Below are 122,510 nucleotides of genomic sequence, written 5' to 3' on the forward strand. Positions count from 1 at the left end.
GCTACTGAATTAATGGATTTTTTATTCACTTTCTTTTGGCTTGAATTGCTGGCAGGGTCTCAGGAATAGTGATGAATACTCTGTGTAACGTGAACTCCCAAAGCTACACTGTGCCATACCTCCGTGCGTATGCAGCAGAAGTCAGGGTGAGAGCAGGGTGGTGGCACTGCCCCTCTGCCAGCCCTGCTGCGATGAGGGCATGTCCCCTACTGAGCGATGCCACCCAGAAAGGATGTAAAAAGGGAAATAGGTTCAGAAATGAGCCACATGTGCAAGCGTCTGTTTAGCTACTTTGGAGGAAAGTTTAGGGTTGACTTGATCACAGCCTACAAGACCAAACTGAAGTTAGCCAAATTCAAATAAAAAAAAAGGCAATTCATGTATGTCATAACGGATTTCTCATCAGTGGAAATTATTCATACCTAGAGTGTATATTGTATCTATTTCTAAAACACTATTATTTAGCTTAAATGGAATCCTGAGAAAACCTGTAAGAGGCCTGTGTTATTTTGGAACATCACAAAAAAGGCCATATCTATAAAATTTAGAATCCATGATCTCAGATTAGTTGTTTGCTTTGTTGTCTTTGACAAGTGGGAGGGATAGCAGTGTGCTGGGTTTTGCCACCGTAGGAGAATACTGAATGAATTATGATATTTAATAGTTCTGTAGGGAGACAGAGGGGTATAAGTGGACATGAAGGAAACTAACATTATCTTAGTCTATGAAAGAAGCACTACAGTAACAGGAAATAATAGGCTACTAAATTTGACTTTGGTTGCAGGCAAGTTCCTGGAGATTTTAAGAGCTCAGATCACAAAATATACAGGGAATTGTGCTCTGATAAAAGTTACCAATGTGGCTTCAGAGAGAATACGTTTTATATGGTACAGCTAGGTAAGTTATTTTGTGAAGCTCATTGAGAGGACAAAAAATGTGATGAAGGTAAGGAAAAGGAAACAAATGTAAACTGCTTGGATCTTACATTAAGTCAAACAGCAGTGGCTAGGATTGAGAAAAGGGACCCATTTCTGAGGATATGAGGCCCGTATGCATGACCACAGATAAGCAGAAGAGCAAGAGTGGCTAAGAACTGTGAAAGAAAATAGAGGGATGATCCTTAAAGAAGTAATTTTACATTTGGTGTGCTAAGGGTGCATTAACAAGCATTTATTACTAGCTTACCCATCCACACTGATGGCAAGTGGAAGTTTGCTTTTAAAGGAAACACTGCCAAATCAACACTGAGCACCTCTGGAAATTCTGAAAATGGTATCTGGATCCTTCGAGCTGAGAATACATCTCATGCTGCAAGGAACATGACTGTAACCTAGGAAAAATAGCAGGTAAAGAGGATTTAGTTTAGTCTCTATCTATAAGCATACTGAACTTACAGCAGGTGCAACTGTATCTTCAAAAAATTAATTCTCCCTCCTTCTATATTCCACTCCCCCGGCAAACAAAAAGAACCCCTCAAACAGAATTATAGGGCAGAGGAAGGTAGCAGGTAGGACAAAGTGTTTGGGGAATATGGCTTTATGAGATATTTCTCAGATGTCTGATGGAACAAATTCAAGCTTCTTTCTTTTCTGTTAAAGATTTAGTACATAGGAATCAGCCTTCTACAAATAAACTGTAAAAGGTATGACTGGAGAATATTATACTAGGATAGATCAGAGTCTTTTGTGTCCTACATGAGCGCTGGTGCACAGAAAGCAACACAACTCTCATCAACCCCCCTCAAAAATGTTGTGTCCTAGTATTAAGTCAATCAAAGTTGATTCCAATGATGATGTTTTCCAGGTCTCTAAAAAAAGAGCAGAAACTGTTTAAAACCTGCCACATTATTGTGGCCATTAATGATCACAATTACAAGTTGAATCACATACTGATTGATTTCAGATCTTATTTCTACCCATTCTATTTCTTTGTTCATATCTCCATCAACACATCATGTTCACAATTCTTATTCAACTAATTAAACTGAAGACAGGCACAAGAATTAATTTGACCATGTGTTTTTATTTAATCTTGTGCTTTTTCCATGTAGAAGAGATACAAAGATGAACAAGAAATGGATTATTCTAATAGTGAGGTTATGTCATGCTGCCAGTCTCTCATGCTAGTGAGACTTAACTGTGCAGCTGATCCGCTAAGACTTGTTAGAAAGCAATCCAGATGGAACCAGAGGGGGTCTCGAAATGGGAGATTGACCTGTAAATTCATTGAGGTCCTGGACTGTGCTTGTAGACAGATACGTTGGGTGTTGCCTGCAAACAACCTACTTATCCATTATTCACATTTGTGTTCCTACAGGGCATTGCTGTGGAGAGGGAAACCTCCCACCCCACTGGTGGCCAGCAGCTACTGAGCTCTTCCTGGCCTCTTGAGGCTGTCGACAGACATTTTGTCTTGGCTCTGGCAGCATGAGCAATGCAGGAGTGGTGGTAGGACAACATTAATTCAAACCAAATCCCAGCTCTGATTTAGTACACTGAAGTGTCTGCATACCACCCACACTCGGTAGAGCAATTATTCAGGATCCTCGTCATCTGCAATGAATATGTTAAACCTTTCTGAATTTTATTTGGGCTGTGTTTTACCTAGTGGAACCTCTCTGTCACCACTTTGCCTGCATCTTACAGCGGTCATGAATTGCATTTCAGTCATTTGCACTCTGAGAAAACAACAGTGATATTTTCAAAGCCTGGTTGTTCTCTGCTTGTATGTGTATGAGCAAGAGACCTATGTGAAGTATTATCTACCTTACCAAGTCACAAAAAATAAATAAGTACAGTCTCAGCCATAACATAAAGAAGCTGACCAGAAAACAGAGAATTAGTGGTGACACAGCAACTATTATTGCTCTGCAACTGAATGAATGGTATAGGAGCACAATGTATATTACTCCTGCTGTTATGGCTCTATTTCTTATATCTGTGGAGCAGCTTCTAACACAGGCATAGCAGAGAGCCAGCAGAAATACTGCTTAACATAGCTACCCAGCTGGGGAAAAGCATTGAGTAATACAAACTCGGTATTGGCATAAATGCAACTTCCTTTGCTTCCAATTTAAACACTATTTGACCTTCTCATCACAAATGCTTCGCTTTCTGATTTTTTACCTTCCTTTTATTTTAGTTACTTGTTAGATCTGTTGCAGGAAGATCACAACAACATTTACAATAGTGATTCATTTAATTTGAAATTTAAATGTAAAAAGTTTTGACTGATAAACAAGTTGCGTATGTGAATTGATTTTGCAAGCTGGGACACTCATATCCCTCTTAATTCTTTAGAAGATCAGAAAATCAGTGTAATTTCCTAGCTTTATTTATGGCTATGTAATAGATTACATACTTTCCTGATGTGTCTAAAATGCCATTATAAAAGTCAACGCGTCTGTAGAACCGAGAAACATGAACGAGAAGGGAAATGTTTGCCTAATTCAGGTATGTGTTCATACTAGGCTTACTTTTTGATAGTTGCTAAGAGCTCCTGGAGCTGTTTGAAGCTTGTGGGAGATGAAAATGCTCAGCAGTGCTGTAGTTTAATTTGTGTAATTTGTGAACTTTTCCAGCAGAAAATAAAAGTAACCTTTTGTTTTGCACAGTTCCTAATTGAATCGTGGATTTTTATTCATTTATTTATTTTTACCTAGGAGTTTGGTGGAAACAAAGACAAGCCGGGATTAGGTACCCTTTTGGAGGAGCAGGTCAGCTGGTGGTTATTAAGCACGGTGAGACTAGTGCAGCTTCTAAGTGAAGAAGTACCTAAGTACTGATTCCCAGATGAGATCCCCCAGGAGCAGAGATGGTGGCTGAGGAGCTGGCTGCAGCCTGCCCCATCGGGGTCCTCCTTGCCTGAGGACCTGCCATCAGTGGTGTTCGTGTCAGACTGCGTGCTTCCTCTGTGCTGAACAGGTCGTGGTTCACGTGGGTAAGGAGTTGCTATCTCTTCCCATAGTTCACAATCAAATTAAAGGCATAAAGGGCAGAGTTTATTCAAGAAGTAAAAGCAGACAGTTTCAGATTCCTTATTCATACACTGGAGAGTACTGTTGTAACAAATGCTGCAAAAGGCTGTAAAGTTGGGTTCTGCGGCTTGACATAATGCTAGCGTTAACTCTGGCAAACAGAACTGTTGCTCAGATCTTCTGTGCTCAGCAATTAGCTACCGTGAATGGTTTTAAAAACAATTTTATATTAAAATAGCTATGGATATGTATTGGATATTTACCTGAGAATTTTGTTGAGGGGGGGAAAAAAAAAAAGAAGGAAAGATAAGCTGGGCAAAGCCATATCGGTAGATATGTGCAGAGGCACAGGTATTGCAAGTACACAAAACTTAAAACCTTGGTGTTTATCATTATTAAGATTTTAAAATCTTTATGAAGTATTTAATTGAGGGGTTTTTCTTTCCAGACAAGTGATTGCCTCTCAAGTTCAGTCTACAGAAAAAGAAAACCATTTGGTTTTGGAAATGACACTTTTTAGGTTGTTGCTAGAAAATCTTGTTCAGCTCTCTTTCTTACTTTTTAATTTTGAGGTTGCATCTCTTTTATTGACTTGTGACTTGATGTGACAAAAACTCAGAGGATGTTTTCTGGAGTGTGGTGTCTGAGTTGAGCTTATCATCAAAATTAGATCGGTGTCTACAATGAGCTAGAGTAGCTTCGGTAATAGGTACATGCCTACAGTTCACAAAGTCTTTAAAAGATTTTGAATGCTACCCACCAAAGTGCACACCCCATCCACTTACTGCTCTGTACAGAAAAGTGGGATTTCAGTGGTACCCAAAATGGTATTCCAGAGACTGTAAATAATCAGGCTAAAAATGGAGATTACCTCAGTGGAACCAGGACATAGGAACATATTAACATGTTGTTATGACAATAAAGTGGAGTGGATTATTCCATTTTAAACCAAAAACTGCAGCGAACGAAGTTAATTACAGGAGCATCCTCATTATTCACCTAGCTCCCTTTCCTTGCTGTTGACTCCCCATTATATGAACGTTGTAAGAGTATAAGATGTCAGTGAGCACGAAGTGCAGTGTGAAGCTGTTCAGATACCAGTCCGAGAAGCATTCAGTAGAAAAATATGATAGAAAACAGTGATAACAAGAGGAGTTAGGTCTGCTAGTTAGTTTACAAGGACAAAGGGTTAGATTAACCTAAACCAAGTCAAACTGTTCTGATTTTAAAAAGCTGTGAAGCTGCAACCCGGTGTGTGGGACCAGCGGCAGCCCTACCCCAAAGCTGTTGAGCTTACAACTGGACAGTTGTGTCTCAGTCATCCCGTGCTTGCATGTGGTGGCCTGCTAGTGCACAGCTTGCTCATTCCTGCTCCTGTGGGCACACTTTCCATGGTGCAATTTTCTCCAAGTTTGTCTCAGGCGTTACCTCTGTTCATGCATCCACAGGCTTCTTGGTTGCTTCAGAAACCAGCTGACCCTTTTCTTGTAGCAGCAAGCTCTGCTTCCTCTCCTGGGAACTCTTTTGGCTGCAGACTCAACCTGTTCGAGTCTGTGTTACAGCAGGGATGTTTTCTAACTCTGTGGGGGCCTGTTTGTCTTCAGCTTTTTGCTTTCTCCAGCATTCAGAAGTAATTACCGAACAATTAACAAAAAAATAAAAGGTCCTTGAACGACACAGCAGACAGGGTGGGCTGCAGCACTTTTGTTCCTGGTTCTTCATTTGTTTTGTGATCATGGGGGAGTTGTACTGCCTCTTTCCCTCCCAGTCTTTATCTGCCTTATTTGTTCAGGCTGTGAATACCCCACATTAGGAACTGTCTCTGATATATCTGTATTAGTGTTTAGATCAAACAAGCACCGATTTATAATGTAGGTTCCAGGCTCTATTGTTGAATATATTGGATTTGCAGGCTGCTCCTACGCTATCCTGAAAGAGTGACCTTGATGAAAGATGATCTTGGCAGAAGCTGGCCAAACTGATGGGTGTGTGTCTGGCACACTGGCTGATGTTGAAGGAGACACCTGGCTTCCTGGCTTGCTTAGCATCTGACTTACTATGCCCTGCACTGCCTCTGACAATCAGATGATGACCAAGAGCCAAAAAACAGTGGCTTTTTATGGATGTCCTTTTTCAAGAGAGAGTAAGCAGTGTGGGATTTTCACCATTTACACATAGTAAAACACTTAAGAGAATCTTCTTTGAGTCTATATGCATTTTTGGATGCTGCGTTTATCATCAATGCACCCTGTGCCAGGGTATTCTCTGTCCCTCCCTGCAGTCTTGTTCTGAGCCTTTCCTCAGTCAGTGCATTAATATATACAGCTGCTGCTCAAGGAACTGGAAGTGCGTTAGGATTTCAGCATTTATTATGGTAAAGAAGTATCTGCGTAAAGTAAGCTGAGAACATCCTATAGAACAAAGCTGCTGTGTGTCATGATGCTCATTAGACCTCCATGCAAAAGGTGAAGCTGGTTTTATTCGTGTTGAGTTTTAACTCAGGGGACAAGCCAGAAGCAAATATCTTATGTGTGTTTCTTGACACAAATGGAAGCACCTGTGCACACAAGTCCTCCTTTGCTTGAACTCCTGTCTTGAGGGCTTCCTAACAGATAACTCATTCTCTGTCGTGAGAGCATCACATGCAGAAGATTTGCAGATGCAGAGACTCTGTTTATACTAATCTGTGTGGACTCCATACACAGACTTTTGATACTACTGGTGACAAGACTGCTTTGATTCGCCTATCACCATGTATGAGGTGGGCTAAAACGCCTTGTTCCATAGGGGCAGCACTTTCATAGAACATGTGCTTTCTCCTTGCCATGCTTAAATGTTTTCACATGCTCTCTCTTCATTAATCTGTCTGTTTCACTCTCTGGCCATCCACTGAAATGATTTCTCCCTTATGGTTTATTGGTATTTACAAGTATAAGACTTTCTCTTGAGCTGCATGCAATTCATTTTTAATAAGGAGTAACATATACTGAAAGCACTTATAAATGTTCCGAGCCTGTGATTCTTAATTGTGCTGTGTGTATTTTGTGAAATACTGCTATCCTTCACACCCTTTTTGCTTGCAGAGTTACAGTGCGTTATGTAGTAGCAATAAACGTTAAATAACCTGCCTGCCACCCAGTCCCACTTTGTGGTGCTTGTATAATTGCAGAGGCTTTTGGAAATTGCATTGTGAGGCTCTGATTTGATGGCGACATACAAACATTTCACTGTAAACACACTTTCATTACATGAGATTTCATTACCAGAGGTTTCGGCTCTAATATCCTCTTTCCTTTGAGGATCAGGGCCAACATCACAGTAACCACATTGTTAGCAAGAGCAAGGTGAGATTAAGAGTGTGGACTCCATTGATCGGAGAGCTTCAGAGTAAGGGTGCTAAATATTCCTTATTAAGTGGGAGCTCAGCTTGGCTCTATGTGTAATGACTGCACAGAAGCATTTGAATTATGTTGCCTTGAGCAAGTTGGGAAAAAAAAAAGAAAAAAAACAGAGTAAGATTGATATCAGATTCTTCACCATTTATTTATCTCTGTTATTCATGGGTAAGCTACTGATCTCACACAGGTGTCTTAGCACAGAGGCTGCCACTCTTCCTGGGAATGGGGCTGTGGCTCCCCACCTCAGGTGGCTGAGTTTCACACTTAGTACTCAGGCTGTAGAACAAGCACTCGTTATAGCTCGAAACATGCAAATACATTTCAAAGACCAGGTGTATGACCACAGAGTGTGTGGAAAGCCATGAACCCCTGCAGCTCCCAGAGCATCACATAGGCATCAGTGAGTGCTGATCAGAGTGCTGTTTATACCAGCCCAGCATTGGGCCCACTGGGCTCTGGCTCTTCCACAAAGCTCCTGAAAATGGTTCTCTTGTCTCCTAATAAAACTCTATTAGCATCCTTGTTACTCCAGCGTGTGCACCTTTGTAATTAACAGCTCACAGATGCTGTATTTTCTTCCTTGATGTTTCCCTCCCCTCTATTTTTGCCTTGTTTCCCTTTGTGAGTTGGTGAGGCAGTGCTGAGCTTGGTACTGGCTTCCCTTGACAGTAAGCATTAAGCTGTTGTAAGCGTCTCCCTCAGACTGTTAATTGTCTTGGAATAATTCATTAGTGAACGTGCTTGCTTTCTGCCAGCTATGTTTCATTGGTGAAAGCCAGGCTGGGCTTGTGCGCTCCTTTCCAGCCATGGCCCCTGCCCATGGCGCTAACCTCTTTGTTCAGAGGAAGAAATTGTTTTCCAGCCCATGCATTGGGGAAAGATTCAATTATACCAGTACATGGAGGGGACTGCCGCTACGGAGGGTGGCAGGCACTGAGCAGGTGCTGTCTGGCGTGGAGTTTCAAAGGTGGGCTGGAAGGCGCTCATTGGGTTTCTCCGCGGTCGTGTGTTGCAGGCATGCCAGGCATTTCAAGTGCTGGCTGCCATGTGCGAATTCTGTGTTTCAGCTGCTGTAGTAAGTTCACTTATTCTGCGTCTCCATATGTAGTACAACACAGATGTTCAATGGAATCTAGTAAAAGCTACAGCTAACCCTGGATCAGGGTGGGTTGGAGTGCAGATTCTACTGAGAATGTATCCCACCTTTTGGGGCTGACCTCTTTGTTTTGATCAGCAATGTCATCTCTAGCCTTTACAGCCATTTAATACTTTCAACTGTTTTTTTTTTTTTTTTTTTTTTTTTTTTTGCTTGAGGCCCTGATCTCAGTTCGCTATAAACTACTCTGCTTCCACTGACTGGAGTGGGTTTCAGGTCTGTCCCATAGGACCCAATCTGGGGACTTGCTTGTGTCGCCTAGAGCAGGGAAAGTCCCGTACTGAAAGATTGGGAAGAAAAGTCAGGAGAAGTCTGAGGCTGTGACTTGACCTCTGTGCTCAGCCCCATATACAGCCCTGGAGTAGCTGTCCCTCTGGAAACAAATTGCTGTTTTGCAAGGCTGTGGGGTGCAGCCTCTCCTTGCTTCCTCCTCCTCCTCCTCCCCCCAAGACACTGCTGGGCTGCCTCACACTGGCTCCTACAGGAGAGCTGCTTTCCTGGAAGCCAAAGGTGGGCACAAAATCTGTTTCACAGATGCCATGTTGGCTGTTACGGGAGCCTCTGTTTTCATCAAGCTCCTCGAGATCAGACATGGTAGGTTCAAAAGCCCTTTGCAATGCCTTGGGACCTCTCCCTTCCTTCACCTCAGAGCCATCCAATCTTACTGCAGCCTCATATCAAAGCGCCGCATTACAAAGCATAGCAAAGGTTGGGTGGTATTGTACGTACAGCAACTGCAGCTCAGCTTTCATCCTAAATATGTATATATTGTTTTCAAGTTCGCGTGAATGAGGAAGTTCTAATGAAAACTAAAAATATGAGTAGCGTTGACCTTCAGGAGATGTTTCCTATCCCAGCAGCTCAACTCAGTCTGTGGCTGCTGCTGCTTTTCCTGGCTGCAGACACAGAGAGAGGCTGAAATGAGCAATCAGCTTGTTTATGGCAGGTTTTAGTGCTCCTCTAGTATAATAAAAGAGGCTTTAGCAGAAGGGATTTGGTTCTTGTGTACTTCAGTGTTTTCTGCTCTGTTTTGCTCCATAAAACCCAGGCTCTTGTTTACAAGAATTAGCAGCTTCCCAAGGTTTCTGCTGATTTTGAGGAATCAACCCCTTGCAGCTATGTGACACCACCATGCAGCTCCCACTCCACCCGGTACTTGCAGAATGACTGTTCCCTACGTGCGGTTGAGCACTTGGATTAAACACCTGCACAAAACAATTGGCACAACCCAAAGGGCTGTTAGAGGCTCCATATCCTGTTTGGGAATCACTTCAAGTGAAATTAATGATTCTTCTCTGCACGCAGACTTTTTAAAAAGAAATCTGTTTTTATATGTGCAATTAATCCCAAGCAGTCGGTGTGCAGTATGTACTGTTACACATCAGTAAGACAGCAGCTTTATGGCTTTTAATTCCATAGGGTGTGTAGCGTTTTAGACAACAGCACTTAAGATAACAAAATCCTCACATAGGTGGTAACTGTGGCATGCGCACATCCCCCTGTCCATTTACTCTTTAGTTTTGGAGTGAGGGGGGACAATTTCTTATTTGAAAGGCATTTAACACTGGCACCATCTGCGGTTACTGTGGCTCTCCCTGCATTACATAGGTATAGTACAGAGCTAAATTATTTTCATGGCAGAGATTCAAGAAAAGAAAATTTCCAGTAGACATAGTGTGCTGATTCACAGTGCTGCCAGCTCTTGTGATATTATCACAAGTCTTGTGATATTTGGTATTGTTATAAAGCTTCAGGCCCTCTCATCATGGGATTGTTTGAATCCCAACCTTCATTTAAAAAAAAAAGGGGGGGGGGGGGGGGGCTCTCTCCTAGCCACAGAGAAATGCTTAAAATAACATTTCACCTCCTAAGAGCCACAACATCAGGAAGCAGGTAAAGTTTTCCTAAACACTTTTTTTTTTTTTTGGCCTCTGGATTTTTTGAAGCCCATCAAGCTTATTTATTTGGAGCCTGATTCTGGATTTCAAGTAACTGGGTTTGGTGTAAGGAAGAAGTGTGTATGGCCAACTTATATTTTTGTTTGTGGTTTGATACTTCAGCCTGATGTTCAGCTGAAGGCAGAATGACTTTATTTGTTACACGAGGATTGATATTTTACTACATTTGATTGCTATACTGTGGGTTGCTTCACCACAGCCCTCTTCACACCAAACCAGTGCTTATCCCAGGATCTTCTACATGCATAGAAACAATTAAATTTCTTTTGGTTTGGCAAGTAATTTAGCAAATAACTGTCTCCAGACAGAGATGACCTTGATCTTGTCTTGTAGAGAGTTCTCATATCTGTGTCAACCAGCTGAGGTTAAGTATAATGAATTCTGGTGGATCAACTGTGCTTAATGCTTCTACATATGTGGTCCAAAATGAGCAGCAGTATTTTAAGCTTGTGCTACTGTGGTAGAAATCTGTTGTTCAGTTTTAGCTGACATCTAATTTCTGCATTTTACTTTTCTCTCCTGCAGCTCTGATTTAACTGTGCTAAGCAGAACTGCGTAACAAAAATGAAATTTTGGTTGAATATTTAAAATCAAACTGAAATGACAGACCCTCTGTGTTTTAGAATCAAGCTACTGAAATCCAAGGGCACTTCACAGATTTGCTGCTTCTTGTGAAGAAGCAAACCTGTTCGTCATCTGTTACCAAACTTTTCTCAGCCCGGTCTAAAGGGATTTTGCCCTGTTCATAGTGAGCTGGACTATACAGTCTGTCACGGCGCTAGACATGCCGCTGAAGCCAAAAGATAATTATATACAGATAGTGGAACAACCTGCCTGACGCTAGTCTTAAATCAGGAAAGGCCTGTAGATGGTGCTGTAATCTAGCTGAAAAAATAGGCCTACCATGAGGCTGGCTGGAGTTTTCTTAGTTCTTCTTGGAAATTAAACTCTATTTTGTCTAATTTCATATGTGGAGCTTTAAGAAACCATAGCAAACTCGGATCACTTAAGATGAACAGGTATAGGAACCTGCAAATAGACTCAGGGGCCCTGCCACACCACCTTCCAGCTCTGAGCCCAACCTCACCAGACTGACACCATGGAAGTTTTCTGAGAGAATTGTGCCATTGACTCATCTGCATACTTTAATCTGGGAACAGGCTGAATGTCGTAAAAAATCAGGGCTCTTGCATAACGATAGACTTTCTCCAGGAGAAGCAAATGAGTAGAGGAAGGCAGACAAAATGATTTGGGTTTTCCACCAGCCTCATTTTTCACCCACCCAGCCCTCCCAAGAAACCGCTCAGCGATACCTTGCAGGTTACATTGCACCGGGCTCAGCTGTGGGTATACTGCCTGCAGGATCTTTGGAGTGCCAAGTTTACCAGTTAAGCAGATTTTAGGAGAAATAATTTTGCCAAAGAGTTGGCTCTGTCTAATTATGAGCCTCCCTCAGTAACTGCAGGCTCGGTGTCTCCCTCCCCGACTGTGAGTTATTATTGGATTCTTTACTCTCTTTCATAAACTGCTGATTGGTGGCAGATTGTTTAGCAGCTGCCACCTGCTATAGTGCTTGTTGAATAAATTTCCCGTTTTAGTTCTAGAATAGCCTTGATCTGGTAACAGCTCTGGACACATTTAAGGGGGAAAGGGACAGAGATAATGGTTTTCTGGCAGGGTTCAGTACTGGTTCAATGCAATTCTTCTGTGGGTCTTGAGTCCAAAACCAGTAAAACATGTAAATATGTATTTTGTGTGTGAATAATCTCTCTGTTCAGCAAGCATTTAGGCATGTGCCTAAGTCTGACCCATTTTTCCAGGATATAAGTGTTCTCCTGACCTGCAATTTTTGGTATTCTGGAGCCAAGCTCAAGTGCTCTGCTGAAACAGGGCTTTTGTGAATCCTAAATGGCCATTGGAGGTTGTTCCGAGATTGAGATGATACTTGAATCCTGGAGAGACTATGTAATGCCCAGTAATTTAAGGAGAAACTATAGGGAGAACACTTGTCTTTTGAGGACATTTATTTTGGGATATTGAAGTGGTGGAAGATGGTGATGCAGGAGGTGAACTCTCCTCTTCAGCCTCATCTAAGCACAGAGAGCATTCCTGTGCCCTCCGGTCCTGATGCTAATCTCAGTGAGCCCAGAGTTAGTCACCATCTGTACCTGCAAAGCCCCCTTCTGCAAAAGGTCCTGGTGACTTTGAGAAGGAAGGTGCAAAGGGAAATGGCAGAGATATATCACAGAATCATCTAGGTTGGAAGAGACCTCCAAGATCACCCAGTCCAACCTCTATAGCAGCACATTTCTTAAAAATGCTATGTAGGCAGGAGGGTGGGAGGGTTAAGGGATGTCTGAGGAGACACCCATTTTTTCCCCTGTATGTCTTGGCTGACAGGGTGAATCCTCCCAGCAGGTCCAACCCACTTGAAGCAGCTCTGAAGTCACTTCTTCCAGTAAAAAATAAAGCATCTCTTCAAGTAGGATTTTTTTTTTTTTTCCCAGCAGAAAATCCAAGAGGAAGGAGAAAATTAGCATGTAGCTTTCCACATGTAGGTGGCTGGCCAGTGTCTTTGTTTCACTGTGCTAGGAACGAAGGCTGTTTTGGTAGGAATCAGGGCTGCTTGGAATCAAATAGATGGGTTGTGTGAGTAACTGATGGATTCATCTCTTGCAACAGCTGCCATCGCTTTTGTAGGGGAACTTCTTTAAAAATAAGAATAGGAGGGGGCAGTGCCCATTGTTCTGGCCAGAATCCAACTTGGATAATTGCATTCTGCCTACCTAAAATCGTAATGGCATGTTTATGCTTCTCAGCTCTGAAATGCCTGAGGATTCTTTGCTTGAAACTTGCTGTTTAAATATGAAGTTATTAGTTGAGTCATCAACATTAATTTTATTCTGTATTTCAATCAACAAATAATGTTTCTTAGTCAGGTAGTACAGACCCCTCATAATAATATTATTTTAGAGGATCCACGCTAATAATGGAATTTATACATGTCAATTAGAGTGTTTGTTATGGCCTGACTTTCTAAGATGCAAACACACACTGACTTAACTTGCAGCTATTACTACACAACAATCTAAAAATCAGGCCATTCACATTGAGTAGTTCAGAAACATCATGAACTGGCTTGTATTACAGTGTTAAAAATGTTCCTTTGTTTTCATTTTTAAATTAAGTTAACCTGCTGCTTAAATTACATGTATTTCAATTTGCTAAGAAAGTAGTACTTAAATAAACAAAGATCTAAATATAACTTAATCGGTTTTTTAATGTCTTGGTCAAGGTCATTGCTTTTAGATTTCTCTGGACTCCCAGGAAGATATATGGAGCCAAGATCAGACTAATAGATTCGTTAGGTTGTATCTAATTAAAAAAAAAAAAAAAAGAAAGATGTTGCACTGTGTTCATCTTAATTTTGATATGGGTGTATGGAGGGAAGCACAAATGCAGACTTAGAGTTTGCAGGTAGATTTGATACTGGTTTAAAAGTTAGATCCAGACAACCTCGCACTGCAGATCAGTGTATGGACCTTAGTTTTAATGTGTCTCTCCAAAGCGTCCCCCTGAGGAACTTGTTGGATGCACCATGCATGAACTCTTCCTTAGGAAGTAGGTTCAGGCTGGGAACCTCAAAGCAGCTGTTCTGGCGAAGAACTGGAAGACCATTCTCACATCCACCGATGTCTCCACTAGTCTGTAAGTCCCTGCTGGGCATCAGACCTATCTCAAAGGGTCTGGGAGACTTCATGCCATGTCCTGGGCGGTGACCTTGGTCCTGCAGGTGCAGCTTGGCTGGTGCATGGCTCTGAGCCACCCCTCTGTGTGCTCAGGCCCACCCTTCTCTTGCGTCTCCTGCCTGTGGGGTCAGCGCGAGGCAGAGGCCTACTGTTCACTGTCTGCTCCTGCTGAGCGACGTGGGGCCTCCTCACACCAGCATCGCTCTCTTCTCAGGGTCTGCTCCTTGGGGAGGTGCTGTCAGTGCTGAAGAGCCATGGAAAACCTCCCTTCGAGGCTTCCAGCCTCCTCACGCTGGCTGAGATTCAGGCAGTTGGAAAAGCAATCTGCATAAAAGAGCGAGGAAGCCTTTTTAAACCTGTCATCCCTGTTCATCGATCAGAGATTATGATCCTACTTTCTCATTGTTTTATGGAGAGCATTTGTTTGTTTACTACTTTGGCAGCTATCGGTACATAAGCAATGCACATACTATAAATATACCCATTATCCGGAGGCCCAGATCTGCAAGCACTGCCAAGCACAGCACTTACTGCCATGAAGTTGATAGAAGTGCTCCAAACAACAAGCACTGTGCTTGACAAGGTATTCAGATTTTTGTCTTTTTTTTTTTCGTCACAAAAAAGAAAAAGATGGAACCTATCCTAACAGACACCTAAGAGAGAGGCCAGTCATCCATTGCTGAAACATGCTGGTGAAGGACAAGTGGGTAGGAAGCAGCACCGGGTGGGTGCGTGGAGACACAGCTCGGGTGTGGACGCTGGTGGAGCGCAGTGGCTGGAGTTGTGGCTGCAGCAGGCAGAGGCCATGGGAGAAGTCAGTGCCCTGCATCAGAAAACAGGTTGTGTGGAGCATTTTGAGGAAAATGCTAACAGCTGAAACAGAGCTCAGAAAGGAGGCAAAGAAGAGAGAAAAGAGATGGGTGAGGAGATGCCTGGGGGGTTGGGTAGGAAAGAATATTAGGCCTGGCCAAAGGAGAGGGAGATTGTGGGGTGCAAGAGAGGAGGTGATGAGAAAAGGAGCAGCTTTTGTTCATATATCCTGTTCTTTTACCTTTTCAGGGCTGTGCCTCGTACTGGGAGTGTGGAATCAGAGGGGCCTCACTAAGTGATGGGCACAGTGGTGATGCACATTTCACAGTCCCCTCTGTGAGGCCAAATGCTGAATCGCTTGAAAATATTAAAAACTCATAGAGAAACTTAGTTCTTTGTCACGCTTTGTGTACTTTGTCAGAGGGATTTTTCAGATGGAGATTTTGTTGCATGAAGGAATAAAACCATGCATTATGGTCACAAAGATTAGTTGTTAGACCTGTTTATGCACACAGCCATCCAACCACTGTTATTTGCATCCATATAAACAGAAGCTATGTTAAGGTCTGGCTGAAAATCAAACCCATTGTGAGCTGCCTAGAAGGCTTCAGCAGATGGGAGCCATATAAATAAAATGTGGTGTCGTTATTAACTGGCCTAGCAGTTCGACGCATTTCTAACAATGATTATTTGCAATGACGTGATGACTGTTCTATTTTGAAGGGTGAGTTTATCTTTTATACCGGACTGAGACATTTAAAAGCAAAATACACAGTCCTTCCTCTTCAGGGGCAATAATGCTTTGAATCCCATTGTTTCCTGCAGTGTATGAAAAAGGGAGCTGCTGCACAGGTTGGATTAACTTCAGTGCCAATTGTATTAGCAGATTCACGTAACAACTCTGTAGAGCTGCTTTAATTTACCTCCATCATAGTGTGGCACCTACTCTTTCACTCCTACCCCAATAACAGTAGCCTGTGCTTTCCTATTTTGAGATAAATATATAGCTAGTTTTAAGCAAAGCAAACTTTATTTGACAGTGATCTGTCTGCCTTTTACAGTACCACTATGTCGTGCATCAGAACAAAATAAAGACTTGTACACAGAGCACACCAACATTTGGTTTGTGGAAAAAACAAGCTGCTCCTATACATGTGAATCCAGTGAGCAGAAATAAATAATTCGGTTTTCTCAGTGTGATACCTGTTTCCTGACCAGCACTAAAATACCCAGTTAGGAATTATCTCACAGGCTAGGCATAGCCTAGAATGGCTTGTGGTGACCAGACCTTTAAATCAGGGAAAGACAACCACCTATGCATACAAAATGGCTGTTTTTCATTTATTTCATATGTGATAACTCCCTCTTCTGCAGTTCAGCCCTACATGTTTTTCCTAGGCTTTCCCTTTCTTATTCAGGAGGTTGTAGTTGTTTCTCTTCATATTACCCTCTCCCACCAACAGGATCGAAAAGCAGCTTTCTAGTTTTTTAGCCCATCTTATTGCCTGGGCATAGTTGCTCCCTTTGCATGTGTGTGAGTGTACATATATATATATATATATATATACACATATATATATATATTTAACCAAAGGTGATGCTTCTCAACACTGAGATAGCTGTGGCCCAACTCTACCAAGCTGAATTCCCTTTCTGGAAGATTTCACAGTTTATTTTTGTTGAAAGAATCCCCTTGTAAAAATAGATTGAGAAACTGAGATCTAAAGTCTAATGACACTGGTAGACTGCAGGAGGAGGCCAGTGTTGCACCCGAGTTACTCTTACCTTGGTGCTGCTGGTTCTCAAAAGTGGCTTTTGCTATCTGGCCAAACTGAGACAAGTCTCACTTGGAGTTAGAAAACCTTTGGGTAGTACTGGTGAGTTCTCGGGTGATGGCTGTGAAGTAAATGATGGTAATGTGAGCTCAGGGAGGTGGGCAAGGAAAGTGTCATCTCCAGGAGAGCCACCTCCAGCTCTGCTGTTCTGATGTCTTCCTCCAGAGTGAAAAAATCTACCAGCTCTTGAACCACCATCCTATTAGTCCAATACTGAACTTCACACAGTCTTCTCTCCTGATACTCCTATGTGCCTTTCTCATGGAGCTTAGTATATATATTCATCAAATGCTGGGGGAGCTGGTGTTTAGGGAGTGCAGAACGGAACCCAACCTTGGCCAAGCTGCGTATTGCTTAAGCTGTCATATCCTTTAGCCTGCATCTGGATTGGTTTTTTTTAATTATTTTTTATTTTTTCCAGCAGCACCTCAGAAACATAACCAAAATGACTAGTGCTTCACTGCTAATAAGAAAGCAGAGATGACTCACTACTACTAAAGGTGAGTTATGTAGAGTAATTATATTTTAGTGGATCTGTTTATGAGTTACTTTCCCAGACACAGAGATATTAAAGCTCATCCTCACAGCCCTGGGTGCCATCTCCTCCAAGGCTGCAGAAGCTGAGCCTGCCACACCATTAGCACTGCCACTGGCCTTGGCACACACAAAGCATTGCATGCGTGGGCATTCACAAGCACATACACACACAGACACACACCTGGAGTACAGAGGTGAAGAATATTTTTATGACATTATTTTTATGGTAATCCATTTCGATGGTTAATTTAGTTTAGGGCACTGATTTATAACAAGTTTATAGATCTTTTTTACTATTCTTTGTTGAATTATAGAGGTGGCATGTGTGAAATGGAAGTACTTGGCCTATTGTTCTGCTCCTCACGCAACCAGTATAGTTGAGACAATAAAAAGATCTATAAAATTAATACATACAGAGAGAAGGGGACAGAGACAGAGAGAATATGTAATGCTTTAGAGTCTGATATCACATTTATCTCTCCTAGAGAGGTTAAGACTCAGAATTTACTTGTGGAAATACCAAGAAGATCTTACCCTCTTTTGTGGAGAGAAATTACTTCTAATCATCCAGAGTGTGATCTCCTTTATTTATAAAGCCAATTTTCATGCTGTAATTTTTGCCTTTTTTTTTTTTTTATTTTTCTCTGTAAGGCTAAAATCATATTGCTTTCCTACCTATCTGGAAGTAGGCCATCTATTGCTGGCGTGGAGCTTGTAGGCAGGCTTTTATGGGGACTTAACTACACTAAGATTTCAACTCCCAATTTTTTTATACCAGTACATTATATCATATTTAAATGCACCTCAGTGTGAATGTATGCACTGTAATAGACATATATTTATACATCTCTCAATAAACTCAATATGTACTCACACATATTAACTATGATGATAGCATTTTTATCTTACCTGTGTTACACAGTGTTCAATGTGTACTAGTGACTACACAGCTGCACTCAGCTCTCTATTCTACCTCTACTGAGTTTTTTTTCCACTAGTTCAGATTATTGAAAAGTGATGTATTTAAGGTCTGGTACCTCTGACTATTTTAAGATTTACTGGCTTTCCCTCCACGTTTATAATAAAGTAGTATTTGCTTCTGGCCCTAGGAGATGCTAGTAGCCTTTCTTCCATCTGTATCTGAATGAGTAGGGAACAGGGGAATTTTTACCTAATTTTTCTTTAGAATTTTCTTTGGCTATTAGCCTGTATGAGATGCTAATGAGATTAAATGAGATATAAAACACACCCCAAAACAGTACAAGTCCTGTGCTTTGTATCATTAACGCAGTTCCTTTGATTTACTGTTGGTTTGCTCTTGTACCAACAGGAACAGCAGTGCTCTTTTTCTACCTTAGAGGTATACTTAGATAACTCTTAATCAGAGGTTTAAAAAAACCCTTGCAATGAAATATGAGCAAGGCAATTAATCCATATTAAAATGAAGTCAGTTCAGAGACATTGTGTCTTGCCCAATATGTGCAAAACTCACAGTTCTCCAGTGACATATTTGCAAGCTGCTTCTATTTTAGACTCTCTTCTTTTCCTAGTCTCTTCTTTCTGATTAGTTCTCTGTATGTTAAATTGGGTAAACAAATAGGTAGTGGGTAGATAATTGTGAAGCTGGTTGATGCCTTATCCTCTCATGTGCATAAAGGACAACCACCTTCTTTAATAAACCTATTCATGTACCATCCTTTCTTCTGCAAAGTATAAATATATGGTAATATGAGGTCTGTCTTCTTGTCACAACACGTCACCACTTCTATTTGTACAAAATAGAATAAAAACACCAAATATAATATTGCAGTAAAATGCAAAGAAAATTCGTGGTTTCCACTGTCAGAGAGGAAAGGCAGAACAATGACTTCAATAGAATTGCTGTTTATCTTGTTAGGTGTTAAAGAAAACCAATTTATTTCATAAACTGCAAGTCATTTAAAGGCTTCAACAGTTTTAACAAAGTTTAACAATTCTTTGTAAAATGGATATTGTTTTCTTCGTTTGGCATATCCATTATACTAAGCAACAGAAACCAGGGTAGTCCACAGAGCAGAGTAGCCTAGGATGAAAGTAACAGATACTGATAAATGATCAAAGTGCTAATTTTCTTTTTAATATACAACTTCCTGTGTGTTTTTTGTTTGTTTGTTTGTTTTGCACTCCAGAAACTTAAGTAATAAACCTGCAAGATCTGGCAAAGCCTAACAGTTGGAGGGAAAGGCCAAATGACATCATCTTAGTGCCCAGCAAACTACTGAAGATTATTTAGTGATAGAAATGGACATATGCTTGGGCTCTATCTACATCATTTGAAGATACAGACAAGATCGTCCAAGCATGGCTCTTTGGGGGAGTTGTTCTGTTAACTAACAATTCTGTAAAAATATTCATGATAGCTTACTGATGCAGACATCTTGAGCTAACAGTCATACATCAGAACTTTCCAATACATTTTTTTTTTACTTCAAGTTAACATATTACTTCCATCAGATGCCAAATTCCAAATACGTGGAAGTATCGTAGTACTTGTAGTAGTAATACCATAGACTACAATCATAAGCAAGGCAATATTCAGGCATGCAAAGCTTTGTCAGAGGGTAAATGCCTGCAGGTAGCGTAATGGGACAAAGAGGCTTGTATTAGCTTTGCCTTGTTTATTTAACTTTATTTGTAAACTTCTAACAGAACAGTTGTGGCTGGTTTTCTGAATGCATGATTTCCCACCCATTTAAGAGATTTTTTTTAATATTTTTTTTTATTATTTTAGAACCTGCTTGGTTTTGGGATGCAGAAAGAAGAACTGCTTTCATATCACTTAAGGATAAAGTTTCATTCTTTATTTTTCACCTGAACCTAGTGTCAACAATTACTTTATAGTTAACTCCTGTCAAATTGCAATCTCTGGTAAGGTTTTGTAATACCTTACAGCCGATAGAAATTAAATGGTAAAGAACCAATTAGTTAAACACCCCATACAGTGATTAGGTTTGCTGACCTTGCGTCAGAACATTATCACAGAAATATGTAGTGGTGCAAATTGCTGACAGCTGGGCAGGATCACTCCATTATCAGGAGGCCAGAGAATCTCCCTGCCCCAGGAGCTATGGTAAGTAATATAAAGACCTCTTGGTTGGAGAAAGGACAGACTTTGAGTCTTTGGCAGCTGGGGGGGGGTGCGATGAATTGATTATTACAACTTTGTGAAGCGTTAATATAAGATAAATTTCTGAGAGTATGCTAGCTTTAACAGTATCTGCAGCTGTATTTAGGACCCATGTCTCTTTGGGGGAATGTGTGCTTTAGCAGTTGGGTTGCTTCTGTGTCTGTTTGCTGAACCCCCTCGTCACAGGAATGAAAATTTAAACTCTGATTTGAATCAACTACTGGAAGAACCTATCAGGGAAATGGATAGGCTGATGGATATCAGCTGCAATCTCTACATCAAGGTGAGTCTTTCCAAATGTTAAGTATTAGTCTTCCCTCTTTTACTTTTCTGTATTTCTTGCTTTTTGAAGTGGTAGAAACTACTTTTTTTTCCCACTCTGTAGCAAAAGTTTTTGCGTATGTGGTAGGAGGAAGATGACACAAGATGAATCACTTTCCTTCTGTTAAGGAAAAATGATTAAAGTATCTATTAGACCTAGAGAGCACTTATTTGAGTCCCGTTTTAGCCAGCTCATCTTTTAAAAAGCTTGATCTACAGAGGTTTAGATGAATTCTAAACAACTGTCTTTGGCAAATCCTTAACAGAGGAGCATGCAAAGGTGATAGTTATTTTTATTTTGCTTCTGGCATCTGTCCTTTACTGCCTTTGATGTGGGTAGCTGCTTACCCCACCTGAGTCTTATCCAGCTATGATAAGATCTGCTGAGAGCCTTCCTTCTGGCTAGGTCAGGAGCTTATTTCCTTTGGAGTCTGTCAGCTGCATGATGACTAATTGTACTACAATAATGAATGCTGTGAGCTAATCACTGTCCACTTATGTAGAAAACCACATACTGTTAGTACATATCTGAATTATATTGGAGGTTTCCTGTTCTCACCTATGGCATCTTCTTTCTGGTAGCAGATACAAACGTATTTCAGGGGTGAATGAATGGTGTCCAGAGCACGTTTCTTACATGCAGATGGACTTTGCAGGTGAAATTTATGCCTATCATCTAAAAATTTTCTATGTTCTTCTCTGTAGAATTCTTTGCAGGAGCCTTTAAACAACAACTTTGGGCCTGTAAGGGGCAAATAACATGAAACACGTTTCTAATGAGCAATAATTACAGGTTTAAATAGTTGGCACAATCAGTGTTCAGTGATTTCATTATTAGATGGCACTGTAATTTATGCTAATCCTGATAACGGTTCCGGATGAGAGAGGTCCAGACATAGGCGATTGCACTGCAATTATTTACACCCTGTATTTCTGAAACAATAGATATGGTAATTTGGAAATCAGTTGACTGTGATTTCATTTATTCTGGTAGGAAACACATGTAACAAGTTGTGTCAACAACTATAAAATTAAATAGGATTATTTGATTTCCAATTCTAGGTTTATTCCTTGTTAGCTTTCTCTGCCCTAAAAGACCCATCAATTGAAGGAATTTATGAGAAGGGGAAGGGAACTTTTTTTGTGAAGACGTGGAAATTTTTAAAATTTTTCTACCCTTTCATGAAGCTTGCATTTGGCTACAGGTTTTCAGTGCGAGCAAAAGTGGGGGTGAACCTCATGAGTCTACTTTCATCTATCTATCAGCTTTATGAATACTGCAAATAAAGTCAGTGTTCTACGTCTCCCAACCTTCTCCGACCATTCCTAAGTGATGGGTTCTTGTGGCTCATTGCTCCACTGTGCTCTTGGGCAAGTAACCATAAGTAAATTGTGAAATTTCAAATGAAGATGTACTAGTCCCATGAGTGGCAGGGTGCCCCACCAGCTCTGTTCAAGGAAATGTGGCTGACTACAGCACTTGAGGGGGAGTCACGTAAGGACAGCCTGGTCTGCAGTGGTTGATGTTTACTGGTGACTTGCAGCTGAGGGCTTGCATTGAGTGAGCTGCATTATTGCCACCTGGAGATGATGCTTGTGACTGCAGTCACATCCCTCCATGCAAATGTAGACATGGAAAGGTAACTGACTGCTAAATAGCCAGGTTATCGGTAGAAATCTTGGAGGTTGAAAAGTATTAACAAATGACGGGCAGGCCCTTAGAACCAAAGTGCTGGGAGTCCTCCATAACCTTCTCTGGGTGTCTGTTTTCTTACATGCTGCTGACAATTGGAGCTGCCTCCCTCTTCTTCAAATTAACCCTGATAGTGAGTGTTCCCACAGGCCCATAGCTCAGCTAAATGTGCAGCAGGGAGTATACCACAGAGGCCTGGGGAAAAAGAAATGTAGGTTGGAGTGTTTTCAGTATGCAGGAGATTGGGAAACCTTTTAGCAGGAGCACCTGCACCCAAGTCTCAGCTTCATTCCTCAGCACTGCAGTCATGCCAAACAAGTCAATTAGACTGTTCAAGTGTTTAAAGTTAAGCCCATCCTACGTGCTTTGCTGGACTGGAAGATCAGGTCTTTGGTATGACTAAGTGGGATAATAGTCTGTTGATTGTTAGAAGTTCCTGGAACAATCAGAACTCTATTCACTCTGCCAAAACATTATTCACTGTAATTAGGACAATGAACATCACTAAACTCCCGTTCACTTCACCTCTCATCCATTTCTCCTCTGGTGAGCTTGTACGATCTTTAATAAACAGACGTTTCAAATTTGGAAAATGCTATTGCTCTTAATGGGAATAAATGTACATATTCTAATAAGGATTTCTTTCTTCCCAAAACACAGTCTGGACACTGAAGACCAGCATGTATATACTGTATTTCCTTTCTTTGATTGCTGGGACTTTCCTGCAGTATCTGTGCTGGGAGGAGTAAAAGGAGGCATGCAAATTCCTTCTTCTACAGAAGTTTGCATGCATAAACGTTGATATCTGAGAAATTTACTTAGAGTTTCATAGAAACATGCAAAACTCTTGAGAAACTCTTGAGAAACCTTAATTCCCTTTGTAGATCTAGGTCCAATTCCTTCTATCTGTTTCCCAGCTTTCTTATCTAACAAGGCTGTTTGAGGGTAGCAGCGTTGGGGAGAGGGGAAGAGATGAGGCAGCTAGGTGGGACAGGTACCATAGCTGTTCACAAAAGGGAAGCATTGAATGCCAAAGAACTTGGAAATTTGCAAGTTCTTTGCAAATTTGACTGCAATTTGACTGTTCAGGCATCCTGGCACTGTTGTCCACCAAATCCTTGGGCAAGGATAAAGGTTAGTCTGTCTTGGGTGCCAGATTGGAGAGGCATAGTTTCTCCTGGGAAGCTCCTGGGGAACTGTGGGTTGGCATCATGAAACTGGACTGTCTGTGTAACTTCTCCCAGCAGAAAGGATGGGAAATGACTGCTGAACAACTTAGGGTCACGTATATATTTGACAGTGCACCATCATGGAGGCATAAAAATTCATATCCAGAGGCTTTGGTAAACCTTATGTGAACTGCCCAAGGTCTTTGAGCTGAGATGCTCACAAGGGAGTCTCTCACTGTAGTTATGGTGCTTGCTGCTTTTGATATAGTTGGAATTGCTGTAAATATCCAATCTTTATGGTATGTGAGTTTCTATTTCTGGTCATAGCCTGACCTGGAAGGATGCAAGCAAAGAAACTGCAACACAAAACAGAAAATGAAGCTATTAAACACTCTTAACCCTTGCTTTTTAGACCTGCTGACTCTATTCTTTTATAACATTGGACAGGTGAAGTTCCAGGTTAATTCCCTCTTTGTATGAAGAAATTTGCCTATATATTTTGTAAAAATATGAATAGCTGGAGGAGGAAATATGACTCAGTGTTGTACAGTGTGCTGTCACTATTAGGATGGTAGCTGTTAAAAGCAGACTTCAATGCAATCAACTTGTTTTTGGCTTCATGTACAACCTATTAATAAACCAGCTTTGACTTGTATGGTATCTCACTATGTTTAGAAAAGGAACAGTCCAGCGTCTTGAACTCTTCCAGGAAAATTGCTTCATTTGGAAGCTTATTTTATAAATACAGAAGCCAAATCCAAAGATCATCTTCACTTCATAGGAAAATATTCTGTGTTTATTTACTGAAACCAGTGGACATAAAGCACTCCATGTCGGAAGTCTACAGCATGCAACTTTGAGTGAAGGGTCTGCTTTTGTCATCGTCAGGATAAACAAAGACCTAACTGGAGGAAACATCTCCTCTGGATGGAGCCCATTTTGGAGTTTCTTTCTGTGGAGATTACAAATTGCTTTGTTGCTCTGTAACATAAACAATTTTTCAAAATGTTGGTGTTGAGCTATCGGTATTTAAGATCACCTCATTAATCATGTTGGGGAGTAACAAAGTTATCTAAGTTCATGGACTGGCTTCCGAAACTTGATAATAATAAAATAGATAGCAGAGAAGAAGTAACATTTAAAAATATAGCATTAGTGACCCTTTGGGCGTGATTAAAGATTGATTTGAAAGGACTAGATACATTACATATAAAGGTTTTATAATGTTGGAGAAATGATCTGGTCAAGGATCAGGTGTACAGCACGGGGAAAAAGAAAACAGAAAAGAAACTGAGAATGTGTGCAGTGGTGAGTGTCACGCAGAAGACTGGACTATGCAAAAATGCCAGTAATAGACTTTTGTTTTTTTGCATGCATTTAGAGAACTGAGATGAAAAGCAGGATTAGGTTGGCCTCTTGCAGCTGTGAGTAAAAATCTGAAAAGCAAACTACTTTCTTGGGGGTGGGAAAAAGGTACAAATCTGACCCTTGCTGTCTCCGTGATTAATGTGTACTCTTGCAGGAAAGCTGCAAAACAGAAGCAGCTCAAGGCGATCTGAACTTATGCAAGATGAAGGAGGCAAGGCAGTTGCCAGGGTTAGGGAGAGGAATGAATTTCATCTACAGGAAGTACGGGAGGTAGTCAAGAGGCTATGGAAGCATTCCGATAACTGAAATGGACCAGTCATTTTTTTAATGTTGGCTTTTGTCCCTCTTGTCACATAAAGGTGCTGGTGTGAACATGTTCTCAAATCAGCAGTCAAGTTTTCCATCTGTGTTGCCTTCACTTGGTGTAAGTGCAAAAGCTGTGAAAGGCCAGCCAAGGAACTGGGTGTAAATGTGGATATTTAGGGATGTGCTCAAGAGCTTGTGGGAAGGAGAAAAATGAGGACCACATTAAGAACAGAATAAGTTTGCTTTTGAGCCTGAATGCCTGTGCAAACCCAGAAATTAATATTATTGAGGAAACCTTGTAAATGAGATTGTTGTACAAAGAGAGGTTCCCAAGAATCATGCCTTCAGAAATGAATGGAATTCAGCTGAAGCTGAAAGGCTTTCTTTTATCACTGAAGCAGTATTGTCCATTGCATTCCTTGCTGTTCTGAGTGACGGGAAAAATCCCTGTTTGCTCTCACAGTATTTGGAAGTGACTCATGAAAATGCATAAACATGATCACACCCCTCAGCTCAGAACATGTAAAATGCTCAGGTGTCAGTCATTAAAACTGCTTGCTTTTTTTCTTATGGTCAACATTCAGTATTAAAAAGGGAAGAATGACAAAGGGCTGTATGCTCAAGTACCACCTGAAATGGTTATGATGAGGGGAAAAATGTGTAAAGAAATGTTTTGTCTGTTTTCCCTGATTATTTTCCAAAAGAAGAGATGCTATCTATGAAGGGATGTTTGAGTCTCCATGTCCAGCTAAGATGCATAACCACATCAGGATCTGGCCCCACCTTGTTTTGGGCAGCCTCAGGGCTAGTTTGACTCATTTCTGTTGGACCATGGCTCTCAAATGCCAGGTTTGGCATTGGCAGCCAGTGGACTGAATCATTTGAGGAATGTGTGACAAAAGAAAATGCAGTGTAATTCATGGATCTGCTTCTGGTATCATTTAATCCAGTGCTACTTCAGTTTAATTCCATCGACATCAGCCGCTGTTTTTCCTAGTATGCAATTTAGGTAATGTGTTTAGTTTAAATGGAGCTTGGACTATTGGAAACAAACTGTCCACAGAAAGGTCCAATCAACAGGTTATTAGGTTATTCTTTTTTTAGGGCAAGAGACTGAATCAAAGTATTGTAATAAATTCAGAGCAGGCTTTTTTTATTTTTTTTCTTCTTCTCTCTCTCCTATAGTGGACTTGAAAAACTTCGTGTTGCAGCACAACTTTTATTGAGTGGATTCCACCCCCCCCCCCCCCCCCCCGACTCTTCCAACTCTATATAGTACCACATATTGCACTTTTCTTGTATCTTTGACTGAAGGCAAGTCTGTGGATTCTGGCTTATTTAAGCATGACTCTTACTCCCATTGCAATCTTACACCACAGACTTTTTTGACTAAGGAGCATCTCTTCATCATGTGTCCTCAGTGTTTACCACAGTAGGATGCTTCTGCGTGACTGAGGTATCTGGAAGCTACCACAATGCAAATAATTAGTAGTAGGAATAGCAATACTTATATACCCACTGTTGCTACCTGCAGGAACACTTAGTCTATGGCCAGGATATACCAAATCCTAGCCCTGGGTGGCCCCAGGGGGCTATAGCTGAGGCTAGAGGTGTTGCACAGTGCATAATAAAGATTAACACATGAGACACCCATCAGAAAGGAGGAAATGGAAAATATGCTGCCAGAGAATGAGGCAAAATGTTTATGAATGTTGTATAAGTAAAAAGGGAATGAAGGTGTGGTATAGGATTAGAATAAGTAAATAAAATGCTGTATTTGAAAATGTCGTACAAATAAAAGCAATTGATTCTACTTTGAGACTTCTTTTAAAGAGAGAATGATCATACTTCATGTTTTGATCACTGGCTTAGAGCAATCCAACACATTTTATAAATGCATGTCTTCTCAAAGTGAGCAATGTATTTCTCTTGCATTTTTTTCTGCTTGTCTTTAAGAACCCTGATAGACGTTCAGAGCCATGGTCTGGCTCAGAAGCATCAGAGCACTGCTATTTTAAAAATAATTTGAAACAATACTTAAAAACAATTCTAAAAACAGCTTGTAAGATGTATTTAATGGCTCAGGATGGGTAATAAAATCTGAAGTCTTTCATTTCTCTATTTTAGCATTTAATAGGGGCCAGTTTTGTAGAGATAGAGGCTTGTGCACTTCATTTCAAAAATCAAACCCTGCAATTAGCATTAATTGTCCTTTTTAGATAAGTCTTTGGAAGAAATCAAAGGATTAGCTTAGGAGAGGGACTGATATGGCTTTTCCTTCTCTGGGGTTGCCTGAGGTCAGCAGGGAGAGGTTCTGCTCTGTGGTACGGGACCCTTGTACTGGGCAGCCCCTGCTGTAACTGCTTCACTGGAAAATCCAAGTCCTTGTTAACATCCGTGGTGTGTGTGTGTGGTTTTTTTTTTTTTTGTGTGTGTGTGTTCTCAACAATTGGCTGTCTGGACTGGATGCTCTCTTCTGTGTGGAGAATCAGCCTTCCTTGCTTCCTCCAGTCAAGTCTTCATCCTCCTTCTCCAGTGAGGTGAACATCTATAATATTTCTTTAATTACCCATGCAGTATTTCCTTAACATCATATTTCCTGTATATACTACTGTCACAAGTCATACAAAGCTGTCTGATGTTTTAAGGAAATAAATATTTAGAAATGCTTACCTCTGGGAAATGCATTTAATTAGATTCTTGCCCCTTACTTGAAATGTTTTTATTAACTTCCGAAAGTGTTATTTAAACTTATACCTCTCACTTTATCAAGTTGTGGACACATTATACATCAGAAAACAGAACTGTTCAGCACTGTGAAGAAGAGGGCCCAAAGAAGAGCTGTGGTAGAAGCACTGAAACAATCTAGTTAAGGAATGTGCAATAAAAATATTTTGGACCATCTGTGGGATTCTTAAATTATCTGTAAGGGAATGGCATTGTATGAACTTCTCTCAATGAAGAAAGGATTCCTTCTTACTCTGCAATAGTAGCTCTATTCTGGAAACCCAGTAGTATTCTTTCAGCAGAGTAGTAAATGCTAGGAACAATTTTGAGGCACAAAAAGTAAAGCTTCTACAAGCTTCTGTGCATGCATCACCCATGCTTAAGGGACTTGAACTCTTGCACCTCCCGTGTTTCTCAGCAAATAAATCACCCTGAGTGATTGCACAGTTCTGTGCCTAATCCAAAGTACTTGTTTACACTGCATCTGCACCATATCTCCTCCAATCTCCCTTCTCACCTGATGGAGGAAGGGGGGCTGACCTAAACCCTCCTCTGCTCACTTGTGCAGTCCATGGCTGAGAATGAGTTCCCTCTGCTGCTTTTTCTTGAAATGCTTAATCAAGATTTGTAGCATAAATGGCTTAGCATAAACAATTCTCTAGATGATAAGTACTCATTATCTTGATCTCTTTTCTTCCTTATCCCCGAGGGGATTTTTTTGCTTCTGTTATTTGGACTCTAAGGTTCTCTATCAGCTTTTTATAGTGCAGAACTGTTGAAACTGGGCTTCAAAAATTGCCCCTATGTGTGATTATCGTGGATGCTAATAAGCCCACGTACACCGTCTCATTGCCTCAACATCATACCTCTCAATTAATGCTTTACTGAGAGGAATAAAAGCAAAATGCCTTATCTGGAAATCCTTCAACAAGAGGACTCAGCAGCATCAAGAGGAACCTTCAGGAAGGCTCTCCTCAAGCGATTTAGTTTCCTGATCCCATTTCTGAGATGGTACTCAGTTTTGCCACTTCTAAAAGTGCTTTTCTAACTTTCATCTCCTTTCTCATGGAGCTGCAGTCTCTTTCCTTACCTTGTTTTTCTTTTTTCTGCCTCAGGGTCCTGCTCTGAAAAGCTCTAAAATGGTAGCTGCTCCATATGAGAAGGCATCTCTGAGGCCGGCATTGAGTTGCTTTCTTGGACAAGGTTCCAGTGATATCATGCACTAATTTTTATATAAGGTGATCTGAGTTGTCAATCCTTGTTTTTTTGACACACACACACCCCTCCTTTCCCCACCACCTTTCTTATACCTTCTTCACTGCATTTACTCTCATAAAATCAAGCAGCTCTTTTCCTCAGATATTGTCCAGGCCCCTTTCTAACTAGATATGCCAAAGGCTTCCCAACAACTGGACAGAATGAAAGGTAAGTAGCTTCCATATAGAGACTTTTGAAATCTCTTTTATGTATAAGTAGTATCCTCTTTCTTCTCGGGTTGTTATCTCATTCCACTAGGACCTTTACAATTTTCATGGCTGTCTTGAGGCATACCAGATGTCTGAAGAGCAGCAGCCCATTTTTCTGCACACATTAACAAGATGATATATGACCATACTATTTTGCAAATGTTAATGTTCTGTTTGTTAAACACTGTATAAGTATTATATGATCTCTACTGTTTCCTTGCCTGATGCAAATACCTGGCTGTCTCTTCTCCATTCAGTAGTCAGATATATTCTGAGCCTTAAACATAGGGATTGATATCTACTGTGGAATTACTTGTTGTCACTAGGAAGCTGTACCTTTCTGTGATACCCAAGGTAAATTTAAAACTTTTTGTCACTAAAACACATTGAAGTTTGCCTAAGGCACTTCTGAAAGCTGTACTAGAACTCTGGTTTAGTCTGACCAATACAATGACTACTTTTTACTTCTTTTTTTTTTTTTTTTTAAATATAAAAGAGTGCATCACTCTGATTTCTTCCATCGCTGATAAAATTACTGTATTTAAAAACTCGGTTCTCATCCCAGGTAGGTAGCCTTGTTCTCATTAGGGAATTTGATTTGTTTTGATATAATTATTTTTCTAGGGTGGATGCATAAGTCTAGCAAGACACCAAAATTACTTTTTCCTAAGCAATGCTTATTTAGCAGCAAAGAAAATAGAGTAAACCTGATGGCTTAAATGGTGAGTGCATGTGCTTGTGAGTGCCAAAGGAGGAGAGGCAAAAGAAGCATAAGGGTGTGCAAATGAGTATATGCTTCTGGGCAATTTTTATGAGGTTTCAGATTATCTTGACTTGCATCTTACCCTTTTCAGTCATTCCAGTGGGTGAAAATTATTCTGTTCTTCTCCCAGAGAAGTGTAGTGTACTAGTTTAGCTAGATATACTCAGCACAGAAAAGTGAAAAGTAACTGGAAATAGCAATTATTCATGCTGTTAGTCCTGGCTTTACTTTATAAAACTGTTTCTGAAGCTGGTACAGTACAGCAAAGGATTCTGTGCCTTCTGCTGAAGGGGAAGCTGACTGGAATATTGCTTTTTTGTGCCAAAGACGCCTAAGCTCATACTCAACTTTTTGAAGGTATATAGGCCTTACTTGCTTAACGCACTGTGGGCCACATCCACAACATCTGAGCTGAGGGGTGTATTCGTGGCCTTAAGCTGACACTAAGCAAAACTGTCAACATAGATGATCATCTGGAACCCAGTATCAGGAGAATCTGGATGTAGCTGCAGTGTTGATGGCGACGTGAGGGATGATGGGGTGTTTTCAAGACAAACACAGTCACTCTGCATGTAATATGCCGGCTGACATACCCTCTTCACCTCACTAAATCTGCCTTCAAAATTCTTCCAGCAGAATACCTGTACAAGTCTCCCAAGCAGGTCTTTCATGCTGGTCTATTTCATACCAGTCTCAGCAAGTCCTGACTCTCTAGTTCTTTAATTCTTGTCTGTACCAGATTGCAAAGCTTTCCTGCAGTAGTTTAATAAATAAGTAGACATTTACTTAAGGGTTACTGAAAGGTCCCAGAGCAACATGCTTAGGAACTGGTGCATTTTGTCTGTAGTGTGAATGGAGTTGGTACAAATTTCTCTCTGCTTTCTCTGCAGGGATGCCTGAGACCTTGTTTTTGAAGTCCTAGCAAATTTAGCCCTCTAGATAAATCAGCCATTAGCCTGTTGGTGAAGTTTCTATCAAGAGATGGAGTTCACTGACTGGAATTGTCAGCTCTGTATTCTTATCATTGCCTTTGTTACAGCCCTAAAGTTAGAGTTAGTTCTGAATCATTCACACTCCCATTTCATACCTCACAGAAAAGCTTAGATATGTTTTCCATCAAATAGGTGTTTATCTTACTCACATAGAAGAAGGAAGTTTCTTAAAAATTGGTCTTGTGTTGTGGCATGGAAGTTGAGTTGTAAATATTTCAACAGACGCTTATCTCCTTTGATGCTGCGTTGGTGGGTGTTGCAAAGTTGGCCTACAGTTGCTATTTGTGAAGCTCGAAGGAGGAAATCTTGTTTCTCAGGAAGGGTGAGAACGAAATCAAGATTAGGTGTGACTCCAGGTGAGTTGAATAGCTTTTGGTAAGGGTAACACCAGTATAAAATGTTCATCTAGATTGAGAAAGCACAGGCATGTAGGAAAAGAAGTGACATCATTGGAGTTCTGTACATATACATAATTAACTTAATTATGTACAAGATATCATCTTTGTCTGCCAGTTGCTTGCTGGCTATCTTGGACACAGCTTGTATGCATAAATATGCCAAAGGGCTAAATCCTGCAGTAGCAGAAAGGATGGTATAATTATTTTACCCATTTATGATATAATCACAAATAGCATTAAGTGGCTTAAAAGCCAATTTATGGTATCTCTCAGGATACAGAATGTTTTTGTTGCATTTTTTTTCTTCCAACGTTGTGCCTGGAGGTCCCAGCAGTCAGTATTTTGGTACTTTCTGTGTGTAAACTAGAAGTCCAGAGGGCGAATCTCCAGCTGGAGATACTGCCTACCTCAAGAGGACAGAAACACTTCAGTTGTCAAAATGACTGGCTTGCAGATCTAGGGATGCTAGATGACTCTCTGGTCAAGCCATGAAATAATATTTTCAAAATACTGAGTTCTAATTCTATAGTTTCTTAGGAGTATAAACCATTGCAGGAAGTTTGGGAAAGGACTTTTTTCTTTAAGAGCCACTGTTATATGGGTATAGATAGTGTGTGCATGGCTAAAAGGAGCAGATTATGGCCTGAAGGTGAAGTTTTCTTTTATTTTTAAAGTTTACTATTTTGATCTTCCACTTGTGTTCTGTGTGACTGATTCTCGGGAGGATTCAGAACATGAAAACGTGTGATCTGGCTGAGAGAGCTGGGACTGTTCAGCCTAGAGATAAGAAAGCTCGAGGGGGATCTCATTAATATATGTACGTATCCAAAGGGAGGGTTCAATGGATGGAGCCAGGCTCTTTTCAGTGGTGGCCAGTGACAGGACAAGAGGCACTGGGCACAAACTGGAAGACTGGAGGGTCTGTCTGAACATCAGGAAACATGTCTTTACTGTGAGGATGACTGAGCGCTGGCACAGGTTGGCCAGAGATGTGGTAGAATCTCCCACCTTTTGGAGATACTCAAAAGCCATGTGGATATGGTCCTGGGCAAGCTGCCATAGGTGGCTGTGCTTGAGCAAGGGGCTGGACCATATGACCCCCAGAGGTCCATGCCAGCCTCAACCATTCTGTGAGTCTGTCATTCTTCCCTGAGGCCTTCCTGAGACACAGAGAAGAAGGCCCTACTTTGCTCCTTTGCTCTAGGAGGGACATAACATCACAAATTTCAGATTATTTCATGTTTCAATACTTGTATTTTGGCGCTTCTGGAAGAAATAAGCAGTGGTTTAAGAGTTCCGTTGCTGAAATGAGTTCATTAATTTCCATCTAAAGATTAAATGGAAGTGAATGTCCATATTTCCCAAGAGCGCGGAATAATTTGGTTGATGGCCAGAGGGTTTGGCTAATGAGTGAGCTTGTGGTAAACACAAATAAACTACTGCAGGACGCCTTAGAGCTATGGAAGCTATTAAACCAAAATTTCTATTAGGTATTCCTGCTGGACTGTCAAATCCCCCTGAACTGAAAACCTTCTCTCTTGAGACCCATGAGAATAAATCTGAATTAAGGTCTGTATTTACTGTATGGCTCTGATGCAGTGTCTCGGGAAATCAAAATATTAGTATTGTATTCATTGCTACAATAGGAAAACAGTGAAAATATTCAGAGAAAGCATCAAAAAAACCACAGGAGAAACTTGGTCTCAGGCATGGGGTTTCAGGAGTTAGTCATGGATGATAATTAATTCTTTAGCATATCAAACTGAATACTCAGCAATTGTTGGTATTGAGCAATGCTGAATTTTCAAATAGTGCTGGAGATACATCTGAGATCTATGCTTCCTTTGAAGAGTCCCAGCTTCCTATGAATGTTGTAAAAAACAAATATTTGGTTTCAGTAGCTTTAGTGCACTTCTTCTGTGTGGGCCAAACAAAGTCCCAGGTCCCTGAGCTGTAATTTGCTGGCAGCAAAACCTTGATGTTTCTTCAGAAGAGGTAAGGAAGAATCTGCCTAAAACTCAGTTTTGTTCCTGGCAGACATCAAGGCCAAGTCCCTATTTTACTTTCTTTCAAAAAATGTGGACTGAATTGTCATCCCACTGGAATAATTCAGGCCTATATATGGCTTCATAAAAAAAGAGCTGCAGGTATTTTTGGTTCTTGGCACAAAACCATGCAAAAGGTGCCTGAATTTTCTTTTAGTTTAACCACACTAAGGGTTGCAGAGCCCTTGCCCAATACAAACTCCTCATTTTTTTGTTAGTGGCCCAAAGGCTATTATTTGGCTTACAAATATATGATCTGTTGCCAAGCTCCTCTGTTTATTTTTCACTCTTATTTCCCTCATCTGTGCGTTAGACATCTCATTACAACTGTCACTGACAGCCTGCAGTTTGACTTTTGTCCTGGGCATCTGTGAGGAAGAATCTTGTGAAAACGTTATGAAGTGTCTGATGCACCGACTCATGCTGTGTGCTGTATTCTGCTCATTCCAAAAGACCTGCCTCTTCACCAAACTGAAATTCACATTTTCTAATACACATTTTGTTTTTTTTTTTTTCGGTATTACCAGTTCCTTGTTTATTTTCTTTTGCCTCCAGTTACAGTGTGGGTTTGTATGTGCATCTGTCCCCACCTGCACAACTTTGCTGCAATATATTCTGAATGATTCATGTTATGTGAGTACACCTACAGCTTAGGTCTGAGAGACAGGACTGTCATTAGGTTAGACAATTCAAGCCTACAGCCCAAAATGATGTAATGATTTCCAGAAAGCAGTTGAAAATAATATTAGAACTGAGTCCTCTATCATTTATTTTTCTTTCCCAAGATATTGACCTTAATATTACAGAATGGACGTTGTTCTGACTAAGAATGTATTGACAGTAATACAGATAAATAAGCTATTTAATGGTAGAATGTGGGCTGCTGCTGTGTTGATTTTACCAGTTGCAAAGTCTTGTTTACGTTTGTTCGAATAACCTAGACCTGGAATACAGTATAATTTTCCTATCATAGCTTTGACATTATAAAACTTTGGAAGCTCTATTTGTGATATATATATATTTCCAGAGGTGCAGAGAAAGGATTTATTTTTTATTTTTTATTTCAGAGTCCCTTTATTTTTAGGACATGAGACAATAGAAGTAGCAATAATGTGTGGAAGAAGGGCAGGTGAAAATAATAAAAGTTAGGGTCATGACGGAGTGCACCAGTTCTATGCGGGAGCTAAATGTGACATTTGGGAGTAAACTACCCACTTAACACTCCAATAAGGAACAGTAAGAAAATAACATGGTTTTTGAACCCCTCCACCCCAGCTGACACACAGTCAGTTACTCAGGGAGTTACACGAATCATGAACTTCTGAAATGCATCTTAACCTGATGTCAGTGCCTGTCTTTCTGTCTCCTAGCCAAACAGAGAGATCGTGTGTTGGACCCCAAGGCTTTCTGCTAGTCTGGGAACTTCTGACTATTTGGATTTCTGTCCTTTCTTCCCCTCAAAGGAAATGCTTACCCCTTCAGAGGGAAAACAATCCCCAAGCACAGGCAGAGGAGATGGCCAAGCAGAGAAAAAACTTTTGTGCTACTGTATGGACACTTCCAAAGACTGACTATATTTGGGAATAAATAAATAAATGCATAGACTGGATCCACATTTAGATTTTGCTTAGCCTTAATTCCAGGAGGTAAATTTGTGGTGAGGGTTGTCAATGTTCTCAAAACCATAGTGCTAGCATGATCTTCATGCTTTCTAACCAGTTAAAGTCCTCCTCTTGGCTCTGTGTCCTCATCAGTGTGAACCATGATTTGTTTGGCTGCAGTTTGAAGTTATTGAAGTAGCAATTTTATTTTTTTCCCTATGCTTGTTTTCTTCTGAGCCTTTGCACTTGCTTTCATTCTTATACTGATTTTGTCTAATTAAATCAGACCTATTCAAACTCTGAGATGGAAGAGCAAAGGTCAAAAAATGTCAGACACCCTTAACAACCTCTATTAAGCCTTGTTAAACTGAAAGTGCTCTCATTTCCAGTCTAGAAATGGCATCCTAGACTACAATAATTGATTTGACCTCCAAATAGCTACATTCTACTAAGAACTCCTCTGAGCAAAAGGAGAAGGAATAGGATAAATGAGCTTAACAGAAGCTCTGCTTCTCAACCTAAGCCCACATGTAGAACTGGGAAAAGGTATAGTTATTTTATCACACTGAGATTTGAATGAAAAGAGTGATAGAAATAAAGCCCACCAAACTCACTGCATTTTCTATAGGATTTATTTTTAAGCTGGGCAGGGTGAGAGAGAAAAGCACTGTACTGTGTTCAGGGAAAGGTCAGCATGTCAGCTGTATAGTATGCCTTCAAAATCACGCTTTGCATGGACACAGTGGTGTGATACTGTGTGAGGGGAGCTGATCTGTTTGGACCTGAAAAGCAGCTAGTGTGATATGCTGTGAGACTTCCTGTAATTTTAATTGGCGCAGGCTGCTGTGTATGTGGAAAATAGCAGGTTAGGCAAACTGAAGGCTCTGATAAAGCCATTTGGTGCAGATGCTTTCCTGATAAGTGTGACAGCCAGGACTCAAGTTGCTTTAGACAGACTCTCGTAGTGAGAGAAAAAGAGATCTTACACCTGGAAGTGATGCCTTTGCCTGTGGAGGACACAGGATAATGGTGGCTTTTTTTCTAATGGCTGAGATCTGTGGATGTTCTTCAGTTAGGAGCTGAGTAGGCAACAAGGTTCTCTTCCTATTCTCTCTCATCTTACCAAGTCTTAAGGTCAGATGGTGTAAAGCAGCCTTTGCTCCTGCTACTCTGTGACTGGGAGCATTTCAGCTTCCCTGACAGAGCTCCCATTGCTGGATGGCACTAGAAACAGCAGAATTTCCAGCAGGATCAGAATAGGTCTCCAAAACCAACCAAGGTGGTTGCCCCATGAGGGTGAGCAGAGGTTCCAAGGGGTAGTGGCTGCTGAATGAAGTGAGAGCCTGGAAATCTTCCTTCTTTGAGAGCACAAGAAATTGTCCTGTTTCCAAAGCACAGCAATCACAGAATCATTAGGGCTGGAAAAGACCTCCAGGATCACCTGGTCCAACCATCCCCCTACTACCAATGTCACCCACTAAACCATGTCCCTAAGCACCACATCCAACTTTTCCTCAAACACCCCCAGGGACGGTGACTCTACCACCTCGCTGGGCAACCTGTCCCAATGCCTGACTGCTCTTTCTGAGAAGAAATGTCTCCTAACTTCCAACCTAAACCTTCCCTGGCAGAACTTGAGGCTGTTCCCTCTAGTCCTACCACTGGTTATCTGCAAGAAGAGGCTGACTCCCAGCTCCCCACAGTTTCCTGTCAGGCAGTTGCAGAGAGCAATGAGGTCTCCCCTGAGCCTCCTCTTCTCCAGACTAAACAACCCCAGTGCCCTCAGCCGCTCCTCACAGGACTTGTGTTCCAGGCCCTTCACCAGCTTCATAGCCCTTCTCTGGACATGCTCCAGGGCCTCGATGTCCTTGTAGTGAGGGGCCCAAAGCTGAACACAGCACTCGAGGTGCGGCCTCACCAGAGCCGAGTACAGGGGGATGATCACCCCCCTGGTCCTGCTGGCTGCACTAGTCCTGACACAAGCCAGGATGCCATTGAGCTTCTTGGCCACCTGCCCATGTTCAGGCGAGCATCAATCAGCACCCCCAGATCCTTTCCCTTTGAACAGCTTTGCAGCCACTCTGCCCCAAGCCTGTAGCACTGCATGGGGTTGTTGTGGCCAAAGTGCAGGACCTGGCACTTGGCCATGTTGAACCTCATCCCATTGGCCCCTGCCTATCGACCCATCCTGCCCAGGTCCCTCTGCAGGCCCTTCCTACCCTCCAGCAGATCAACACTTCCCCCAACTTGGTGTCATCTGCAAACTTACTGGGGGTGCGCTCAATTCCCTCATCCAAATCATCAATAAAGCTATTAAAGAGGATGGACCCCAGCACCGACCCCTGGGGAATACCAATGGTGACTGGTCACCAGCTGGATTTTGCCCATCTTTTCCCCTTCGTTCAAAGTGTTAATGAAAGCGATAAGAACATAGGAATGGCATGAGCGACACTGTGTTTGGCAGGCTTTAGTTTAGCAAGTGAAGTCACTGATGAAAGAAGTCTGCAAAATGAAGATCAAACATGAGCTATGGATTGATGCTGATAAGAGGTTTAGAAGTAGAAAAGCCTAGGACTATTTTGATCCTGTTGGGATAGAGGAGTACAATATACATGCCTGTTTGCCATAAGAGGCAGCTCACGTTTTGTTGGTAAGTTTCATCTCTCCCACTGACCAAAAAAGTTCAAAAAAGTAATGGATGTGGCCATAAGTAAACATAAACCCTGATGATACCAAAAATTCAGTAATTTAACTGAGAAAAATTTTGTGTTTATCCCAAGTGGAAATTTGTGTTTGTAGTTGTGGTTAAAAAAAAAAAAAAAAGAAGGAAAAATGCCTTAGATCATAAGGTAAAGCTGCACCATATTTCTGATTATTCTTTTTTCTTTTTTTCCAGTGGTCTTTAAACAAGGCATAAATCAATATGAAGAATCAAAATATGTCACTTTTTAGTTAAAAATCCTACCTAATAAGATGTGGGTTTAGAAATACAAAAGGTAGTGGCTTTTTATTATTATTATTATTATTTGTGTGTGTGCGCGCGCATGTTTTTAATTTGATTACCATAAGCTTCTATGCAGCTAGAATTTCTGTCAAGTTAGAATTCTATTTTATGGACACAAATCATGAAAACACTGAACTTAGATCACTCAAAAAAAAAGAGGGAGGGGAAGGGAACACATTTTTCTAAAATGCAAAGTTACTTTTCAGATGTTTGAAGCTGTAGCACAGCACTAAGGCAATAAATCTTTCTGCAATTCTCAAGTCTAGCAGGAATGGCAAAAACATTGGTAGTGAATTGGGAAGAGGAATGATAAATTTTGAAGGTCGGTGGAGCTTCTATTTACCACCATCCATGATGTTTCTACTAGATGGCAATGGGCTGGAAGAATCCCTAGGAATATACCAAATTACTGAGATAGTGGAATACTTTTCCACTTGAAATACTGCCAGCAGAGAAAGGAAAGACTGAGTTCATTTTTAGCCCAAGCAGCCAGTGAGGTGTGAGAATGATTGGAGTAAAATAAAAATGTTTTCTGACAAGAAAAGAATGGATTGGTTATGTATAGAAGTAAGTCATCTGCATAGAAGTTGAGTATATGGTGAGAAGCAGTTATGTGGAAAGCAGCGCTCCCTAGATGACCTTTAGATCATCATAGCTAAAGGTTCATCAGTTTAAAATGACTGTCTTGGATGAAAATGGCAAACCTAGTGTGCACCTCTGAAAATATAAGAGTATTTAAAAGTAGCTTTCTGAGCACTTGGATAGAAGGGCATTTGTAAAGAAGAGAACACCAGCTTGATAAAATGAGAAATGAAGCTGCCTCATCCAAGCATGTATAATAGCTATTGCCATTCAATACGGCTGAAAGGTTTTTTCTGCAGCTAATGGAAAATGAAGCTTCTAGGGTGTCACTAATTTTGACAGAGACCCCAGTGTCTTCAGTTAAGTCTCACACTTAAATGGGATGTGCAAATATTCTTTCATGTTCTCTTTTGTTTTCTTGGGTGTTAAATCCAAAATTACTGGTCCTTGGTGCTAAGACCATATTACCGATATTAGCTTGAAAGGTTGCCAGTGGTTAACCCAGTTTCTGCCTTGACTGCAAACAATCCTTTCATGTGATCTAATGCCTCTTCCTCATATCCACATCCTTGAAAAAGTTGTCTTCATTCCGGGACCTTTCTTGATTTTTAGAAAATTTCATCCAACTATTTTATTTTCTATTCTTCTCATACAGCATTATATGTCATATTTCCTATATTACATTTATTCATAAATGGATTTGTATGTGGTATGGAGTAGTGACTGTCTGAGGCTCAGGTTCATACGTGGTTTCCATCCTTGTGTCTAAGGGTTGACTGAAATCATTTAAGAAATCAGGTATTTCAGTAGACTTAGGAGCCTTAAGACTTTTATTTATGTGTTTGTGTAATATGAAGGACAATAAAATCCAAATATATTTTTTTTATATATATATAGTTTAATATGTATTGTAAGGTGTCAGCATATGAACGCTTGGAATCAGTTTAAGCCCTCTGAAGCCACTGGCATGATGCTAGCTTTCGTGGAGTCTATCTGGCTTATCCCAATATTTTCGCAAAGAGAGGGTCAGACTCCTTTTAATCCTTCTATTCAAACTCTGCACTCTGGAGAACTGTGTTTATTTTATTTCATTTTTTGACTCAATTATCTTTTGTTTGTACAGCTCAGACATACCATTACGAATACAGCATTAATAAGAAATGCTTGTTACTTCATGCGTGCTGAGCACACAATGTTAAATTATTGCACGCATTGTGAAGTGACAAGTTTAGTATTATTGAGAGGCTCTGCTCCACTTGTTTTTTTTACTTTAATCAAAAAACAGAGCTATCTCAATCAAAACATGTTTCTGAAATTTAAAAATACAATGTACAAGATTGGCCTGCCTGTCTCTGAAGCCTGGGGTGGGATTCTTGGAAATGCTAGACCAATTATTTTTTAAGTGGCCTAAGAAGAGGAGCCACATGCAGCAGGGCTTAGTTCTTAATAGACTTTTTCCTTCAAAGAGTATGTGAGGCCTCAACAAAGAGCATGAGTGTGGTCAAAGTTTGGCACGTAATATGAAGAGTAGGAACGAGGTGAAATCGGGTAATTAAAAATAAGGGAGTGTAATAAGCCACAGAGAATTTGAATGACAGAACAGAATAGGGGCCATGCAGCAAGGAGCCACCTGTGGAAGTTACAGGAGAATAACTGGATGGATGGAAAAATGGGCTGCTTGTACAGCTGCTGCAGGTGACAGGAGAAAAATTAAGACCGCTTTGTCTAGATTCTGTGTTTTGGCTGTGGGTTTTTTTTTTTTTTTTTTTTTGTTTGTTTTTCTCTCAGGCTGGAGGAAACTAACATACAAAACTCTGCAAGAAAGACTCCCCAGTATGAGTGTGGTCCTAGTGGAAGATCACTGCCAGGCTGGGACTAGGCTGAGTTATCAAAATGGGCTAAAATGCTGGGGAAGGGGGAGCACCAGGTCTCTTCTAAGCTGTTGGCAGAGGTGCAAAACCACAATGACTGAAGGCAGAGCCTTAGCCAGTGTATGGCAGGTGAGATCCTTTCCCTACAAGGAGACAAGAAATGGGGGAGGTCTGTTTTTTTTTTTTTTTTGTTTGTTTTGTTTTTGTCTGCTGCTAAGTAGGGAGGGTCTGGATTCTGAGTAGGGGCGGTCGAGAGAAAGCTGAAGAAGCTCAAACAAACAAACCAACCAACCAACCAACCAAAAAGTGCCTCATGCATTAGAATATCTTACAAGGACTATTCTTGCAAAGCAAATATCCTGTCAGTCCCTGCTACAGATTCATACGAGAAGTGGCAGAGTGTGACTTCATTGTCCCAGTTTGCTGACATATTTATCACCTGCTTTTAAACAAGACAACCACTTGTTCAGATTTCCCTCTGACACCTATTTTCTGTTCCTGCCTTTCTAGAGCCAAATAGAGACATTTTCTGTTTTACAGAAATATTTTCTATTATAAAATAAACATAAAACATTCTATGACATAAAAACTATTTTATGTTTTCCATATAACATAACTACTATTATGTATAGCATTCAGTTATATAAAATATTTTCTGTTTAACCTGCATGTAAAATATTAAAATTACCCAGAACTGGGTCACTGGGTTTGAAATGGACATTTTAACAGTGCAAAGTGGTTCTTTGAGAGGCTGCGATTTTATTGGCTTGTTGTGGAAGGCTTTGTTACAGCTCCTGACTTTCTAGGAAACCTGTGACTTGATAGGTTTGATATCCCAGACTTTGTTCAGACAGTGCTCTTGCAATTCAAATAATTACATTGCCCAATAAAACCAGAGAGAAAAACAATTTTCAGAAACAGCAATCTGAGTTGGCCAGAGGGTAACTACTTTTATTATACACAGAGGAAACATGAAACCTGCTTGTATTCCAGGAAAAGAAAGGGATCAGAGTATTCTGTCATACAGATGTAAGACTAAGAAAACAAACTTGGCCTTGGTTTTCATAGCAGTCAGCGCAAGATTTTTTTTTCTCTATAAATGTAATGAATGGGGCTACACACAGTCCAAATAAATAAATAAATCAGTATGTGTTACAACTTTGGCATTGGAGTTAGACCTCTGTTTTTATATAGCCCACAGCCAGTCACCTGGGTCTAGTTTGTCCAGAGACTCACCCCACTCTACCTCTTGAAAGAAGGTTTCTAGATAGTTTTAATCGTCCTGATGAAAGGTCAGCATTTTCATGCAGTGTAGCAGCTGAAAAAGAAAAGGAACAGACTTCTTCACAGCAGATCTAACATGTTTAAATTGATTATTTATGAATTGTAACCATAAGAAATCAGGGGCAGTTATCCTTCATTGTGCCAGTGATCATCACTGGAGATATCTAGCAAGTCAGGACTCTGAGTGCTCTGTGTGGTAGCAGTGCAGCTCTTGCTTTGAAGAGGTCACAGTCCTGGTTAATGACATTGATGCACAGATTTGGGGTAGAGGAAAGTCATGTCACTGTATGAATACATTTTCTTCTGTGCTAAATGTACACATCAAGTAGCCTTCCATCTTCCTGGCTGCTTTGAGCAGGAATATGACATGCACATAAGTGAAGATCTATTAAAAGGAAGGGGATCAACAGAAGAACTTAAAGGCATGAGGTTGGGGGTGACATAACTGATACAATGATGAAGAGAAATGATTTTGACAGTTGGTGTTGACAAGTGAGGGCAAAGGTACAATGACAATGTAGTTTAATATCTTGGCGACAACAGTGGTAGCCTAATTTAAAAGGATGTACAGAAACGGGTCACTCAAAGTGGAAAAGAAACCAGGGGAAAAAATGGTTGCAGTTTGTCTAGAGGATCCTTTCAATTTCAGCTGTCCATGGACATACATGTAGAGATACCAGAGAAGACAGGTGAAAAAGTGGGAATAGATGAAGAAGGATAAATAGATCAGTAGAAGAGAGGAACATTTGCAGCTGTTTGGCACAATGGCAGCGGAGGGACTTAGACGAGACTCAGAGGTATTTTGCGGAGGGGAGAGAGGCTGGAGGCTGATGGCATACTCAGAGGAGACAGTCTGGACAACCTAGAGTTGAATGATGTGAACCGCAGAACGAGCCAAACATTCCAGTGTTGCAGACTCTTTCTCTCTCTCTCTTTTAATGAAATTACAGGCATCAAACCCAGCAGATGAAAAGCTTGCTGGATCAGTTTCTCTGTAGATAAAGAAAAAAACACTGTAGTGTCAGAAAAATATTATACGTGACAGCTTTGACAGAGAGCTCCTGAAATCACAGGGAACATGGACAGAATATAGCACTGGGGTTATCCTGGCTGCCCACCTTCATTTTGCTACCAATAGCTGGCTCATTCTTAGCAGCCAGTACCCAGAATCACACACACGCAGAAAGAACTGTATAAACATTTTCTGCTGGGTGAACTTTATGCAGAAAAGCACAAACCTATTACAGTTAATTACCCGAAACTCCTTATGCTGCCTGCAGCTGAAAAGGGTGGCTATCATCTTGCAGTGGGTGACGGAGGATGGGGTTTGATGTGCTGTAGATAAGGGCCCAGTACAGCGCCCACAGCTCTGCACGGCGGCGTGTTGCCGTGCATTTGGCGCTGGTGCAAGGTGATAGCCTGGAATTCAGTCGTGTTGTGGCTAGATTGGTTTCCTCAGAAGGAAACCAAATAGAAGGTGAGAGTAACAGAAAACTGCCTTTAGAATAACCTCTGACAGTCTGCCGGTTTCTGTGACATCTTAATATCAACATTGCACAACAGAGGGAGAAGATTATACCCATTAACGCAGGCGGATCTGTTGTTCAAGGCTTTTAACTCTTGCTCTGCAATGCAGGGAGTGCTGAATCTTGCAGGTATCTGTGTGTTGTTTGTTCCTGCTGCTCTGGTGCAGGGAAGTGCTGCGAACGTGTGCTGCTGGCAGGGCTGGGCCCAGGGGACGTGAGCGGCTGAGGAACAGGAACTCGAGCATGGCAAAGGCCCAACTGGAATCCCCCGCTGGAGAGTGGCCAGGGCACGTGCGAAGTCGCTGCTTCCCTGCTGGGTTTCTGATCGCTGTGTGCTGGGGAGTCGTTTCTGCGGAATTCTGACTGCATCGGGCACCTTTAATATTTTGGCAAAAGGTTTTAGCTGGCAGAGGGGAATGCTTCTTGCTTCAGGCTCTTTTCCGGAGATGAGGCAATGAAAGAAGGATGTGCCCAAGACACTGCCATCTTTCTTTTAAATGTAAATCAGGGCGGTTAACGTGTTTGCATAAAAGGTGCCCGTCTTGTAAATCAGGCATAAAGGGGTTGTTGAAGTGAAGCATTTTCTAGCAATCTGGCTTTGAGATGAAACGGATAGTTGTAGCTAGACCTGCTTGCAGAAAAAATGGCAATACTTTCCAGGTCAGTTGCACGTATTGGTCTCCTCTTATGGATCAAGAAGCAGGATAGAACTGTTACCATGATGATGGACTTAACTTACACTTGCTTGATGCATTCCTTCAGGAAGGGATATCTGTAAGAGTGTGTGGAAGCACTAGCAACTTACTGTTAGTTCTGCTTTGTAACCCAGTAGACACCCAAACAGTTCTCCTTACGCTCCCAATCAGATATGCATATAGGAGTCATAAGCTAGCTGTGTGCTCTTGGACAGACAGGTTATGATGGAGGTGTACCAAGTAGGTGTACTGACAGTAACACCCATTACTGATTTTTTTCCATTGATTAGCACATCGGCTCCGCTTGGGAAATTCCATCAGAAAAAAAAAATGATTTGCATAGAATCATGCTCTCAGATTTTACTTGAGATCAGGAACTGAACCTCTGGTACCAGGAACTGGTTGGAAATATGTCAGCCATGCTTCAGTCAACAATGCAGTAGCTTTGAACCAGCTTGGGGAGCACAGGCAAGAGAAAGGAGGTATCAGTAATTTCAAGTAGAAACTGGATTCAGTGTTTTCTTACCAGGCTCACTCATTAAGAGGAATATGTACTGAACTCAGAAGCTATTGACCTGAGGCACCTCTAGCATTTTAATAATAGCAGCTGTAAACAATCTAAGAAAGCTTTGTTTAATGTTTCTAAATGTTAGTCTCTCTTCTTGGAAGCATATCTGATTATATCTAAAATATTTCTTAACCAAATAATATGAATAGTATTAACTGGAAGAAAAATCCAGTACAGTAAATCCCTGTATGTGAGACAGTGAATGATCTCACAGAGGAAAAAACCCACTTGTTTTCACCTCTGTACAGCACAAGTTCTCAAAAAGTCTTTACATAAAAGTCAGCCAAATACAACTGAATTCTGTCAGAATTTGCTGTTGCTCTTAGCCATCTTTTTGCTTATTTTGTTACCTCCCGGACTCTGTAAACCATAATCTCTGAAGAAAAAGGTAGTGGAAAGTGCAGTTAGAGGCTTCTGGTCAGTTAAGAAGAACAAAAGGCTATTAGAGGACCTGTCAGACATAATAGTTGTCTATTTCTTTTTGTTCTTTTCTTTTCTTTTTTTTTTCTTTTCTTTTTTTTTTTCCTGAAGGCTACCTGGGAGCATACGTGTGTCTCCTACTTCCTAAATCACCTGATTAAGGGTGGGGTGGGGGTGGGGATGTCCTCACCAGCATAGAAATATTTCTACATTACAGTCCAGACACTCACTCCAGGTCTAAAAATAGTCCTGCCATCCACTATGCCGTCGCATGTAGGTATGCTAAGAGGATGAATACACTATGAAAAGTCCACTTTTGTGGAACTCCACATAATGTTCTGCTTGAAGTCAAAATTCAGAGAAATCTGACAGGCTATAAAGTACAATTAAAACTAAGCACATCAGTAATAAGAAGCCACAAAGCATGCATAATCATGAGATAAATGACCTCAATGGACAGATGATGATGAGCCAAGGAGAAGCCAAGGTCAATTATCAGAACTTCTAATTTTAATGTTATAATTAATAATGAATATTTCAAGAAAGAATCTTTAAAGAATAATTGTATTCTGCTATTAAAACCTGTTAAACGTTAAACTTATGCAATTTATGCAAATTAATCTGATAAGAGGAGACAATTAAGGTTTATAATTAACAGATAAATACAAATGATCCAGTGATGAAGGTCTTGGTTTCTCCTCTGTCTTATGAGACAATGTAATTGATTTTTATAAATGCTAATTTATATGCACTGCTAACCATTAATACATTGAAGAGATCATTTATTAAATTAAAGATGAATAGTGGTGTATGCGAAGATAATACCTGAGTTTTCAACATCTTAAAGATAAAAAGGAAGCAGGAAGAAACCAAAGCTTTGAGTGTGATTATCTTTTTTTTTCCAACAACCTTTGACATGCCAAGTGCAAGGAATAGGAAAAAAAGTTCAGTGGAGACAAACAACAGCCTTTGTTCAATAAGTCTTTACGTGACAGCAAGAAGGATTTTTGGCACAATCCTGGCCTTTTAACATTTGTTCTCATGGACTAGAAGTAATGTGTGCTCTTATTTTGCTTTGCCTTGCTGTGTTCTTTCTTTGTGTTCTCATACAAGAAGATGGCACGTTCACCTTGGAATGAAGCTGCTTGTAACAGGGTGGAGGGAATTTTTTGGGGACCAGTGTGCTAACTTGGCATTCTGTTTCAAAAAGACGTCTCCTTTCTTTCTGAGGAGTTATGTTGGCTGCATGTTCTTTTAAAAATTAATAACTTCTTTATAGAATGTAAGATGGCATTTTGCCAGCTCCTATAATTATGAGTAAGTATACTAAGTCTCTCTCCTTTCTTATAGTTAAAGCTCTGTATTAGCTATAAAACAGGACACGTTCCACATTATTTCTTGTATCCACCCTCAGAATTGTAATATCTCCTAGCTTTGTAAAGGCAGCTGCAAACACTAGTTACAGTTATGTGTAGCTTTATCATTCATAGCTCTTTCCCTCTCTTCCCCCCTTTATTTTTATTTTTATTTTTTTTTATTTTTGTTTTTTCTCAAGGGTGAGGTTGTTGGCTGAATGCAGCACAGCAGGTGCTTGCAAGGCAGCTTCAGAAAGGTTGCTCCCCATGACCCAAAGAAAGTCCTAAAGAGTTGAGGAAGGGAGAATGAAGCAATCATGCTGCTATAGCAGATCTGACATTTAAGACTAAACTTCAAGCAATTATGGAAGATCTTTGCAAGATCTAAATATAATTACAGTTTATTTATTTATTATTTGTTTGTTTCTCTCTTGACTTCTATTCTTGGTACTGCATTCTGTGCTGAGCTGGGCTCTGTGGAGCTGACTCAGGAGGTCAGTACCATGGGAGCTTCAAAAAGCACATACAGGGGCTATTGCAGGTGTAGGCAAAACTTGCACATACTGATGCAATCAGTGGAAAAATCTGTGGTCTTTTATCAGGGACTGATGTTGCCTGCCGACTTCAGTGTGGTTTCATGATCTAAATCCACACAGAATTTAACTTCAAAAAGATGCATTCATTTATTGCCCCAGCAGATGAGATACAGCCCAAGGTATTCTCCTGGACATGTTTCCTGTGCTGTCATAAACAAGAATGGATCAGAGCAGTTATCTTTTTGTCTTCTCACACAGATCCTCTTCTAACATAAATCATCTGGAGATATTCACCATAAATCAGAAATATAGCCCTCTGCTTCTGGATGATCCTGTGTGGTGCTTCTCCCACTTGCGGATTTCCTTGAACAACAAGCACTGTTTACAAGCTACCTTTAATATTCTTTTCAGAAACCTTTTGTATCACCTTTTAGTCCACAAATTTGGCTACATAAGACTAAAAGCACGATTAGGAGGAGGGTGCATCAAGAGCTGGACTCACCTGGGGCTGTCAGGGATTCCTAACCCCCTGGTGCAGCTGGAGCAAGAGTGTAAAATGACCCAGGTCTCTGGGCTCTGAGTGGTGCTGAGCACCAGAGCAGCCTGGCAGGATGCTGGGCTGCAGCCCTGGCAGAAACCCCTTGAGGCTCCATCAGGGTTTCAGCAAGACTTTTGTTGCTGTTGCAGTCGCTCAGCATTTTCCAATGAAATCCTGTTTCACTGGGAAGTTGCAGACTGATTCAGTCTGAAAGTCTCTGTAAAGGCCTAGTAAGCAAGTGTCTTGGGAATTTTGAGTGTAAAGCCTTTTTTTTTTTTTTTTGTATCAAGTCTTTAATGAGCCTTAATTTAATTAATAGATTTGTAGTGAAAAAACTCGTTACCTTTGATTCTGAAGATGAAAGTCCAAATAGTCCCAAAATATTTAGTTACATAGCAGATGCTGCCCTTGTATTAAAATGCAAGAACAGGGCTTTGGTACAAAAAGAGAAAAGAAGAAGCAATTATTTCAGGACACTTCTGAACAGTGACCTACTCCCCCTCCTTGCCTCCCTAAAATGAAAAAAAGGCACTAGATTTTTTAATTTTATTTATTTACTTCTTTATTTATTTATTTCATGTATCTGTATTCAACTACAATCACTTATTTAAAAGCAGCCTCTAGAGTATGTAGCCTCTTCTGCAGACTGAGTACTCCCTGCAAACAATCATTAAGACCAAGCTGCGGCCAACTTACACTCCCCTGACCTGTCATAAGGAGATAGATTCCAGCTACCCTGAGGATATCTTTTCCATTTCTACACTAATGGAAATCATGTAGTAAGGACTGCTTTTAAAATTATTCTTCCTGGGAAAAAAATGCTACAACATCATGTCCCTGACAAATGCACAGCCTGTTGAGTTCATGTAGTGAGTTGTCGGCTACTTTGGAAGCCAGGAAATGTGTGTCCTTTGCTGCTCAGAAATATGCTGGGTGAAATGATAACACATAATGCTGTTCTCATGATCATGGGCCTGGGGATGTGCTAGAAAGAAACCAAATCTCTGACAAAATCCTTGCTTATACTCAGACATCTTCTTTATGAACCATAAGAGGTCCTAAATAGCGTGCATGTATTTTTCCTGTGGTATCTTTTTGCATTGATATCACCTAATATAGATGTTTTGGTAGAATGAGCAGGTGAGGAAGGCTGCCGCCAAAGCTCTCAACCTTCTGTGCATACCAGAAAGAATTTCAGGGCTGCCGCCTGCAAGAAATATTGTTTTAAAATCATTCTGAAACATTTTTATGGAAACAAAACCAAATCTCGGTGACGAAGCTATAAATGGGAGGGCAAGTCCTGGTGACAGAAAGGGCTGTTTACCTGTGGCAGTGACACAACAGAGTGAGACACACCGGGACTGTTGGATGGGACACCCAAGGAATTTGGTGGTAGAGAGCTGGCTCGCCCCAGCTGGGTATCTGCCTGTCTCTGGCCATGGAGAGGCAGCGAGTCCTCAGTCCAGTCCCTGCTGCTCTGAGCACTGGCACACGGCGAATACTAACTGGGTGTTTCCTAAGAGTGCGGAGGAGTGCATCTGGAAGAGCCTTAGAGAAAAGGGGGAACTTTTAACGCTTAATTCTAGGAGTATATTTAGATAGTAAATAGAAAAAAAATTTCACTGAAGTGCTTTTTTTTTAAATTTCTCTACTTTTTTATGACAATCATAATGAAAGCATTCTAATAATTTGAAAGTTATCTTCTGAACATGTTGATTTCTTATTATACATATATTACACCTCAATAGTCCTTTAGATGCTTTGTCAGTCTTTAGTTACGTTATGGGAATTAAGCTTAGAGGTGTTTAAATTTGGAAAGCATTGACTTTTTGGAATTTATCGTTACATGAAACTAATTTCAGAATTTTCCTTTGAAATTGGAAATCTATCTAAATGTTGTCAGAAAACCTTTGTTTGAAATTTCATGAAAATACTGGCAATTGTTTCATGTCATTTCAGCTTTATAGTTTACATAATCCATTTTGAGAAAACATCAGCCTTCTTCATTTCAGCCACCAGGAGACACTTGCTGTACAGAAGTGATAAGGCGCTTTAGCTAATATAAAGCAAAAGCTGCCCAGAATGATTTGGAAAATAAAATACAGTTCACAGCATTGCAGTTGTTAAAATGGGCTGTATTTGAGCTGCAGAATATTTCAAGTTGGAGACAACCTGTGGAGGTCGTTTAAGTCCCACACGCTGCCCCAGATCAGGCATGAACCTCTCTACAGAGATCCCGCAGCCTTTCCCAATGTGCTACTATTCCCATTGCCTTTTTTTCCCTTGTACCCAACTGATGCTTCTCTCGATGCAGCTTGTGACCTTTGTCCCAGGCCAGTTGCTGGGCACCTCTGTGAAGTGTCTGGCTCTGGTTTTTCAGGCTGTTGTAGGTGGTGGGAGCAGCCAGAGTTACTAGAGACTACTGCAGCAGGGACAAATGTCAACTTGTAGTCCTTAAGCGTAACAAATGGGAATAGCATTTTAGAATAACATTTTAAATGTAATCCTTACTTTTTAATTTACTAATAAAAGATTGAATGGAATCTCAGAATTTCTGAATTTTTTCTTGGATTGAGAATAAGAATTGAAATGTTTTGGGAAACTTTCCATTTGTATGTCTGAAAAATCGATATATTCTTATATTGTAGTCACGGTAGGTGCACGCTGTTTTTCTGCTAAGGGTAACAAGTGAGTGCAGGGCATCCTATTTCTCTATAGGAGAAAGTTAGGGAGGGAGGAAAAATCTAATATCTTTACCCAAGAGATTGCTTTTGCTCAGAAGAAGTTGATGTAATTTTTACCAGTGTTTTCAATGAACTTCAGAAAGGCGTCTTAGCTTTTGGAATAAATATTATGAACTACTGATTTAAAGAGGATTTTTTATTTATTTTTATTTTTAAATTTCTAATTTTTAAATTTAAAGATTTAAAGAACATTGAGAGATGTTCTTGAGTGACACAGAAAAGTGGAAAAAATGTCTGCTTTCAATGTAATAACGTTTGTGGTACTGAATGCTCTGGATAGTGGAGGATCTTCAATGCACATTTACATTCATCTCTGTTTCTGTGTGAGCATCGTTGTTTTGCCTATGATGAGATTTTGTTCTCTTTTTGACATGAATGCACCAGTTTATTCACCTTCAAGCAATTTTGTTGAGCTGCATTGCAGCTTTGCCATGGATTGGGAACGACAACAAGGACAAAGTATGTGGAAGTGCAAATTTGTATCTGTATGATGAAATTAGGACTGAATTTGATGTTCTAATGTAGCTTTTGGACAAAACTCTGACTTCCTTGTGTATAGAGGCAGATCCCACCATCTGTTCCAGCCCCACCTTCCCCCGAGGTATGCCGGTCTCTGAACCCGCAATGCTGTGTTGTGCGCCTTTACAGGCAGTATCTAAACCAAACACTTAATACCTTAATATGATCGGCCTACGCATATTCTGTTCCCAATTTCCGCAAGATGCACATTCCTTAGTGATGTGTTTTTTCGTTGATACACAACCTACTGACTTTCTTCTGGGTAAATTTTAATTAAGTTGTTTGATAGCCAGAACTATTTAGCTTTAAGTAATTGAGCAGATGATCGGATTCTTTAACCTTTTAAGAATCCTATTCTTTTCAACAACAGACTTAAATCCTTTCTCTTCTTCATATAGTCAAGAGATGTGTTTCTTAAAAAAAAAAAAAAAGGGTCTATGGAATGCATTATTAATACTCACCAGGTGTGGAGCATGAGGTGAGGGATTGATTCTTTTGGGTATCTGTAGGCACTTACAGGATTAATATCACATTATAAAGTCTCAGTATTGGTCTTTAAGTTTTCAGCCTGTCATTTTAGAATGCCTAAAACAAATGAAAACAAGACAAGGAAACCTCTAAGTGGGTGAAGTTAGAGACCTATCTTCTGGCTCAGCACGTACAAAGGCTTGTTTCCCACCAGGAATAAACTGCTTGGTTTAATGTGCTCTACGTTTCTTTTTCCGCTTTTCACAAGGAAATGCATTGTGCTCAAGTGGTGGCATTAGGCCTGTGGCTCGATGATAATATGCAGCATGTGTTTTGCATTTTCTGAAGTCCTGAGTACATGCTGAGGTCCTGAAGGAATCAAATGCATCCTTTCTGTGCCTGTCTGCAGAAACTCAGAAAGAAAGCAGAAAAGCATTTAGGAACTGGAAGACTGAAGCATCTGAAGCTCATCAGTCAGTGAGGACCAGATATTTTAATACAGGAGAAGGAAATAAAATTAGAGATTGGGAGAAATTATATATAAATAATATATATATATATGTATTTAGCAAAATATGTCTACTTCTTTATAGCAAAGGGAGTGGTTGGTTGTTTTTCAGCTCTGCTTTTTCTCCTGGAAGAGAAGTACTTTGTGTGTTGTGCTTGCACTTGAAGGGAATCTTTGTCATAATGCATTAGTTCTTATCTAAAATCAAACTACTATGCTTGATTTTATGTGTAATGCTTTGCTCTTAATATTCTATGTGGGGTTTCACTCACCCAAAGAGCTGAAGAGCAGTCCAGAGGAGGAGGTGGTAAGAATGTAGCTTATAAGCACCTCTGCACCCATGCAGAGGGGAAAGCTCAGACAAAAAAGGGGATAGAAGGAATTTCACTGCCTATGGAATGTGTGCGCATCTGTTCTGGAGTTTGCTAGGATTTCTTTCTTTTTTTTCCCTTCTATTTCTAATGAGCTGGAGCAAGGCTTGGGTTGGGGAAAAAGTTTGAAAATGAACTCTGCGGACTTTGCTTCTGAGATGTGGTTGCTGCATCCCAGTGCTGGCACCCCTGTGTGTAGGCACAGACTGCAGGTCCGTCTCCACAGTCAGTGGGAACTGGCAGTTGCTGCCCAAGGACTGCAATACTGGAGGACTTTTTCTGGAAGCTTACAAACGTGCTGAAATGGCTGAGATGCCATTTTCCTCAGGTGCCAACAGCGCAATGACATGCTTTACACATTGGACCCTGACTAAAGAGAGACCTCTCTTATTAATGAGCTTATTAGAATGATATATTTCTTCTGCTAAAACAGAGGTGATAAATATTTGTGTGAGGATATAGCGGTAACGGAAGAGTTACTATGAGGAATTCCTATTGACAAATAATTTGTCTAAAATTTGCACAACTTACTATGTTGTACGGGGATTCTTGCTCTGTTTTTAAGGGGCTTGAATGTTCAGTAAGAAGCACAATCGGTTCCTTACCTCTGTTTTATATGCAGCAGTTTGGAATCCTAATGTGAATGAAAACACCCCAGGAGTTTCTGGAAAGCCAGAGCTCGGTCTGCATTTCAGCCGAGAGGCGCATGAAGAAGCAGGAATAGTTACGCAGAATATTTATTATTCAGTACCCACTTATGTGCAGTCTGTTAATCATCTCTCAGATCCTCCTCCACTGTTTATGAACTGACCTGAACACCTCTGTAGTCTCTGCTGAACCTTCTTTAGCTCCCTTCCTTGATTTCTATCCCTCCCAAATCCTGAGCCACCTTTTTGGCTGGAGACACTGCTTATGCTCAGTTGTCAGCTGGGAGGAGATCTGGGGAAGATTTCTAGAGTTTGCATTGCAAGTGCTGCTTCTGGAGGTAGCATACGTGTAAGTGATGCTATCCTTGTACTGCAGCAGTACCTGCTGCAGTCCTATGGTACCTGTGGTTCTGCAGAAGGACTGTGCCTTGCAGGACACCTTGTGACTAGGGGCGAGAAGTGGACACAGATGTTATGTCTGTCATCCCGGGGGAAATGTGCTTGAGGGGCTCAAAACTGTCACGAGTTCCCGAGGTAGGAACTTCCCTTCAGAAAATAAAGCTTAGTTGAAAACTGAGGTGAAAACTGAGACATGTAGAAAACAAGGGGCACCCGAAGATGGGAATTAGGGACGCCAAAGTCCCATTTTGGGTTTCAGACTGAAAATCCATTTTCCTGTGCTGTTTACAAAGCTTGGGAAGCACTTTAGAGCCTTGAGGCATCAAATCTGCTGAGCTAGCTATTGGAAGGCATATCATAAACAAACAGTATTTCTGTACGTTCTGTAGGGCACTAGTGCTGCTTGCCATGAGCTGTTCTTCCAGCCAGCACTGCCACTTTGTCGGTTTGTTTTCTGCTGGTAAGTTGCTAAAAGAGGCTCAGAACAAATAGCTGTTGTGCAGGGAGCATTGCAACGGATGAGGGGAACAAATCTGTTTTGCGGTTTCTGTAAATGGTAATGAGTTCAGCTAGATAATGCGTTAGTTTTTAATTCAGATGCACTGTTATATGCTGGTTCCCTGAGCACTACTTGTACAAATTTTATCTGTCTTGGTAATAAAACAGGCAGTAAAATGGGTGTTCTACTTGCTAAATTGCTGCAACTGCAGCTGTAACAAGTGAATTGCAGCAGGTACCAACAGCGGTGCACCCTGGCGTGGCTACCCAAGCTTTATGGCTCTCCTACACAGAGGCAAGGTGCCAGAAAGCCAGTGGTTGTACCTCATACCACAGACTGCACGGGAAACACCAGATACATTCCTGTTACCTAAAATAGAAGTACAATAAAGTAGTTAAAAGGATTATAGAAATTTGGCAGTGAAATCACACGTCTTGACAAATCTTTATCCATCCCTCCATACACACAATTTCAGATGGAAGGTTGGATTCCATCATGGTTCTCAGATTAATCTTGGAAATGTCATCCTCCTCCTTGATTAGCTTTTTGTGCTGCAAGACCTCAACATTAGAAGTAAATCAAGGTAAAGAGCACTGGGATACAATTCCTAGGTCTGCCTTAATGTTAACAGAATATTTGAACCAATGTTCCTGCTAGCTGTGGATATCTCAAAGCATAATTGTCCAGCCCAAGGTGTCTGTGGCCTTGCTGACAGCAGGAGAATGGCAGAAGTTGAAGCACTTTGTGAAATTCTGTAGTCCTTTCCCATCTCCCTAAAGAAAAGATGGAGGTGACTTTTATTAACTTTTTTTTTTTTTCCCTAGAAATTTATTCTGTGAAAATAATGTCTTGGTCATTACATATTAAAATTGCAAATTTTAATTGTGATTTAATTAAATCTTTCTGGAGGGGGGGAAGAGGCAAGAGAAATGAGTTTTCACTTGCAGTGGTGTGGTGGTTTCAGCCTTCAGGCAGGGAAAGGAAGCTGCAGGCTCCAGTTCTGGCCCAGCAAGTAAATCTCTGGTTCTGTTCGTAGCTGATGGGAGGATGCTGTGCACTGGCACCATCCTTGTGGTGCTGCTGCAGTGTGGCTCTCACAGGCAGGAACCATGCCTGCTTTCACGCAGGAAAACCTGGAGGGTTTCGTGGCTGGCAGAGTTATTCTCACAGCCTTGGTAAGGGGCAGCCCTGGCCCTGCAGGCTGCTGCTTCTCCAGGGCGCTTGAATACGCAGCCACCCAAACACGTCTGCCTGTATGAGGAGAGGGCGACAAGCTCCGTCAGTGTGGGGCTGGCTGTGTGGGCTGGAGAGCGACTGGAAAGCGATGTCCAGGTGTCTGCAGGGCTTGGGGAGCGAGAAGCTGGGTGGCCATGGGTGACATTGGTGTCCACCAATGTCAAATCGAATGCATTGGGTGGTTAAGGAATGAGAAGTAGCATTGTGTCCTCTCCACAGCCTCTTCTCATTTCCCTTTCAGTGTGAAGGTTGCTCTCTATTTCTGTTGCATTGTTTCAAGTGTGTCTAGTATTCTCCATTTTGAACTGAATGACAAATTAAATTCAGCCCAGAATGTTTTTTTTTTAAATTTCAGCAAGAAAAGAGAGACTTTTTTTTTTTTTTTTGGTCTCTTGGTACATAACAATTCCTCCGCTACTCTCCCTCTCTCGTACATTTGCGTAATGAATTTACACTACACCTCTGGAGTACAGGTCTGTAGCTATCCCAGACTGTGGTTATTCTCAAACAGTCAGTGAATGCTTCTCACACTGAGCCTTCACAGCTCTTCCTCGGTTTTCATACCCATAAAATTAATTCTAGAATATCTTGAGTTGGAAGGGATCCACAAGGATCATCAAGTCCAACTCCTGGATGCACACAGCACCACCCCAAAACCAGACCCTATGTCTGAGAGCATTGTCCAAATGCTTCTTGCACTCTGGCAGGCTCAGTGCTGTGACCACTGCCCTGGGGAGCCTGTTCTGGTGCCCAACCACCTTCTTGGTGCAGAACCTTTTCCTAACACCCAGCCTGAAGACAAGGTATCATAGAGATAGGAAAGCATTTTTGACAGCTATGGGTAGAAAGCACTGACAAATGACAGTGTTTCCTACCTTTATTTTTTCTGCTTACTGAATCAGAAGGACTGGTTTTCAACCCGTTACCTGTCTTTTTTCCATCCGGAGACATTGCTCAGCCATTCTAGTCTGAGAATGAAAGAGGCATGTATAACATCCTGTTTAAAGTACTTTCATAAACATATGAAAAATAATGTTGAAAATGATTAAAATGAAGGACACACATTGCACACCTGACTGCCAGGTCAAGGCCAGAGCTAGTGGAAACTTTAACATAAATATTAATACAGCAGGCACTTTAATTAGCTGTGCCCTTCAATCGCTGGTTGTTTGGCCCCTTGGTATCCATCTTGAGCCTTCATAGAATAGGATGACCCCTGCTTGTCAAGTCAGATTTCATTCAATTTATCTAATTACTTTTGGGATCATTTTAATACATGCTCCACAGAGTGCTAAGATTGCCTAGCTCTGGCTCCTTTCCTGGACTCAAATACAGGATGCAAAATGCACATCAGAATTTCATCTTAACGTATGCATAGCCCACTTCAGATTGCAGCTCTTAATGATTCCTTGCTTCCATTCAGTGGAAATAGCTGGGGGTAACCAGACTTCATTTCTCTCCTGTTAATGCTTTGTCTTTATTTCAGTCTCCCTTCCTCCAAGGCTGCTTTTGCCCCAGAGTTAACCAATGCAGAACTGAAAAACTGTCAGAGAGCATAGCACTGAAGGGGAACCTTTAGGGAGGTGCTGGTACTGGGGAAAAATCACTTTTTTTAGATCTGGTCCTGCCACGTGGCAATGATTCCTGCATGGGTAAGCTGCAGTCACAGTCCAATTGATGTTTTTTTCCAGCTTGTAGATGCCTCACTGTTTTGTAGTAGCAATGTGTACCTGTATGTAATACATCCTGATTTGAGAGAAAATAAGTTTTTTTTTCCTTAGCTCTCGTGCAAATTCTTTAGTAGTAGTCCACAAACCTCAAGTGCTCTGCAAATCACATTGAGAGTCTGGTATCCAATAAAGTTAAATGCTAGGACCACGTGAAACCTTCAGATTTAAAACACTATTCTCTGATTTAGTCTTGGATGAAAGCACATCCAAACACCCCTGACTTTAATGCAGTTGACAGATCCACCTCTGTCTATTTTCTCATCTCCCTCCTTAAGCAAAGTCAGAGTGTTTTTTAAGACTGATGTAGTGTGACCAAAGTGGGAGGTGAAAGGGAGAAGTGCCAAAAGGTAAAGGAGTCAGATTCACAAAAAGGGTTAAAAAATAAACCTTTAAGAGCAACGAGTGATGCCTTGTGATATGCAACTTTTCTTTTTTAATCCAAAAGCTCTTGTTTCTAAAAATACCTAGTATTGGAAGGAGAACAATTTGCTTGCTACAAGGGGAAGCAGGCCAGCTGCTTAACAGGACATGGCAATTCTAAACAGTCCTCATCAGGAGGTGAAGCACAATACGCTGCTCAGCTGAAGTTCAAGGGCAATTTAGAGAGATGGAAAATATCTATTACTCCAAAGTGAACTTGGCTAAATTATAAGGGATTATACTTTGACTGCGTGGAAAAAAATCTCAGTAAGTTACCGGAATTTACTGGCTCCAAGTTGTTGGAAGTTCATAGCTTTTGTTCCTGATTCCTTTATTTCATGTTTCAGAGTGTTCATGTGAAACGTGAGGCTTACAGCTGCACTGAGTGGTATCACTCATTGGGATGCTGCGTTTGCTCTGACCAATTAAATAACTAAAGTCACTTCCTGCAGAAGTTTCTTTAGCTTGTTACGGGTCTGTGTAATTAGTGACCTTCACATCTCTGGGTATTATGATTGCAGTCATATGATTTATAGTAGTTAAGAGGAAACAGAAGTATTTAATATATTTATTGCTCCCTCCCCACAAAAGTTTTTATTTTTCTGCCTCCTTTCCCCTCATCTCTCAGTCCCCTGCCCCAGTTGTGTGCACACACACATGCACACACAGCATAACCTCAGATCTCTGCACTTATTTTATTAACAGGATATAGCTCTGGAAGAGTGGTTGAACATGCAGAAACTGGAATTCAAATATCACAAATTCCTACAAGTGAGGCACAGGCATCTGCAAAAAGTATGAACTGTAATCTGAAAAACCTCTGGCAACAAAGCCAGTGAGCATCTCACTTAAGCATACTATTTTCAGTTTCTTTTGATACTTTTTATGACTTTAATGCTTTTCTTAATGCTTTAGTGGAGTAGAAGAAGCTTATGTTGAGAATAACATCAAGGGACGAGTCTATAAACTGTCTTCAAGTCTTCTTGATTCCTAGTTATGCAGGATGCGTTTCTGCTGTGATGTTGCTATATTTATATTGTGATATTTGGGTTGGCTTTTAAGAGTGAGTATTTCTATATGCATTTACTGAACGCAATGCTTAGAACATACTTGAACATATGCATATTTCTGCATGAACATTTATTAAGCCACATTTGCTGCAGTAGTTCTGATACTGAATTCTGCATCCAGAGAGTTCCTCGTGTCTTTCTAAGCTACAGGTGTGGCCTGAAACTTTACACAGGCTTGACAGCGATATATAGGGGCACCATATTACAAGATAATAGAGTTGATTAAAGAATGGGCAAAAAAGGGAAAAAAGGCATCTTTATGTATTTTTGTGTAGTCTTTATAGAGTGGTTATTGGATAGATGGGTTGTCTTTGAAATTACATAATTGATTAAAGTTGGTGAAATGTTCTTTCGAATGAAAACAAAAGACCAATTTTTGAAGCATCGATTCAAAAACCTGAGACCTAAGACTTTTTTTTTTTGTCCAGAAAACCAGAAATATTTCTAAATTGTCTTGTGAGGCACACAAACTTATGTGTTGTCGTCCTGCTGTGTAAGTCAGCGTCTTCCCCCGCCGGCAGCTCATGGTGTTCCGCGTGCGGTCGTCCCCAGATGGAAGGCACGGGCAGCTCTGCTGGCAGGACAGCCACAGAGCACAGTCCAGCCAGGGACTCCAGTACACAGAAGATGACAGGGACAAGGAAGCATTTGAGCTGATCGCTGAGTCAGTGTTTCCAAACCACCTTTTTCAAGTTTTCAGTATTAATTTTCAGCCTAGCACTGAGAATATTTTCTGAAATGTGGGAAGCGAATGTCCAAAAGTCCAGTGGTAGGCTCATTTATGCTCCTACCAGAGCTGTGGTGAAACCTTTGGACCTTACTGAAAGCATGTTTGGTAAAAGTCTGACTCAGTTTATTCACCAGGAGCTAGATCAGGCCCTTAACTAAAAGCTTTGAGCCTTTTCAGTGCTAAGTAGATGAGTTGCCTGTATTCCAACCTGTAAATAGATTGCAACTGTGGCATAAATACATCACGCATGAATGCAGACTTTGCCTTTACTTCAAACCTCCAAGTGAAACCATCGGATTCCAGAAAGTTTAAAAATTACGCATCCTCCTTTGCCATTTTATGGAGAGCTGCTAATACGATGGAATGGGCACAGGGAGACTTCCCTGTGCCAACTTGAACACAAAGGTTTTGGCTGCCTTTCAGGCTGAAAATAGTAGGTGCTTACATTTTTAATCACAGAATGAGCAAGAGCTCACGTAGACACATACACGCGCACACAACACACACGCACTGACGTGTGAATGTGGGTCTGGAGGTTTGTTGTTGACAGCAGGAACACATTCAACAGTGGCTGTCTGATTAAACAAAAGTAGGCTACAGCATGGCAAACAAATTGTGCTCTGAGTTTCTGATCTATCAGCAGCCTTGCCAAAATGCCAGCCAGCTGAAAAGGAGATTTCATTGTTTCTAATGAAACATGCTGTGCTTGCTTGTCTAGTGCGTGCTTCAGGAAGCAAATGCAACATTTGCACTGTTCCCTCTGTGCTGCTGCCTCCTTTTCTCACACATAAAACAACTGCATTAGATGCTTCCCCAGTAGCTTTATATACACTTCAATCTTTTAAGTGTGAGGAAATAACTGTTCTACCCTACAGATGAGATGTGCTGATTTCTGTGCAATTTGTGGTTACAGAAATGCTAATTGCTTAGGAAGGGAGAAATCTAAAAAGAAGCATTGTGCCCTCCTAAGTAGCCTGCATTGTTATCTTGAGAAAAATTCCTTGCACACACATACAGAAAGCTAAATGTATGGGCTTAATGCCTTAAGATTCATGAGCAGTATTGCATGAGTACAGCAGATTATCACTGGGATTTTTCTGTTGCCGAAATGCAAATAAGATGGTAGCTCTTCATGCTACTGTAATGTTTATCTTCCTGCAAAGAGATCTGTTGTGGACCGAGACTCTTAAGATAAATATGGTAGACAAGAATCTTTTTAATCCAAGTGATTCTTATTTAACTGTGGAGTATATCAGGTGTAAGAGGAAAGACATGATCAGAAGATCTCCCTGTTGCCTCCAGGCTCAGACTGGTCATTTCCAAACCCTGGAGAATTATAGACAGGGAATCAGATAAGTAACATAAAGGGCAAATGATGCCAGAAGATCATGCAAGCAGAATCTGACCCTGCTGGTGCTAAACATTTGATAGTGGATGAGAGAAATGATCAGCAGTGACTACGGGACAGCAAGAACTGTCATAGGTTTAGAAATCGTGACCTGCGTGGAAAGTCTGGAAGAGCTGAGGCCGTCGAGAAAATAACTGCTTGGAGGGAGATGAACAACAGCATTCAGGTGGGGTGAACATGGTGCAAGCACGGAGTGGAAAGACCAACGCATGTGCCATGTCTGCTGCAGTGGTTGGCTAGAGCACAGCAACGGGTCCTTGCACTAAATGCTAAAGCTATTTTTCTAGCTATAAGATAGTCAAGTACTATGTCAAGTCAAGTTCTGTGCAGTCCCTGTCACTGGAAGTTTTGCGAGTGGCTTTTGGGACCCATGTAGAAATGGGCTGATCATCCTAAAGGGAGGAAAAGATATGGATCAAGTGCCCTCTTAAGAAACTCCTGGTTGGGAATGGGGCTGTGATTTATACCTGGTGTTCATGTGATTACCAGAGCTGTTGCTACTGCAGCAAAAAGATCAGAGCAGAAGCAAAAGGATCAGAGCAGAGCATGACCAATTGGCTTTCCCAGTTGAACTGTCTGTGTTTCCAAGTCAAAGAGCATCCTTAACACTTTCCTTTAGATGAATAAGAAATGCGCCTCAAAGTGACAGCCTGTGGCAGATGCTTAGATTCTAGAACTGACTGCAGCAAAGATCAATCTTTGTCTTTACTGGAGGGGCTTTAAGAACTGCAAACAAATCAATTGCTAGTAAATGTTAGTGACGTGAATAACGTACATATTCAGGGGTCACCTTTTAGAATTGTTGGTGGGCGTCTTTATAAGAAACCTCCTCGTGCCCAGCTAAGTTCACAGTGACAGCGAAGTATGACGCTTCTCTAGATATTCATTCTTGTGGCTGACACTGACTTCAGCTGCTGCTGTTGAAGATTCTTCCTGTAGTTTGTTATACGACCACGTATCAGCATATTTTCAAAGAAGTGTGCTATTTTATCAAATGCAGTATATTCTTCAGAAATGCATTAGTTTTAGTAAAGTTGAAAACTCTTTTTCTTCCGGTGTTTTTACAGTTGAGTAAGGAAGTCACTGGCCTGAGATGAAAGTTACTGCTACTCTTTTCATAGCTTGCAGTCCAATAGACTCTCGGTTGCTAACAATATCAACTGCATGTACATTAGTGCTTCGCTGTAAGGAGAAGCTGATCATCCCTTTTATTCCTCAAGTCATTTGAATTAGGCCATTTATCTTTCTGAACCCAGACCTTGACCCTCTTCTAGCCTCTCCCATATCTACGCCCTAACCTTTACTTTTCTATTCCTGTTCTTGGACTATGAATTCTTTGGGGCTCTCTTGTTTTGCAGTGGGTGTGATGGACCACTGTTTTACAGCATGGTCTCACATTGCTACTTGGCTCAAAGATCGTGAGGATGGGAAAGGGACAGGACTACTTTTCCAGCCTCACCTCCCATCTAGCATGTGACTGTCAAGAGTACCTATTTTTAGTATTGAATGTGTAGTCTGGACTAAGTGCATCTATGGTGCGTTAATAAAAGTATGTTGTGACTTGTGTTTCATTAGGATGTATATTTTAATACAGTTTCTTCTTCTGTTTTTGCCTAAGAGAAAATGGGTGGCTGTGTGGCTGGGATGTCGCTGTGGCACCTGCCACTGCTGAACTGTGTTCCTGAAACTGGAGCTGGGAAGGAATGAAAGGCTTTCTAGACTGTCTCCCAAACAAGAGGTTAGAGCTCTGCCTTTTGCCTATATCCAGCAGAAATGCATCTGTTGGCTTTATTCCTTGTTGACTTTATTGCTTGTTGTCTTTGTTTCTAAACTGTCTGTTTTAGGAAATAGAAAGCTCTTATGTAGGATAACCAGACATTATGGATTTTTTACTTAAAACAACACAACAATATCAACAACAAAACAATAACAAGAAAAAAACCAAACTATTCAACTGCGTTGTAACTTGTGATCCTGAATAGTGTTTTTCCTTTATGGGTCTAGAGAGCTGGGGTTCCATGCTGTGCTGTAACATACTGTCACAAGAAGAGTTTTGTTATTTATTCAATTTCTTACTTACTGAATAAACATTAAAATCCAACAAAGGAAGCATTACTGCAGAGAGAGACAAGTAATGTTCATGATAAACATTTTGCCTGCAGGTCACCATTCAGGTCACCATTTTAATGTTAGTTTTTTTCCAGGCTTTAGTAATAAAAGATTATTTCAAGAAGCTTTTAAAATCATTTCCTTCATTTCTTTCCCCTATCACGTAGGACTAGTCTACACACAAGCTGATACGAAGAGCATTAAATGTGTTTTGGTGTTAAGTCTGCTTATAGATTGGTCTTTTCTCTTAGCTTTGAAGTCTTGCCTATACAAAGAAAATTACTGCTGATGGGTTGTGAGCAATATATGCAGTTGAGCTGATAATGAACATAACTTGTCTGCAAATGTCAACCAGGATAAACCACCTTCTACTCCTTGCAGGAATTGTGTCTGAAATACAGTTAAAACGAGAGATTTCTCAGTACAAGCATTGCTTTTTAACTGTGGACATTTGAGGATAGTTTGCTTTTCCTATGACTGTTTGCTTTCTGTGTCTTCTCATGCTGTTAGGGAAACGTAATGGTCTCCAAAGCCCTTGGGCCTTTCTAGCACTGCAAACACTACCCTGCAGGCTGGGGCAGGAGGTGATATCCCTGGTTCTGCAGGCAGACTTCCCACAGCTGATAAGAACTGTGTCCCCTTGAGACTGCGTGTGGATTTCTCAGGTGATGCATTTGCTAAGGTTGCTCTGGCAGCCCTGGTATGCATGAGTCAAAAAAAAAAAAAAATCATTCTTGTTGTACATATTTGGTTGTCTTGGTAACCAGAGAGTAATTCATCTGAAATGCAACTGGATAGGATAATTGATATATTTTGAGGAATGCCTACAGGCAATAATAGGGATTTATCTGCCACCAACTGTTCCAGGCTTCAGAAAAAATAAGGCTAGGCTTTGAAACAGGAACAACTGTGTTTTCTACAAGCCTGATGTAAAAGCAATATTGCCCTTCCTTGTTCCTGTCAGGGATCCCTGATGGACTTCTTTGCAACTTCTGTACAGATCAAATTGCAACTATGACTTCTGTTGAATATGTATCTTGGATAATCCAAAGAGTTTAGAAAAAGTCTGAAGTAGTGAGTTTCCCATTGTTGTTTTGTTTCTCTTATCTATGAATGAAATGCGTTGCAGCAATCTCAGAGGCTTCTGTACAGGAAATTCCCATTGACACTGATGACCCATTATAACAGATGGTATTAACAACTGGCTGTCATGCATTAAGGCCCCTGATCGATTCACTGGAGAGATCCACAGAGACCTTATGAATCTTGATCACCCAGTACATGACATTACTTAAACCACCTTATGTTTTGAATGCCCCATTAGCTTTCCTCCAAGCCCTATGCAGGACACAGTGCAAGACCTACTTCCCAGTGAATAAGAAGTTAAAATTTCATCTGCTTTCATCTCCTTCTGCACAAAGACTGTCAGGAAGGGGTGTAAGAATGGCATGGGAAACGGGAGAGTGCTTGTGGGAAGATTGAACAGATGACCCCAGGGTCCTGAGACTCTGCGGGTACGTACTGGAGCACAGTTCTTTATGACTTCATAGTTAGCTAATTTTCTTCTTGTAATACTAACCTCTTGAGAGCAACGTTTTTGCTGATAAGCTATTCTCCCAGTGGACGTGTTTTCTCACCTGACTCAGCTTGTCCCTCCATGACTGGTGTGAGATCTCTTGCTGGACAGCATAGGAACATCTTAGAGCTTCCCCCAGTAGTTTCTTCTACACCCGCACAAGAAATAAAGCTAGCATCTAACTTAAACAAGGAATGTTCAGCCTGGTTTAGGTCTGTGTATGTGAATTCATCAGACCCTTGACAGTTTAATAACATTTCTGGGATATAATATCAATTATTCTTGACATTTTATTAATTTCACCTTTTTCATTCTTGATACGGCATCTGATACCAAGAAAATTCTCCATTAATTTTAAACTAGCTCCGAATCAGGTAGAGCTGAGAATGATATCTGTATTCCTGGAGACGGAAACTATAACTTCTCAGAGTTTCCCAGGAATATAAATTCCAGTGGCAATAGATCACAAGGTCAATATGATTAGAAAAAGAAAATATTTACTTTATTATAGCAAGGCACGAAATGGTGTCTGCTTTCACCTTGAGGACCTTAGAAGGAAAATGTTTCCAGAAAAAGAAAAGTTAGAGCCCTAATGAAAGCAGAAATATTTTTCACTCCCTCAAGACACTGTTTATTGTGTTAGTATACAATCCATCAACAGTAGTAAATAGACTCAATAAATAAGGTAGTCTTCTAGCACACTTGGAGATTTTTAGCTAAGAGAAATATGATTCTCTTTCTAGTACAAGACAAGATCTTTCTTTAGTCACAGAGGAGGACAGAATGAATGGATAATACGCCTATTCCTGAATCTTTATAATAAAATTTGCATCTGGTTGGCTATTGAAAATCCTCCTAAATTTATCTGGGTAGGGCTACAAATCACCTGAAAACTCATGACCTGGAGAGTTCACAAGTCACTTTGCAAATCATGCCGATAGGTCGCATGGATTTCTTAATCAGGGAAAACTTAATTTCAGTTTGGTCAAACAGTTATAGGTTTATCAGTAAACAACAGAAATCAATAAGTGTTTCATTGAGAAAAAAAAAAAAAACAGAAAAATCTCTCGGACTAGTAGAGAGGTAATAAAAATGTATAAATAATCTAAACAGTCTGAAAATAGAAGGATTTATTGTGCAGATTATTATTATTATTATTTTTTTAAATTTGCTGATTTTTGTTCACATTTCCTCTTCCTCCTCAGCCAGTCAACTTTCAGTACAGAGAGGAATAAGAAAGAAGTGGAAGAGGAACTAATAATAATAATAGTAATAACAAATCAGGGCTTGGTCTAGGCACTGTTAAAATAATCAAAGATAGGGTAACTCAATGAGTGTATCTACATATTTATGCAGGGAAAAGATGTCTGGAGCTTTTCAACCTTGCTGACACAAGTAACAAGATCCAGTGGCTAGAAGTTGAACCTAAACAGATTCAACCTTGAAATTAGATGTACTTCTCTAGCCGTGAAACTAACTATATGCTTAGATTGTTGTCCAAAGGAAGGGAGTTGATTCACTAGGCTTTACTATTTTTAAAATGGACTACATGGACTTTATTTCAGGTTGTGGCAGGCATCTCACAGCCTCTGTGCATGGATGAGAGCCGAATATCTGCATAGCCCAAATTGCCCACTGTAGCCTGAGAGTCTCTGAAGTTGTGTTTCTGTCACAAACCCATTCTTACGTGGTCCTCTGAGGAGACAGGCAGGAGAGGACTGTTTGCACTACTCTCAACATCCTTCAATCCTTGTAGCTTTGCAAGATAGCAATCATCAAATCTCGTCATTCAGACTTTCACAAATTGCCTGCCTAGGTCAGGGGAAAGGCAAAGATTTACTGGCTTTTGCTTCCCCCTCATGTATTTCCCCTGGATGCACTTGAGTGAAGTTTCTTTCTTCGTTTGAATCATTAGAGATTACCTGGAGTGTTGGTAAGCACTAATGCAGTGAGATGGTGGCGGTGGGACCTTATGGTTACCTGCTTTGTCTTGTTCACACTTCCAGGGTCACACCGAGTGTCAGACTTAGGGAGTTTTTCCACAGTCTAGATTATCTGTGGTTTTGAATTTTTTCCCTGTTCTGCTACAAATTGGATGATTTACCTGTTGGATCACTGACGGCATGTTGCCTAAGCAACTCTGTGCAGGTCGCCACATACGTTTTGGACACGGGTTTGTTTGTGTTTTTTTTCCTTTACCTGTAGCATGTGAGAGCTAAGTTGAAGTAAAATGGTTAAGTTTAACTAAAGTTTTGGGGTTTAGTGGTTTAGTACAGGGTATGTTCAAGAAACATAAAACTGCATGGGGGATGAGAAGCCAGATTAGACATTCTAATTGCTCTCTGCAGCCTCGGGCTTGAGTAAGCTGTAAATGCTCTGTACAATATGCTTGTCTGAGCTGGGGTGCCAGGCAGGCAGATGGCCAAGCACTGCAGTCCGTACAGCTCTTCTCTGTCTGACAGGGAAAGCACCTCTAGAAATGGGGTTTGCTCTGTTCTGAGTTGCTGCAACTGCTACAGACAAGTCATTCACACAGATGTGACCTTCACTTATTCCTGCTGATTTTTCCCTTGAGACAAAATAAATAGAAGTGGCTGCCTCTTACTGCTCTTGAATGACTCTCTCCTGGAGAAAGCTGAGAGGCTTGGGAAGAGCAATTCTTTGAGCTATTTTAAATCCTTTTTCCAGAAGATGAGGTGATCTGGGAAGAGAGAAAGAGTGCTAGAGCTAGTGAATGTGACCATGTGAGGGGACAGAAGAGAGAGGAAGCCTGACCATAGAAATTCAGACTGGGACCTTGTGGATGAACTGTATGGGTGTATTTTGCTGAGAGCAGGAGTGGTAACTGTACATGTTGAGGTAATCACAGCAGTGTCTTTGGTGAATAGGTTTATAAGAGCATGCTGTCAGTGTTTAACAACTACGCATCTGTACCCCTGCACCATTTTACTGCAGGTAAAGGGTGCAGTTTCAAAGTACTTGGATATAAACCACCAAGCTGTATCCTTGTAATGGCATGGGATCTTCCAGCTCATTGTCATGGGCAGCAAAATGAAAGAGCCTTGCAATACAAATTCCTTTTGTCTTAACACTTGAATTCTCTAATCTAGTCACAATCACTTGAAAATTTGTCTCATTTTGTTAAGATACTTTCTAGCACATAGTCCATCAGGAAAACCTTATCTAAGTATTTGTGTACATTCTGAATAGAATATTATGTGTGCCTGTGTTTAAGCCTTCACCTCTGCAAGGAGGCCACAACAGTCCACTTATCCAATGTAATTGCTTAAGAATTTATATTTGCTCCTCTCCCTGAGCTGCCTCCTGCCCTAGAGGCAGTAATGAAAACTCCCATGAGTTACTGCACACCTGGATAGTTTATATCCAAGTACTTGGCTATTGTTCTCCAAATGGCAGAGGATTCAGGCTCAGAAGTATTTGGTATAAGTCTAGAAGTGAAATTGGTGGTCTTCACCCTAAAATAAGGACCATCTGTTGAGGAACTCCCCCAGACTGCGCTTCAGCTGCTCGCTTAATGCAAGGGTTACCAACTAAACACTACAGCTGCCCAGGCTGAGACAGATTCCTTCATTTCAGGAAGGATTACAAGAGTAGGCCTGAGAGAAGTCAGATAATGGTTCTCATTCATCCATTAGCAGAGCAGCAAGGCCCTTATAAGGTAAAATGTGAATTCTGGACTTTGGACCTAAGATAGAACAGGTTACTGGCCTCACAAGTAGCTTGTTGGCATTTGCAGTCCTTTAGCTCCTGTTAGCTCTCTATTTTTTGTTTTTTTACATCGAGATGATATTCTCAACACAAAATCTCACAGGACACCTTTTTTTTTTTTTTTTTTTTTTTTTTTTGAACTGGCCATAAGCAATCCCTGCTGAAGTTTACCGTGACTAGCCGGCTGCATGTGGGTGAAAACTGGAGTGTCTTGTCTCATAGCAGTCTTACCCTGAAAGAACTATTTCAAGCTCATCTTTGCTATAAAGCTAAAAATTACTGTTCTCCCTTCCTCCCTGGGTAATTTTAGGAGAGTTCCCTACATCTAAAAAACTGTGCAGCTGCCACTGGGCAGAATGATTTCAAGCTAAGCAGCAGGGCAGCAAGTTTCATTTAACATTTAACATATTGTTACAGACAATGCTATTTTCTCATTATGTGTGCATTTGTTTGACAAATATTAATTTCTAAATGGGCAGTTTTAACACTATTTTCAATTTATCCTTCCTCTGAAAGAGCACGTTATTGATAATGCTGGGTCTTATGGTATGCAAAGTTATAACAATATACCTATTATTTTTTCATTACCTTCCCCTTCCAATATATTTGAAGCTGATTGTCAGTATCCATAATAGCCTTTTAAATATTGTAGAGTTTCCTGGGAAATTGGTAGGGCTGAAGCTTACAGAAACTTACAGCTTCTTCAAAGACGAATATTAAAACAGTTATTTTGAAATCCAGTTGTGCTGTCTGCCTTGCTTATCTCTTGCAGTGGAAAAAGCCCCTGACCCTCTATGGGGATCCTCTTCAAAGAAAGCGGAACATGGACCACACACAATATTGTAGCCTACGTTGAATTATTAAGATAGTCTGCTGCTCTCTTGCAGCAGGGTCAGAAGTCTTCAGTCCAAGTCCATATTTTATCTTTCCAGGTTTTCTGTCTGTTACTACAAAACCTGCAGCTGACAATACTCAGTGTAGCCTCTGAAGGACTCCTGAGCACTGTTGTTATAGTTGTGTTCTTTGATTGCTTTGGAGATGCCATAAAATGAGTAGGGATAATTGAAAAACTACTAAAACAAAGTCAAAGGTGGCAATTTGAAAAGAGAGAGTCCTTGACTCTTTTCCAGACTGCTTCCAGTGTTTCAATCTTCCCTCTATAGTTTCCCTCTATGCAGCTATCTTTAGGATCAAGACAATGGTCTCAATTTTATTTCATGGGAAATATTTTTGTTTACTAGAAGTAAAATGAATTCGCTTGCACTATAGAGATTTCCTCTGCAATACTAGAGAGTGAGTGAGTAAGACCTGTTGAAAATACTGTTCCCGTGGACTACTTACTTTTGGAATTCCAGTTCTGATTAAAATGAATTTACAATGTGATAAATTTAGACAAATACTAACCTTAGAATTAGGAATATAGGTTTGGAGGGGAATTCCTGGATTGTTGGAGTTACAACTGAAGGTTCTGTCAACAGTTTGAATAATGGGGGGATGAGGAGACTAATAAACATCACCTGCTCCATTTGGAGTTCATGTTCTTCAGAGGTGGGAGCCATCAGCTAGATCTTACTAGTGCTTTGTAAGTATATGTTGATATTTTTTTTTATATTTCTCAAAACATTTTGCCTGATAAAATCCTGGTATTCCATTTCACCCTTTCACATCTGAATTTTATTGGTGTGTCAGCATTCATGATCTTGTGCTTGGTACTAATGACATTCACCCCATCTGCCTCATTCCAGTCTTGAAGGTCATTCAGCTTTTTTCCAAGAACAGTATGTTATTTCTCTGTATTGATGCCTTTATATTTGGACACACCAGCATTTTAATGGTACAATCATATTTTTGCACCAGATTCATTAAACAAATTTTGAATCAAACTTATTCTTAGACATAGTCCTGAGAAACTGCCTATATATTTCCCTTTATATCCAGGATTTTCATTTCCCTGTGATTTCCCCTGTAGCCCGTTCTTCTTCTAACTTGTAATCTAATGTTATATTAGTCCTTGGCTTCTGATAGAATGATTCCTTTTTCATGCCACCCCATACTTGTTATTGTACCAGTGTCCAGGTAGGCTGAATCAGCTGCCTCTCCTCAGCCTTTTAATAATTACTTATGTTTAGTCTTGCATGTTCTACTTTTAATATACCTGTGCGGCATTTCTTTCCACTTCCTTCCATGTCTGTAATTATGCTTTCCATCAAAGATTGTTCTAAAATATTGTGTACAATTGTGGTCAGGCTAATGATCCTCTATTTAACCACGTTATGTTTCTTCCTCCTTTGTGGTTCCCTGGCTGTATGACCTTTTGGAAGATTTGACAATGAATTCTGTGTAGTGGACCTTCAACTTCAGAAACCATTTCTTTTGGGGGCTCAGAGTTACCAAGTAGAATGCATGGAGGTCTTTGGCCTCTCTCCACTCTGACAAACTACCTTTGGTTCCTATTTTTGTTCTTTTTAGCTGTTCTTCCTTTACATCCCTATTCAACTTTTCCATGATATTTGATAATTCACATAAAGACATCTGGGATTTGGTCTAAACGGTGGTTATCTTTAACTTCTATCCTACTCCATTGTGATTTCAATGCTTGCCCTTACTTTATTTTTATAAGCCTGAACATATTATGTTGCTATCTTTTAGAATGTCTATCCACAGTCTAATTTTGTCTGACTTCTAGCAGAATTGTTTTTCCCATGAGGTTTTGATTTCTGTAACTTAGAGATAGATTTTATGTTTTAAAGCATCTGGCAAAAGAAATTCCATGGGATCAAAACAGTTGATATTTGTTTCTGGTTAGAAAGATGTCATATCAGATTACTGAGTTTTACCCACTTGGATATTTCATTGGAATTGGCAGCCAGGTGAGGTTTCACCTTCCCTTTCCTGAGTTTTTGGAGGATTCCTTGCATGGCTCATAAATATTTTGAGTTTTCTTCAGTGTTTTATTGGAGGAATAGAGAGGAGTAAAGCACGAAAGCATGATAAACAGGAATTTTCTCACCTAGTATCAGATATAGCCCCAAAGCTCTAAACTCTTCAGCAATAAGGATTTTTTTTTTTTTCCTTCTTAATCAACTTGTTTTCCATGGTAGATATGTTCCTGTTGTTCCTGTTATGTTCTGGTTCACCATACATTCCAATAATTTCCAAGGTAACAGAATTCTGAGTTTTAACATAAAAAACTGCACAGCTAAGAAAAGGATTAAAATAAAGGACATGATTTTTTCTTGAGTCTCATCTAAAGCAAGATTGATAGAGTGATTATTGTGGGGATAGAGACAAGAGAAGGAAGACAAGACAGTTCTAGGGCTATCTGATTGAGTGTGTGCAAAAGATTTTCATTGGCCTTAATCCATTTTGCTTCAGTTTGGAACTTTGATGACTTTTTTTAAGATGGTGTAGTTTTCCCTGGTGGTCAGGCCTCACCTGGAGTACTGTGTCCAGTTCTGGGCTCCCTGGTACAGAAAAGACAGGGATCTCCTGGAAAGAGTCCAGCGGAGGGCCACAAAGATGATACGGGGCCTGGAGCATCTTCCCTATGAGGAAAGGCTGAGAGACCTGGGTCTGTTCAGCCTTGAGAAAAGAAGACTGAGAGGGGATCTTATGAATGTTTACAGATACCTTAAGTGTGGGAGACAGAGGGATTTGGCCAACCTCTTCAGTGGTTTGTGGGGACAGAACAAGGGGCAATGGCCAAAAAATGGATCACAGGAAGTTCCGCACCGACATGCAAAAGAACTTCACGGTAAAGGTGACGGAGCACTAGAACAGGCTGCCCAGGGAGATTGTAGAGTCTCCTTCTCTGGAGATATTCAAGGCCCGTCTGGACGCCTACCTGGGCAACCTGCTCTAGGGGACCTGCTTTGGCAGGGGGGTTGGACCCGATGATCTCTTGAGGTCCCTTCCAACCCCTACAATTCTGTGATTCCCAGGGTGATAAAACAATTACAATTAGCTTATTTGCACTGCTATCCAAACCTCATAATTAACAGTGAGATTTTGAGGCAGTGGTCTTTGTTTATTATGTCTGTTGCCTAAGAGCACCTGGCATAGTCCAGGAGGACATGTAGAGACTTAGGAGGAAAAATAAGCAATCCCTGCCTGAGAAGCTGGGAACAATCAGGGAAAGGTTTATGGAGTAATGTGCTAAAATGGAGTTTTGATATATATTGTTCTGGTGCATAAATTTTCACAGCGGCCTTCTTTCTTCACAGGGGCAGGTTTTATCTTGAATTAATAAACGTTGCAGTACCCAGTGAAATGAATATTGAGGGTCTTGGAGCTGAGTGGGCCATAAATAATAATAAAAAAATAGTGTAGGAGTTGTCAGCATGCTGACAAGGAGTGGTGGGAGATCTCCACAGCAGCAGCAGGGCAGGACCTGGCAGCCAAGGCCTGTCCCATTGCCCCAGCCAGGAGTGGGGCAGCCTGGGACACTGGCAAAGCCCCAGGCACCACTGGTCCCAGGCTGGGACGTGGGCTTGCCTGTGGGCCTGGCTCAGCAGGGCCCATGGCCGGGCAGGGCAGTCGGGGCCCTGCTGCGGCCTTGCTGGGGCAGTGGCTGATGGCTCTGGGCCTGACGTGAGGTCCTGGTCCTCGGCAGGGTGGGGAGAGCCCAAAGGGGTCTGGCAGGGACAGTCAAGCTGGTTAATCCCCTCAGGGCCATGACAGACATTGAGGCTGCTTGTGTGATCCCCCTAGTCATGCTTATTTGAATTCAGCATTCATCCAGATACTTTCTCTGACTCACAGTATATTTCAAATATCAAGTAAAATTGGACTAATTCAGTCCCATAAAATCTGTGATTTCTGTAGTTTAGCCATCAGAACTTAGTGTATTTATGTGAGCTCAAAGTGATACAGTGATAGGAATCATCTAGGTTCAGAAACTCACATGTAAAGACTCTGATCTGTGGTAAAAGCTATTAACAATTTAAATAAAATGTAATCTGGATTGGGCACAATGTCATGGAAATATCAGTAAGACAAAGCTGCAATAACAGAAGCTTGTATTTAATGTTGAAAGGCACTTAGAAGTACATCATTCTAAAACTAAACATAAGAGCTATAAAATTCAAATAAAATTATTTCCCTAGCTTAGACAGATTCCAAATTTCATGAAGTTCAGACTTATCTCATTATGGTTTTGATCTTTCAAGAAAAAAGTGAAGAGAATGAGAATTCTTGTGCCTCCTCTTCTTTTCTTAATACTCTTTATCTTTCTTGGCTTTGAGTTACAACTGTGACATTCAATTAGGTGTTGAAAATGTACTAGTTGATTTGACACTGAAAGAAAAAATGTGAATAATTTGTCATAAAAATACAATTCCTGCAGGATTTCAAGTTCCTTCTTAATAATATAAAGCAGATTTTTTTTTGTTACTCTCCTGCAAAGATTTTGATGGGAATTTATAGGTATTAAACGTAGCCAGAGGAGGGAGCCTCTCATTGTCTTGTGGATGCAATGAAAACCTGTTGGAAATTAGCAAAAAGTGAGAAACATTTCAATTAAAAAAGCAAGGAAGCAGTGCCTTTGTTGATTCCTATAGATTTTCATGAAAATGCCCTCCATCTAAGCACCTTTATCGTTGTATCATTTTCAGTGAGTCGTTGCAATCCTACCATGAAATCCAGCACATGAAATGCTTGTAGCTGGTATGGCAAATGCTGCCCAAACTTCCAAACACCTTTCTGCCCTCAAAATTTGGCCTTTCCCCCTGTCACAGCAGAGCAGTGATTGTCCTTCTAAGCCCAGCTTTAATCCCCTCCCTCCCCATTTGACTTCTTTTCTGCCCTTCTCCTTCTTCCAGTCCTTTCCTGATCATGACTTTTGCTGCCTATTTATATGGCAGCAGGTTGTGATGGGGAGCCTGGCAATGGGTGCAGCTCAAAGGAGAGAGGTGAGACGGATGTAAGGTTGGTGTCAGCCCAGTTAAACATGGGGGGAAGCAATCCATGGGTGGTCATCTAAGTTAGGTCACTCAGCTTTGGAGTGCAGACACAGTGTTCTCTCCACATCCTGAGAATGATCTAATCTCTAGCTGATGATTAGTCATTACAACTGTTAAAGCCTATTTACAGCTTTAACCACGCTTCCTGCATGCAGCTAAATATAGTGTTTGAGAAAAATTTTACTTTAAATTATAGACCAGAATAATTCAGTTTGTGCGTGTGTCTTTTCAGGCTGTTGCAGTGTTCTGAATCTTCAAATTGCTACACCTGTACAAACTTTCGATGTGATCAACATGTATCTTTCTCCTTCAGCTTCCTGAGCCTGGGTAGAAAAAACAATGAAAGGATATTGGACCAAAGGTTAGAAAAGTCTGAAACTGGGTTGTCTATAGGACTGTAATTCTTTCTCTTCTGTGTATGCATATAGTTCAGTTTTAAATACATGGTTCTATACCTTTTATTTTTCCCATGAAGCCCTGCCTGCATACTATACAGAATGGACTTGCCCTATGGGCAAATTGAGACTTTGTTCTGAATTGGGCAGTGGGATACAGAGTTCACTTGAGAAGATACTCAGTGTGGTTTCGTGGTTAAGATAACTGGAAGATGTTCTGAATAAGTTAGTTCCTGCTGCTACTACAGAGATCCATATGGTGTCATGGAAAATGACATGATTAAAAATTTTCATAAATGACCACTCCCTCTCTCTATTTTTCTTTGTGCCTTGTGTTAGGTTTTTATTCCACTGTACACATGCAAACATGTATAACTATATCTCAAGACAGTGTGACCAGGGTTTTCTGAACAGATGAAGTCCCGTGTGATGATAAGCTCTCTGGAAAGCATTGCTTCCAGGATGTCTACTTGGGTACAAAAATTATTGGATTCTTTTCAGCCATATGCCCTCATTTGCCATATATGAAATGAGGCTCACCCTGCTTCTTTCACTCACATTGTAAAACTGAGTCTGTAAAATTTATGGAAATTCTTGGCTGGTGAATGGGGTGAATTGGAGTCTTTACCCTTGGAACCACACTGCTGTAATACTTCTCACAGGTGAGACTTCTCTTTAAACCTGTCCAATAATTATTCTTGGAGCAGTAAGATGCACCTGCTTAAGGAAGAGCTCTCTTCAGGTGAGTAGTACTTCCCACAGTGAACAGCCCCATTGCACTAACAGTCCTTTTGCTTCTGAAATGAATTAAAGTTCAAGAGGTTTTCTTCAATGGCAGTGCTTGATTCCATCACCTGTGTGCATCTGCACACTTTGATCCTATTTACAATACATTTTGGGCTTGTGCTTATGAGTTTTGCACAGAGACAAGAATGGCTTTCACTGCAGGCTTTCTTTTTCCCTTGCCAAAAATGCAGGACATACAGGGAATGAAAATAGGCACAGGGGAAACAGGCTTGATGGACTTCTTTAGAGCTTTCAGCAGCGGTTAAATGCTTAAAAAACTATTTATTGTTTTATTAAACAAAGTGCTTGTAATTATTTTAACATATATAACCATGATTCACTGAACAGCAATTAAACAGAAGCTTTGCACAAACTGGCTCAGTGATATCCCTCAGCTCTTCTTCACTGGCACATGAATGACTTCCAGCAGGATCTCCAGAGCTCAAAGAATGAGCAATTATAGCTTAAGCTAAAGGGTTAAGACACTGTGATCAAAAGCTGTAACTACCACTATCATGAATGGACTGGCATTGAAGGAGGATTATAATCTTTACCAGTGAGGTCACTTTTTTCCCCTTCATTTTGCTCTACTGTTCTCACACAGATAAGTTGTTTTAATAGCAATTTGTATTCCATTACTGCCTGGTTATGATCAAAGCATTAACATGCAGGGAAAATTTTCTGCAGAGATCCCCTCCATCTGGTGCTAAACACTTTCCATTTCCTTTTTGACTGGAAATCTTTTCCAGGAGTTCTTCCTGCATGCTAAAGATACATGATAAAATAATAATAATAATAATAAAAAAAATACTGCTTCCAAAACTTTCAGAGGAAACATTCATTTGACACTTGTTCATTCTGAGATTACAGGTGCCTGTTTAACTTCCACCACATGTGGTTTTAGTTTCCTTCTGTTTATTTGTTTTAAGGGATGTATCCAAGACATAATGTTCAAATCCAGATCTTGGATCTTTCCAAACTTGCGACTCAGTGTTTTGCTTTATTCCATTGCTGAAATTGAATTTTATTTTCCTGAGTAATAAGTGAATAAGGAGCTTAAGGAGTAGGTGTCAAAATCATACCTTCAAAAGTAGCGGTATGACTAAAGTGGTAATTTCACTTGGTGATAATTTTTTTTCTTTCTCTTTTTTTTTTTTTTTAGTTTTATACCTCAAATAATCACCTATGCACTAGTTCTCAAATACAGATGTCTTTTAGCTACTGTAGATAAGCAGGTTTCAGACAGGAATCATGGCACTTTTCATGTTTGTCCTCTGAATCTGGCATCTCATCCTGATTTGCTTGAAATCATAAATTCAGCTCCTTCCAGACTCCTTCCGAAAGTCCAGTTAGATGTACTCAGTCTGCTGCAAGTGTTGCAAGCCTTTTACTTCAGGTTGATCATGACAGTTTCACTCAGCTGATGGCAAATATCAATTAATGCTCAAATTTCACTACTCACGTAAAAGAAAGGAAGAAAATGGGCTTGAAAATGTCACCATTTCCTTTTCTGAAAGCACTGCATGAACATGTCTTTGTTATACAGGAGTGAAGTGCCACTGTCTGTGTTTCTTGAAACTCACTAAAATCTTCTTAGCATGCTGTACCACAGACAAAGCTTTTCAGCGTTCAGTTCTTCTTACTGAAGTGTTTTCCTTCCTTGGCTCTCAGCCACAGATTAATAGCCTGTAACCGAGCTCGCTCTCAAAAATGTCAAATTTAATTGAAAAAGGAAAATCAGAAAATAAAAAGTTATCTGGCATGACTCCTCTGGGTCCCACTCTTACAAGCTCTGCAGGTTCCTCTGCTCCATTAACCAACCCTGTGTTTGAAGGCTAAGCCACCAATATTACCGTCCCCACCACAGCCACTGCCTGGAGCCCCTGGGGCAGTGTCCAGCCATGATGGCGCTGGAGGAATCTGGTCAGGTTCAGTTCTGTCTGCCAGGCTGTAAAAATCAGCTGTGGCACAGAACAATAACAAAGGACTGTTGTCTTTGTTCCCCTCCCTTCTCTCTTTCCTTTGTGAGTAAGCTGAAGAAAAGCAGCAGCATGAACTGTCACGTGGCTAAGGATGTAGGCTGCTGTCTGAACCCCGTTATTTCAATGTCCTAACACTTGTGCCTGCCATGTGGATGGGGAATGGAAGGTGCCAAGAATGGGAGGTACAGGCAGCAGAGCTTTTTGAAAAGATTACGGATAGAGTAGGCCAAAAGATTTACCAAGAAACAAAGGGTTGGGAAGGAAGCATTTGGTCCGGAGCCTTCTGGTTTGCTGTGCTCAGGGTGAAATGAGTTGTGAAATATTTGGACATCTGTCTTGATGAGCTGGGAATCTGAGAAGGTGGTGGCTCCAGCTCACTAGGTAGCTGTAGAACTGGGAGCTAGGAGCTGCAAGTGGTCTGGTCTGAAGAATTGTCTGCCTGGTCAATTTAACTATGTGCACAACCTCTTAAGCTGGTAAGAATGTGTAAACCACAATCCCACTCGTCTGTGAATTTACTGAAGAGCAGAACACTGTTTTTTTGGCTCAGTCTCATGCTGGGAAAAGCTGTCAAAGCAGAGAAGTCTGTCTAGGAAGCAGCTGTTTGTAGCTGTTGTGAGTGTGCACCAGTCTCGAGTTCGGTTTGATAGATAACATATGCCCTCAGTTACCGAAGCTTTCCAATGTTTTCTTTTGATTTTGAGTCCGGAAGACTTGCAAGATGTTGCAAGGAAATTTGCTGCTATAAGAACTTGGTGTTGCAGTAGTAGTGCCTTGACAAGAGAGGACTTCAGAATAAAATGTAGTGTCACCCTGCCCTGGGAGGGCCTCTTCAGGTGGGCATTCACCTGGCTGCTGAATTTGGATGCCAGCAGAATCCAAATCATAGAATCGTAGAATATCTGAGTTGGAAGGGACCCACAAGGGTTATCGAGTCCAACTCCTGGGTCCCCAAAGAAATAAAAGTCAGATCATATGTCTGAGAAAGTTTCCACACACTTTTTTAACTCTGACAGGCTTGGTGCTGTGACCACTTCCCTGGGGAGCCTGTTCCAGTGCCTGACCACCTTCTTGGTGAAGAACCTTTTTCTGATATCCAGTCTGAAAAAAAAATACAGTTCCTGCTGCCTCCTGGGCATGCGCTGGGCCGCGCCATGGGAAGGCTGCACGGAGTAGGCCGGGCCAGGCCACAGCACCTGGCCAGGACATCTCTCAGAACATCCATATGATCCCTATTTCTGGCTTGCAGAGACAAAACTGTTTTGGTCTTCAAAGTAACATATTGTTGATGATTATTGATTCAGAGGGAGCACATGCACAATACTTTTTAGGTTGTGGGTGGTTTTTTTTTTTTTTTTTTTTTTTTTGCCGGTGACATCTGCAAGAATTCTTACCATTCCTTTCTGTGTTTTATCTTGGAGGGAGATAAAACAGAGGGAGCTAAAATGCAGCAGAGGAACAGCTGAAGCCAAGTTAAAAAATGGAGTTCTCAGTCCAAGGCAGGTGTGCAGTGAGTCCTCGGTATCCATGAAAGTCACAGACTTTTTTTCTGCCTTCAAACAGTGCTAAAAAATTGCAGAAGAGAAATTTATAGCTGATCACTAGCCATTATTAGAACTTATTACATGCCTGTTTACAGTTGAATTCGTTGTGCTGCACAGATAACATTTTAAGGCACTAAGACTTGCACGTGTTAGGAATTTGTTAAGAAAAGTGTTCATTTCCTTAGAATTCTCCTTTTATTTTTATTTTTTAATATTATTTTGGGCTTCATACTCAGATAGCAGTTCTCCATAAAGAGATGAGAACACTTGGTACAGACACAGGAGGTCACTCTTAGGTAATACATTTGGAAATACAGCCTGCATTTTCCTGAGCATGATTTGGCTCTTGTTCTAGCCGGACTCATCCCTAGACCATCCTGTTGGAGGGTGGAAGACTGTGTTTTTGCTGGGAACCAAAGACGGAGAGGTGGGGAGGATCTTCAGGAGCCTTGGGACTTTCTCCATTGCTGAGTAAAGCAAGGAGGCCTCCCTTGACAGGACTGAGGGCTTTTGGGACTTTTTTAGCAGATGGAAGAGTACCAGAACAGAGATAAGGCCCTCACCCATGATCTGTATTCTCTGGCTGTATGCGGGAGTACTAGGCTGTAGCTGCCAAAATCCCCTCTTCCTTTAGGCCTGGAGGCTGTGCTGATTAGTGGTTGGAATAAGAGTGGGGTAAAGAAGGTTCTCCTCACAGGGCTGTCATTGATTCGCCTTGGGCCAGTTGCTTCACTTTCCTTATTCCAAAGTTTCCTAGGCTGTAAACAGTGAATAATATTTGTGCCTTTGCAAAGTTCTTTCAAGAAGTTAAGCAACAGAAACTGAGTATTATCCGTATGACTAGTCTAGGATTGCCTTCCTGTGGGCGGACAGTGTTTTTTCCCATCACGCCAAACAGCTGCAGCCTGTAATTGATAACTCTTTTTTTGTTCACTTCCTCATGTTACATCTCCTCTTCTAGAAGAAGTAGGTCTGTAATGTTCACTTTTGCTTAGCTTTAAATGTTCTGGTCAATGTGAGTGTTACTTTGTCTTGTCTCTTCCTTGGGGGTGCTCAGGCTGAGTGTTTCTTTGTCACAAGAGCTCAAGGCAGTTGTTCTCAAGGTTTCTTTTGTAAGAACAGAAAACAACCTGCACCAGCAAGAGCGGTGATGCAACACTTTTCTGTGGATGTAGAGAACCCCTTGCAGGTTCCCAAGCAGTCCCCATGTTCATGGAGAGCATTGCATTTTCAACCATTTCCAAGAAATGCTGTTTTCCCACCAAAGGAGTCTGATATGAGTCTTCTCATATCAGCAGGCCAACATTGACCAAATTAGAATCACTTTTACAGAAGTTTGTTGGTAAAAGTTGGGCAAGCTATTTTCAGTGAAATAATCATCCACCTGAAAGTATCACTCAATAAAAGCTGGAAAACAGCACACACATGCTACAAAAGACAAATAAAAGCCAGACTCTTGGAGAATATAACGTATTTTCAAAGTTACGCTGAAGGGCATTTAATGCCTACAAACATTTCTCAATGTGAGCAACTTCATAAAGGCCATAAGAACAGCCTGCAGGCATTTATAAAGGAAAAAAAAAATCAAAACAAAACACAACAAAACAGTATCCAATCTCTTAAAAGATTGGAGGAATAACTAAATACATTTCAGTTATATGGCTACCTACTTTCCAAACTCCTTAATTGTTAAGTACCCTAAATTTAAGTAGAGCTTTTGCAGTACAGCTCAACATTACGTCTATAAAGAATCTGTGTTTGATCCTTAACCCTGCAGATAGGATAGGAGGAAATGAAAGTAGTTACCTAACACTAATAACTGTTTCCTAATGAATGAGGACTGCAGCTGTCTGAGACAATGGGTTGTCTCCCAGATGCCATCTGGGTGACATGCCTTGGAAACAGATGCATCTTCAAGGTATCTTTGCAAGAGATAATATGGTTATGAGTCAAGGCAACAGTTTGTGGGTTGGAAGTGCACTATCACATCTGTTTATTCTGGGTTGTGGGATAGTGTCAAATCCATCTCCGAGAAAATAGGTCTGAGTCAGTAGATGCTGCAGAAGATATGAAAGTTATAAGGAACATCTTAGTTCAAGTACTCTCAATTATCCAACCAAAAATCTCTTAAGAGATTGGTGTTTCCTTCAAGCTGCAATTAATGTTGTTTTTTATCAGTATGTTGGACACAAAATGATTTGAAAGCTCATTCAAAATTGCTGCTTATAGTAATAGCTACTTTCTTCATTAATTATTGGAGAAATAACGAATTCCACTTCTCTTGGTGCTCTTTAATAAGGAAGAACAAGCTGTCTTTGAAGTACTAGCATCCCAGTTATTCCTCAGTGTTATTTTGACACAACATGTATTCATCTTCCCTCAAGGCTTTAAGCCCTTCTGTTTATCAAGAAAATCAGCAAATAAGTCAAAGCACAACTCTAAAACTGAAGCAGCCTTATCAGTAATACAGGAAATAGAATTCTGCTACTATTTTATGGCACACAGAGCCATCAAAAAACACTCTTTATCCAAATCAGATAAGTTTTACCAATAGATCAACTAATAGTAAATTATGGAGAGAGGTAAATGTATGTGAAAGTGGGGGAAAAGTTCCAGATTTCAAATCTAACATGCCTCCACTGTGACATGTCACTGTTTCAAAAAGAATTTTGCCAAAATTGATGAATGAAAACAAATCTGAACATTCCTCTATAACCCAATGGAAACATTGTTTACAAATCTTCAGGCATTCGTAGTTGAGGTAGTTGTTCTTATTATAGCAGAATAATGAAAGAAAGCAAGGATAAAACAATGCTCTTTGGGAAAAGGCTGGTGCCTTGTCTACCTGGAGCTGTTTTGTTGTTTGTTTTATTTTGTCTTTCACTCTTACCCCATTTATTTCTGTGATGGTACTAGTAGATTTAGAGAGTCTGCCCACTCTGCTTACATTGGATTAGTTCCCAATACATAAGAAAGAGGTCCACGTCGCTCTGGACTTTCTCAAAATAATTGCATTCCATCCTGGGTGCAACGTCCCTTAGACTTTGCATTCTGGGGCCTTTCTCACTGCTGGTTCTCTCCTATAACCTGATGCGTTTATCAGTCTCGGGGTCAACATAAAAAGATCTCATGATTCCTCTGATACTGTTTCATTGTTCATGTGGTTTTAATGATTTCACCACCATTTTCATGTTGCCTAAGGACACAACTGAACCCTGAAAATCAGATAGTTATTACTGTGCACACAGTGGAGCATGCATACTCTTGAAGCATGGAAAATCTTGAATAATACTGAAACTGCTTTTACTGTATTTTTTTTTACAGTATTACAATAATACGGTAAGACATGAAGTGGGGGAAAAGCCATACAGGGCCTTCAAAGGTTCTTCTAGCAAAGTATGCTGTTCCCAGCAGTGACCTGACAGTTACGCCTAAGAACAAGTATAAAACAGGGAAATCATGTAATGACACCTTCTCAGCATGTTTCTTCAGGTTACTTTGTGCATTGTGAAGTTTTTTGATGCTGATCCATTGCTTCTTCATTTGGTCAAGTATCACTGATGACTAGGGAGATGTTTTGCCTGCAAAATGACAGTGATGGGCAGTGGCTGCGGAACAGCAGGAGCTGCAAGGCCCTTTTGCTGAGTGCAGGTCATCTGAGAGCATCTGTGACACAGCACCAGCCACGGGTTGTCTTTCAGCAGAGACGGGCAGCTGTCAACTGCTTCCTGATACTTGTTGCTTCTGAGTGCTCCTTGTTGGTTACAGAGCAGTTCAGTGCTGGTTTTTGAGCTGTTAGGGCTGTGGTCACTGATGGCAGTGCTATTTTAGAGATTGCTCTGCTTTAATTTGCAACACCAGGTACTACAGGGATAATGAAGCAACAGATTTGCAAGACTGTGATTCCCATGAAACACGGGGGTTACCAATGGGACCTGGCTACCAGAACCTTCAATGTATTTAAGTGCTTAACTCTCACTGAAGTTGCCTGCTTATTTGTTCATATGAAATTCCAAAACATAATCTAAAATTAAACTTCTGTTTTTGTCTATAGTGGAAGTTAATTAGCGCATCTCAACTTGCCCAACAATATCGCTTTCATTTGGTGTTAAGAGCAAGTTTAGCACTTGAGTCTATTTTTTTTCTCATAGCAAACAGTCTGTGCTTATTATCATATTAAAGGAATGCCACTGGTTAAATCAAGCAATGAATATAAATAGCTGTATTACTGCCATCAGGCATCAGTGTTTATTTAGTGGATGTGAATCATGCGTGCCTCTTTGATCTGGCTTTGACTAAGCCATTGCTATTTTCATACAAAAAAGGTTATTTGCAAACACTGCAAGAGTATCATATAACATTAAAGATGGAACTAATCAATATGGAAGGCTCTCTGCTAGTTCAGCAGCCCTGTGTGCTGCCACGATGTCTTTAAGTGTTTTGAATTTCTCTGTGAGTACCTGGGTCCCTGAAGATGCTCTCAGATCTTTCCTAAGGACTAGAGAAGATCAAGATTGAAATCTGGGCCCCACTGAATTCAGAGACCATATCGCTATCAGGTCCCCATGAAGGATACGTATCTGGCAACAGAGAGGACAAACACAATCAAGGACAACACTGACTTATTTGTGGATTGGTTTGATTACAGTGCATGCCGGAGAGTATATGAAAGAGAAATCTGTGAATAATAAGATAAGCAAATAGACTCAAACCTACTAGTGCTTATTACTCACACAGAACTTTTTATTACTTTTTGCTAAAACAAAGCTCCTGTGTTGAATTTTAAAACTGAACCTGTGTGCCTCCCCTTCAACAAACCGTATGAAGACTGTTGTGTGCACTGGAAAAGCAAATGATAACCCACAGGTACTGCCAAAGTAATGTTATCACGGTCATTGTGATAAACAACTTAGAGTGAGACTCGTTCTGAAGCCAAACATTAACCTGGGCAAAATAGCTGATAGGAATGGTGCTCATTGAACCACGAGACATGGCTGACCTCAAATGCTCTGTAATAAAGGAATTGGAGATGGCAAAGAAGTGAAAAAACGTAGAAATACCTAAACAATCAGGTGATTTTTGAGTCCCAAGTACACATCCCTTTCTTCCTCACTGTCTGTTACTTCTACCATAATATTAGGTCATTATAAAGGTTTTAGGATTCAAACGAAAGCTGAACCTCAAGGTTTTGGGGAAATTTGTCTTCACTCCTACATTTATAGCAGAGTCAGATTAGTTCTGCATAATTTGGGATTTTTTTTGCTAACACTTAATGTAATTTTAAATATTAACCACCACCACCCCCATGTTTATCTGCAGGTGTTGCAGAGAAAGAGTTTTGAACTAATTTGCAATGTTAACTGTACTAGGAAAATGTAGTGGACTAGCAAGCTATTTAACATAGAGTCTTAGATATTGTGTCATGGCCTGACTTACACTGTAACTTTGTCTAATTTAGGAAAAATAGTGGGAATTTTTAGGCTGAAAATGAAAAGTGATCATTTTGAAAAGTGACAAGGAGAGAGTTTTGTGTCTGCTTTACAACTATCTGAAAGGAAGGTGTAGGGAGCTGGGGGTTGGCCTCTTCTTGCACATAACTAGTGATAGGACAAGAAGGAATGGCCTCAAGTTGTGCCAGGAGAGGTTCAGGTTGGAAATTAGGAGACATTTCTTCTCAGAAAGAGCAGTCAGATGTTGGAACGGGTTGCCCAGGGAGGTGGTGGAGTCACTGTCCCTAAGGGTGTTTGAGGAAAGGTTGGATGTGGTGCTTAGGGACATGGTTTAGCGGTGATAGTGGTGGTTGGTGGATGGTTGGACCAGATAATATTGGAGGTCATTTTCAACCTTAATGATTCTATGATTTTGTAAAGATAATACACTCTTTATGTTGATGGCATCATGTTCTCTTGTCTGTGTGTTATTACAGCAAAGGTTTTGTCAAGGAAACCCAGCCAGAAAGGCTAAACAGTGACCCGGAGAAGAGTTCTTGTGGAAGCAAGAGAGATGCTGTTATTGGGGAATACCTTTTAGCTGGCTTCATCCCAAACTAGAATGATTTATTCTTCACTGGGCTAAATCTAGAGCCCCAGAAGTGCTTAAATTTATGAGGTTCTGATTAATTCTTGATACATTTTCTGTGGAGGGAATAGATTTTGCAAGCTTTCAGAGCTTAAATTGTGAAATAAACCAAATGGTTTGTTCTTTCTGGCCAGAAATGGGAACAACTAAGACTGAGGGGAATAAGGGGGCCAGGTCTCTCTTATCTTAAGGGATGTTCCTGATTTCATTCAATGCTGTATGAATCAATCAATCAAATCTTTGTAGAACAACTCTAAGTGATGTAACTATTGATTGAAATTTTTTCACTGTAGAATTCAGCCTGAAGAAAAGTAGTCTTAATATGAACTATGACAAAACTTTAAGGTATGCATGGAGCTGCGTGCCTTAAGTAAGAATCACATCTCTGACTTCACAGTAGGAATTTAGCTTGTTAAACATGATGTTACCTCAGGCTTCTGCTTCTTGCACCTTTACCTAGGTAAGGAAATGGCATGCATGGAAGAACGTTTCTAAAAACATGAATTAACAGTTACGTAGCCTGTTCTGTGTGTTCCTGAACAATTTCACTAGCTCTGTAGAGTAGACAGTATCCCAGATCGTGTGAACACCTCCTCACACCAGTACTGGACAACTGCTGTGCCTTTCGATTTTGTTACAGTTGCACTTTGCCACAGTAGAAGTAGGACAGAGCTGCTACAAACTCAGTCCATTTCTCAACACCTTTTGACACTTTAAAATATGTTTTCATCAGTCCTTTAATCAAAAGCTGTTTCTGATGAAAAAAAAATAATAAAAAATCCAGTTTAGACTTTTTTCCACCAGTCCTCCTTGTAGTGGCTGCCTTCCAGAGCTTCCAACCATGGTACTGAAGTTCAGATTATAGTCCCAATGGATGTTATAACAATTGACGCCATTACAAATGGTACCTTAAGAAACAGCCCTTTTTTCCCCATTAGTTCTTGATGAACAAACTAGTGGTGACGTTGTGAAACCTACCTTCAACCTTTACACTCAGCACTGCCACCAGCCCCTCCATGTGCTTTGGCAGCAGCTTCAATGGGATCTCGACTCAAATGGAGGAGAATTGAGCGGTATGTGATGCAATGAGAACATGTTAGTGCTCAGGCAGTGAGGCTGTTCACCTTGTCCCAATTCAGTTGCAGAGCCAAGTATTCTATAACATCATAAAACAAACAGCTGAAACTGTTGGTCACAAAGATAAATATTTGCTACGTTACAGAATCTTATCAGAGGGAATGTGTTCTTGCTGTTTGTTGGTGGGACTTTCCAGGAACTGGAGATACATAGGGTCAGAAATCCCTGTCAGCCTCAGAGGAGCTGAGTTTCAACCCTCAGTGTCTACTATTTGAAACAACAGCTTGTTCTTTTTGCCTCTCTCTTTCTCTTTCTCTTTTTCTTTCTTTCCTTCTTTCTCTTTCACTTACAAAACTGTTCTGTTTCACTTCTCTATCAATTATAAGATGTGGACAAGGCACATAATTTTCATTTCTGTCCATGCCTAATGGACCTGAGAGCAGGTTTTGGCAACACTTTTTAAAAATGCATGGTGCCTTGTGTCTCTGGACACGAGTAGCCATCCTGGCTCTGTCAAAACTTAGATCCTCTTCACAATGTGCTTCCCAAGAAGACTGGATTATTTTTATGGGAATATATATAATTCAGCTGCTTTTCTAGCTGAAGCACACTACAATCATCAGATGATTAGTTAGGTCTGGTCCCATAATAAATTTCATTTCATGGAGTCTTTCTGAAGTCTGTGTGACTCTGCACAGGTGAATAGCTGTGTCATACCATATTTTATTGAAGGACTACAATCTAATCAGGTCGCTAGGACATACCTCATGAGTCTATTGTGCCAGTGAGAGCTTCCAGATAATACGATAGTGTCATATTGTGTTTAGATATCTGAGTATATGATCAATCAGTATCTTGTGGCACAGTTCTGTAAGTAGGTTTTCTACCTCTAAACCATTTCTGTTTCAGCCTACCCCTGGCATTGAGTTAATTTTTCCTTAATAACTGATGTTTTCATATTTTATTTTGGGGTGCTCTAAACACAGATCCCAAGAATAAGTCTGATAGAAATGCCTTGTTTTAGGCATTTTCTATAAAAAGTAGGGAAATAATTTTCTCTTTTAATTTTTAAACAAGTACATCTTTCCCTTTATATTTAGCTATTGCAAATTAAGTTCTTTGTGATTTTAGTGTGAATGTGCATGTCTCCTAAGTATTTAACACATGTCAGTTCATGGCTACTTGGTCATTGGATGTCCTAGAATCAGCCTATCATCTGTGCCCCTATCTTTGATCAGTTCCCAGTTGGAGGAACTTTCAGAAATCTCTTTGTACCTCACATTAGGGGTTAATCTCCTGTGGTGGGTATGGTTCCAATACTGTTCCTACCTGGTTTCTGCTCCAGTGAATGCTGACCAGTCTGTATTTGGAGAAAATATTAAGGTGGGAAGGAGTTAGCCTCACTTCATAATTATTTGATCTTTTCTGGAGTGCTTTGCTAATATTGTATGGAAGAAAGTGCTGGAATGCTACCAATGGTCTAAAAAGCTGTGTTGGTGCAGGTTTTAGTACATTGTTCTGACTCCAAAGTAGCCCTTTTACCTTAATGTTGTCACCTGGGCACTGCTCAGAATCCATACCCTGTTATGGGATGTTCTTACTGGAGATAAGCAGAGACATCCCAAAAGCCTGGTCTATGCTCCCTGCAGGAGTGAAGCAGGAGTAGGTTGTTTTTGTAATTACAAGGCTGCCTGTCCCCCAGGGTCCTCCATGATCTGGAACTTCCCATGATCTCCCTTACAAATGCAGTCTCCAACCCCAAGAAGGTGATGATTATCAGGGTTTTGAAGTTACAGTTATTCACCTTGAGGACAACGTTTTAATCTTGCAGCTCGCTGTCACATTCATAGGCCTGAGGCCTTGGAGCTCAGCCCTTTAGCTGCTGTGTCTGAGTTTTTTGGCAACAGCTGGGTAAGTTATATAGATGCATCTGCTTTTTTTTTTTTTTTTTTTTTTTCCTTTTTAACGTAGATGTGAAAATATGAGTGGTGATGATAGTGATGAGAATTTCTCCCTCACAAGCTATGAGAGGGAGAGAGGTGCAGATGTGATTGTCTGTTGCCACCAACTGCTTCCTGGCTTTGTCACACACTAAGAATCTCCTGATGTTGCAATGAGAAGAAAACAAACTGATTTATTCTGCAGAATCTTTATGTAAAATCTACAGGGAGTGCTGGGAATGAATGAATTTGTTGGCTTTATTGTTCTGAAGAGCCGAGCTGTACTTCATACTCTGAGATGCCTACAAGTGTAAATCTGTCTAGACTGGAGTCTGCATGATGAATATGTAGTGGAAATGAAGGGTCACTCATGGGGAATGGGGACTGGAACTGAGTGAGGGGTGTCATTTGGGTTCTGTACACTACACTTTTTTTTTCTTTTAAGTAGTTGTTTCCATTGGGAAATAGAAGTTCTTTAATTTCACTGTGAGATATTCTGGGAGATATACAAAAGGAAAAAAAGTAATGGGGGAAAACTCTTCTTCTACTACTTTTTCCTTTTTTCTTCCAACTTTTTATTCTCTTTTTTTTTTTTCTTTTCTATTTCCCTGTTTCTTTCCTTCTCCCCCCCCCCCCCCCCCTTTTTTTTAATCAGACACAGTTTGTTCATTTCCATTTATTTCATTTCATGGATTTTCCATTTCTTACCAAAGTTACTCTTCAATTCTTTCACACCAGATCTTCATCCTTCAGGCTCTGGGCTCCTTTTCTCCCAACTCCAAAGTCCATCTCATTCTACTTTCTCTGTATGCCTCGTTCTCTTACTAGTCCTTCGTCTTTTGATTAAACTTCCTGTTCCATCCAACACTTTTCTTCATGCCCTCACTAAAATCCCTACAGTGCTCTTCTTCCCAGTTCCCCCGTTTTTCATTTCTTCTTGTCACTTCAGAGCAGTATGCCCCTTTCCTCTTGCCTTTGCATCCAGAAGAAAACTTGTACGTGCAGATGTCAGTTGGCTTCTTGGCTGCACACTTATTGCTACCTGCCTTGAGACTTCGCACCAAGGCTGAGAGTCTGGGACTTGAGCAGTACCCCTGAAAGAGTCAGATAGGAGTGACCTATCCTACTTGTGGACCTCAGAAGCAAACACCAAAGAAATTTTAGGCTTGCTTGAAATGCGTAGTTACTGTCAAGAACTTACTTATCTTTCTCATAAAATGTTTACTGTGAAGTAAGCTGAGTTCTGTGTCCAGCATTACTCAGCTGAAACAGTAATTCAGAAACTCCCTTACTGAGAAACTGCTCCCAAAGGGCTTTTAATAAGAGCAAGATGATAACTTTTTGAGGTTTAGTTCTAAGTGGATTATCATGCTGCTGAGACACAGGGAGAGGAGGGATGTACTTATTTTTTCATTTCTCATGAAGGCACAGAAGGGAGGCAAATATCTCATGATAACCACACCCCTTGTCATCCTCTATTAGTCACATCGTATACTTCCTGAACACAACACTTCTTTATAGTCCCCTGACATTCTGCACGTCTTACAAAAACAGTGACTAGTTATCATCCTCAGGGCTAACACCAACTCAAAATACAGTTCAGTGAGCCTTTACAAGAACCTCTAATTGTCTATGTACAATGTGCAAAGCTTCAGAAAGCCTGAATGTACTCTTTCCAGAGAGGAAATTCAGTTGAGTAAGATATGATTGGTATGTAAACCTTAAGTTTCTGCCATATCTGTCAAGAAAAGAGCTGTAAATTTTCTGCCTTTTAGTACAAAACCTTGAGGGCCACAAGCTACAGCTCTGCCAACTGGCACTTGGGGCAAATCTGCAGGGTAGGTAGGATAAAGGTGGCCTTCTGCTAACTGCTGATTCGCCCATGCCTTGTGTCGAGCCAGTCCCCAGGACAAGGACTTCCAGGTGGTGCATCAGGGGCTCTGAGGTAAAAGGGAAGTGGCTGGCTGGATGAAAATTCCAGTCTTGTCTTAAATGTATATGGCAGCCTGTGCGACTTTGAAGTAACTTTGATAACCAGGAGCTATTTCAGCTAATTCATTGTGTCATTTCTCCATTAAAGCCTTAGAAGATACAGCGTTTCAAGGAACCAAAGAGAATTAGGCACTGAAATCTCTTTGGTTTGTCTTGTGAGTTTAGTGGGTTTCCATAGCCATGATGGCCAAATGTTTCTTAGTCCTTGGGATTTGTATATCGTTCATTTTTGCAAATAAAACAGCACTATATTATCATGCTGTTCTGTCAATAAGTATAAAAAGGATGTGTGACGCTAAGTACTTCCAGTGTGAGCAGTATCGTCTTCACACTTCATGCCTGGCCTGGAACACCAAATATGATTTTTTCTTCATTTTTGTTCACTGCCACATTATGGATGGTGATTATGGATGACACATATTGAAAGTGGGCTGGATTAGGTGCTCAGAGCACTATGGCTCTGGTCCTTCTTCATATAAATGCAGACAAAGGGACTGCAAAGGACTCAATTTTTTTTTTCTTCCTACTTTGGTGATTTGAGTTAAAAATAGTAAGTTAGAACTGGGCAACTGTTGCATATGAAAAACACAACTAAATGCAGTTGTGGTTTGAGACCTGAACAAAAACACTATGTCCACACATAAGCCAAATACCTTTTCCTGGAATATAGGATGCTTTCTTTTGTGTGTCAGGCTCTGACCACTGAGTCACTTCCTGTGGGTTTGCATTGTGTAGATTAGCAGGTGCAATTCTAAGCACGTATAGAAACTTCCTTTCTTACTGCTCTCACAAGGTTTATCCTCAGCTTCCTCTGAAGTTTAAACTTCTCTGCTTTCTTATCCACAGTACATCTCTCTTCATGCATGTTTGTCCCTGCTATCTACTCAGGCTTTCTTCCTGATAGCTTCTTTCATTTATTTCTTTCTTTCGGCCAGCTATCTTAGAAAAAATAGCCAAGCTATTCCATTGACTAAGAAAACTAACTCTTTACAAGAAAAACTAACTTTTTATTCTGTGTTTTAACAAATATGGCCATGGCATCTGATATTCCTCTGGTATTACGTTGGCTGAGTAGCATTTTACAAAAGGAGGAATACCAGTGGAAGAGGTTGTCAAAGACAGACCAGTCACAGAACAACAGTGATTCAGGATTTCTACTCCTTCAAAACCTCTTACTGAGATTTTGTCTACTGTTTTTGTCTTACTGTTGTTTGTCTACACATCTTGGTACCAGGGAAGCAATTCCAGCTGAAGCATTGAGGTTTTCATCAAAACATCTAAGCAAGTAAAACCCACTGTGAATTCACATACCCCATACCACTCTTGTTCTGTTCTTCTGCCTGCATGGGAATAACTACATTAGAATGTCACCTTAACTATCCCAGAATAGGTAGCACAATTTAACATTTGTGTGCAGGTGACTTCTCTGTCTTGTGTTTACTTACCTTATGAATAAGTGCAGGTGTCCCTCATCCGGGTTGTTTTTCAGAAAAGAAAAGAAAAAGAAAAAGGAACATATGTCATTCTTTAGAGATAATTTCATTCCTTCTTCATTTCTTTTCCATGTTAAATTCTGTAGCTTAAACATGGGCGGTTCTTTTTAAGTGTCTCTTATACCTAGTTTTCTTTTAATCTACTTCACACTGGTCTGGAGGGATTCCCCTATATTGTAAAAAATGGAGCTTTCTTTTCAAAAAAGAAAGCTGGAAAAATGAACTTTCCCTTTTGAAGACATATTTTATTTGTAAGGAGTGATTGTCTTATACTCCACCAGACAAATATGAGAACATGGTGATGAGTTTGCTGAAAAACAGCATGCCAAAATGGGAGGTAGGAGCCTGTTATGAAGAATGGTGTTGCAATTGTGCTGATATTCTGGAACGACAGTGTTTAAAAGTACAATCACAAGAGCAAATGGTTTCAAACTTTGCCAATGTAATGAGCACAGGGTAGAAGCTGAGAACAATTGTGCCTGTGTTCTTCGTGTTTTCCAGAGCTTGCCTCTGGCCAGGGATGGGTAAGGGATGGGAAGGACCTAGACTCAGAAGTGTGCTGAATGTTTGTTTGTTTTTTCAGAGGAAAAGGAGAAGTGATTGAGATGATGGTGCTTCACATCCCAGAGGGAGTTTCGCTTGACAGATAAGCACCCTGAGTCATGAGCTGAATACGTGCCTAAACGGTTTAGAGGTTGAAGGAAATCCTATCAAAGTTTGCTGTTGTGGTTGAACGTGCTGACTCAAAGCACTTACTACGTGAGCTACTGGGGAGAAAATGTGGCTGGTAGTAAGTTGCGCAGTGGGCCAGGTGGAAATCAGGAGGCAGAAATTATCCTTCACACAAAGGGGAAGCAATCTGGGTATGTGAAAATGCAAGCTGTTTATTTCAATGAAGAGGCTGGGTTTGGCTTTACTCCCTGTAGTTATTTAAAGGCTATTGAGAAATGCAAATCATGATTTATTTTTACTATGCTGTGTAATGAGACTAGAACTTTAGAGGCAGAGAGACAGGTTTCTGGACTCCATCCATAAACTAGCTGAAATAATTAAAAAAAAGTAATCTCACAACTGATACATTTTGTTTAAAATTATTACAAATATGTGAAAAAAAATAGTGACCTATAAAAGACAAAAGCATTTAATGCTCCTGGGGGCTGTCTAGAGAAGGAGATACACTTTGATCTGATGGACAGATGACTGTCTTCCAGGGGCTTTAGACTGTTTTTCATTAATTGAATTTGTCCCAGTATAGGGTTTTTCATTTCTTCCTCTCTTATATTTTCTCATGTAGGTAAGAGACATTTAATATGCTTATATTTTACACTCAGTTACCACAGACATCTCACAGTATTTTGTATTCTGGCTGTGAAAAGGGTTGGCACAATTTTTGAGAGAAAGGATGGAAAGTTTTTTCAGGTTACTTATAGTGTAGGTTATTAATTATATCCAGGTCCATAGAGAAATGCTTTTAATTTTATCATAAACCCTTTATCTGATAAGGCAAAAAGAATGAGAATTAACTAATGTATTAAAATGTTCTCTTAGTGAGAGGAACTAAGACAAACATATTTGTAAGATCATTCCGCTGTTTGATACCATTTCTTTCCATTTTACTCCAACACACATGAATGGTTGAGTGCAAACTTGAGAGAAAGTGTTAGAAAAACACAAATCATAGAATCACTTGGGTCAGTCATCTGGTCCAATCTTCTCCTTAAAGCAGGTCAACTGTAAATGGAAATACTTTAAACTTGCTGTCCTCTCATAATGCTTTCTATATTGACCCACCTGCCTTCATTGCTGTTTAAAAGACCTTAAGCACTAATGAGACTGCTCATTGAAGTTTGATTGACAGAAATATTCTTCCCTGAGTGCAGCAGGAAATTGAAATGATGCAATGTCAGAAGCTGAAGAAGGCACGTGCTTGCACATAATGGGGGAATACAGGGGCTTTGCTGGCAAACATTCCCTTTGGGATTCTTTCTCTCTGCAACGACAGACACACAGTTCTGAGTTTTAGTCCAACACTGCCTGCGAGAACAAACCATGTTTTTCAGAGTACAAACGCAGTTGGAGCTATCAGACCACCCCTGACTTGGCTTAGGAGCCTCCTCAACAACACAGGCCTGTAGGTACAAGGTTGCCTGCTTCTGGGGCCTTGCCATTACTTGCTTATAAATGGATATACCCATATTTTCCAAGAAGAAAAAACAGGCATTAAACAGTTGGCATAAGCCTGTGTAGCTCTGTTGGAAATAAACTCCTCCACATTATACTGGCTGCACCAGTGATCCTATGTTCCTAATGCCTTTTCCAAAGAAGACTCCCCAGTGAAGGAGTGGAAGTTGCAGAGCAATATCTGCGAAATTTCCCATCCAAATTTCATGATCAGTATTGTTGGCCTTCTTCCAAATTTGTGAGTTCTTATTAAGAATTAGAAAGCACCACTAATATTCAAGTTAGGGTTTCTAAAGTCAAGCAAGGGAGAAGGCAGAGGCTCCTTTGGCTTATTGGTATGTGACCCGTAGTCAGATCCTGGTCACCTAGATATTCTCATTAGGGGTGAACTAGGAATGCTTAAATAGATTAACAAGAGCATTTACTGTTCTCTAGTCACTGCGATCTCCTTCATTCTCTGGAAACGCCAGTAATGAGCAGTTCAGACACTGTGTGGGGCAGCAAGACCACTCAGTAGAGACTGTAGGCACATTCAATTTAGCAGTGAGTTGGCAGCTGGCTGGCGCACACTGCAAAATATGCTGTATTTCTTTATCAAATCAACAATAAGTGTTCGTGTTTGTTCTGGTCTGTGTGCAACAGCTCACGTATGCCTGCATACCTCATAACTCTGCCCAAGCAATTACATCCCATACTTCCCTTTTCTGTGTTGCTGTATTAAGAGTTACAACATTACATAGCTATACAGAGAATAAGCCTATCAAAATACATACCAATATACAACATTTCCTTTCCCACTTATTATTGTTTTGAAGCAAGCTCCAGCATTTCTTCCTACTTCTTTTCTTTACTTTTTTTTTTTTTTAATTTGTCTTTATAGCATCTTCTGTCTTTACAGTTATGCCTTTGCTCTCTGTATTCTGGAACTTGACTTTGAACTCTTCTCTCTCTTGTTGCTAGTCTAACAAATAATGGTGGAGACTTACAAAGTCTTTTCTAAAAAAGCAGAAGCAAGACTACCTGATGAGCCTGGTAGATGTTTTAGGGTCAGTACTGGAGTGCCCCAAAGTCAGTCCTCATGGTTACTGTCATGGGTCTTTGAATGCCAGAAATGGCATTTACCAGTTCTGGTGATATCCTAATTTTAAATGCAAACTAGTATTTGTTTAGCTCCATTTCATTGTCCTTGCAATGCTACTGCATGTTTGTTGTGCTGTTTTTAAAAGTCAGTTGACATGTGATTTCTGTCCTTATCCACCTTCCTGTTCTAGCACGAAAGAGGTCTTCTCTCGGCAGTCGTCCTTGTTAGCAATATGACTTTTCAAATTTGTCTGCTACTCTGTGGGAATTCTCTGTAACCCTATAATTATCCCTGTTTACGTGATGGAAGTTTTTTTGCATGTCCTATTTAGCATTTGCTAACTGCTGTTTGTGCTTGCCTCTCCCTGCTAACAATGGACTTCGGATTTTTTTTTTTTTTCTGTATGATTAGGACTTTATTTTTAACTTTTGAGTTGTTGGGCTGAACTACTTAGCAAGCACTGAATGTGATGTTTGAACAGTTCTTTGCAAGTCACCTCTTTAAGAGTCCAATTTGAAAGCATCAGCTAAAATTGACCTTAAGATTATAGGCAAGATTGAAATCTCAGGGTAATGCTATGTGATATGAAACCAGATGGCAAAACTTTTCTCTCCATTTTATCTGTGCAAATGTTGGATTGGTTGACTGCTCCTCGCCCTAACCATGTCAAACTTGTTTGCAATTGGAGCTGCTGTTGCTACAATAGCACTGGATGCAGCTTCGTTATTGCTGAGATGGCTGCACAGGAGTGCATATTCTGTCCTGCCAATTGGTACAGGGTGTTTTTAACACCAAACTGGTGACTTGGGAGGGCAAGGTGACAGAAGGGGAAATTACATTTTGCTGAAGTCTACTGCTAGAGTGTGAAGAAACTAAAGGGGTGAAATACCTTAGAAGGACATTGGAGTGCTTGGGCAGGGTAATAATAAAAATCATCAGATCTGCATGTGCCCAAACATGGAAAATCATCTTAAATATGTTCTGTAGTGTGTTCTGGTTATTGTGATTAATTAACATTGAAAGGAAAAGGCTAAAATATGGTGGGTGAAAACAAGCAGGCAACTTACCTGGGGAGTAATCAAAGTGATATTTTCTCCCTTCATATTTGAACACCAAGAAGAATTGACGTAGGTGTGAATAGCCTAGAAAGTGACTGTGAACCTAGCTCCAGCCTGCAGGAAACTTCAGCTGTGGAGTCTGAAGTGAAGTTTGGGCTGCACTGGTCTGGTGCAGTAGCTGTGACCACACTAGGTCAGCTGCTTTCTCTTCTGGACTCTTGAATCCATGTCTACCTGAGGCCATTGTAATGATTTTTATTGCCTTGGGACATAGCTTTCACCTTGGATGGACAGGACTCAGGGAGATTTCAGTGGCTAGGAACAGCAGGGGTAGGGCTAGGTGGTGCTCTGTCAGTGATATTCATCCACATTGATATTAAAACAGCGTGGTTGGCTGGAGCAAGCCTTATCTAAACAGTACTTAGCAAGCACGTACGCAGTTCAGAGGACTTTCACGTGCTTCTGCAAGTTTTTTTTATGAGCATGCTGTAAGGAACGGTAGTTGAAAAGATAAATTTCTCTAAAGTAAAGGAAGTTCCCCAAATGCTTTCTGAAGCAGCATGGGAAAACATTTGAGGGGGTTTTATGCACCCTTGAGCCACTTTCAGTACCTATTTGAGAAAGCATATTTTCAAAGTCAGTTCCATTTCATCCTGTAGACCAGGCTACAAAGTGAACACACTTGTTTCTAGATCTCTGAGTTAGGTGGTGCAATGACTCAGCACAAAAACCAGTCACAGGCAGCAAACATTCCTCCTTTGAGCTGTGCATTTGTAGCAAGCAATGAAAATGAAGTGACACAAGCAGAGACAAGAAATGAATCAGCACCTTTCTACCTTTAGGCTGGGATTCCTCCTCCTTTTGCGTTCTTACCGCTTTTCTTTTCCGTGCAACTATCTGATAGATTTAAGAGGAAGTTAGCTTTTTTTTTTTTTTTTTTTTTTTAATTTAAAGCCAAGGCAAATGACATGTTAAAGTTTATATATGAGGATAAATATTTTGTCTGTCTTGAAAAGGCCAGCCATGTAGATTCTTTAATTTAAGACTTATTTTCTACTTCCAATAAACCATTGGAAAATTTTGCAAAGGTATTGGATTAGCTGAAAAAAAAAAAGCTTCCCATAGCAACCTGTTGAATGGTTCCTAATTCCAAAACAAAACAAACAAAAAAACATTTGCAAATGAATGACCAGAGTTCTGAAGTTTGATTAATGTTGAATTGCCCTAAATCACAGCAGAACATTAGAGAATATGCTGTGTATTATATTTCAAAAAGCACATTCATGACTTTCCTACCATGTTGCTTTCACATTAAATATGAGATGAGATCTACCTATTTGTTATTGAAGTTAACATGCTTCTTTCATGTGCTAGCAAATGGAAAGCATTCAGATATATTCTGTTGAATACAGCGTTGGGAGACTGCAAATGTGATTTGGTTCAGCAATGGTACTGCTGCTCCTTGTTACTGTGACAACAGAGTTGCAGCACTCTCTGAATGGTAGTAAATCTCCTAATTGTAATTATTTAGAAATTTGATACCCCGTTGGGTTCTTTGATAGTTTTATCAAGTATCCAGGTGAATGTTTTCTCTGTGTGTGTCTTTTCCCAATTGAATGTCACAGTAGTAAGATGTCACTGTGCAACTATATGAGACCTTTCATCCCACTGAGTTGCAAATGAAATCTTCAAGCTGTAATGTCAACCACTGAGGTTCAGTATGTGTAGGACAGTGTACTTCAAGGTTTGTGAAGGGCAGCACTGCAGTAATTTCACAGTAGGTGATAGAAGCACTAGGTAGTGAGTACCAGCTCACATCGAGGTGTCGGTATATAAAGCATAATTAAGTGAACAGGAAATTGCTCAGACGACAAAAGCACTCTGGCTGGGAGAAGGATACATGAGAGTTCTCACAGGCATATAGCCTTAAATCCACTTTCAGCGGCAGAGATCCCCCATACCTTTGAGTTACAACGGTTAGCTCGTCAGACTCTGTTTAAGTATGGAAAGAGTGCTTGTGATCCTTCTTGAAGGAGATAAGGCTAGTGATTAATCATCCTCTTTCTGATTTATGAAACATCTAAGATCTAAAGATAGAACTTCATAGATGTGGAAGTCACTCAGGAAGTGTTACATGGTTTATATATGTTTCAGCCTTTTTCCTCCTAGTGTAGTTGTGCAAATCTCTTTGGCACAAAGCGTAGTTTTTAAATTTAGTAGCACAGCTTACTGAGAAAATGTGAATTTCTTAATTTTTTCTCTGCTTTTATTTGCTTCTGTAATCATGACCTTTGAATGCAGAAGTCACTTACCTCAAAATAGGCAACAGATTATTCCAATTATTGATGACTGTCTCTGGTGTCCAACAGCAAGCACGGTACAAGTTTCATGTACAGATAAGGAACCGTTGGATTCAGCCCTTCAACCTGGAGAGAGTGATTCTAGATGACCTGGTGACTCTATTTAAGCCAAAAGCAAAATGTCTGTCAACCTAAGTCAACAACCACCTTTCATCCAGTGGGTCAAATTTTTCATCAAAAGCTGATAAGAGCAATTCCTGTTTCTTAAAATACTGCTTTCCTTGTTTTGAAATGGAAGGTACCAATGTGGCTTGTCTAGGTAGGAACTTCAAGACAGTACTGGGCATGGGGGCTTAAAAAAAATAAAACACTTCAGTCTGCTCTGAAACCCAAAGCAGGATCCAGTTAAAAAGCACTGATACTACTGTTGTAGTTTCAGTCAGATTCAGACAAAGTAAAGAGAAACAGCTCACGGATAATTTTTCTTAAGCCACCGGCACTCCTTTTACATTAAAAACTCCATTATTTAACAAACATGGCTAAATTAACTACATGTAACATAAAATGTTCTCTAAGCCCACGCATCCATTCCTCCCAGACTGCGTTACAGCAACAAAGAAGAAAACATATAAACTCCTAGCTTGAGAGATATTTTAACTTAAATGAACAAAATGCTGTTTAGCACGGGTATTTCTGCAGATGTGCAGTGCATTAGGAAGAGCGGGATGGACCACTTTTAAACTCAGATTTCCTCTGCCTGGTAAAGTTCCCTGCTGCTCCACTTGCAGCAATCTGGAATATAAAGTAAGTTGATCAAATGCAATTTCCACCGAAGTCAGTGGGAATTTTTGCTTGAACAAGAACTACAGGGTTTAGTACACAGGGTTTCAGAGTAACTATTTATTTTAGCGTGAAGTTTAATACCAATTGTAATGACCAAAAAAAAAAAAAAAGTGAGGGTGGGATAAATTGGATTAGAGGACTTATAAGAAAGTTTCTGTGTTTGCCTAAAAAATTATCCTAGTTTTTTTTTTTTTTTAACTTTTTTTCCCTCTTGTAACACCTGTGTTGTGATAATCAAAAACAATGTTGCGTGTTAACGTTAGCTTGTTTAATTTTTTTTTCTTCCCCTATTACTCACATTTCATTTCCGGTTTTTATTATCCTGCCCCAATGGGGATTTTCTTTTAACTTTGTTAGAAAATAATTGTTAGTGTGCTGATATGAAAAGGCCACTGACCTTTTACTGACTGGTGAGTCAGAGGATTAATAGCTCTTCAGTCTACCTACTGAAAACAGTGGGAAGATTTCCCTTAATCTGTTTTCAGGTAAACAGATGTTGAAAACCCTACTCAGTATTTTTTCCTCCTTTACTATAATGAGTTGCATAATTGTCATGTTTTTATCAAGTTGGATGTTCTGTTTACTAGTCTAGTTAATCAGATATCCCAATTATATAGTGATAATGTAATATGCTGTATTTTGGTTTTAAAATGCAGACATTTTGTGCATTTTCATTACATAGCTTCCATAAGTGAAGTTATTTTGAAATGGTTGGTTAAGATCAGTCTCTGAACTTGTGAATATCTTCACCCATGTGAATAGTTTCATTGAAATGTATTAGAAAATCCAGAGCCAGTCATTCCAGCGGTCACACTAGTGGGAGCATAACAAACACAAAAAGGGAGAGGATCTTGCAATTATAGGCACAAAATAGGTAAGCATATAAGTAAGCAATGGAGGAGCAAAGAGGTTATGGCTTTCCTCTGTAATCCAGCCAGAAAATGCCAAAGCCAACATTAGGACTTTGGAATTGCTTCCCACAGTGATGTTTGGGTTGAATCAGATTAGTGAAATTTTTTAGAAGAATTCCTAATTTTAGAAGTTCTGACCACCAGCAGCTTTCTCTGAACATCATGGGAACTAAAAACTCCATCCCCAACATGTCACTTGTTTCAGGCACACAGTATGGAGACATCCAAAAGTGGAAGTCACTTGGGTAGGTCCTGGCCTTGACCTCTGTGTCTCTGAAACCATTCCATATAACAAGGAAAGGTTACGAAAAGTGAGAGGAACAGGGAGATATCGTGGGAGAAAGATATTTGGCAGTGGCATTTGCTGCAGAGAAAAAGAAAATAAGAAAAAAAAAAAGAGGGACACAAATAGCAAGGAGCTGTCTGGGCTTGGTAGAATGGGGAGTACATTGATGTAATCACCAGTTTTCAAATGGAATAAAGACACTTAGTCTGTCTTAACATCCATTTTCCTGGTGCATTATGAAGCCTATAGACAGACCTTCAGCAGTAAAGCACCATACCTAGTGCCTAGAACTCTGTATATAAAGTTTAATTTGCACATTATTTGATTTGATTTGATTTTATCCCTTCTTAACGTTGTTTCCAGCAGCATAGGGCTTTCATTATTTACTGAAAGCCAGACTTCTTGTGAGTCAGATTTACTGAGAACATGGGGATAGACCAAGAAAGTGTATCCCTTGGCAACAGAAAGCAAGTTAGGGTTCTTCAAAACTTCTCTATTCATGTTTTCTCTCATTGTTAATAGGTCTTTTACAGAGAAATTGGCTCATGCCTCATTTCGAGTGCTTTAGAGACAAATTTTAGCCAGGTTTAATGAGACAATTTTGTGAGCTTCATTTGACACCAGGCAGTTACTGGAAATCATGTATAGGGTTATACCAGTCGTGCCGAAGGTACATACCACCTCAGGAAAAGGGTAGGGGGAGAGAGTTGTGTCGCTATTTTTGTAGGTATGAGCTAATCTACGTAACTAACACACAAGCCGTAGACAGGATAGGCTGTAATTTAGCTTGCCTTCATATGCTTTGCATTAGTCAGGCTTTAGGCATTAAGAAACAGGTTGTCCTCTGAGATGCATCGGTTAAATGATTTCAGCTAGAAAGTATGTTAACTTTACAGCAGTTTCTCTTACAGCAACGGGCAATATTGCCTTCCTGTTTCAGGGGCTGTTTTACATCAACCACACAGCATCAGACACACGGCAACTACAAGCAGGCATGTCACGGGCTCACGGGTCTTATACCCTGAGATGCAGTGCATATTTCTGTCTCTCATCCTCCCCACTGGGCTCCCCGTGGTTGTCACCATCACAACCACCCCTTCCCACAGCCTCCCCTGTACTTGTCTGACTTCTGACAAAGGCACTGGATCCTGAGAGCAAAGGCCAGGGGACTTGGTTTCCACGGGTGCCCATCTGCCAGAGGGTGGCCCAAGGCAAGTCAGTCTTCCCGGTATTCCTATGCATTTCCCATGCACAGCAGCAGTTAGCACCTGGTACTTGTCCTCCAGCTGCCCAGCTTTTGATATTGTGTGGTTTACCACATCGGTGGTGGCTGATAAACCCCAAACCAGTACCCCTTATTCATATTTATCACAGTCAGAACCCAGCCTCTTAGGTATGTGTAATGAATAACAACAACAACAAGGAAAAAAAAACCAGACAGTTAAAAGGTAATGACCACCTTCATTCTCCCTGGTGTATAATAAATCATATGGCAAAATCACTGAAGACTAAATTGGCCAAGTAACACTGATAAGAAAGGAAGAAATTGAAGAGGAAAGAAATAAAATGGTTATTTGGGTACCTTTTCTTGTTAGTGGCATAATTCACTGCACTATTTAATTGTTTTCATTCTGAGTAAGCCTGTTATATTTTAAATGTTAAAAAGCAATCTCAGCAAGTTAAAGAAAAACAAGTCTCACTCTAAATATATTGCTTAGTTAAACAGTGTGTTGCATATTCCAACTTCAGACCTTTCTTTAAGTGTCTTTTCTGGATTGTTGATTCAGGGAATACTTCATTTATTTTCTGGCAATTTTCCTGAAAGGAAAGCCAAGGAACATCATCTGAATAAATAATTGTGGTTTATTTTGGCAATATCTTGTAACAGCTCAAGTGGTCAGGTATTTTGTTTTTTAACTGAAGCACCGCTATCATCTTGGATCCTTACCAACTGCTTTCTGCCACTTCAGATAACTTGGCTGTTTCACTCTGCTACCTGATCAGATTTTTGCAGTTCATGTGAGGACTTCTAGCTAATTTTTTCTGTTTCTAGTTTAAGATGTCTATCTTAAAAGCTGTAAGCTTAACACTATGAATAGTAATGTCTTTGTAGTTCACAGAGTGATACCACTGATATACTCACGGGCATTGTGTTCGTGGCAAGTTTGTAAGAGATTTCTATGAAAGAACTTTTGAAAACAATAGGCAAAGGAAAAGACCCACAATCCTTTGTATTTTGGTATTTTGGGGTAAAAGGATCCCCCCAAAGCCTCAGATCTTGGTAAGTTTTAAGCCAAAGCACTGATCTGTAAATTTATTTTGCCTAAACTTGGGAAAAAATATTTCCAGCAAAAATTCACAATTTTTTCTTTGAAAGACTCTTTGTTTTCAAGAAAGAAAAAAAGAAAATAAAAAGACATTTCAGATGCGAGATCAGATTTTTTATTGGAGGAAAATTTTCATTAGAACAATTAAGTAGCCTTCTTGGTTTACACTTGCTTAAAAGATTGTGTAAGTGGGTTTGTAAAGGTAACTGTGACAGACAATTAAGTAAGCAAGTGATTGCATATGAATAAATAAACCTAGGCTGAAAGTCTGTCCTGCTCTAGCCCAGTCCTGGAGATACTCTGGAAGAAGATGATTGTTCTGAGTTCAAGTTCTGGCTTCTAACACACTGAATTTTACCTGATCCCCTGCTATTCCTGTGACTGTCTGATAGCATCAGCAACACCTGGGACTGTCTGTGGGCCAGGGGAGAGGTTTTGCACAGGATCTCTTGGCAGTACCAGGGTGACGAACTGGGACTCCTGAGCTGAAGGAACATACTGTAATCTTGCTGTAATCTTGCCCAGACCTTGCCATAAACCAAGAATTGTGCTAAGACTTCTTGGCAGAGCCAATTTTTTCTAAAGGGAGAGTCTGCAGAGGCACTACCTCACCATAAATGTCTGTCCTTCATTTCTGTTCCTGTGGATAGTCTTGGCAGAAAACTCACACCATAAAAGAATTTAAAACTCCTCGAGCAGCTTTTTTCCCCTTCCCATCGCTATTTTTTCTCTCTCTCTTTTCAAATACAGGGTTACAAAGTGTGAAACTGAAACTGTGTTCTGTCAGAGATTCTTTGAGTAAATTGAACTTTAACTGTTGGTGGGTCCTACCCTGGCCTAGCATGAAATGTAACCTTGACTCCTTTGTGCATTATAGGTCTGTTTCTTTTTGCCAGGAAAAGAGTTTTTCCTAAAACCACCACCACTACCACCACCAAAACTTAAAAAACAGTCTTCTTCATAAAGAGGAGTGACACGATCTGTAATGATAAATGCTAAGTTGGGTGGGTGAGGTGGCCAGCTGGCCTGACCTTGGCAGTCAAAGGAGTCAAACTCCAGGTCTTTGACCCCTGCCAGGCTGTTTTGCAGAAGTATGTCTGCTGGCCATGCTCGTACACAGGACAAACTTGGTTTGTGTTTACTTCAGCTTTTACTTAAGTGGAAGTGGTGAGAGGCAGCTCCTCTAAATTGGTGCAATGCGAGTCAGAGATGCGGGAGGTGATATTTCATTACCAAGCATGCTGCTTGAACCTCCCCTTCCCACCTCTGCCAAGAAAAGCTACAAGCTGGGTGCAAACACCTGCAGGCAAGAGCTGGGTGGGGAAGTGCTAGGTAGGTTGTACCGACCGAGCTGACAACAGGGTACTGAGGTGAGAGTCTGGAAGCCTTGGGCTCCAGTTCCAGGTCAAGGAGAGATCTCCTGTGGGAGCTCAGGCGAAACACTAAGTCTGTGCCATGAAAATAGACATCACAGTCCTTGCTGGATTTGTTGTTGTTTTTGTTTTGACCTCATTGTTGTTGTCTTTGTTATTTTAATAAAAGCTTGGAGTGTATTTGGATATAAAGGGCTTTGTGAGAATGAAGAATATTTTGGAGGCTGGGGCTGGGCAACATTTTTTTGATTTTTTTCTAGTCCCCTCAGTTGGGCAACTGAATCTTATTTTGACTGGAAGACAGGGGGAGGGTGGAAACAAGAATCAATGTGTTAAGCCACTAGTCACCAACGGCTGGAGGACAAATATTGACAAGTGCAAAGGTTTGGTGGTCTTGCTTTTCTGCGTGAGTATCAGCAATCTATCCCACAAAACTTGTCTGTACTTCCAGGAGGCCTGACCCTGGGAAACAAACTACTGCAGTGTAATAGTGAGGAAAATGTTTAGACGTGGGTAGCACAGCTTCCACTGAACCTACATTACCCAATGTCTGATTGTGCAGACTTTTGCCTTGCAACACATGTATCATAAACATTCTGGTTCTAAAATGAGCGGCTTGCTTCCCTACATCATGCTTCCTCATAAGGACAGTCTCCTAAGTTCACATCTGATTGTTTGATTGTGGTACTCTGATCCCCATCTTTGCTTAAAAAACATCATATGCTCTGAGGGACGTCCCCAAGGAAGAATGCTCTGAATATGTTGTTCACATGCTAGGAATAGAATCGCTGTGGGAACTGAAGCACCCTGCAGTGAGATCTGTGAAATTGATGGTCAGTGGGCTCTAAACAGGGATCTGTAAGCAGAGGGGTAGACACTAGTCGCAAAAATCTTTGAGACACTAGTCTCAAAAATCTATGTCTAAAAGTCTATGTATAAAAAAAATAAAAATTAAAAACTTTCCACTCTTGCTAAGCCTGGCTAAGCTCCATCAGCTTGCAACACTGAGTCATTATATAGGATGAGTCACTGGATTCTGTGGGCAGTTTCAGATCCTTATTGATGAGACCTGCTCTGAGAAAGGCCAGAAGGTCTGGTGTTGGAGATGCCTGCAAGCTGGGAGACAGGTGCAGCCAAGGGAAGAAGTGTAATCTTGGTCCATCACGCTGTATACCTTCAGCCAAACTGCATGCTCATTGTCTCTTCTGCCCTCTCATTCCAAAGCTGAGCATCCTCGGCAAATATATCGTGTTCCTTTCTGAAAATGACAAATCCCTCTCTGCACAAAACTGTTTTCACCAGACTCCAAAACTCCCTGGAAGCACTGCTTTAGTCTCCCTTCCTAAGAGCAGTACTGCCGCAACATATATATACACTACCTGTACATAGCTGCAGAATAAGGAGGAACAGCATTAATTAAGACTTCAACAGTTCTGTTCCCAACCCAGCTGTTAAAAATATGTCCGGAAAGTTCCAATGTCTTTTGGTTTTAGCCTTTTCTGGAAGCCATGCTACATGTGCTTAGCTGGGCAGATAGTTCCTCGGTGTTTCCATCTTCCTGGGCTGAAACTTCGAAATCCATGATGTGGCCAGATTCCCTGGTTGCTTTTACTTTGGCAATATGCATTTGTTACAGATGGTTTACCTAGCTGTTTTAGGAAGTCTTTTTAGGATTGTTATACATAACTCCTTTGGGTCCTTAAAATCTAAGGAGAGTTTTTAGTTTCAGCTAAACTTTTCTAAATTGTCTAAAACCACCATCCTTAGAAACAATCCCAATGACATGAATTGATCTCCTCTGAGTAATGGAGGCTTTAGCTTGTTCTTGTGCAAGTTGTATGTTAGATTCTCATTAGCAGAAACACACAATAATCGGTACTTCCATTCCTCAGTAGGCCTCCTGTGCTTTACTGTGTTTCGATCCATAAAGTTAATTCACTCCACTTAATTTCTTTTGCCAAAAAATGTCTTCTTCAATCAGCTGTGTTACACCATCAGTTACCTATCAGCTCTACAATAAATGTGTACTTAAGGGTCATGATCTGCCTCTAGGAACGGTGCAATGACTCTTATGCTTATGACCTTCCCTTGTGAAAGTAGTCACATTAATGTAAATGGGAATGTTGCCTGAAGAGGAGCTGAAAAAACTGAGTGAAGGGTCAGGATCTGGCTGGTGTGATGATTCATATGCATTGGGTCCTACATATACATCCATTCCAGCTGTACCACTGGAATTTAGGACATCGTCTCAATCACTTTCTAATGGTGAAGAGTGCAAGACGTGCTCCTCTGCATGTCCTTGTACTAACAGGCAGTTAGATATATGCCTGCCATCTGTGAATATGCCTGGAAATATTTTTTAGTATGACACTACTAAAGTGTCATACTAAAGATTTTGTCATAAGTCTCAGCTAATAATTACAGAGTCATTATAGTTATCTCTAGGTTCTACGAGAACCACAGTATTCTGCATAGAAAAATGTTTCAGTTTAGTGTTGGGGTACTGAGAGTCATCTGTTTCCAGTACATCATCAAGAACATTTTCTTTCAGCCTACTATGCTGCGCTACCCTGGGATTTATAATAAGGCATATCAAGGGGCACCATCCTGAGGCAGTAATGGACTACAGTTTCTAATTTTTGCCTGGGACTTACATCAGGAAATTAGTATCTCAGTGGCTGAACATCTCTAAGTTTATTTTTGTGTAATGTAAATTGTATCCTACTTCTGATTCTTAACCCCACCATTGTTATGAGGCATGTTTTGTAGAGAGGAAGGTCATACAAGTTCTGACAAAGCAGCTATGATGCTTTGCTTTATTCGCAGGCATTAGGGTTAGTGTGGTTTATTTTCTTCTTATGATGCAGTGGGATGAAGCTTATCATTTCTAATGGGTTGAAAGGTCTTGTGTATTTGGAGCACTTGGAATATGTCATTGCACGTCAGATCTGTGCCCTTTCTGGTTATTTTAAATCTGTTCCAAACCATCAGGTTCCTCTTCTTGGGATTACCCTAGTTAGGGTTTACTGTTGATTATATTGTGTAAACACATTGCACCAGATAACTCCCATTCAGAGAGGGGGAAAAAAAAACTCTCGAAGGTTTTAAATTGTAGAATTTGTTAATGCTGTTTTGTCAGAAAAAGCACAAAGACAAAAGGTTTCTGGGGCAATGAGCTGGGGTTATTACTGAGATCCAGTGCAGCAGTTGATAGGGCAATATGCTCATTGGCTGGTGTTCCCCTTCTGAAGAGAAGCTGGGAATATTTTTCTAACTCATCCATTATTGTGAAGGGAGGCACGGTTTTGAGGATGAAATCCAAAACTTGATAGCAAAATTCCTGCTCAGTGAAATATTTTTTTCTCCCATGCATATTTTGCTGTAGATAACTTCTGTATAGTTACACACAAGTTCCTGCAAAAGATACGTGCCTTTCCATGGAAATTTTAAAGATACAGGACAGTGTGAAGATGAATGCTGCAGGAAAAACAACGAAGTCCCACATATGAATAAGTAATGTATTCCTAGAACACAGACCACCAACTTTGAGATCACTTCATTATCCAAGCCACATTCTCCCAGTGGAAGTCCTGCTGAGCAAAAGGATTTTCAAGGAAAGCTCTCTGCAGCCTCAGCAAACTTCATCATTTTAGAAATGACACTTGTGTCTGAGTGCTTTCCAAATGAAAGGAAACAGAAAAAAAAAGTCTCAAGACGTTTTGCTTACCTGGTGCATTATAGTTAATTTTGCCCTTTTTCCTGCATTTTAGTTGGGCAATCAGTTTCTTGGGAAGTTTTGTGGGTTTTACAAAATGTGAAATCATGTGTTGCTATTTATAACTGCCCTGGGTTGTGAAAGCAGATGATTTATCACAGAGCACAGAGGCTGATGTAAACTGTTTGCAGACGATAGTGTTGGGTAGAGGGATAGTGGAAATGTCCTTTCTACTGCAACGTGTAGATTTTCAGACCTGCAGAAGATGCAGAGTGTTGTGAAAGGACACAGCAAAAGCATGAAATGAAAAGAGCTGTGTGTGTAATGGACGCTATGAGTCACATCACCTGTTAGCAGTTACAGCACCTGTAAGTAGATCAGATCTTGAAGCTGAGGTAAATGGCCACCAGTGGATATTGTGTGGGCATCGGTCAGGTGTCAACAGCTAGGGAGAACTCAGATCTGCTTAGCTGTGGTTTAGCTGTTTGGCTCTGCCCTGCAGCAGGGGGGAGGCAATGGGTGACCTCCTGAGGTCCTTTCCCACTCTTATTACTCTAATTCCAAAAGCTAAATGTAAATAGCCCGTGTTAAACCAAAAAAGCCATCAGGTGAAAGATGATGGCTCAGACAAAACCACTCGTAGCTCAAATGCTTGCTTTTGTTAGTGTAACCACAACAAAGCTGAAATAAAATCAATGGTGCATAGAAACATTTATGAAGGAAAACCTCAGTCTCACAATTATTTCTTGTATTAGTGAAAGATAATGGAATAAATGTGGAAATGGATGTACTTACATGGAAGAGAGAAAATAAAAAGATACTTAAGTGAAATACTGCCATTTTGTCAGTTTGGCTAATTGCCATACCAGTATGAACACGGACTATAAAAGCAGCACTGGCAATTCCTTCATTGCTTGGGTGCTTGAGCTCTATGAAGTAAGTATGTCATGGCGTAGTTATTACCTATTACTGCTTATGTATCACTGGGGAAAGCAGCAGTCACATTGAACTAAAATGAGAGTAGAAGCACTGGCCACTATAATGTCCATACAAAGTAATGGTGTATGACATAGCAAGCAATTCTAGTCGTTTGATAACCTTCATGAGTCAATAAACATTCAGGTGACAGGCACCCAGCAATATGCCCCATAACATACCCTACAAAGAATGAACAACACAGCAAATATAGCTGCAAAATAAGGTGTCTTATGATATGAGGCACACTTCTAATGCTGAAGAGGGCTTGACTGGACTAGTACCTGCATGGAAAAATCCAGAAATGTTCCTGTATATCAGGATATTTGACAAATCTGCATTAAGCGTGGTGGCTGAACAGTATTTATCCCCCTGTATGGATGCTCTTACTCGGAATGAAAGTGGCTTTAACATCATTTCTTCCCTTAGGGCTAGATTCAAACAGGGATTTAGAAGTGTATAGCTAGAGTTATTTCAAGACCAGTGTCTCAAGTGTAAGGAGCATTACCTGCTAGACAGTGATATCTTTCACTTGACAAGTAAGACAAAATATTTGGACTCTTTACAATTTGAGTCATTTGTTTTACAAGTGTTCGCACTTGCCCAGGCTAGATTCCAAGCAGTAGTAAGAGTGGATTTAAGGAAGGGGATTTGGAAGACATGAGACATGTCCTCTTGCAAAGACTCTTGATAACCTGAATTTAATTCTCTGCTTAAACTTAGCTTTTCTTTGTCACCTTGGCATGTCAGAGTTTCTCTCTTCTTTCTTTGAGTGACTGGAGGATTGGGAATAACTGCATTTTTCAGAGAGCAATCCTATGAAGGCATCTTCAAGATCGTCAGGTATCTATATGGGGGGGGAGGGGGAAGGGGGGCAGAAATAAGGACCTGAAAGAGCTGAGAGGCTGGGCTCTGTGAAAGATGTTGCACAGAGATGATAGTGGAAGTGGAAAGTTAAAAAGAAAAAGAAAAAAAAAAAAAAAGAACCATGGGGCTAGACAAGTATATGAACTACGTTAGGGACAGAGAGAAAAAGTCTGTGGAGGAGAAGAGACTACAGAAGCTGACAGGTGGCTGCTTGAGTTTGTAAATGATAGTAGAGTTCTTCCAGTGAGTATATGCTGGATCTGTCTCTCCCTGTGCCTTTTATAGCTCTGGAACTAATTTTACAGATTAACTATAGTGTTTGTCAACTCTGTGTATCTGGCACTGAATTTGTAAATCCATCCTTTCTATTTCAGTCAGGCATGACTGGGTGAACAACCTCTCTAAGTCAAAGAAGTGGCATGAATAACTCTTCCTTGAAATAAGGTCAATGTTATCCTCATGTGACTTGAGCTCTGTGGAATGATCAAAGACCTACATCAACCTGGTGCTATTAGCAACACTGGATGCAGAAAGATTTTGTCATAAGTCTCAGCTAATAATTACAGAGTCATTATAGTTATCTCAGGTTCTACAAGAACCACAGTATTCTGCATAGAAAAATGTTTCAGCATCAAATTCACCTTAGGATGCAAGAAATTTTAGGTCATTACAGAAAAATCCCTGTGTTATGCCCAATGTTCTGCTTTCATAGTGAACATTTACTAAAATGTTTCTAGGATGCATATTCTTCTTGGTCTTTGTCACTGTAAAGCTAAACTTTTTCTTGTCACATTAGAATGCAGTTTATGGAATTTTTGTTTGGTTTTCTGTTCCTTTATAAACTTCTGACTTCCTACTCCAGTATATAAGACAACTGATTTGAACTGCTATTGTCAGCTACCTTTGCTATACAAATGGTATTTTAAATATAAAAAAATGGTAATGGTTGTCGCGGCCTGTTGCTCTTTTCAAATAGAATCAGAAGCAAATTTGTTTGTTTTTTAATATGCAATCTTAATCTATCTTAATTTAGTGTAGTAAACTTTTCCGTACCACAAAAAGAAATGGACAATTCTGTACATTTTTGTCAACAAAATGATGGAATGGCACCATAAAAATAGTGCCCATAAAAATAGCAAAAAGCATTATATCCTGCTAGTGGAAAATGACAGTACCTTTTGCGAAATTATCTTGCTTACAGGTTTCTTTGATCACTAAAAGTATTCTGGATCAAATAGTAGTTAATCTCTTTAGAGTTTACCAGTTTCGCTGCCATATTATATTTCTGCTTATCTGTCAATAGGTGTTCAAGATCTGCACTGTGTCTATCTCTATCTACTTAGAAATGATAAGGTAGGTGTTTTTACACTGGAAGACTATCTTCCTTATTTATTTGTAACAATTCTCAGCATAAATTAAACAGTATAGGTAGGAAAACTTGTTCTCATATATACTGTTTTCGTTTTTTTTTCATTTCTATGTATAATATTAAGTCTATGCTATATGACTTTTACAAACATGCTGCCAGCTTCAAAAACGTAGGATTTTAAAAATAGTTTGTGGAAAGCTTATGGTATACTATCAAATCAACATGAACATTCTCTTTACCGTACAGCCCCTGCTGTTTAGCATGGACTAAAAAGACCCTACTGTTATTAATAGTATCTCAGTCCTGCTGTTAGCCCTGTCTGAGTGCTTAGTGCAGGACCTGGGATATGGGAGCAAAATTCCTTTTCCATTCCTTGCCTAGTCAGATAGATGATGGTCCTGGCTGATTGCAGGGGTATGGCATATAGGGAATCTCAGCCTTGCAAGAGAATTCAGAAAAAAATGTTCTGTACTATAGATTTAGTGAATCTTCTCAGATTACCCAAGAGAAGCAGACATCTAAAATACCAGCCTATCTGGCAAATAACTGGGATAATTGGTTGTGAGGTGCTGCTCTGTTATGCGAACCATTTTTTAATAACTTATGGATCCATCTTTGCATTTGGCTCTTCTAGTTTACCAAGTTTACATCCAAGAAATTGAATGGAATATGGGTTTATAGGGTTTGCTGATTTTACAATACTTGTTGATAAACTGAAATGCAGGTGTTTTCATTCCTGGGATGTGGCAAAAGTAATAAAAGGCTTGATTTGGCTTTTTTTTTTAATTACTGTTTTTGGATGAACTCTTTTTTTTTTTTTCCCTTGTTGCATACATACAGTAAAATAATTATTTATAAGTTCCCTTTCTCAATGGTGGCCAGCTATTTCCAGTGATAGTAATCATATTTTCCTTTTTATTTATTTATTTTAGTCTAGTGGATTGTACAACTCTGGTTTTTCTTTACAATCTTTCTAGGCATAGCTGTAGCCATTAATAGCAGATTTGAGCTCTTGTATTCTAAAGGCAGGGAATTTTGGCCAAACTCATCAGTCACCTCAGTGATGTGGGAATACGACCAAAAGGCAATTTCTTATCCACTGAAAATAAGTCAGGAGATTAAAAAGGATTGAACAAACTAAGAGAGCCATTAATGTAGGTTGGAGAATAAATTCTAGATATAATAATATAGAAAATTAAGGTGGAACATATTTGGTTTTAGGGAACTGCAGTGATCTAGATCCTTTGCACCTTGTTGTATATATGATTGTTTACATAAGCTGTCTCCTTGGAAGACAGGGGGATTAAATTTACACGCAGGGTCTGGTTTTTTTCTGAAGAATTCAATGAATGTATTTTCCTTAAAGGCAGTGGTCCTTTTCCACACTGCTCCTTCTTCTGGTGACAGATTATATTTTAGTAATCAGAGAAAAAGAAATGAAATACTGAGTTACCTGTGCTACTGCTCTGCTAAACAAATTGTTCTGCAGTTTCCAGGGCCCTGCCTCCAGGGTCCAATGCAGGGCAGCCAAGAAAGGGACTTGCACATCCTAACAGAATTAGACTGGTGTTCCAGAAAAGAAACTGAGTCTGATCTCTGCATTTAACCTCACATCTGAACAATGAAACATACTGAAGCCATTAGCTCTTTAGCGCTAAACTTAGGAATGAGGAATTCCCCAGATGATTTTGGCATTCCAGGGCTGCTACCACACAACATTTGTGGGGATGTGAGGAAGATCCAAGATGCACATGAGCGTGCACGCACACACGCACATCTATCTGTAAAACTTCCATTACTCCCCAAACTGCCTGGTGAGCTAACTTTCTCCTTTAATGATACTAATAAGGTCTTGAAAAATTACCTGGTATCACAGATATTACTGCAGAGGCAATCTCACTGGCAAGCAAGAAGGAAATAGTAACAATGCTTTTGTTAATGTAACTGATGAGAAGGCTTAAACCTGTTAGTGTTAAAACTGGCTCTGATGTTTCATATTAAACGTTTTCATCCATTTCAAGGAGTTAATACTTTTTCCTGAAAAGAATCTTGGCAGAAACTAGCTGTACGTTTCACGTAGGCTCCATTCTGTTCTGCCTTCATGGCCAAATGCCACCATGTCAGAAGGTGGATCTTTGATTAGCTGACGGACACCAGATCACAGGTACTTTACATTGATCTGGTTTCAGACCCTGCTGATAAAACACAGAGCAAAGCCTAGATTCACTCACCAGAGGGAAAGAACCATCTCTGATACAAGTGCAAAACAGCCACATGATATAATTTTCAAAAATACATGCGAGCAATGCCAGTGGCTATCCAAGTTTCTTGCCCCATGTCATGACCCACTCAGTCTCATTTGTTCTCCATTGCCTTCCTCTTCTGTTTTCTTCCTCAAACCAGGATCAAGGGCGTTGTACTTTCCAATGTCTTTATCCCCATTTGGTTAAAGATATTTACTCTTATAAGAGGATAAAATAACCTTCTCAAACTCTGGAAGAAAATGATTTAATAGCTTTACACAGCTGGGCCAGCCCACTGGGAGTATCTTGTCTGCACACAGGTGTAGTAGAAGCCATCAGACTTTCACAGTGGTACTTCATGGCTTAGTCCTTAGCTTGGGCCAAGACAGGACATTACCTGGAAAGTTTCTAACCGTCATTTTTGTACTTCAAATTGTGGAACATTTGTTTCTGCATTTGTAAGTTTTTCCCCTTGCTGTGTCGCCTTATTGCTAACCTGAAATTGAAGCTTTGGCTTCTAGCCATTTTTCATATATATATATATGTTTGTATGCCAAATCAAAGACTTTTCTCACTGTGAAGTAATACAGTGTGCTCAGACTCCCTGTAAAGCAGGTTTTCTGCCATTTTTGTCATTCTCTTCAGAAATCTTTCAATTTTATTTATTTATTTTTACATTTTCTTCTGAAACTATGGATGCCTGACTGTACTATTCCAGCCAAGGTTTGTCTACTGCTGTGTATGGAGGCTTCAGACATACCTGTGTTAACTCATGCCAGATGCTAATGCTTCTGCCTTTCTGCATCTCCTCAGAAATTTGCTAAAAATGCATACCAGTTCTCATCACCATAGTGGGAGTTGGAGGTTCAAACACCAGTTAAATCCATTTGTTAATCCAAATCCAAAGTTAAATCCAAACACTTTGTTAAATCCATTAATTTATTTTCCTGTCTCATTCCTGACCCTATCATCACCTGCGTGGATGAGGATGGAGCACTTAAGCCCTTTCCCCCTGTTATGTCAGGATCGACCCCGCTGCAGTGGGAAGGACGCTGGTGTCTGTGCCCAGGGGCAGGCAGAGAACACAGGTGAGAGGAAGTAGCATGGCTGATTGTGAGTGCTGTGTTGGCAGGACAGACATACATTTGGTGAAATTGGTTGTTAATATTGGCCTGCAAGGAGAATGAAACCTCACGGTGCATCACGTCCTTGAAGCTGTGGACTTCCAGTGAGAAAATGTACATGAAGATCATAGGTCCCATTAGGACTCATTCCAAGTTCCTTATTGATCATGAGTGCTAATTTTTGTGTCATCCTCACCCACCTGCCAGGAAGATAACTGCGAGCTGGTATCTCACATGCTGCAGCAGGTCACAGGGGATGCCTCCATGCCATCTACCTGGGCTGGAGAAGTGCCTGGCAGCAGAGCATTCAGGAAACATTTGGCGAAGCTGTTAGCAAGGACACCTCCCATCCCCAATTGCCTCCCTGATATTCCTGACGCTAAGCAAGGTGCCCTGCCTGTCCTGTCATTTGCAGGCTGATGCAATGCAGTGCTCTCTTCCTGCTCAGAGTCCACAGGTGACAAGTAGTCGCAGAGGGTGTGGAGTAAGTCTGGGGAAAGTCGTCAGGCAAGTGGAAGCATCTCATAATATGGTTTAAGCTCAGCAGGAACATTACTAGACTACCTGGTTTTTGGTACATAAAGCTTGTGAAGCCAAAAGTGCTGTCACTAACCCATGGAAGAGTCCTAAAGAGGCCATCTGTTCACTTCTAGTGTGGGGGTATACTGCATTTCACATGGGGATGGGGAGTGCACCACTGACTTATTTTGACGGTAGGTGATAGCAATACAGTATTTCCTTGACACAGTGATTGTAAAGCTGCATGCTGGTATCTATCTGTTCTGTCTCTATTGTTCATCTCCCCTCTAGTGTTATGGTTATCACTTACAATAAAAGGACACTGATTTACAAAACAATTGAGATTTATTAATGAGGAATTGTTGTGGGATGAAGAAGTCTACTGAGAGCTCCATAGGAGGAAAAGGCAACCCAGTGGAGCAAGACGTACATATTGGCTGGTGGCAATGGCTCGCATTCCTTCAGCTTCGTAGCTCAAAGTTTGTGTTTCCTGTGGTTGCCAGTGCATTCCCTACCATTGTTTCCAGTAGTTCTGTTGTATGTTTCACTGTCTGGATTGCATTCAGCATATCTCTGCCTTTCCTCTTCTCTTTCAGTACTTTGCCGTTCCCATAAGGATGCTCCTAGATGGGAGCAGAAGACCAGTTCCTCTTTGTCCTTGTGGCAGCTGTAGATGCTTCGGGAAAGAGCACAATAACAGGACATATTTGGAGGGATCCTTTCCCAGGTATACCATCCTAACTTGGCACAGTCAACACCATAGGATTTTCTGCTTCTTTTGGTGTTTTGTTGGCCTCTGGATTTAAGCTTACAAAATACACACTCACCACTCCTTTTTTACCCCATGGTTCAAACAATCACCAGAAATTTTGCAGGGGGTGTGGAAAGATATTGCAGAAATTTGTTCCTTGAGGTTACAAATGAGATGAAAAATAACCCCCCCCCCCCCAAAAAAAAAAAACAGGACAGATAATTGTTCCTAGCCTTTTAGTTCCTCACTTAAAAACATATATTTAAGCCTTAATTAAAGTCTTGAAGCAAACACTCCATTTAAGGGCTTGGGTGCTGAGTATTTTTTCTTTTTACTGTGCAAGATCAGCATCTTGTAAAACTTCTCCTGGGAATACTGAATTAAAGGGATAGGAAAGGGAAAGCAGAGGAAACATTTAATGAAGGAAGTTAAGCTGTTCCAGACAGAATCCTTGAGGGAATATCTTTCAAGAGGAATCCCTGAGTGGTGGGACACAAGCTGGGAAAATATGCAGCCAATATTGTTTACAGCCTTCTGAGAAGTGCTGGTGAAATTATGAAGGAGTGTTTTCTTGGCACAATGAATTTTATTCCTCTGTGCCATATGAGCAAAGTGCTAAGCAGCCTGTGAAATACTGCCTTTAAGTACGTGAGTGATAACAGGCTTCAGTGGTTGTAAGCCACGGAATGGAGTGTGGCTACTTCCCATGAGCTTTTTTACAGGCTTCTGCCTAGCTACCTCCTTGCTGCTCTTTCCCATCCCTAAATAAATAATACTGTTATATGTTCTTGTTCTATCACATGGCAAGACAGACAGAGTGACAACCTGAAATCCGTGGGGCACAATCATGTACTCAAATCTGTGTCTGAACAAAAAAGGTGGGCTTCTGACAACATGCACAGGCACAAGACAAGTTTATGCAACTGAGGCTGAGTTTGTGGCAGAAAAAAAAATATCCTGCTGTATTTCAAAATTACATATATTATCTGGAAAATAATGTAGCTCAATTTCTGTAAGCCATCCTACATGCGTTTTCTCTTAGTTACTATATACATGTATCACATTTCATACCGCACATTCATTCATGAGCAAATGAACGTGTTCTGTGTGCACTTATAATTTACTCCTCTACTTTTCTATATGATGGCATTACGGTGAATTAGTTTTGTCATACTAACTGCATTACAAATACTGCATAATACGCTACATACGGGTTTAATATGTTTCATTAATTTAATTGAATTGTGAGCTTTACAGAGATCAACAAACTATCATTTGCTGTATCACTGAAATTAAAATGCTGCCATGAGTGCTGTCTTTTGCTCTTGCATTCAGCCTATGCTTTTGGCAATAATAAAGGTGACTTATTGGCTTATGTGAGGAGGGAGGAGGCCATTTGCTAGATTTTACTGAAGTTTAAAAGAGGAGTGACGTGAGTTGGAGGAACCTTGTGATCCAGTTTCGGGAAACTATTTTTTTAGGCAGTGAATCAGAGAAAAAAACTTGCCAGAGAGGAATGGAAGATGATTTGGAAGCATGCTAATGAGCTGGGGGAAAGACAGGATTCCCACATTTTTACTCTTAACTACCTTCACCGGCTGCGAAGGTAAGGCTCAGAGATGCTCACTCAACGTTTAAATAAGTAAATATTACTTTGAATTTAAGGTTTTTGCTCAGGAAATTGACAGAGACTTGTGTGCATGTTTAGCTGAGTTTCCATTGTTGTGGAGTAATGAATATTCAGGCACCTGACTTTGGGCTCTGTCCCTAAGTTAGGATTTGGACTGGACCAATGCTGGACTTTCAGACAAGTCATTGTACTCATTCTTTGCCTCTTAGTCAAAGTCAAGCCATGGCTTCCTCTCTGCACCCTACCAGCCATGCTGCGCCTGTTCACTGGCAGGGAATAGATGTGGGAGCGCAGCAGCTCTTTCAGTATCATCGGGGCTTTTGGATTTCAGGTAGTAGTGCTCCAGAAGGTTACCAGACACCTGCCTGTTGAACGTAAGAAGACCTGCATTCGGCAGGCTGTGTGAGTCTCCATTTCTGCTACTCTGATGTGACCCACTGGTAAGGGTTTGCACTGCTCCTAGAAAGGAGCTTGCCAAGTTGTCAGCAGGATGTGTCAGCAGCAAGTAGCAAGCATAGTGTACATGTGTCCCTAATGGAGCAAAGTAAATACTCACGGTGTAATTCCTGGGCTTAGACCGACAGCTCTGCCATGATTGTATCACTTTCTCAGCTGTGACCCTGCAAAGCAAACTTACCTTCCCTGACCTTTAAGGCCTTTTAAAAATTGCTGGAATATATAGATCCTAAAAGACAAAATAATATATATAGTCTAACTTCTATGCATTAAAAAAATACATGCACACACAGCCCCTTGATCTCACCTATGCTCTTTGCTTCTTAGTGCATGAGTTTACTTTCATCTGCACTAAAATGTGTTGTTAAATGAGGCAGGTTAATGGAATGATCCACTTTTCTCTGTAAAACCAGCCTACCCTTATAATTAATGCTGTAACTATTCCCGGTCAAATATTTAATACACATGTGCTCAGACAGCTTGTTGCTGAAATAGCAACTTACCGTGTAAGATGTCGATTTATCTTTTCTGTCTTTCATGGGTAAAGGCATGGGAATTGTGAACAGAATCTCTGAGGAAAAAAAAAAAAAACAAAACAAAAAACGAACATGAATCGATCCACTCTGTGACCAATGTATTATAATCTATAGAGATTCTGGCCTCTAGGAAAAGCAGTAACTCTTCCAGAAGAAATATGCGTGCTTTTCCTCACTGAGACTTTATTGAGGTCACATGCAAGACTTTAATGGGCTTTTCTTCAGGCAGTTTGTTCTTTTAAGAAGCAGAGTAACTCCTGGAATATATTGTGGTCCTAAGGACAGGGCCCCCAGGATAGACTCGTACCTAGAGCAAGCCGCAAGAAATCAGTGCAATCAGCCTCTCAAATTACAGCACAATGTGGCACAGATCTCTCTGATTCCTCACCCTCAAGCCAGAGGCATAATCACGTAATAATTCCTAGTTAAGCAAGGGTGTGGTCATCTGCTAAAATCTTTGTTTGCAAAACATAAACAAGTTTTTCTTCCTTAAGGAAGAGAGAAAAGGAACAATTTTCAGACTTTTTTTTTCTTTTTTTTTTTCTTCTTTTTCAGGTCATAACGTCAGACCATTCAGAGCTCAGCAGGACAGATAAGAACTCAGATGAAGTTTCCATACACCACCACACAACGGGGAGACAAGCTTAGTCATGAGCATTCTTCTAGTGTTTCTCTCTTCCTTCCATACACCCAGAAAAATAGATATTTTCTCTCAAAATTGCTAAGGAATGTATTATCTAGTAGCTCACCATGGTCCTACAGCCTTGAACATGTGCCTGTCTGCTCCAATCTCTGCATATGGCAATTACCCAGCGTCTGCTCATATTATCTTAAGTCAAGGGAAGCCTTCACTGAAGACAGTAAGTGCTCACTGAAGACATTAACTGCTGCTAGCTGCTTTAGGCACCCAGATTCCCAAAAGTAATGTTGCTGTGTGTTGTCTGGGCTTGAGCTCCCTTGAGGATGCTATTGAACCTCCACTGGGCTTTTGTCAGAAAATAGCTACTTACCCTCTGAACTGTAAACCTCCCCCCGCCCCCGGAAGGCAATGAAGGAACTGCAAAGTGGGATTGATCTGTTTGTTGACGTTAAATAATAGTAAAATTTTGAACTGAGGCTAATTATGGCAATTTTTGTGCAGGAAAGGTGCGGGTTGTGTTCACCAGGTCTAGTGGTTTTATTTGGACACACCACAGCGCTGCAACATGCTAACGTTTCATTGCCAAGCAGCCAGTAAAAAAAAAAAAAAAAAAAAAAAAAGCTGATAATTTACAACTGGTCTCTATGGAAAGATGATGGAAAACGTGAATTAAGGACAATTGATCCATTGTAAGAATGATTTAGGAGTAACTGGAACTTGCTTTGGCCACGAGATTAGCTGTGTGAGCACTGTCTTGTCTACCAGATTATTGCTTTAAAAGTATATGAATGAAATCATAAATAAAATCAGCATTTTAAATAAATGGTGGCTTGCATTGGTTGTAGTATTTTGCATTTCTTTTGCTTCTTTTCTTTTGCTTTGGATTTTCTTTTCTGCATTGCTTTTTGAAAGGTTCACTGGGGAAAGACACTACTGGCTAAGTGAGAACAACAAAGTATATTTGAAAAGTCATTTTTTAATTACACTTGGTGTCTGTTGCTGAGCTGCAAGTGGGTTGTTCACTGCATAAAGGTGCCATCATTTGGCCTGACAAATGAGAGTGGGAGCCCCGTGTCAGAGACTGCACCCTGTTCAGGCACCAGGATGGGGCTAGGAGGTGAAGAGGAATAGCGGGCGTAGGATTTGCCAGATGTGAGCAGTGCAAGTGTGGAAGCTGGTGTGAATTCTGACTGTTAAACTTTTAGCTCACGATAATCACCTAATAACATCGATTTTTGTTGCTAATATGGGGCTGGGAAGGTTGCTATCAGCCCCTGAGGCAGGAAAAGATTAAAAGAAAAAAAAAACACAACCGTCTATCAGAGGATCAAATGTATGAACAAGAGGCAGCCACCAAGATCCTCAGAAGTGCTTTAGTGTCGAGATCTTAATTGAACTTTACTTACAAAAAAGCAATTCAGATTTTAAATTGAATAAAGCATATGTCCTGCCATGAGGGTGTTTGGAACTGAGCCCAGGAGAGGCTGGCTGCAGTTTGGTCTTAAGGCTGACTCTGCAACTGTTTGTATGTGTAAATTGTTAATTTTATAACTTGATATGAACATGTATTTTACATTTTAAGCAGCCAAAGTAATACTCAGACAGTACTTGCTCAGAATAACATCTGGCAAACATCTTACAAAATAGATGCCAAATACTACTTTAATTTTGTGAAAAATTTTATTAGAAACATTTTAAGAAAGGAAAACAAATCTTTGATGTAAGTTTTATTAGCAAGCTATTCAGAAGAGAATTTAGGGAATAGTGCTTTCATGGTTCTGCATCGGGAGGAGAAATTGCTTTAATTAGATATGGTATGTGATCAATTCTGCATGCTATGATTAGGAGGACAGCTCTAGTAATTACACATACTGTAAGATGTCCAAGTCCATGAACATCTGTTCCTAATCATCAAACCCAGAATATAGAAAAAGCTTACGTTTATGTTCATTTTGTATCACAAAAACCCAAATCTAGAACTTTTTATTGTGATCTTTATGCAAAAATGTCAAATTTATTTTTTTTTATAAAATAAAAAATAGCAATGTATATGCCATATTTTCATCAACATAACTGAGAAAATCTTTATGAAACACATAAGCACTTAGGTAGGCAGAGGTAACACATTATTCATGACCTGGCTATGCACAACATTTATAATCTTTATTTTTTTTTATTTTTATTTTTTGACAAAATAATTATATTGGTACAGCTACTGGTGTGGATATAATTACAGCAGCCCAAACATGCCTTATATTTGATAGAATTTATTCTCTTTCTAATTCAAAGAAATTTACATACTAGCTATATAAATTCACCAGTACTTGTGGGATAAAAAGAAAAGGGCAGAAATAGACTGTTTTTATTATCTTAAGTAATTCAGTGCAAGACATTTTGACTTCTTGCTCATGCAGTTCGAAAAACCTTCTTTTCATTTGTTTGTTAGCATGGATTTAACTTGGATGATACAGTACTGTAAAGACAAAGCCATAATTCTTCAGCACCATAATACTTCAGGTAAGGCATAACAGTTAAAAAGCATATTTGTTGAGCCCCTCCAAATTTTCTAGTTGTAGGTAGGAACTTTCTAAATAAAAGGCAAGCAGATGGAATAAACTTGAGCAGTATCACTGCTCACCATTTTGAACACAAGGTTTTTGTAGCCATTTGGATCAGAAAAGTGGGAAAAGAATCAGAATTCTGATTTTTTTTTTTTTCAATTATAAGGACTTTTGCCATTTTCTGCTTCAGCAGCTTACAAAAAAAAAACCCAAACCAAACCAAACCAAACCAAACCAAAACCACAACAGAATGGACAAGATGATAAAGAGAGGAAATCCAACCAAGACAATTCTGATATCTTAGTGGTATTTCAGTAGGACAGTGACTGGTGAAAGCCAACTGCATTTTTCATTTGAGCTAAAGATATCCCTGAAATGAAGTTTGTCTGTACTGACAATTGCACAGTGGAGGCTTAAATCATAAAATTCAGATAATAAGCTATTGCTCATTCATGAGCTAACAGAACTGGAAAAAGGGAAGTCTGTTCCCTAAAACTGACCCACTGAAGAGTGTACTGTGGGGAAAGACTTGCTGTAGATATTTATTTGTCCTCGGCATCAGCCCAGAGGTCCTTATTTTATTTATTTAAAATAATAATTAAAAAAATATTTAATATCACACTCAATTCTAATTTTCTTTGGAAGCTGTGGCAGAACTAGAAGTGTGAAAACTCAACTGCAAACCAGCAAGGAAGATGGAGAGGGTGAGAATTGTTTTGAACGCTTTATCTATGACTTTCTTCTTCATCATCACCTATGTTGATGTTAAGTGACCGTGTAATGTCTTTGAGAAAGAAAAGGCACAGTAAAGATTTCAAAGCTGATCATTTCAGTAAAAATCCCTTTAATGCTAAGAACTTTGCCTTCTGGTGTGGCAAACTCTACATTTCTGAGGGTTTTCTGACTTGAAATCCCAGACAATGCATCTTAACTCGGCTCCAGCTTCAGTCTTCTGGTTGGTGGAGCGGTATTACCCTGGATGGATCCTCTGTGTTATTACAATGCACCATTTTAGGCAGACTCACTTCTCTGTCATTGGGATTCAATCCCAGAAAAACGTTGCTATCCTTGGTAGCGTGGGATATGGTCTCTGGAGAGAAATATCTATTTTAAAAATAAATCAGTTTTTAGACAATCAGAACATTATGTATGGTAGTTTATTATTTCCTTTCAAATCTAAGTAGTTGCCCTGAATGAAGTGCTTATCACTCAAAATCACAAAGATGAGACAAACCTCTCTAAAGCAGGAAAATACATACATGGGTGTTGGCATAGTCAGATTCCTAAAAGAAGCCAGCAACTTAAGAACCACTGGATTTTTGGTTTACAGAAATATTGTATTAGCAAAGGTTACTGCTTTGACACAATTTCCCTGCTGTTAGCTGAGCTCCCTTAGTGCTAACAACATCAGGGGCTTGTGGTATTTATAGTGCTCTTTTTCCCAAGATGAGGATTTGGAAGATCCTTACTGGTGCATCTGTTAACACGCGTTAACAGCCTCCCACAGACAGGCAGTCTTCAGGAGATGTAAAGCTGATCAA

The 122,510-nt window shown here is 40.4% G+C and overlaps 1 long non-coding RNA gene across 4 annotated transcripts; it reads left to right on the plus strand.

Moving 5' to 3' along the window:
- Nucleotides 1–248: 248 nt before the first annotated feature.
- Nucleotides 249–119,231, plus strand: LOC308195360. Of its 4 annotated transcripts, XR_013951432.1 has the most exons (9): nucleotides 249–3,939; nucleotides 17,304–17,382; nucleotides 19,588–20,528; nucleotides 20,772–20,868; nucleotides 62,181–62,300; nucleotides 110,444–110,493; nucleotides 113,740–113,840; nucleotides 114,992–115,122; nucleotides 118,324–119,231. It is a non-coding gene; the product is annotated as an uncharacterized lncRNA (long non-coding RNA). The 4 variants fall into 4 exon arrangements; XR_013951433.1 differs by lacking the exons at nucleotides 62,181–62,300; nucleotides 110,444–110,493; nucleotides 113,740–113,840; XR_013951434.1 differs by lacking the exons at nucleotides 62,181–62,300; nucleotides 110,444–110,493; nucleotides 113,740–113,840 and having other exon boundaries at nucleotides 17,307–17,382.
- Nucleotides 119,232–122,510: the final 3,279 nt, after the last annotated feature.

Source organism: Anser brachyrhynchus, assembly GCF_964034855.1.
Source record: "Anser brachyrhynchus genome assembly, chromosome: 5".
NCBI classification, from domain to species: Eukaryota; Metazoa; Chordata; class Aves; order Anseriformes; family Anatidae; genus Anser; species Anser brachyrhynchus.